This window comes from Hoplias malabaricus, chromosome 1 (assembly GCF_029633855.1).
Source record: "Hoplias malabaricus isolate fHopMal1 chromosome 1, fHopMal1.hap1, whole genome shotgun sequence".
Lineage (NCBI taxonomy): Eukaryota > Metazoa > Chordata > Actinopteri > Characiformes > Erythrinidae > Hoplias > Hoplias malabaricus.
This window is the reverse complement of record NC_089800.1, coordinates 89,994,037-90,135,254: the sequence shown is the minus strand read 5'-3', so window position 1 is coordinate 90,135,254 and position 141,218 is coordinate 89,994,037. Positions and strand designations below refer to the sequence as shown.

At 45.4% G+C, this 141,218-nt stretch overlaps 3 protein-coding genes across 3 annotated transcripts; 1 reads left to right on the top strand and 2 right to left on the bottom strand.

The window, feature by feature from the left end:
* Window positions 1–1,425: 1,425 nt before the first annotated feature.
* Window positions 1,426–22,855, top strand: sccpdha.1 (saccharopine dehydrogenase a, tandem duplicate 1). The gene is made up of 12 exons (XM_066675989.1): window positions 1,426–1,700; window positions 9,180–9,292; window positions 10,303–10,383; window positions 11,317–11,446; window positions 13,668–13,717; window positions 14,225–14,355; window positions 14,761–14,878; window positions 15,956–16,075; window positions 17,607–17,663; window positions 18,129–18,240; window positions 20,899–20,980; window positions 22,119–22,855. Exons 1-12 carry the CDS (start codon window positions 1,520–1,522, stop codon window positions 22,207–22,209), a joined length of 1,266 nt encoding a protein of 421 aa, XP_066532086.1. The 5' UTR covers window positions 1,426–1,519; the 3' UTR covers window positions 22,210–22,855.
* Window positions 22,856–24,922: 2,067 nt separating this feature from the next.
* kif28 (kinesin family member 28) lies at window positions 24,923–53,919 on the bottom strand. Its single transcript, XM_066658086.1, has 23 exons — window positions 53,365–53,919; window positions 52,782–52,973; window positions 51,923–52,126; window positions 49,781–49,816; window positions 48,693–48,920; window positions 47,910–48,064; window positions 47,657–47,768; window positions 47,312–47,379; window positions 45,881–46,023; window positions 44,128–44,249; window positions 38,649–38,739; window positions 38,487–38,547; window positions 37,462–37,585; window positions 36,077–36,233; window positions 35,776–35,879; window positions 34,416–34,523; window positions 33,598–33,896; window positions 32,666–32,800; window positions 30,516–30,682; window positions 28,051–28,145; window positions 27,353–27,494; window positions 26,721–26,869; window positions 24,923–25,087 (listed from the first exon to the last, which is right to left on the bottom strand). Exons 1-23 carry the CDS (start codon window positions 53,437–53,439, stop codon window positions 24,923–24,925), a joined length of 3,132 nt encoding a protein of 1,043 aa, XP_066514183.1. The 5' UTR covers window positions 53,440–53,919.
* A 2,581-nt stretch (window positions 53,920–56,500) lies between these two features.
* Window positions 56,501–89,693, bottom strand: ahctf1 (AT hook containing transcription factor 1). Its single transcript, XM_066675985.1, has 36 exons — window positions 89,538–89,693; window positions 86,094–86,219; window positions 84,990–85,243; window positions 83,090–83,270; window positions 82,433–82,640; window positions 82,128–82,244; window positions 81,446–81,530; window positions 81,052–81,202; window positions 80,584–80,716; window positions 79,656–79,837; window positions 79,203–79,264; window positions 78,614–78,742; window positions 77,750–77,840; window positions 76,187–76,276; window positions 75,643–75,783; window positions 74,915–75,019; window positions 74,109–74,205; window positions 73,327–73,450; window positions 73,192–73,248; window positions 71,712–71,858; window positions 71,181–71,371; window positions 70,794–70,938; window positions 70,332–70,463; window positions 69,396–69,543; window positions 68,539–68,686; window positions 67,577–67,684; window positions 65,631–65,787; window positions 65,210–65,467; window positions 63,618–64,590; window positions 61,708–61,804; window positions 61,501–61,610; window positions 61,037–61,281; window positions 58,847–60,698; window positions 58,628–58,737; window positions 58,418–58,485; window positions 56,501–57,460 (listed from the first exon to the last, which is right to left on the bottom strand). Exons 2-36 carry the CDS (start codon window positions 86,212–86,214, stop codon window positions 57,271–57,273), a joined length of 7,407 nt encoding a protein of 2,468 aa, XP_066532082.1. The 5' UTR covers window positions 86,215–86,219; window positions 89,538–89,693; the 3' UTR covers window positions 56,501–57,270.
* Window positions 89,694–141,218: the final 51,525 nt, after the last annotated feature.

The window sequence follows — 141,218 nt, the reverse complement described above, 5'->3', positions numbered from 1 at the left end:
ACTCACTCAGTCAGTCTCTCAGTCAGTCAGTCAGTCAGTCAATCAGCCACTCACTCAGTCAGTCAGTCAATCAGTCACTCAGTCACTCACTCACTCACTAACTCAGTCAGTCAGTCACTCACTCAGTCAGTCAGTCTCTCAGTCAGTCAGTGACTGACTGACTGAGTGACTGACTGATTGACTGAGTGAGTGACTGACTGACTGAGTGACTGATTGACTGACTGACTGAGTGACTGATTGACTGAGTCCAACTGGAATCTCCCCCAGCTCTGCTCCTATTGGCCAGACTTGAGCTTAAGTTACTTGGTTAAACTGAGAAATCCTGCTTTGTGGAACATTCACCACCACTGCAACAAATCTGAATCACTGCCCGACAGCACCTCTCTGCAGTTCTCTCTCTCTCTCTCTCTCTCTCTCTCTCAGGGCCGCGGCTGCGCAGACAGCGCGGAAAGATGAGCCTCATGAAACAGAGCAGAAGTGTTTTTATTTTTCACCCGTTTTCTGACAGCCCTGCCCCCTGCGCTCCGATTGGCTGATCCGATAAACCAATCATTAAATGGATTTTTTTTTTCTTGTGCTGTAAAATAAAATGCTGGATGTATGTTTAAGAAATGTTCTGACATTCAAAATTACTGCAACAAAAATTGTTTTTCCTTTTCAAGAGTGTATCTGTTTCTTTTCTCTCTCTCTCTCTCTCTCTCTCTCTGTCTCTCTCTCTCTCACTCTGTCTCTCTCTCTCTGTCTCTCTCTCTCTCACTCTGTCTCTCTCTCTGTCTCTCTCTCTCTGTCTCTCTCTCTCTCTCTCTCTCGCTGTCTCTCTCTCTCTCTCTCTCTGTCTCTCTCTCTCTCTCTCTCTGTCTCTCTCTCTCTGTCTCTCTCTCTGTCTCTCTCTCTCTCTGTCTCTCTCTCTGTCTCTCTCTCTCTCTGTCTTCTCCTGAGAACAGTCCACCGACCAAAAACATCCAGCCGACAGCGTCCTGTGTCACTGATGAAGGACTAGAGGACGAGCGACACACACTGTGCAGCGACAGATGAGCTACTGTCTCTGACTCTACATCTACAAGGTGGACCAACGAGGGAGGAGCGTCTCACAGAGTGGACAGAGAGTGGACACAGGGTTTAAAAACTCCAGCAGCACTGCTGTGTCTGATCCACTTGAACAAGCTCCAGCTTCCGCCCTCCACAGGCCACAGGACACTTTCGTTCAGCCTCTCAAACAAGTCCAGGGCTGCTTCTCAGGAGCTGGTTTCGGTAAATTTATAGTTTTTTTTTTTATTATTATTATTATTATTATTATTAACATTATAATAAACCAATCCTATCACAGGAGGAGGTGTGGCCTTGTTATCCAATCACGACGCAGGGGGTGTGGTTTGCCGGAATACGGGTGTGTATTTATAAGGCCTGAGGTCAGTACTGCACTGTGTCAGAGTGAGAGTCAGAGTGTGTTGGTGTGTGTGTTTGTTTTTGTTTGTTCATTAGATTGTTTAGATATATTCTGTGTGTAAAAAATACTGAAATGTCGAGTGAGCGGCGCTACGACCTGGTGGTGTTTGGGGCTTCAGGCTTCACCGGCCGCTTCGTTCTGGAGGAGGCGGCGCGCTGCGCGGCTGAAGCCGGGAGAGAGCTCCGCTGTGCGGTTGCGGGCAGGAGCAAGACCCGCCTGGAGAACACCCTCTCTGAGGCCGCCAAATCTCTTGGTACGGATAAGATAACATACTCACACTCTGTCAAAATCACTTCGACACCCCAAACTGCAGAAAAACCCAATAACCACACATTAAGACACTTTTATTCACACTTCCTCAGGAACGATCCCTCTCAACCGCCCTGTAATACACCGTCTCCGAGCGGATTGACGCCGTTCCACCTTAAATGCTGCGTCCGTTGTGTTATTCTGGCCTCCCCTGTTCCCTGGCTCCGGATTAGAATTTATCGTCCACCTTAAATAGTGGAGCAGGACCTTCTTGTGAGCCAACTACTTTATAATTTCCTAACCACCTTAAATCATGTTGTAGCTACGTTGTTTCCGAGTCTAAATATATTTCCTCTTTAAATCATGCGGCAACTCCTATGTTTCTTATTTAAAAATGTTATAGTGCTGTAACAACTTCTAATTCAGCGATTCCACATTTTAATGCTGCATTAAATTCTAACTTAATTAACTAGCTGACTTTGGAAATGTCATTTCCACCTTAAGTGGCGCAGTCTGCTGTCACATTTAAGGTGGAACGGAAATTTAGAATAATGAACAGGACCGAATAAAGCTCTGTAGACCATTTAAGGTGGAATGGAAATTTCAGTATAACGTCTACAGGTTTCCTTAAAGTTACTAAAGAGCAGTACAACAGCTTTCTTTATTTACATTTAGATACTAAACAAATTAATCTAGATCAATATTAACTCATTTATTACGATAAAATGTGCTGTAGGGTGTATATCCAGTGTTTTAACATAGGTTTAAGTAAAATACGTATTAAATGATGTTTTCTCTAATTGTTAGCCTTTGGTTCAGCGGTGGGTCGCGGACGCCTCATGTTCCCCCTCAGTTTCTTAAAAATTGCTCTTAAATTCACTTTTCATACATATGTAGATTTAAATGTGTTTTTGAAGGCTTTTTTTCAAAAATAAATTTGCTTGGTTTGTATTCTATAAAAGTGGTTCGTGACGTATTTTTTATCGTAATTAATGTCTGTATCAGGATTAATACACCCTCCCACTGACTCCTCCCATAATGTCCAGTGATTTCTAAAAAACAGCCTGTACAGATAAATTAACACAAACCCTTCTGTGTTAATAGAGTACAGAGTGCACTCAGGAGCAGGAACCCGCAATGCCCCCTACAGTTTAGTTCCACTGTGAGTGATGTGTCCACGTGCTGGAGAAACAAGTGGTGACTGTGCGTTTAGTGAGGGATGATGATTGGTCGGGTTTAGTGAGGGACGATGATTGGTCAGGGGTTTAGTGAGGGACGATGATTGGTCAGGGGTTTAGTGAGGGACGATGATTGGTCAGGGGTTTAGTGAGGGATGATGATGATTGGTCAGGGGTTTAGTGAGGGATGATGATGATTGGTCAGGGGTTTAGTGAGGGATTATGGTTGATTGGTCAGGGGTTTAGTGAGGGATGATGATGATTGGTCAGGGGTTTAGTGAGGGATGATGATGATTGGTCAGGGGTTTAGTGAGGGATTATGGTTGATTGGTCGGGTTTAGTGAAGGATTATGGTTGATTGGTCAGGGGTTTAGTGAGGGATGATGATGATTGGTCAGGGGTTTAGTGAGGGATGATGATGATTGGTCAGGGGTTTAGTGAGGGATGATGATGATTGGTCAGGGGTTTAGTGAGGGATGATGATGATTGGTCAGGGGTTTAGTGAGGGATGATGATGATTGGTCAGGGGTTTAGTGAGGGATGATGATGATTGATCAGGGGTTTAGTGAGGGATGATGATGATTGGTCAGGGGTTTAGTGAGGGATGATGATGATTGGTCAGGGGTTTAGTGAGGGATTATGGTTGATTGGTCGGGTTTAGTGAAGGATTATGGTTGATTGGTCAGGGGTTTATTGAGGGACGATGATTGGTCAGGGGTTTAGTGAGGGATGATGATGATTGGTCAGGGGTTTAGTGAGGGATGATGATGATTGGTCAGGGGTTTAGTGAGGGATGATGATGATTGGTCAGGGGTTTAGTGAGGGATGATGATTGGTCAGGGGTTTAGTGAGGGATGATGATGATTGGTCAGGGGTTTAGTGAGGGATGATGATGATTGGTCAGGGGTTTAGTGAGGGATGATTATGATTGGTCAGGGGTTTAGTGAGGGACGATGATTGGTCAGGGGTTTAGTGAGGGACGATGATTGGTCGGGTTTAGTGAGGGACGATGATTGGTCAGGGGTTTAGTGAGGGATGATGATGATTGGTCAGGGGTTTAGTGAGGGATGATGATTGGTCAGGGGTTTAGTGAGGGATTATGGTTGATTGGTCGGGTTTAGTGAAGGATTATGGTTGATTGGTCGGGTTTAGTGAAGGATTATGGTTGATTGGTCAGGGGTTTATTGAGGGACGATGATTGGTCAGGGGTTTAGTGAGGGATTATGGTTGATTGGTCAGGGGTTTAGTGAGGGATGGTGGTTATTGGTCAGGGGTTTGGTGAGGGATAATGATGATTGATCAGGGGTTTAGTGAGGGATGATGATGATTGATCAGGGGTTTAGTGAGGGATGATGATGATTGGTCAGGGGTTTAGTGAGGGATTATGGTTGATTGGTCGGGTTTAGTGAAGGATTATGGTTGATTGGTCGGGTTTAGTGAAGGATTATGGTTGATTGGTCAGGGGTTTATTGAGGGACGATGATTGGTCAGGGGTTTAGTGAGGGATTATGGTTGATTGGTCAGGGGTTTAGTGAGGGATGGTGGTTATTGGTCAGGGGTTTGGTGAGGGATAATGATGATTGATCAGGGGTTTAGTGAGGGATGATGATGATTGATCAGGGGTTTAGTGAGGGATGATGATGATTGGTCAGGGGTTTAGTGAGGGATGATGATGATTGGTCAGGGGTTTAGTGAGGGATGATGATGATTGGTCAGGGGTTTAGTGAGGGATGATGATGATTGGTCAGGGGTTTAGTGAGGGATGATGATGATGATTGGTCAGGGGTTTAGTGAGGGATGATGATGATTGGTCAGGGGTTTAGTGAGGGATTATGGTTGATTGGTCAGGGGTTTAGTGAGGGATGATGATGATTGGTCAGGGGTTTAGTGAGGGATGATGATGATTGGTCAGGGATTTAGTGAGGGATGATGATGATTGGTCAGGGATTTAGTGAGGGATGATGATGATTGGTCAGGGGTTTAGTGAGGGATGATGATGATTGGTCAGGGGTTTAGTGAGGGATGATGATGATTGGTCAGGGGTTTAGTGAGGGATGATGATGATTGGTCAGGGGTTTAGTGAGGGATGATGATGATTGGTCAGGGGTTTAGTGAGGGATTATGGTTGATTGGTCAGGGGTTTATTGAGGGACGATGATTGGTCAGGGGTTTAGTGAGGGATGTTGATGATTGGTCAGGGGTTTAGTGAGGGATGATGATGATTGGTCAGGGGTTTAGTGAGGGATGATGATGATTGGTCAGGGGTTTAGTGAGGGATGATTATGATTGGTCAGGGGTTTAGTGAGGGATGATGATGATTGGTCAGGGGTTTAGTGAGGGATGATGATGATTGGTCAGGGGTTTAGTGAGGGATGATGATGATTGGTCAGGGGTTTAGTGAGGGATGATGATGATTGGTCAGGGGTTTAGTGAGGGACGATGATTGGTCAGGGGTTTAGTGAGGGACGGTGATTGGTCAGGGGTTTAGTGAGGGATGATGATGATTGGTCAGGGGTTTAGTGAGGGATGATGATTGGTCAGGGGTTTAGTGAGGGATTATGGTTGATTGGTCGGGTTTAGTGAAGGATTATGGTTGATTGGTCGGGTTTAGTGAAGGATTATGGTTGATTGGTCAGGGGTTTATTGAGGGACGATGATTGGTCAGGGGTTTAGTGAGGGATTATGGTTGATTGGTCAGGGGTTTAGTGAGGGATGGTGGTTATTGGTCAGGGGTTTGGTGAGGGATAATGATGATTGATCAGGGGTTTAGTGAGGGATGATGATGATTGATCAGGGGTTTAGTGAGGGATGATGATGATTGGTCAGGGGTTTAGTGAGGGATGATGATGATTGGTCAGGGGTTTAGTGAGGGATGATGATGATTGGTCAGGGGTTTAGTGAGGGATGATGATGATTGGTCAGGGGTTTAGTGAGGGATGATGATGATTGGTCAGGGGTTTAGTGAGGGATGATGATGATTGGTCAGGGGTTTAGTGAGGGATGATGATGATTGGTCAGGGGTTTAGTGAGGGATGATGATGATTGGTCAGGGGTTTAGTGAGGGATGATGATTGATTGGTCGGGTTTAGTGAAGGATTATGGTTGATTGGTCGGGTTTAGTGAAGGATTATGGTTGATTGGTCAGGGGTTTATTGAGGGACGATGATTGGTCAGGGGTTTAGTGAGGGATTATGGTTGATTGGTCAGGGGTTTAGTGAGGGATGGTGGTTATTGGTCAGGGGTTTGGTGAGGGATAATGATGATTGATCAGGGGTTTAGTGAGGGATGATGATGATTGATCAGGGGTTTAGTGAGGGATGATGATGATTGGTCAGGGGTTTAGTGAGGGATGATGATGATTGGTCAGGGGTTTAGTGAGGGATGATGATGATTGGTCAGGGGTTTAGTGAGGGATGATGATGATTGGTCAGGGGTTTAGTGAGGGATGATGATGATTGGTCAGGGGTTTAGTGAGGGATGATGATGATTGGTCAGGGGTTTAGTGAGGGATGATGATGATTGGTCAGGGGTTTAGTGAGGGATGATGATGATTGGTCAGGGGTTTAGTGAGGGATGATGATGATTGGTCAGGGGTTTAGTGAGGGATGATGATGATTGGTCAGGGGTTTAGTGAGGGATGATGATGATTGGTCAGGGATTTAGTGAGGGATGATGATTGGTCAGGGGTTTAGTGAGGGATTATGGTTGATTGGTCGGGTTTAGTGGAGGATTATGGTGGATTGGTCAGGGGTTTATTGAGGGACGATGATTGGTCAGGGGTTTAGTGAGGGATGGTGGTTATTGGTCAGGGGTTTAGTGAGGGATGATGGTGATTGGTCAGGGGTTTAGTGAGGGATGATGATGATTGGTCTGGGGGGTTTAGTGAGGGATTATGGTTGGTCAGGGGTTTAGTGAGGGATTATGGTTGGTTGGTGGGTTTGGTGAGGGGTGATGATTAGTCGAGGGGTTTAGTGAGGGATGATGATGATGATGATTGGTTGGGTTTAGTGAGGGCTGATGATTGGTTGGGTTTAGTGAGGGCTGATGATTGGTCAGGGGTTTAGTGAGGGATGATTGGACAGGGGGTTTAGTGAGGGATTATGCTTTGTTGGGGGGTTTAGTGAGGGATTATGCTTTGTTGGGGGGTTTAGTGAGGGATGATGATTAGTTGGGGGGTTTAGTGAGGGATGATGATTAGTCGGTGGGTTTAGTGAGGGATGATGATTAGTTGAGGGGTTTAGTGAGGGATGATGATTAGTTGAGGGGTTTAGTGAGGGATGATGATTAGTTATGGGGTTTAGTGAAGGATGATGATTAGTTGAGGGGTTTAGTGAAGGATGATGATTAGTTGAGGGGTTTAGTGAAGGATGATGTTTAGTCGTTAAACATTCACTCAGTGCCTCTGCAGTGAATTATTCAGATTATTTTATTATTCTGTGCAGTGACTGAGAGGAAATCTATGGAAGAAAGACGTGTGTAAATCAGATTCTTCGTGGCGTTTGATCTGTGACTGAACTCAGAGTCCGGCCTCAACTGTGACTTATTTCCAGAACGTAGGCTTTTTGCCAAACCTCACCTGCTATTAACACACACTGATAAAGAGAGTGTGGCAGTGTGAGGACTGAAGTACCAGCTTATCACATTTAACTTGACTTTGCCCTGTCGTCTCGCCCTGATCTCATTCTGCTCTCACTCTGCTCTCACTCTGCTCCTGGATTTTACTTTACATTGTGAACCAGTCGCTTCTTCAGCTTGGTTTTTAAATTGTTCTGAATGTTGTCTGAGTTCTGGAGCAGTGTCTGCCACATTCATGTCAGTGTGGTGTTGTCTTACTGTAAGCTTATGTTCAGATGAAACTCCTGATTTTTAACAAAAGAGTAAAAGAACGTATCACAACTTAAATATGAACTTTAAAGTGTATTGTTAAGGAAAGGTTTCTTAGCGTTTATTGTTAGGGACATGTGACCACGTTAATCAGTCAAGACTGACTTATTTCTGCTGTTACAGTTACATTACTTAAGGTGGAACTGACTCTAAATTCAGGAGAGCGCTAACTGCATGAAAGTAAACACAGAGCGTAAGTGCTACAAAAACACCCAGACTCTCTCTCTCTCTCTCTCTCTCTCTCTCTCTCTCTCTCTCACACACACACACACACACACACACACACACACACATACCTGTGGACAGTTTCACACACTCACCCTGTCACTCACACACTCAAGGCAGGGTTTTGAACCCACAGAACACAGGTCCCTGGAGCTGCGTGACAGTGATGTTTCCCACAGCGCCACCGTGAGGCCCATGTCCAGTAACAGTGTAAATACACTTCCCTGATGAACACAGGTGTCCCTCTCTGTTACTGATCGCAAGCCAAACTCGGACCAGGTTCCCTCTGAAGTGGAGCGATGTGACGGAGGAGTAAAGGATTCGTTACTAAAGGCCTCCTCAGTGTTCGTTATTCCCTCAGCAGTGTGTTATTCCCTCAGCGGTGTGTGAAATGTTTCTGTTGTGATCCCCTTTCCCTGAACATCCTCTGATCTCCGGATCAGTCCGAGTCCGCGGTGCTGTGCGGTAGATGGAGGGTTAACTGAAGCGAGGGATGGGACGGTGGTCTCCGAGGGGCTCTTCACTTTAATCCTCAGCAGCTGATGGATGATTATAACCCACTCTCTCTGAGCACCGCGCTTTGTTCTGGATGTTTCTGAGAGCCGCGCTGAACTGTTGTGTGTTATTTTGGTCGTTTAAACCCCGCCCCCAAGAGAGATGAGGTCCCCTAAAGGCTCTCAACCTTCACACAGGGCCTCAGTGTTTTCATGTTTGAACCCAATAACGACCTGAAAGGACACTGTGAGGAAAGTTAGATCAGGGCTTCTGTAAAAAAATGTGTGTATTACAATTAGCGTGACTTGTGTTTGGGGTCGAAACGTAGGGTGCAGATTGACACACTGTTCACTCTCTGTCTAAATGTTTTAGATGTTTTTAAAACCCTGTTTCCACTCTCTGTCCACTCTGTGAGACACTCCTCCCTCGTTGGTCCACCTTGTAGATGTAAAGTCAGAGACAGTAGCTCATCTGTCGCTGCACAGTGTGTGTCGCTCGTCCTCTAGTCCTTCATCAGTGACACAGGACGCTGTTGGTGGACTGTTCTCGCTCCAGACACTGAGGGGTTTAAAAACTCCAGCAGCACTGCTGTGTCTGATCCACTCTACACCAGCACAACACACACTAACACACCACCACCACGTCAGTGTCACTGCAACGCTGTGTGTGTGTGTGTGTGTGTGTGTGTTTTTTTTTTGCAGGGAAGCCGGAGCTGAAGGAGGAGGTGGATATAATCGTGGCTGATGTGAACGACCCGGAGTCTTTAGCTGCGATGTGTAAACAAGCCGTGATCGTTCTCAACTGTGTGGGACCAGTAAGAATCTAGAACAGTATCTTTAACTGTAACCGTGTGGGGGCAGTAAGAGTCTAGAACAGTATCTTTAACTGTAACTGTGTGGGAGCAGTAAGAGTCTAGAACAGTATCTTTAACTGTAACTGTGTGGGAGCAGTAAGAGTCTAGAACAGTATCTTTAACTGTAACTGTGTGGGAGCAGTAAGAGTCTAGAACAGTATCTTTAACTGTAACTGCGTGGGAGCAGTAAGAGTCTAGAACAGTATCTTTAACTGTAACTGCGTGGGAGCAGTAAGAGTCTAGAACAGTATCTTTAACTGTAACTGTGTGGGACCAGTAAGAGTCTAGAACAGTATCTTTAACTGTAACTGCGTGGGAGCAGTAAGAGTCTAGAACAGTATCTTTAACTGTAACTGTGTGGGACCAGTAAGAGTCTAGAACAGTATCTTTAACTGTAACTGTGTGGGAGCAGTAAGAATCTAGAACAGTATCTTTAACTGTAACTGTGTGGGAGCAGTAAGAATCTAGAACAGTATCTTTAACTGTAACTGTGTGGGAGCAGTAAGAGTCTAGAACAGTATCTTTAACTGTAACTGCGTGGGAGCAGTAAGAATCTAGAACAGTATCTTTAACTGTAACTGTGTGGGAGCAGTAAGAATCTAGAACAGTATCTTTAACTGTAACTGCGTGGGAGCAGTAAGAGTCTAGAACAGTATCTTTAACTGTAACTGCGTGGGAGCAGTAAGAATCTAGAACAGTATCTTTAACTGTAACTGTGTGGGAGCAGTAAGAATCTAGAACAGTATCTTTAACTGTAACTGCGTGGGAGCAGTAAGAGTCTAGAACAGTATCTTTAACTGTAACTGCGTGGGAGCAGTAAGAGTCTAGAACAGTATCTTTAACTGTAACTGTGTGGGACCAGTAAGAGTCTAGAACAGTATCTTTAACTGTAACTGTGTGGGAGCAGTAAGAATCTAGAACAGTATCTTTAACTGTAACTGTGTGGTCCTGAGTGATGTGTTCTCCTGCAGTACAGGTTCTATGGAGAACCCGTGGTGAAGGCGTGTGTGGAGAATGGAGCTCACTGTGTGGACATCAGTGGAGAACCTCAGGTAGAAAGTCTGAAACCCTACGGAACGTATTTAATTTCATCGTTTATCGCTGTGGAGTTAAAGGAGTCTGTGAAGTCAGTCAAATTTATCATCGATAAAGAGTTTATAAAATACTTGTTTTTATAAAAGTGGACATATTCACTTCAAAAATAACAAGTATTTTTTTTTAATAATATTTTGGGCAAATATTAAGAAAGTTATTAGTTCTTCATTTTAAATGTATTTGTTATTACTTTAATACTTTACTGCGTCTCTGTTGGTCGTTCATCACATGATTTTGTAAGAGTTTTGATCATTTAAAAATTTACAGTGGAGCTTTAGTGAGGCTTCAGTGTTTTACAGTAGTTTTAGTGATATTTACATTCTTTACTGTTCCTCAACAAAAAATGCTTTTTAACATAAATGTTTTAACATAAGAATTATTTTTTTTAATAGAATTTAATATAATGTTTGAAATATTTTTAAAAATTGAAAACCTTTTTTTACAATGAATATTAACAGTGAGAATTGTTATACATTTGAATCTTAATTTGATTTACTCTGGTTATTTACGTCTTTGAATGGTCTCAGTTTAAAACGATAAAAGATATTATTAAAGATCGTTAATTTTTGCTCACTGCACTCATTTCAACTGGCTAAAAAATCTGATTAAAAATAAGTGGTTTCAACTGTCAATCAAAGCCCTCATCAGCCAATCAGATCTGAGTCCTGTTAAGCTCCACCCCCTAGACGTTCTGTCTAGATCAGAGATAAAATGTGGCACAGTGTAAATAAACCAGATAAATCCAGATCAGCCGACCAAAGCAGTGTTGATGAATATGTTATTTTAAAAATGGATTAATTAAATACTGTATTGGTTAATTGTTTATTGATGCATTGATTATTGATTGATTGATGTACTGATTTCTCTGACCTGAATCTACCCCCCTGTAGTTTTTAGAGACCATGCAGCTGAACTACGACGCTCAGGCGGCTGATAAAGGAGTTTATGTTGTGGGCAGCTGTGGGTTTGACTCCATTCCTGCAGATATGGGAGTCCTCTACACCAGGGACCAGTTTAAAGGTGGAGCATCCTCTTTTCCCCTGATCCTTCCCTTCATTCTTTTATCACTCCATATGCCTCAGTTTCCAATTCAGCTGTGTTGTTTATATTTAATACAACAGTTAGTTCTGGTCGTGCACTCTGATTGGTTGAGGAGGTGTCGGTGACACTGTAGTGGGGTGTCGGTGATACTGTGGCGGGGTGTCAGTGATACTGTAGCAGGGTGTGGCGGGGTGTCAGTGATACTGTAGCAGGGTGTGGCGGGGTGTCAGTGATACTGTAGCAGGGTGTTGTGGGGTGTCAGTGACACTGGAGTGGGGTGTCTGTCATACTGTAGAGGGGTGTCGGTGATACTGTAGCGAGGTGTCGGTCATAATGTAGTGGGGGGTCAATGACACTAGTGAGGTGTCAGTGTGGGGTGTCAGTGATACTGTAGCGGGGTGTCGGTTATACTGTAGCAGGGTGTTGCGGGGTGTCAGTGACACTGTAGTGGGGTGTCAGTGTGGGGTGTCAGTGGTACTGTAGAAAGGGGTCAGTGATACTGTAGCGGGGTGTTACTGATACTGTAGGAGGGTGTCAGTGATACTGTAGCGTGGGGTCAGTGATACTGTAGCGTGGGGTCAGTGATACTGTAGCGTGGGGTCAGTTGTACTGTAGCGTGGGGTCAGTTGTACTGTAGCGAGGTGTCAGTGACACTAGTGATACTGTAGTGGGGTGTCGGTCATACTGTAGAGAGGGGTCAGTGACACTGTAGCGGGGTGTCAGTGTGGGGTGTCGGTGATACTGTAGTGGGGTGTCGGTCATACTGTAGAGAGGGGTCAGTGATACTGTAGCGGGGTGTCAGTGACACTGTAGCGGGGTGTCAGTGTGGGGCCTCTGTGATACTGTAGCGGGGTGTCGGTGACACTGTAGCGGGGTGTCAGTCATAATGTAGCGGGGTGTCAGTGACACTGTAGTGAGGTGTCAGTGTGGGGTGTCGGTCATACTGTAGAGAGGTGTCAGTGATACTGTAGCAGGGTGTTGTGGGGCCACTTTAACGGGGTGTCAGTCATAATGTACCGGGGGGTCAATGACACTGTAGTGAGGTGTCAGTGTGGGGTGTCAGTGACACTGTAGTGAGGTGTCAGTGTGGGGTGTCAGTGATACTGTAGCAGGGTGTTGTGGGGTGTCAGTGATACTGTAGCGGGGTGTCAGTGATACTGTAGCAGGGTGTTGTGGGGTGTCAGTGATACAGTAGCGGGGGGGTCAGTGATACTGTAGCGGATTGTCAGTGATACTGTAGAGGGGTGTCAGTGATACAGTAGCGGGGGGGCAGTGATACTGTAGCGGATTGTCAGTAATACTGTAGAGGGGTGTCAGTGATACTGTAGCAGGGTGTTGTGGAGTGTCAGTGATACAGTAGCGGGGGGGTCAGCGATACTGTAGCAGGGTGTCAGCAACACTGTAGTGAGGTGTCAGTGTGGGGTGTCAGTGACACTGTAGTGAGGAGCTGAGGCTGATCTTTAACTGTGTAGGATAAATTACTGTGATATAGCAACAAGCCGCTTGTTGAGGAGCTATAATTTGGTGGAAGGATTTACTAATTTCATAAACATTTTTGATACCATTTTCACAGCTTTGTTTATATTTTTCAGGATTTATTACTGAACTGTTGTGTAAAAGCAGTAGAACACTGGACGTCATGTGTTATCATGAAATAACAGCACGGCTGAGATGGAATGCAGAACTCGCCCTCGGCTCCTGCTTGTGCCGCATCACAGCCGTGCTGGTATTTCACAATAACACGCTCCCTCTTGTGTTCTACTGATTAAATTAAGTACGTTTTTATAGGGTCACGGTCAGAACACAGCCGTGTATCTCTTGGTGGGGTTGGTGACCTCTGAAGGAATGCATTAAGGTTTCACACAATGTAAAATTCTCCAAGCCGTCAGCAGTGAACAGAAAAGGATTTGTCTCAAAAGCGATGATATGATACGATGATAGAAGTTGCTGTCGGGATGAAACCTTGTATCTCCAAGGTAGTATCTCCACAGGAGGAGGAAGAATCTTTCCTTATATTCAGTGTAGTAGGATTGTTATTATCGGTTGGACTACTCCTTTTCAAATTGTGAATTGATTAATTTTTTAAGTACTGTTATATAATGTACGAGGTTGTGTTTGGCAGTGTGTTCACTGTAGGTCAGGCCTGTAGTTTGACCCCAGTCCCACTTTGACGCGTGTGTCCCCTGTGCTGTTGTTGCAGGGACGCTGACTGCGGTGGAGAGCTTCCTGACGACGAGCACAGGACCTGAGGTCAGTCCACCTCACCTCGGTGTTCATAACACCACAGAGTGGAAACACCACTGGCTTCCACACGGTCGACTATGGTGCAGTTCCCAGCTCAGGCAGTAAAACTACGCTTACAGTGAGGCGAGGTTTTATGTTTGAGGTCTCGCTGTGATAGAAGTGTGTTTGTGTTTAGAGGCAGGTTGTGTGTGTGTTTAGAGGGAGGTTGTGTGTGTGTTTAGAGGGAGGTTGTGTGTGTGTTTAGAGGGAGGTTGTGTGTGTGTTTAGAGGGAGGTTGTGTGTGTGTTTAGAGGGAGGTTGTGTGTGTGTTTAGAGGGAGGTTGTGTGTGTGTTTAGAGGGAGGTTGTGTGTGTGTCTACAGGAAGGTTGTGTGTGTGTGTTTGTGTTTACAGGGAAGAGGTTTGTGTTTACAGGGAAGAGGTGTGTGTTTGTGTTTACAGGGAGGTTGTGTGTGTGTTTACAGGGAAGAGGTTTGTGTTTACAGGGAGGTTGTGTGTGTGTTTGTGTTTACAGGGAGGTTGTATCCATGACGGCACGTGGCAGTCTGCGGTTTATGGATTCGCTAACAGCAGTAAACTGCAGAGTCTCAGGAAGAAGTTCGGCCAGAAACCTCTCCCCGTGGTTGGGGCCAAGATTAAAAACAGGTAGAAAATGTTGGGGATTAAAGGGGGGACTGAGACATGCAGTAATTCAAAATTAAGGACTAATTTATTTAAAAATAATGAAGAAAGAAAAATGAGGGGTGTTTGTCTCGAAGGAAAGACTGAGAAAGCCTGTGGTTCTGAGATTAAGGGATGTCTTCATGTTTCCTAATTGGCTTGTCCTTTGTCTCTCACTCTCTTCAGTGATTGGTCCATTAAGATAATCCTCGTCTATTGTCATTATTTTTAAATTCCACCAGATATCGTCCTGTATCATAGAACTGTCAACTCTCAGGTGGAGTCCCTCCACGACCCAGAGCCAAACACAAATACAACTTTATAAATGTGAAGGAACAAATATATTGTTTTAAAAAAATGCATATTTATGGTGTGTGTCTATGTGTGTAGGAGTGCCCTTTTCTATAGTGATGAGATCCAGCAGTACACCATTCCCTTCATGGGCGCTGATCCCTCTGTGGTGAAGAGAACACAGCGATTCCTTAGTGAGGAACTTCATGAAACTCCAGTAAGAAACACCACTCTGTATCACACCCTACAACCCACCTGTAACACTCTACAACTCCCATATAACACTATATACTCTGCTATAACCCCCCCCCCTTAAACCCTGTCAGTGAGGGAATGATAATCCTGCCGTTAGTAAATGAATGAGTCATGTTTACACTGTTTATGCTGTGGTTGACTGAGGAAACACACACAGACCTCTCTCCAGTGTTGGTGAATGGAACCAGACGTCTCCAACACACACCCAGGACTCTAGTCCCCCTCCTCCTCCAGCAGCTCCTCCACCGTCTACAGAGTCTCTGTGGAGTGATAGAGGACAGTGGACATCTGTCCCTCACAGCGTCCTGTAGGTCCCTCTCCACCAGCACTGGGTTTAAACACCACCCCCTTCTCCACACTACAGTCAGACACTAGCCTTGTGTCCCCCACCGTCCGCTGTCTCCCACTGTCCGCTGTCCTCACTTTCTGTGAGGGGCTCTTAGAGGAGGACGTCTGCTTCCATTCACCTCCACTGTTCAGTGTTCTGACACCAGCAGATTTTATAAACCTTTTCCAGACACAAAGTCAGAGGATTTGACTGTTATCAGGGTGATGGCAGATTTGTCTGGAACATGTAGAGTTCAAGAGCTCTGGCCCCAGAGTGATGAGGTCAGAGAGACTGGGGGTTAGTGCAGATGACAGGGGGCTAAATATGAAGTTTGTAGAACTTCAGTTGGTCTTTTAAATCTGGGAGGAGGGGAACTGTGTGGAGCACGAAGCCGACAGGAGCATCATCTTAAACCCATCACTACAGCACCGCAGCCAAGGCCAAGAGAAAGCAGCTGCTCTGTCCCCCGCAGCACTGATGCCAGTGTGGGACAGTGGAGCACGTCTCGGCTTAACACCAGAACAGACCTGGAGGCTCCTACTGTGGATGGGCTTTGTCTGTTCAGCACAAAGGAGCCTGTTTTTCCTTTCATTGCAGTCCTGGAAATTCAGCTCTTTATTCTGGGAACATCAGGGAAGAGCCCCGGAATTTTACACTTAACCCTGTGTTTGTGCGTGTGTGTGTGTGTGTGTGTGTGTATGGTCGTTCCAGGTTCAGTACCGAGCTTATGTTGGAGTAGGGGGAGTGTCGTCTGTGATTAAACTGCTCTTCGCTGGAATGATGTTCTGGTTTCTGGTGAAGTTCAGCTTCGGCCGAAAGCTTCTCGTTAAGGTACAACAGTGTTTTTAAATGTCTTTGGAGTTTATTGGGCGCTGCATTTGTTCTGAGCTCCATCAGTCAAAAGCCCTTCAGAAGACTGGTGGGTTTGCTCTGTTCTGGGGGATAATGTTGTGTCCAGAAAAGGTGAGAGTGTGGGTTTAGTTCAGGGACAGAGTGAATTAACACAGCATTTTTAGGGTTTTTTTGTGCAGGAGAACATTTTGAATTCTGAATTAAAATTAAAAGTTATTATCTGGTGTACAGAGTGTTCTTGTGTAGAGATTATGTTTACTCTACACTTAGAAAGTCAGTAAAACGCAAGACAACCAAAGAGACTGTACCTGTGAGACTGCTCGTGTTGTGGCCCTCCAAAAAACCTCTCGTAGCTCAAACTTTTCCAGGTCCAAAAATGAACGAAACATACCGTAGCGACAAGGAAAGTCTGGTGCTCGAGATGGTGTAAAAAACTTTTGCACTTTGAGCGAGAATTGATGGTGTAATGGCGAGTTTAAAAACAGGCAAAATTTTGAAAATCTGCATGCCGACCCGCTCTTAAAATATATATGGGAGCTGAAACCCTCCCAAGTGTCGAACAAAAATTCATAACTCAAAAACAGTATCCTCTGAAACTTGCAAGTGTGAGAAAGGGGAATTTCCTCTACCATTTAAAATTGAAATGAAGTCTGTAGGTGAAAGTATAAGGAAGTTATGGTGAAATGTTCGGCAGAAAATTGAAAAAGAAAAAAAATCATTTCAATGCATTCCCATGGGAGTGTTCCCACCCTCTGAACAAATGCTTATAGCTCAGAAAGATTTTCCCAAATCACTTAACTGTATATACCGTTGCAACAAGGAGACTCTGGGGATCGATCTGGTATAAAAAAATCTGCAGATTGAGTGTGAATTGAGCGTGTTATGATGAGGTAAAACAGGAGAAAATTTTGAAACCGCACTCTGAGCCGCTCTAAAAATACATTTAACTCTATGGGAGCCAAAACTCTCCCTAGTGCCAAACAAATTCATAACTCAAAAACCGTATTTTCAATATTATTCGAATTTACAGGTGCTAGAAAGGAGAAGTTTCTCTACCATATAAAATTTAAATGAAGTTTCTAGGTGAAACTATAAGGAAGTTATGGCGAATTGTTCGGCTGAAAAGTGAAAAAATGGTTTTCAGGCAGAGAAGCTAGAGTGCGGTGACATCACCCACTCTAACTGCCACCCATTGAAATGAATGGAGGGATTTTGAAGGAGGGATAGAAAGGGAAGGAGTCAATAGCTCGAAATAGCTCGAAAACTGCGGGACGAGTTAAGTGGACAAGGAAAGGCGGAATAATAAGAATACTGAAAAATGGAAGAACAATATATTAACAACATAATAATACGCTATAAACCTCAGCAGAAAAAGTAGAAATTGTGTGGAAAGCGCCGTGTGTGTGTTCTCTGTTGAGAATGTTGTTGTTGTTGTTGTTGTTGTGTGTGTCACTTCCCTGATGTGGAGCAGGGTGTTGATGTGTGTTTTGGTGTTTTCTCTTTTCTGTAGTTTCCAGAGTTTTTCTCGTTTGGATATTGTTCTAAAGAAGGTCCAACTCAAAAACAGGTACAGCACCGAAAACACAGCTAAAGGGTCTCAGAGTCCCTCTGTCATCTGTCTTTCATTTGTTTATTGAACAAAAGTGTGTGTGTGTGAGAGATATACTATGTGTGTATACACACATAGTATATCTCACAAAAGTGAGTACACCCTCAGGCTTCTGTAAATAAATCTGAAAATAACCCAACACACACAAATTAATGTTATTTTCAGGGCACAGCAAATGTACTGTTACTCAAGCTGTAGACTTTACATTGTATCAGTGTCATATCTTCAGTGTTGTCCCATGAAAACATATAATAAAATAGTTACAGAAGCGTGAGTGGCGTGAGATACTGAATAAACACAGGGGAGGAGACTTTTAATTTTATTTTTAGTTTGTACTGAGGTGAGAGGCTGTGTTTATTTGATGTTTATTTCCTGACGTCCAGATGTTTACCTGTTTTCTCTGTGGGTTTTGTCGTGTTGCAGATGGAAGGCTCTTCATTCCGCTTTGCGAATTTTGGAGAAGGTTACACAGAGGGTCAGGATCCGTCCGAGGGAAAACCCAACGCCAAGATCCGCACCCTCGTGCAGGGACCAGGTCGGTTTCACCGTTCATAACACGACTCTCACTTCGGCCGCGTAGCGACACAACAAAACCTGCTAATGTATACACATCTTCAGCTGAACAGGAAAGCTGCTTCATCAGATGTTCCCCCTTAAACGGCAGTTTTGGTTCCAAGGCACCAGCAGAACCAAGGAAACAAGCATCGCCTTTAATTGCAGTCGAGACCTGTTTCTTCTTCATTGTTGATTACATTTTTCTGGTCATTTGTTTTGGTTTTGACTGAATTTTCAGAAAAAATTAAATATAAAACAGTCAGTACTCAATAAACCTGCTGTTTTATCAGTGGATGTTTAATCACATGGTCCCTCCTGTGAGTCTTGGTTCCTTCCAAGGTTTCTTCCTCTCCTTTGACTCGTGCACCTGGGTTTATTCATTTAAATGATGTTAAAAACACTGAATGTGTGTGAAGCTGCTTTGTGATAGGTTTTAAAAAGGGCTTCACAGATGAGTTTGACTTGAGTAATAGCTTTAAACCGCACAGTAATGAAGTGCTGGGGAATTAACTGTATGCTGAATGACATTAATGTTGCGTGGCTGTTGTTTCTTAGACGACTGGCAGAAGTTTACCTTTTTAGCTTTTAATTTTATAATTCTATAATTTAATTAATTTCCTGAAGCAAATTTATCTCTTCCACGCGGCGAGGGTTAAGCCACAGTTAGAAATGGAAAATTTGGGTGTTTTTCAGAAGCAGCAGCAGACACTCAGAAATGTATTTGGGGGTGTGAACAGGAGCTGGTCATAAAATTAGAAAAATCAAGAAAAAGTTAGATTTATTTCAGTAATTCCATTTAAAAAGTGAAGCTTGTAAATTATACTCATTCATTGTACACAGACTGATATATTTCAAGTGTTTATTTCTTTTAATTTGATGATTATAACTGACAACTAATGAAAACCCCAAATTCAGTTTCTCAGAAAATTAGAATATTACTGAAGACCAAGACAAAAAAAGGATTTTTATAAACGCTGACCGAATGAAAAGTATGAACATGTACAGCACTCAGTACTTAGTTGTGGGATGTTTTGCCTGAATTGCTGCAGCAATGCGGCACAGCGTGGGGTGGATCAGTCTGTGGCACTGCTCGGGTGTTATGAGAGCACAGGTTGCTCTGATAGTGGCCTTCAGCTCTTCTGCACTGTTGGGTCTGACGTATTGCATCTTCCTCTTCACAATAGGCTGTAGATTTTCTATGGGGTCAAGGTTAGGGGAATTTGCTGACCAGTGATGAACAGGGACACCATGGTCCTTAAACCAGGTACTGGGAGCTTTGGCACTGTTGGAAAATGAAATCTGCATCTCCATAAAGTTGGTCAGCAGCAAGAAGCATGAAGTGCTCTAAAACATCCTGGTAGACGGCTGCGTTGACCTTTGGCCTCATAAAACACAGTGGACGAACACCAGCAGACCACCATGGCACCCCAAACCATCACTGACTGTGGAAACTTTACACTGGACCTCAAGTAACGTGGATTCTGTGCCTCTCCTCTCTTCCTCCAGACTCTGGGACCTTGATTTCCAAAGGAAATGCAAAATTTACTTTCATCACATAACTGTGGACCACTCAGCAGCAGTCCTGTCCTTTTTGTCTTTAGCCCAGGGGCGAGATGATTCTGACACTGTCTCTTGTTTGAGAGTGGCTCGACACAAAGAATGCGATGCTGAAACTCATGTCTTACATATGTCTGGTGGTGGTTCTTGAAGCACTGACTCCAGCTGCAGTCCAGTCTTTGAAACAAAACCCATTCAAAAATGTGGGGGGGATTCACATAGTCCTCTCCAGGGTGCGGTTATCGCTTGTTCACTTCTCTACCACATCTTTTCCTTCCCTTCGGCTCTTTATTAATGGGCTTGGACACAGCTCTGTGAACAGCCTCTTTACAATGACCTTTTGTGTCTTGCTCTGCTTGTGTCAGTAGTCGTCTTTTGGACAACTGTCAGTCAGCAGTCTTCCCCATGATTTTGGAGCCTACAGAACTAGACTGAGAGACAATTTAAAGGCCTTTGCAGATGTTGTGAGTTAATTTGCTGATTACACTGGCACCAGGGCTCTTCAATATTGAACCTTTTCACAATTTTCAAATTTTCTGAGAAACTGAATTTGGGGTTTTCATTAGTTGTCAGTTATAATCATCAAATTAAAGAAATAAACACTTGAAATATATCAGTCTGTGTGTAATGAATGAGTATAATATACAAGCTTCACTTTTTATTTACCATTAATACACACCATCTTTTTTGTTTTAAGTAAGTAATAAAATGTTATACGATGAAAAGGCGAAAGCAGCAGGCGAGAAAAGACAACTTTAAAAGTTTAGGAACACGTATAATTTTAAGGTTTGTGTGATATTTCCCGTACATTGTGTTTTAAAGGTGTTTTTCCAGATCTCAGTTAGGGTGTGATGTGGATGGGATAAATGATTCAGTTCTGAGTTCAGATTTTGGGCCGTATTTCTGTGGTTCAGTTCAAACAGAAGAGTCCTGAACATCTGAAGATCACAAGTTTAAATCAGTGAAGGTATTGGCGAGTGATCAGTGAGTTTATCGGCTGATATCTGTATCGCCACAGGTCTCTGGAATCGATCCAGCCCTGATTTCCTCACTGTTATACTCTGATTTGTTGTTGTTTCAGAGGCTGGTTACGTAGCGACACCCATCGCGATGGTTCAGGCAGCGATCACCATCCTCAGCGAACCAGAGTCTCTTCCAAAGAAGTGAGTGACGACAGATCTCTCTGTTTTATTCCTCCCTCCCTTTAACCTCTCCAGACTGATGTACTCCACACTGAGATCTGTGTCCATGGGATGATGAGGGGAAGGGGCAGTAGGTCAGTGCAGTGTGTGGTGGAACGGGGCAGGAGTGTGGGAGGGATGTGCTCAGACTGCAGTGAGGTCAGGGAGTCGCGGATGTGTCAGCAAGGACGCGTTGTCATAGATGTGTTGTTGAGGACATGGTAAAGGAGACTTTGTCAGGGATGTGTTGTGTCTCTGGTGTGGCCCCGAGGAGGACGGGATTCTGTAGTCTGAGTCTTGGTTCCTCTCAGTGTTTCGTCTTCGTGCTGAGGGAGTGTTTCCTGCCGCTATCGCCCTTGGCTCAGAGGAGCTCAGACCCGGATCTTTGTAAAACTGCTCTGACAGTTTTATAGCCGCTCTATTGTGAAAGCACTGTATAAATAAGATTTGATTGTACTGAATTGAATTGTTGTTAAGGACGTGGTGTTGTGGATGTGGTTAAGAGCACAGTGTTGAGGATGCATTGTCAAGGTTGCGTTATTGAGTGCGTGTAGTTTTTAGGTTTCATTGTCAGTGGCATGTTGATGAGGTTGATTTCTCAAGGGCGTGTCGAGGTTGCATTGTCAATGGTGTGTTGGGGTCAATTTCTCAAGGGTGTGTTGAGGTTGCGTCTGTTGAGGTTGATTTCTCAGGGGCATGTTGAAGTTGCGTTGTCAATGGTGTGTGGTTGAGGTCGATATGTCAAGGGTGTGTTGAGGTTGTGTCTTCAATGGCATGTTGTGGTCGATTTCTCAAGGGTGTGTCGAGGTTGATTTCTCAGGGGCGTGTTGAGGTTGAGTTGTCTGTGCCGTGTTGTTGAGGACACGTTGAGGGCATGATATCGAGGTTGCATTGTCCCTAACCCTTATATAAAAGTTTGTTAGAGGCTCATTGTTAAGGACGTTTTGCTGAGGACCTGTTGGTGAAGGCAGGTGTTAAGGACGTGTTGATTAAAGACGCTCAGTAAAGACTCTGACCCTCAGGAAGCTCTGCGCGATTCAGGACAGGGACCCTGTAGATCAGGATTAACTGGATCTGTCTGTGGTCTCTAACCTGTGTGTGTCTGTGTTTGATTCCTCAGAGGTGGGGTCTACACTCCCGGAGCTGCTTTCGCCAAGACCACCCTCATCGACCGCCTTAACAAACACGGCATTCACTTCTCCGTCATTTAAGGTGGAACTCAACCCAGCACTGGTTCCTTCACTCACTCAAACAGATTTAAAACAACACTGCGATGGTTTGAGGAGCAGAACATTGATGAGGAATCAGTGTTTGGTTCTATTCCTGTTTAACTCTCTTCTCTGTGATTGTGTTGTTGCCGGTTTAGAGCTGAAAGGTTTAACCTCTTCGTATCAGAATCACATTTTTGAAAGAGCTGCAGTTTAAAGTGTATTCCACATTATTTACAGTTTTCCAGCAGATTTCCAACGTCAGAAAAAGACCGGAACCGCAGTCGTGATATTGTTTAGAAAAAAGGGAATGAGATTCTCCTCAAACAGTTGGGCCCTGAAGGTTCTGGTCACTGATAATGAAAGCTGTTCTTGAGGAAGCGGTTGTTTTTTGCTGAAAACGAAGCCTGTGTGTTTCACTTGTTTATTTCAAAGTCTTGGGAATGCAGAGCTTTCTTTGCGTTTGGGTCCAGAGCCTTTTTACTGCTGTCAGTGCCGATCTAATCCACAGCTGCTTTTCTGATCTCTCGCACTCCGTTCTCCTTCTGTACGCTTCAGGTTTGAAATATTAGAGATGTGAATTGCTTATATTTCCGTGTTATTTTGCACTAATGGACTAACACCACAGAGTTTCAATAAACATTATTCAAGCACACGTTCCAGTCTACGGTCTCAAGTCTCTTCTTTTATTTATTTACTAAAGGTCTGTCATTTTTAAAATTTATTACATCTTTAGTTAAAGCATGCAGTCATTAAAGCAATCGTACGTAGTATTTTTACTGTAAAATTCCAGCTTCAAAATCATTGTGATATTTCACTTAGTTTAGAAAAGAGTCTCAGTGCAGTTTTTGCAGGGCAGAGCCCAAAGCAGCACGACAATGTAACTTCTGGTAGAGGCTTTGAAGGAATGCCTCCTGGGGCTTTATTATTATGAATGAATGAACTGAAATGTACTCTCACCCTTGATGGGACTTGAATGAATGAATGAATATAAAACTTAATGAGCGTGTGAATTACCACTGTGCCACTGGGAGGCGCCACCTGTGGGCCGACAACCATGTTTGTTTAGGAAAAACACAGGAATGCAATAAATCCGCACTAAAAAGTGAGTTTGAGAAATACATCATCACAAATACAAGGGAAATATAACAAAAACACCTCCAACGGGAGAAACGCAGTCTGATTTCTGGGGTCTTTCCTCCTCGTTTGGTTTTATTTATTTTGCTCTTTGGCCTTTTGTTTTCCACACACACACACAGGTACGGTACAGGAACATTACTGTCACTGAAGCTACAAACAGTGGAGTGTATCTTTAAAGGTACAGCAGTGGTGTTAGAGTCCAGTTGTGTTCCTAAAGGTTCATTACATTCTCTTCTCCAGAAGGAGAGGGGGATCTCTGTAATCTTTCATTATACAACTGTGGAGAATAAAAGAACACAAAAGTCCTGGAGATGAAACAGGGCCAATGACATTAACAGTTTAACATCCACAGTTGATATAAAATCAGGTACAGTAATGTTCCCTAATTAAAGGTGCTGTATATGTTCCACTGAGGACACCACCACAGACAGTTATTTCTAAAAGTGAAGAGACAAACAGGGCTCTAGCCCTGACTCACCCCTCTACAATGGTGTGAGGCTGAGTGCTGTTTTTCAAAGAATTAAAGGTGATGTTCATGACTTTAATCAAAAACTCTGTGTATAAAGTGTGTCCTCTCCATGTGCTGCTCTACAGTGGGTTTGCTCTGGAAACCGCTCTAATGTGTTTACGAAGCCCCAGTGTCTGTAAACGGGTAAAAAATCAAAGTGTCTGGGTCCGGTGCTAGGCTTTCTCTCTCTCTGCTCACGGCAGAGAAACGCCATCTGGAGGTTTTTAGACAACGGAGAGACTCCAAACGCTGAAAAGCACCAACCGAGATGAGGATGTTGCTCTATTCCTGCTCCATAGGGGGGTCACACTGACTTATTTTTGCTGTTACAGTTACATTACTTCAGGTGGAACTGACTCTAAATTCAGGAGAGCGCTAACTGCATGAAAGTAAACACAGAGCGAAAGTGCTACAAAACTATAGTTTTGACGCTGTACATGTTCAGGAACTCTAGAGTCTAGAGATACTGCCAAGATGGAAAACACAGCGTGAGGGAGTGTCTGAAACATCCTAAATACACAACAGTCATTTTCCATCAACGTGGAACCCGCTGTGTTCCCATTCCTACACCTAATTCAGAACAGAGCATTTACATCAATATAAACAGGTTTCAAAACCCAGAAGTTTGGTTTCCAGTTGGAAACAACAGTGGGCTCTTCAGCAGGAACTGTGACGGGGTCCGTGGGTGAGTCGAGATAAAGAAGCTCCAGAAAGAGCTCAGAGAATAGAGTTTTGGTCAGTGGAGCAACCTGTTTCTTTGGAGTGGAACTTTCTGTTCTGAAAACAGTAAAACGGGAAGGTAATAAAAGCAGGAAAATACTGTGTGTGTGTGTGAAGTCATTTGTCTTAGCATGTGGTTTTAGAAAGTGTAAATATTTAGTAACTACTCCAGGCAACAAAATATCTCAATATATTATTTATTTAATTAATTATTAATTCTGAAAATGACTCTCTCACTGATTTTTGCAGAGAAACCATATCCACCTCACAGTATATGACTTTTTTTCTCGGTACGCTGAATTGCGGACAGCGCTCCTCCATCCCCTAGAGTCCAGGCCGGCCTTATCCTCATCTTTCTGACCATATTCCGGACTTCTCCCTCTTCCTCCGAACGATAGCCGCCACGTCGTGTTTCAGAGCGGACACACACTGCTCCAGCTGCTCCCCGAAATCCTTCAGCAGCCGGAAGTGTTCATCCACAAACAAACGCAAGCCCAGCAGGTCGTCCTCCTCCTGTTAAACAGCTTAGGATTAATCACGGAAAACCACCACACCCAGCTAGACCTGTCACGATAATCACTTTATCGGTTTATCGTACGATACACAGACATTACTCAGTGATTGTTGTTGACCTCAGTGTTTACGGTGTGTGTGTGTGTGTGTGTTCACAAGAATAAACATCTCCAGAGTTTTAGCCGCTCGCTCTGCTTTTCTGTGCTCTGGAGCTGATATGTGGATTTCTTTAAAAAGAATGGCTTTATTTTATTACTTATATTTTATATTTTAACTTTTATTTTTAAATATTCCAGTTCCTAGGTCTAAACATTATTAATAATTTTTTCTGTGAGGAGTGTGGTGTGTTCTCTCTGTGTCTGCGTGGGTTTCCTCCGGGTGACTGTCTGTGAGGAGTGTGGTGTGTTCTCCCTGTGTCTGCGTGGGTTTCCTCCGGGTGACTGTCTGTGAAGAGTGTGGTGTGTTCTCTCTGTGTCTGCGTGGGTTTCCTCCGGGTGACTGTCTGTGAGGAGTGTGGTGTGTTCTCCCTGTGTCTGCGTGGGTTTCCTCCGGGTGACTGTCTGTGAAGAGTGTGGTGTGTTCTCTCTGTGTCTGCGTGGGTTTCCTCCGGGTGACTGTCTGTGAAGAGTGTGGTGTGTTCTCCCTGTGTCTGCGTGGGTTTCCTCCGGGTGACTGTCTGTGAGGAGTGTGGTGTGTTCTCTCTGTGTCTGTGTGGGTTTCCTCCGGGTGACTGTCTGTGAGGAGTGTGGTGTGTTCTCCCTATGTCTGCGTGGGTTTCCTCCGGGTGACTGTCTGTGAGGAGTGTGGTGTGTTCTCCCTATGTCTGCGTGGGTTTCCTCCGGGTGACTGTCTGTGAGGAGTGTGGTGTGTTCTCTCTGTGTCTGTGTGGGTTTCCTCCGGGTGACTGTCTGTGAAGAGTGTGGTGTGTTCTCTCTGTGTCTGCATGGGTTTCCTCCGGGTGAATGTCTGTGAAGTGTGTGGTGTGTTCTCTCTGTGTCTGTGTGGGTTTCCTCCGGGTGACTGTCTGTGAAGAGTGTGGTGTGTTCTCTCTGTGTCTGCATGGGTTTCCTCCGGGTGAATGTCTGTGAAGAGTGTGGTGTGTTCTCTCTGTGTCTGTGTGGGTTTCCTCCGGGTGACTGTCTGTAAGGAGTGTGGTGTGTTCTCTCTGTGTCTGCGTGGGTTTCCTCCGGGTGACTGTCTGTGAAGAGTGTGGTGTGTTCTCCCTGTGTCTGCGTGGGTTTCCTCCGGGTGACTGTCTGTGAAGAGTGTGGTGTGTTCTCTCTGTGTCTGCATGGGTTTCCTCCAGGTGACTGTCTGTGAGGAGTGTGGTGTGTTCTCTCTGTGTCTGTGTGGGTTTCCTCCGGGTGACTGTCTGTGAGGAGTGTGGTGTGTTCTCTCTGTGTCTGCGTGGGTTGAATGAATGAATGATAATAATAATGAATGTGCTCTTATCTTATCGTTATATTAATGGTATGAAATGGTCGTATAATGACAATGAAAATTCGCCATTATTTCTTGGGCCAATGTATAGACCACAGAAAATGTCTATCGTGACAGGCCTATGTCCAGCTGTGTTTCCAGGTTCACAGGTCACACACAGTCCCTGTGTTTTCAGATGAGAGTCAGTACGTACGCTGGGCCTGTGTCTCCGGAGCCGCTGCAGTTGACCCCTGACCGAGGTCATTCCGTGATAAAAAACTTTCAGTGCTCGAGCGAAATCAGCATCACAGCTCGTCCTCAGACTCTCTCTTCTCTCTCCTCGGCCACGCCCACCTTCCGCACCTGGAACCAGGTAAACAGGTTACAGCCTCAGAGCCACAGCAATGTGTTTAAACTGAAACAGAACGGTTCTGTTCTCTCCACCCTCCTCAGCCACCGCTCCCTGATATTCACTCGTTCTGAAACAGACTCTTTACCGTCGACAGAAAACGGAATCCAGCCGCGTTCTCCCTGAACCTCACGTACAGTCGGGGAAACAGTGATTGGGCGGCCATGATTTATCCATTAAGATTTTATTGGATGGTGTAAAATGTTTACTCTTAATTAATTCACTTTTAGATTTTACAGAATAATTTAATTCATTCATTGTCTGTGACCCTTATTCAGTTCAGGGCAGCAGTGGGTCCGGAGCCTACACAGAATCACTGGGCGCAAGACAGGAACACACCCTGGAGGGGGCGCCAGTCCTTCACAGGGCGACTCACACTCACACACACTTAAAATCTTATCTGTACACATGGTAACTGTAGTAGACTCTGTGCAGACCGAGTGCGACGGATGCATTGAGCTGTTCTCTGAGGACGGCATTCTCCTTCCTCAGTGCTGCGTTACTGATCCTCAACTGTTCCACATCCTGATACAGAGCGTCTAGAACCGAACTCAGGTCAGAACTGGAACTGTCCACAGCCTATGCGCGCGCACACACACACACACACACACACACACACACACACACAGGAAAACAGGTGTGTAATTAGTTTGAAAACAAATGAAGATTCATTTTCACACATTTCTTTTTCTCTTTTCATTCCCAGAGTTTAAGGAAGTGGATTTTTTTAAACTTTATTTAATCAGGAACTTCATTAAGAACAGATTCTTTAAAACACACAGAAACATTAGAAATGATACAAAACGTCAGGAAAGTGACGAGAAAGAGGACAAAGGACAAACACAAAATAAAACATTAAGACGAAACAGAACTAAAGCGGCGTCAGTGAATTTCTGTCTCACAACTGTTGCTTTTATCATTTAAAATGTTTACAACAGAATTAAAGCTGATTTAGAGGTGAATTTAATCGTAATAGACGTGTGGTGAGGTCCGGTCTGTGGCTGGTTCAACTGTAGAACTGCTCCCTGTGGGTGATGTTACACTCCTCTTCACTCAGATTAAAGCCCTGTTTGACCAGATGTGTCCAGATGTTTGCCTGGCTCTGTGTGTGTAAATAAAGCAGTGAGGAACTGACAGTGTTTTGTGGAGAGCTGCTTTTATCGATGATGAAGCTCCTCTCTGGAGTCATCCTCACTCCATCCAGACAAGACTCCAGCTCCGAGCAGCCGTCTGCACAGGAGAGAGATCAGCAACAATGTATTTAATAATAATGCACTGCACACATTCAGCTTTTATATACAGCACCAATTTCTCAGTGCTTCACTAACAGTCACACTGAAGTCCTGCGGCCGTCTGGAATCAATGGCCATATAAGGAGTTATGGGTGTGGTTGATGTGTTCTCCCTGTGTCTGTGTGGGTTTCCTCTGGGTACTTTCTATTCCCTCACAGTTCAAAACACATGTTAAAACAGTACTGTGTTACCATCCAATCCCTAGTTTTAGTGGTTAATAAATATTTCAATCATTCATTGTCTGTAACCCTTATCCAGTTCAGGGTCGTGGTGGGTCTGGAGTCTACCCAGAATCACTGGAGGCAAGGAAGGAACCCTTCACAGGGCAACACACACACACACACACATTCACTCACATACACACCTACGGACACTTTTGAGTCTCCAATCCACCTACCAACATGTGTTTTTGGAGGCAAGGAAGGAACCCTTCACAGGGCAACACACACACACACACACATTCACTCACATACACACCTACGGACACTTTTGAGTCTCCAATCCACCTACCAACATGTGTTTTTGGAGCATGGGAGGAAACCCACACAGACACAGGGAGAACACACCACACTCCTCACAGACAGTCACCCGGAGGAAACACACAGAGAGAACACACCACACTTTACAGACAGTCACCCGGAGGAAACCCACGCAGACACAGAGAGAACACACCACGCTCCTCACAAACAGTCACCCGGAGGAAACCCACGCAGACACAGAGAGAACACACCACACTCCTCACAGACAGTCACCCAGAGGAAACCCACGCAGACACAGAGAGAACACACCACACTCCTCACAGACAGTCACCCGGAGGAAACCCACGCAGACACAGAGAGAACACACCACACTCCTCACAGACAGTCACCCGGAGGAAACCCACGCAGACACAGGGAGAACACACCACGCTCCTCACAGACAGTCACCCAGAGGAAACCCACGCAGACACAGAGAGAACACACCACGCTCCTCACAGACAGTCACCCGGAGGAAACCCACACAGACACAGGGAGAACACACCACACTCCTCACAGACAGTCACCCGGAGGAAACCCACGCAGACACAGGGAGAACACACCACACTCCTCACAGACAGTCACCCGGAGGAAACCCACGCAGACACAGGGAGAACACACCACACTCCTCACAGACAGTCACCCGGAGGAAACCCACGCAGACACAGGGAGAACACACCACGCTCCTCACAGACAGTCACCCGGAGGAAACCCATGCAGACACAGGGAGAACACACCACACTCCTCACAGACAGTCACCCGGAGGAAACCCACGCAGACACAGGGAGAACACACCACACTCCTCACAGACAGTCACCCGGAGGAAACCCACGCAGACACAGGGAGAACACACCACGCTCCTCACAGACAGTCACCCGGAGGAAACCCACGCAGACACAGGGAGAACACACCACGCTCCTCACAGACAGTCACCCGGAGGAAACCCACGCAGACACAGGGAGAACACACCACGCTCCTCACAGACAGTCACCCGGAGGAAACCCACGCAGACACAGGGAGAACACACCACGCTCCTCACAGACAGTCACCCGGAGGAAACCCACGCAGACACAGAGAGAACACACCACACTCCTCACAGACAGTCACCCGGAGGAAACCCACGCAGACACAGAGAGAACACACCACACTCCTCACAGACAGTCACCCGGAGGAAACCCACGCAGACACAGGGAGAACACACCACACTCCTCACAGACAGTCACCCGGAGCGGGACTCAAACCCACAACCTCCAGGACCCTGGAGCTGTGACAGAGACACCACCTGCTGCTGAAGCCCTTAATAAACACTTTTAATCCATACGATCAGGAGAACATCTGGAAACACACTATGTTCTTCGCAGTTGCTCACAACACACTCACAGAAAAGATTAATCATCTAAATAATAATAAATTCTGATAATCCTAGGTGCACAGCACTGTGTGTGGTATGAATGTGGCATACACAAAGTGCAAAACACACATAAACAGTAGGGAGCAGTGTGCCATCAGCAGCATCACAATGGCAGAAGGTTTTGAGAAAAGCTGTGTCAGAGACTAGTCAGCAATTACCCCCAGCTTTCTCTAGTCTGCCCTCTAGTGGAAGCCTACACTTACACGCGTAGCACACAGGCGAGTGTGTTAACCGTTACATTCACGACGCAGACAGTTCTCTACGTGAACACACGTCCGGACAGCAAGTATATCTCTAACCTGACTGGGACGGAACGCCACCTACAGGACAGTGATGTGACTTTATCAGTGTATAGAGGTTTGTGCTGGAACAGAACCCTCACCCTGAAGACCCCACAGCTCCAGGACCAGGGCACTGCTCTGGAGGTAGTGCAGGAGCTCAGGGGACGTCTTCAGTGCTGTGAACTGGGCTCTGTAATCTAAAACCGGGTTCACGTTCTGCCACACGGCCGGAGTGTACAGAGCCTGGGGGCAGTCGAACAGCCGAAACCTGCAAGTGATACAGAGTACACATTCATTCATTCATCTTGTATTAGCACTTTAAACATGATGGGATCAGAGCCCACTCAGAATGCAGGAACACACCCTCACCCAGTCACTCATACCTTCACCCAGTCATTCACACACACCTGTGGACAGTTTTACACACTCACCCAGTCACTCACACTTCACAGATGGGATGGCTGGCTATGTGAGTGTGTGAGTGAGTGAGTGAGTGTGTGAGTGAATGTGAATGACTTAATGAGTGAGTGAGTGTGTGTGTGGGTGAATGTGAATGACTTAGTGAGTGAGTGTGTGTGTGTGAGTGAGTGAGTGTGTGAGTGAGTGAGTGAGTTAGCATGTGGGTGAATGTGAATGACTAAATGAGTGAGTGTGTGAGTGAGTGAGTGTGTGAGTGAATGTGAATGACTTAATGAGTGAGTGAGTGTGTGAGTGAGTGTGTGTGTGGGTGAATGTGAATGACTTAGTGAGTGAGTGTGTGTGTGTGAGTGAGTGAGTGTGTGAGTGAGTGAGTGAGTTAGCATGTGGGTGAATGTGAATGACTAAATGAGTGAGTGTGTGAGTGAGTGAGTGTGTGAGTGAATGTGAATGACTTAATGAGTGAGTGAGTGTGTGAGTGAGTGTGTGTGTGGGTGAATGTGAATGACTTAGTGAGTGAGTGTGTGTGTGTGAGTGAGTGAGTGTGTGAGTGAGTGAGTGAATGTGAATGACTTAATGAGTGAGTGAGTGTGTGAGTGAGTGAGTGTGTGTGTGGGTGAATGTGAATGACTTAGTGAGTGAGTGAGTGAGTGTGTGTGTGAGTGAGTGAGTGAGTGAGTGTGTGTGGGTGAATGTGTCGGTGAGTGAGTGAGTGAGTGTGTGAGTGAGTGAGTGTGTGAATGTGAATGACTTAGTGAGTGAGTGAGTGTGTGAGTGAGTGAGTGAGTGAGTGTGTGAGTGAGTGAGTAAGTGTGTGAGTGAGTGTGTGAGTGAGTGTGTGAGTGAGTGAGTTTGTGAGTGAGTGAGTGAGTGAGTGAGTGTGTGAGTGTGTGAGTGTGCGAGTGAGTGAGTGAGTGAGTGTGTGAATGAGTGAGTGTGTGGGTGAATGTGAATGACTTAGTGAGTGTGTGAATGAGTGAGTGTGTGAGTGTGTGAGTGTGCGAGTGAGTGAGTGAGTGAGTGTGTGAATGAGTGAGTGTGTGGGTGAATGTGAATGACTTAGTGAGTGAGTGAGTGTGTGAGTGAGTGAGTGAGTGTGTGAGTGAGTGTGTGAGTGAGTGAGTGATTGTGTGAGTGAGTGAGTGAGTGAGTGAATGTGAATGACTTAGTGAGTGTGTGAATGAGTGAGTGAGTGTGTGAGTGAGTGAGTGAGTGAGTGAGTGTGTGAGTGAGTGAGTGAGTGTGTGAGTGTGTGAGTGAGTGTGTGAGTGAGTGTGTGAGTGAGTGAGTGAGTGTGTGAGTGTGTGAGTGAGTGTGTGAGTGAGTGTGTGAGTGTGTGAGTATGTGAGTGAGTGAGTGTGTGAATGAGTGAGTGTGTGGGTGAATGTGAATGACTTAGTGAGTGAGTGAGTGTGTGAGTGAGTGAGTGAGTGAGTGTGTGAGTGAGTGTGTGAGTGAGTGAGTGATTGTGTGAGTGAGTGAGTGAGTGAGTGAATGTGAATGACTTAGTGAGTGTGTGAATGAGTGAGTGAGTGTGTGAGTGAGTGAGTGAGTGAGTGAGTGTGTGAGTGAGTGAGTGAGTGTGTGAGTGTGTGAGTGAGTGTGTGAGTGAGTGTGTGAGTGAGTGAGTGAGTGTGTGAGTGTGTGAGTGAGTGTGTGAGTGAGTGTGTGAGTGTGTGAGTATGTGAGTGTGTGTGTGAGTGAGTGAGTGAGTTACACAGTCCGGACCTAAGATTTCAGTGTCTTTAAAAAGACAAAGGTTCTGGAGCAAGGTCCGGACGCTCAGACAGTGTTTAGATTAAACCAAAGGAGATGATGTTGAAGAGGTTCAGACCCGATCTGGACCCCACGGCTCCGAGCCTCTTTCACCCAGCGAAGCCCACAGCACTGATCCAGGACCAGCAGGAAATCCAGCCTCTTCCCCAGCAGCTCTGTCGGGTCAATCAGGATCTCATCCTCCCCCAGGGGTCTGAGTACACACACACACACACACAAATATGTATACACATACATACATACACACACACACACACACACACACACAAATATGTATACACATATATACACACACACACACACAAATATGTATACACACACATACATATACACACAAACACACAGAAATATGTATACACACACACACACACACACACACACACACACAAAAACTATTAGTTGAGCTGCATTGGCTACCCTTAGCTGCTCGCACCAAATTTAAATCACTAATGATGGCCTTCAGAATATTCACTGGTTCTGCTCCCATCTTCCTCAATAGACTCTTAAAACCATACGTTAGCGCCCGCCCTCTCCGTTCCTCAAAGGAGCGCCAACTAACACGACCAACCCCCCGTACAGGTCAGTCGAGGCTGTTCTCCTCTCTGGTACCACGCTGGTGGAACGAGCTTCCAAGCACCATCAGAGCAACAGGAACCCTCTCCGCATTCAAGAAATCATTGAAGACCCAGCTCTTCTGAGAGTATCTCTTGCTCTGAAAGTCTTTCTTTAATGCACTTATTACTTCCTGCATATTGCACTCAGTGTAAGGTATTATGTATAAATTGTGCTGTAGTTTGAATGTTCCTCTTTTGTAGGTCACTTTGGATAAAAGCATCTGCCAAATGCATAAATGTAAATAAATGTAAATGTAAATGTAACTGCACATACACAAGCATATATAAATATATACACACATACACATACACAAAAATTACAGAGTTGTGGAAGGTTTGTGTGTGTGTGTGTGTATGATGCAGGAGTGTCACCCACAATCCTTTGGGGCTGCAGGGGAGGAGCTGTGTGTGTAAAATGGCCTCCTCTGACCCCTCCGGTCCCATGACCTCCACCTGCTCGTCCACACTGATCCGGAACGGGAGAGACTGCAGCCACAGGTGAGCACTGCCCAGGTGAAGCGGCTCTACAGGGTCCCAGAACGGGTCTCTGTCCCTGGACTCACCCCCCGATAGGGCCCCGCCCTCAGCTTCAGACACGCCCCCAACCTGCTGCTGATACACCTCCTCCATCAGGAACTTACGGTTTATAAACTTCGCTTTAGACCACACCCACACCTGGACAAACACAGGGACAATTCCAGATGTGGACATTACAGGGTTAATACATTTCAGTGTCTGATTCTCCTCTTCATAACAACCACAGGAGACGGATGTGGACGCAGGCCGCGCACGCACTGTGTCTATGAAGTCACGCTGTTGGAGCACACGCTGAATGAGGCCTGGCTGAATGAGCACTGTCCTGCTGAAACAACCATGGACTTCCCGAAAAAGACGTCACCTCAATGGCAGCATGTGTCTCTCTAATGTTGCTTTTCCACTGCATCGTACTTACTTTACTGGACATTACAGGACCCAAGTGGATTCTACGCGACATGACTGGACACAACAGGACCATACTGAACTTTACAGGAACTGACTGGATTGCACAGGACCTGACTGGACTCAACAGGTCCCGACTGGACTCTACAGGTCCCAGCTGGATTCTACAGGACCCTACGGGACCCCACAGGACCCGACTGGACTGGAAACTTGTGTAAACTTTTTTACAGAGCTGTGTATAAACTGGACACTCACCTGTTTATTGTCCACACTCCTCACTCTCACAGCGACCTCTTTCTCCAGGTCATGACCTTTAGAGTCGGACATCGCCAGATTCTTAATCTCCAACTTAAACTCCACCCCCTGGAAATTTGCATAAAATAAACAAAAAATGTGTTTAATTTATTTACATTTATTTATGTAAAGATCAAAAAGCAGATTCAGAAGGGATTTTAACACTTTTAGTCAATATTTCAACAAATTTAATGAAAAATGATACATTGGAAAAATCTTTTTCAGTAAACAATGTATTAATCTGTGTGTTTTAAAATTGATTATTATTTTTTGACTTACATCACTTTCGGACAGTAATTTTCATTATAAATTTTATTATAACTTTGATTTTCCTTTTTGCAAATGATCTGGATAATAACCAAATTCTAGATCTATTTTTAAACGCAATTTTGCAGCGGCACGGTGGCGTAGCAGGTAGGTGTTGCTGTCACACAGCTCCAGGGTCTCCAGAGGTTGTGGGTTCGATTCCTGCTCCGGGTGACTGTCTGTGAGGAGTGTGGTGTGTTCTCCCTGTGTCTGCGTGGGTTTCCTCCAGGTGACTGTCTGTGAAGAGTGTGGTGTGTTCTCCTTGTGTCTGCGTGGGTTTCCTCCGGGTGACTGTCTGTGAGGAGTGTGGTGTGTTCTCCTCGTGTCTGCGTGGGTTTCCTCTGGGTGACTGTCTGTGAGGAGTGTGGTGTGTTCTCCCTGTGTCTGCGTGGGTTTCCTCTGGGTGACTGTCTGTGAGGAGTGTGGTGTCTTCTCTCTGTGTCTGCGTGGGTTTCCTCCGGGTGACTGTCTGTGAGGAGTGTGGTGTGTTCTCCCCGTGTCTGCGTGGGTTTCCTCTGGGTGACTGTCTGTGAGGAGTGTGGTGTGTTCTCCCTGTGTCTGTGTGGGTGTCCTCCGGGTGACTGTCTGTGAGGAGTGTGGTGTGTTCTCCCTGTGGGTTTCCTCCGGGTTCTTCCCACAGACCAAAAACACATGTTGGCAGGTGGATTGACGACTCAAAAGTGTCCCTAGGTGTGAGTGTGTGAGTGAATGTGTGTGTTGCCCTGTGAAGGACTGGTGCCCCCTCCAGGGTGTATTCCTGCCTTGCGCCCAATGATTCCAGGTAGGCTCTGGACCCACCGCGACCCTGAACTGGATAAGGGTTACAGATAATTAATGTAATTCTCCATATTAATGTTTTAATTTATAATTTTGATTATTAAATTAATGTTTTATATGAAATAAACCATAACTGAATTCTGGTGATTTTATTAAAATAAAACGTTGCTTGTGTTGTAAAATAGAACTTATTTATCTGTTAATTTGTTAATCCAGTTGTGAGAGTGTAAACCCGGACCTTGTGGAGTTCCTGACTCATCTGATTGGCCTCGTTCACCATCGGCATCAGTCTGATATAATCATAGAACACGGCCAGGAGACTGGGGTCAGTCTGGAGGGCCCCTGTGGAAATAAACGCCCAGCTCACGCTCAGGCTGCACTACAATGTTAATGTATACATGTTCCATTGTAGAAACATCATTCTCATTAAATAGTAGCAGATGCTGCATAATTCATATCACACTGTAAGTAATGTGTGATGGAAGTTCTGAATCATTCAGAACATAATAATAATAATAATGAGTGAGTGGCGTCAGTACGGTGTTGTTCCCACAGCGCGTGGAGGTGGACTCCCTCAGCGGCAGCCAGTTCCGAGTGGAAGTAGTCGTAATCGTAGCGAGTCCAGTCCTCTCCGGATCGCTCCGAGGGGAAGCCCATGAACAGGAAGGTGCTGTTAGAGCCCAGAATCACTCGGTCCTTCACAACACACAGCGGCGACACACTCGGTCACTGAGGAACATCAGGGGCACCTCTGGACTTAAAGGAGCAGTCAGTTGTTTCCAACAACATACAGCAGCACAGCATTGTCATGAATCACATGAAACACATTAGAGTGGTTTCCATTAAAATCATGAACTACTCATTTAACGTTCCTTGTTCTTAACATTTTACGCAACCATTAATCTCTCATTGTGCTGTTTGTGGAATTTCTGACAAGAAATAATTAACGCTACACAAGTTGCCGTCTGAAGTGAGTGCAAAACAAGAGGGGGTTTCCTACATGGGGCGGCCATGTTTAAAACACATCCAGGCCACTAGATGTCAGTGTAATGTCTTTCACAATATGAATTAGTGGAGAAAAAAGGGCTTGTTGGAGAGTAAAAATGCCTCGCTGCCTCAGATCATGAGTTTATTAACTTCGTTATCTTGATTATGGTCTGTTTCATGTTGTGAAAAGCTGTGAGATCTCCCAGAGCTCATGTGGGCTGCAGGTGGCGCTGTCCATCTTGACTTCTCTTTTCTACCCTCCCCTCCCAACTACAACCAGCTACTCGTGCTGACCTCCAGGGGGAGGCGCAGTTCATCTCCAACAAGCTTAAAGGCTCACTGTTTGGGGACAACCCTGGAGCCCAGGGAGCAGGTGTGAGTTCGGTGCCTTGCTCAAGGGCCCCTCAGCTGTGGATGGAGGAGGAGGACAGTGCTGTTCCTTCACTCCCACTGCCCCCAGTTTTCCTGCTGCTCGTGGAATCAGACCAATGACCTTTCAGCCCTCAGCCCTCTGCTCTAGCCTTTAGACCACAGCTGCACCGATAGCAGCACACAGCGCCAACACACAGACTGTCACCTGCCACCCTCCCTCGGTAACAGGAAAAAGTGTTAGAAACTGATGCAATATAAATGAATAAATAACAATAAATCTGTAAAAATGTGTCCAATGAATAAAAACATGCAGTAAATAAATATAAATATAAAATAACAATAAACGGTGACAGCAGACCTGGCCACGACACGCAGGAGACCCGCTCCGTGGAGCATAAACCGGATCAGTCAGGGACGACAGAGCTTATATATGTCTTTATAGAAATAAACATACAAATAATAAACAATCACAGTCATGTGGGGAGAGGAATGACTGACTGCTCCTTTAATCCAAGGAAGAGAGAGTTATGTACAGTTTTATGGAGAATGTCCCAGAGAGACTCACTAAATGCTGCAGGTCTGTTTTCTGAGAAATGGATGCTCCGTTCACAATGACCTTGGACCCTGACAGAGGGCTGACCGTCACTCTGCGGCTATGATTGGAGAAGACGGCGTGTTTCTGCTGAATACTGACACACACACACACACACACACACACACACACACACAACTCAGAGCTTTTGTACATTCCAAACAAACACAGTAGAAATATAAATTCATTTATTGTCTGTAACCCTTATCCAGTTCAGGACGGCGGTGGGTTTGGAGCCTACCCAGAATCACTGGGTTCAAGGAAGGAATACACCCTGGAGAGGGCACCTGTCCTTCACAGAGCAACACACACTCACACATTCACACCTATGGACACTTTTGAGTCATCAATCCACCTACCAACGTGTGTTTTTGGACTGTGGGAGGAAACCCACGCAGACACAGGGAGAACACACCACACTCCTCACAGACAGTCACCCGGAGGAAACCCACGCAGACACAGGGAGAACACACCACACTCCTCACAGACAGTCACCCGGAGGAAACCCACGCAGACACGGGGAGAACACACCACACTCCTCACAGACAGTCACCCGGAGGAAACCCACGCAGACACAGGGAGAACACACCACACTCCTCACAGACAGTCACCCGGAGGAAACCCACGCAGACACAGAGAGAACACACCACACTCCTCACAGACAGTCACCCGGAGGAAACCCACGCAGACACAGAGAGAACACACCACACTCCTCACAGACAGTCACCCGGAGGAAACCCACGCAGACACAGAGAGAACACACCACACTCCTCACAGACAGTCACCCGGAGGAAACCCACGCAGACACAAAGAGAACACACCACACTAACACTAATAAAAACAAGGCTATGATTATTTGTTTACCTCACCTTTACATTTTCAGACCTTTTTTTTAAAAGCTGTGTCATTTATAAAGATCAACGATTTAATTGTATCACATTCTGGGTAAATATTACTACAGAGTGGGACACAAACACAAAACTAAACCCTGGACTCACCCCAGGCCCCTGATGGATATGGATCTGGGAGAAGTGTCGTCCAAACCCACGTCCCAGTCTCCTGCACAACAACATCCACACAGTTCCCCGTCAGACCTTCACTCACACACTCACACACACACTAGAGACCTGAGGTGTGGCACTGAGAGGGACACAGCTGACCGTCCTGAATGAAGAGCTTGATGACCCCGGAGAGCTGAGCGTCCTCATTAATATTCAGCAGGTACGGGTACATCTGCATCATCGTCCTCTCCTGTTCACACACACACACACACACACACACACACACACCCAGCATAAATAGGGCTTTATTATCACACTTCACTCTTAATGCTCTACACTTTTATTACAATCTTATTTTACATTTACAGATTTATTATTCAGTATTTTAATTAGGACTTTATTTTCAGAACTTTACAATTAAAGCTTTATAAATGTGATAAGCTGCAATCTCTGAGTCTGTGTTAAGGTGGAATATTTACCTGTGTTAAGGTGGAATGTTTACCCGTGTTAATGTGGTGTGTTTACCTGTGTTAAGGTGGAATGTTTACCTGTGTTAAGGTGGAATGTTTACCCGTGTTAAGGTGGAATGTTTACCTGGGTTAAGGTGGAATGTTTACCCGTGTTAAGGTGGAATGTTTACCTGGGTTAAGGTGGAATGTTTACCCGTGTTAAGGTGAAATGTTTACCTGTGTTAAGGTGGAATGTTTACCCGTGTTAATGTGGTGTGTTTACCTGTGTTAAGGTGGAATGTTTACCTGTGTTAAGGTGGAATGTTTACCCGTGTTAAGGTGGAATGTTTACCTGGGTTAAGGTGGAATGTTTACCTGTGTTAAGGTGGAATGTTTACCTGTGTTAAGGTGGAATGTTTACCCGTGTTAAGGTGGAATGTTTACCTGGGTTAAGGTGGAATGTTTACCCGTGTTAAGGTGGAATGTTTACCTGTGTTAAGGTGGAACGTTTACCTGTGTTAAGGTGGAACGTTTACCTGTGTTAAGGTGGTACGTTTACCTGTGTTAAGGTGGAATGTTTACCCGAGTTAATGTGGTATGTTTACCTGTGTTAAGGTGGAATGTTTACCTGTGTTAAGGTGGAATGTTTACCTGTGTTAAGGTGGAATGTTTACCCGTGTTAAGGTGGAATGTTTACCTGTGTTAAGGTGGTATGTTTACCCTTGTTAAGATGGAATGATTACTTGTGTTAAGGTGGAATGTTTACCGGTATTAAGGTGGTTTGTTTACCCTTGTTAAGGTGGAATGTTTACCTGTGTTAAGGTGGAATGTTTACCCTTATTAAAGTGGAATGTTTACCCGTGTTAAGGTGGTATGATTACCTGTGTTAAGTTGGTTTGTTTATCCGTGTTAAGGTGGAATGTTTTTTTTTTACCTGTGTTAATGTGGAATGATTACATTTGTTAAGGTGGAATGTATACCCGTGTTAATGTGGTTTGTTTACCTGTGTTAAGATGATATGATTATCCGTGTTAAGGTGGTATGATTACTCGTGTTAAGGTGGAATGTTTACCTGTGTTAAGGTGGAATGTTTACCTCTGTTAAGGTGAAATGTTTACCTCTGTTAAGGTGGAACGTTTACCTGTGTTAAGGTGGAATATTTACCTGTGTTAAGGTGGAATGTTTACCTGTGTTAAAGTGGAATGTTTACCTCTGTTAAGGTGGTTTGTTTACCTGTGTTAATGTGGAATGTTTACCCTTGTTAAGGTGGAATGTTTACCTGTGTTAAGGTGAAATGTTTACCTGTGTTAAGGTGGAATGTTTACCCGGGTTAATGTGGTGTGTTTACCTGTGTTAATGTGGAATGTTTACCCTTGTTAAGGTGGAATATTTACCTGTGTTAAGGTGGTATGTTTACTTGTGTTAAGGTGGTATGTTTACCTGTGTTAAGGTGGAACGTTTACCTGTGTTAAGGTGGAATGTTTACCTGTGTTAAGGAGGAATGTTTACCCGTGTTAATGTGGTATGATTACCCGTCTTAAGATGGTTTGTTTACCTGTGTTAATGTGGAATATTTACCCTTGTTAAGATGGATTGTTTACTTGTGTTAAGGTGGAATGTTTACCTGTATTAAGGTGGTTTGTTTACCCTTGTTAAGGTGGAATGTTTACCTGTGTTAAGGTGGAATGTTTACCCTTATTAAAGTGGAATGTTTACCCGTGTTAAGGTGGTATGTTTTTTTTTTTACCTGTGTTAATGTGGAATGATTACATTTGTTAAGGTGGAATGTATACCTGTGTTAGGGTGGTATGATTATTTGTGTTAAGGTGGTATGATTACCTGTGTTGAGGTGGAATGTTTACCTGTGTTAATGTGGTTTGTTTACCTGTGTTAAGATGATATGATTATCCGTGTTAAGGTGGTATGATTACCTGTGTTAAGGTGGAATGTTTACCTGTGTTAAGGTGGAATGTTTACCTCTGTTAAGGTGGAATGTTTACCTGTGTTAAGGTGGAACGTTTACCTGTGTTAAGGTGGAATATTTACCTGTGTTAAAGTGGAATGTTTACCTGTCTTAAAGTGGAATGTTTACCTCTGTTAAGGTGGTTTGTTTACCTGTGTTAATGTGGAATGTTTACCCTTGTTAAGGTGGAATGTTTACCTGTGTTAAGGTGGAATGTTTACCTGGGTTAATGTGGTGTGTTTACCTGTGTTAATGTGGAATGTTTACCCTTGTTAAGGTGGAATATTTACCTGTGTTAAGGTGAAATGTTTACCTGTGTTAAGGTGGAATGTTTACCCGGGTTAATGTGGTGTGTTTACCTGTGTTAATGTGGAATGTTTACCCTTGTTAAGGTGGAATGTTTACCTGTGTTAAGGTGGAATGTTTACCCAGGTTAAGGTGGTACGTTTACCTGTGTTAAGGTGGAATGTTTACCCGAGTTAATGTGGTATGTTTACCTGTGTTAAGGTGGAATGTTTACCTGTGTTAAGGTGGAATGTTTACCCGTGTTAAGGTGGTATGTTTACCTGTGTTAAGGTGGTATGTTTACCTGTGTTAAGGTGGAACGTTTACCTGTGTTAAGGTGGAATGTTTACCTGTGTTAAGGAAGAATGTTTACCCATGTTAAGGTGGAATGTTTACCTGTGTTAACGTGGTATGATTACCCGTGTTAAGATGGTTTGTTTACCTGTGTTAATGTGGAATGTTTACCCTTGTTAAGGTGGAATGTTTACTTGTGTTAAGGTGGAATGTTTACCTGTATTAAGGTGGTTTGTTTACCCTTGTTAAGGTGGAATGTTTACCTGTGTTAAGGTGGAATGTTTACCCTTATTAAAGTGGAATGTTTACCCGTGTTAAGGTGGTATGATTACCTGTGTTAAGGTGGTTTGTTTACCTGTGTTATGTTGGTTTGTTTACCCGTGTTAAGGTGGAATGTTTTTTTTACCTGTGTTAATGTGGAATGATTACATTTGTTAAGGTGGAATGTATACCCGTGTTAAGGTGGTATGATTATTTGTGTTAAGGTGGTATGATTACATTTGTTAAGGTGGAATGTTTACCTGTGTTAAGGTGGTTTGTTTACCTGTGTTAAGATGATATGATTATCCGTGTTAAGGTGGTATGATTACTCGTGTTAAGGTGGAATGTTTACTTGTGTTAAGGTGGAATGTTTACCTCTGTTAAGGTGGTATGTTTACCTGTATTAAGGTGGTTTGTTTACCCTTGTTAAGGTGGAATGTTTACCCGGGTTAATGTGGTATGTTTACCTGTGTTAAGGTGGAATGTTTACCTGTGTTAAGGTGGAATGTTTACCTCTGTTAAGGTGGAATGTTTACCTGTATTAAGGTGGTTTGTTTACCTTTGTTAAGGTGGAATGTTTACCCGGGTTAATGTGGTATGTTTACCTGTGTTAAGGTGGAATGTTTACCTGTGTTAAGGTGGAATGTTTACCCGTGTTAAGGTGGTATGTTTACCTGTGTTAAGGTGGTATGTTTACCTGTGTTAAGGTGGAACGTTTACCTGTGTTAAGGTGGAATGTTTACCTGTGTTAAGGAAGAAGGTTTACCCATGTTAAGGTGGAATGTTTACCTGTGTTAACGTGGTATGATTACCCGTGTTAAGATGGTTTGTTTACCTGTGTTAATGTGGAATGTTTACCCTTGTTAAGGTGGAATGTTTACTTGTGTTAAAGTGGAATGTTTACCTGTATTAAGGTGGTTTGTTTACCTGTGTTAAGTTGGTTTGTTTACCCGTGTTAAGGTGGAATGTTTTTTTTACCTGTGTTAATGTGGAATGATTACATTTGTTAAGGTGGAATGTATACCCGTGTTAAGGTGGTATGATTATTTGTGTTAAGGTGGTATGATTACATTTGTTAAGGTGGAATGTTTACCTGTGTTAAGGTGGTTTGTTTACCTGTGTTAAGATGATATGATTATCCGTGTTAAGGTGGTATGATTACTCGTGTTAAGGTGGAATGTTTACTTGTGTTAAGGTGGAATGTTTACCTCTGTTAAGGTGGTATGTTTACCTGTATTAAGGTGGTTTGTTTACCCTTGTTAAGGTGGAATGTTTACCCGGGTTAATGTGGTATGTTTACCTGTGTTAAGGTGGAATGTTTACCTGTGTTAAGGTGGAATGTTTACCTCTGTTAAGGTGGAATGTTTACCTGTATTAAGGTGGTTTGTTTACCTTTGTTAAGGTGGAATGTTTACCCGGGTTAATGTGGTATGTTTACCTGTGTTAAGGTGGAATGTTTACCTGTGTTAAGGTGGAATGTTTACCCGTGTTAAGGTGGTATGTTTACCTGTGTTAAGGTGGTATGTTTACCTGTGTTAAGGTGGAACGTTTACCTGTGTTAAGGTGGAATGTTTACCTGTGTTAAGGAAGAAGGTTTACCCATGTTAAGGTGGAATGTTTACCTGTGTTAACGTGGTATGATTACCCGTGTTAAGATGGTTTGTTTACCTGTGTTAATGTGGAATGTTTACCCTTGTTAAGGTGGAATGTTTACTTGTGTTAAAGTGGAATGTTTACCTGTATTAAGGTGGTTTGTTTACCTGTGTTAAGTTGGTTTGTTTACCCGTGTTAAGGTGGAATGTTTTTTTTACCTGTGTTAATGTGGAATGATTACATTTGTTAAGGTGGAATGTATACCCGTGTTAAGGTGGTATGATTATTTGTGTTAAGGTGGTATGATTACATTTGTTAAGGTGGAATGTTTACCTGTGTTAAGGTGGTTTGTTTACCTGTGTTAAGGTGGTATGTTTACCTGTGTTAAGGGGGTATGTTTATCTGCATTAAGGTGGAATGTTTACCTGTGTTAAGGTGGTATGTTTATTTGTGTTAAGGTGGAATGTTTACCTGTGTTAAGGTGGTATGATTACCTTTGTTAAGGTGGTTTGTTTACCTGTGTTAAGGTGGTATGTTTACCTGTGTTAAGGTGGTATGTATACCTGTGTTAAGGTGGTATGTTTACCTGTGTTAGGGTGGTATGTTTACCTGTGTTAAGGTGGTATGTTTACCTGTGTTAAGGTGGTATGTTTACCTGTGTTAAGGTGATTTGTTTACCTGTGTTAAGGTGGTATGTTTACCTGTGTTAAGGTGGTATGTTTACCTGTGTTAAGGTGGTATGTTTACCTGTGTTAAGGTGGTATGTTTACCTGTGTTAAGGTGGTATGTTTACCTGTGTGATTGTGGTGTACTGAGCCTCCCAATCTTTTAGAGCCTCCTGTAGTCGTTGCTCCCACAGAGTTTGAATGGCTCTGATTTGCAGCTGGTTGTGGGTCAGTAAACGCCGCAGCTCTTCTGTACAAAAATATTCACCATCAGAAGTGACATCACAAACTCTCTGGCTTAGCGAATCAGGCTTTAATCCCTGTAAAGCATCTCTGCACAACATTCAGTGTTCATTAGAACAACAACAGCTCATAGATGTGCAGTCATTGTTAGGGTTTAATTAACGTTTGCTAAATGTGTGTAACACTGCCCTGATCAGCCCTAGTGTTCGCTTTAGCATTAGCTCATTTGAAAGGGCAGCTTGCGTTGCTCAAACCTACTCCTCATTCCCCATGTATAACAATAAAAATTTAAATTTTATATATGTCTGGAAAACTGGCAAGAACAAAATTCTAATAAAATTAATTTTCAGAGCTGATCCACTGAAGCTAGGCTGGTTCAAGCCAGTGATCTGAAGGTGGTGTTGGAGATGGTGTGGTTGGTTCCAACAGGGGGCGCTGTCCCTGTGGTCTGTGTGGATCTCAATGCCTGAGTGCAGTGAAAGAGACACTGTACTGAATAAACAGCACCAGTGTCTTTCAAATGAGACGAAAAACTGAGGTCCAGTTAAAACAAAGTGGGGCTTGATATGACCTCAATGTCCTAAACCTGCCCCTGTGTTCCCTCTCTCCGTCCTCCTGATCATCCCCGTCTTCAATAAACCACTCGGTCCCTCTCTCTCACCTCCTCACGACCCAATAACTGGTGTGTGGTGAGGGGACTGGAGCTGATCGTCCAGGTGGAGGAGACCCACTAGGACAGTGCTGTAGAAATGGAGATATCACTCATTCCTATCTGTGACATGGCCTCGTTAAGGGAATGTGCTCCTTTGTTGTAGAGTGAATTAATGGTGAATTAAAAGAATGAAATCTGTGTTTAGTCTCAGGGTGTTGTTGGTGTGGTTTGGATTTGATTGTAATGAGGCAGTACGCCATGTTTCTGAAATAAAACTCTTTTTTTGAAGCAGAAATGGGCTTCGGTGCTGAATCTGCGGAGGGAGCGTTCGCTTATGACACCGAAGATAACGATGACAGTGAAATTAATATCAGGTGCAAATAAATTATATTTGTGTGTAGTGTGTGACTGTAGTTCACATTTCAAACCTTCTCCTCCTCTTTGGTCATTGGACAGTGACTGTGTGTCGTATTTAAACCACATTCTCATTTAATTCAACAGAAAATAACCTATAAACACACTGTCACTGCGCTCTGTTCCCGACTCTGACACTGCCTCCATCTGTAACTGGTCTGAACCCACACTCACACGGGCTTTTGGACACAGTATTGTCCCCAAGAACAGAACAAACCCATCACAGTCTTCTGCAGCTTTTTCCTGATGGAGCTCAGAACAAATGCAGTGCTCAATAAACTCTTCACTCTTCACACGGCTTCAGTCTTAGGTTCTTTTCTGTTGAAGAAAATGAGACTGTGACTTTAATACGACACACAGTCACTGTACAATCACAGAAGAGCAGAGAGTGTTTTAATTACTTTTATAAATTTACTATTATACACTACACACACACACACACACTACACACACACAAATAAATAAATAAATAAATAAATAAAACACTTTAGAAGGTATTTTTAGGGCTGATGTATAGTTCTATCCAGGGACATGTTTAGGAAAGTCTAGAGTAAACAGTGTGGGTTGTTTACTGGTCTCCTCGTCTGTACGACGTCCCTCCTGGTCCAGTTTACTGAGTCTCAGCAGAAGTTTAGCATTCTCAGCCTTTAACTCTTTAACCAGGCGCTCCGTTGGCCCCTCGTTCACCACGGCTCGGTTCTGGATACGCTTCGCCCTGAGAACAGAACTTAATTTACTAATCAGCACAGTACAACACACTACAACACACTACAACACACTACAACGATTCCTGAGGCCTGTATCATGGCGTCGTCTTCGTTTGATGTGGAATATAAAATGATACAGTTTCACAGAATAATGTTCATTAAAATATTCAAATGACCTCATTGTTTCTCCCCTCACTGTCTTAGCTTTTCTAATGACAGCAGCCAATCAGAACAGAGGTCATTTACATATTTAACCCCCAAAGAGAAGCAAGTAAGAGAAACGTAGCACACTGTCCCTTTAACTGTAGAAACGCCATGATGAGGAGATGCTTTTAAACTTTAAAAAGATGTTCTTCGCTCTCACATTGTCTTCAGAGAGAGGCTCTTTAAAGTGTTAAACGGTAAGTGACCATTTTCTCCTGATTCCTGATTCAGTGGTGGACAGAGGAGTCTGTGCCTTTATTATAAACTAAACCAACACAGGTGAACATCAAACACTGAGACAGTGAGCCCCTGGTCTGCTCACGGAGCCATGAAGCCAGCGCTGGGGACTCAGAGGAGCTCCTGCAGTTGTAAATGTGGGAACCACTGATGAGGGGAAACTTCCAACAGCACCTCACGCCCTGCAGAACCCCAGAGATCACCATCAAATGCTGTGTTTGGGCCATGATTTTCATTTAGTTTCAGTTCTTTTGACTAAAAATGTATTAGTTTTAGTCTCATTTTAGTCATTTAATTGTTGTTAAAATATTTTAACCCAGTTTTGTTCTATTAACTGAAAAAAGCCTTTATTAGTCTTTCACTTTATCTTTTACAGTTTAATCATTGACAAAAATTGCAAAACATTTCGTCACAGTTCTCGTCTTCCACTGATTTTTTAAATTAAGTTCTCATCCAGTTTTCATTGTGAGAAATAATTCAATCATGTTCGTCTAATAATGTCTGTCAAACAAAACAATCACTGGCAGCAACTCGTCAGAGATGGGATTCAGACTGTGTTTTGCTGGTGTCATGGACCAATGATCTACCAGAATTGTTCCCTTGGGATTGAGTGCTCAGGTTCCTCAGCATGTGAACCATTCCCATGCTTAAGGGCAAGGCCTTCCTGTTCCTGCAGGTCTGAGTATTTACAGTTTCAGAGTGTCAGAGTTCCTCTGAGTCTGGGGTTTGATCAGAGGCAGTGTGAGGTCACCAGCGTCTCCTCTGTGTCAGTGTTACACTAAAATCATTTCAAATTAAAACTGAGAATCTGAACCAACCTCAGAGGAAAGATAGAAGCGAAAGAGAGGAACTGACCTCTCGGCGAATCTCAGTGTGGACAGAGACTCTTCGTAACAAATATCCGCGGGACTCAGAGTCGCAATCTGGACACAAAACAAGAAAACATCTTGACTCTGTCAGAACATCTCAGCAATGTGAGTCTGAAAGGATGTGGAGCTGAAAAGGAAAGAGACACTGGTGACTGAGCCCCTCAGAGTCCTGGTGAAATAATCAAAAGAGTGACAGCAACAGCTTGAGAAACTACACTTCTTCAGATGTTTGAGAGACATCAGTTCTTTAGGCTGCCCCCCTGTGGACAGAGGTTTGACAGCATCTGTACAATCTCCATAGAGATAGACATAAAGAACACGTCCACGTCACCATGACGGTGCGGCTGTTTCCTCCGAGAGCCGACTGCAGGAGTTTGGTGAGGACGGAGTCTCTGTACGGAACATGGACCACCTTCTTCCCCAGCGCCGCCTCCGCCAGAGCGCTGCAACACCAGGAGAATACGGATAAATATATGTACACCACAGATAAAAAAAAACCATGGCTATGTTCAGTGTTTGGACTGTGTTTATGGGTGGGGCTAAATTGAGGCTGATTATGAATATGCAGTGATTATGTAAATGACCTGATGACATTGCCCAGTGTGGTGAGGCTGAGGTTTATAGCCGTCCCCTCTTTGAGTCGATCGGTTTCGGACCCTGTTGACCTCTGCCTCTCGCTGCCCGCCAGGTCGACCAGGTTAATGTTGGATTGTTTGGTGATGCACTCTTTAGAGAAAATCTAAGGAACCACAAAACCAGAGGAACAGTGTTTTGACCCAATTTCCTCCTCGGGCAGGTGGCTTTATGAAACTGGTTTGTTTCTATGGCATTCCCAGTGGTTCTCATGGTGTTGCTATGGTATTGCTTGTGATTGCTGGGGGGGGGGGCGGGGTGTTAAGTTGTTGTTTAGTATCTGATGATGGCCTTTTGTTATCTAGAGTGGTGACTGCTATGATGTTGTGTGGTTGCTATGTGGTTGTCATGGTATTTCTGGTAGTTGCAAGATGGTTGCTGTGGATTTGCTCTCTGGTTGCTAGTATATTTCTTGTAGTTGCTATAGTGTTGCATGGTGGTTGCCATGGTTTTTCTGGTAGTTGCTATGGAGTTGCTGTCTGGCTGTCATGGTATTTATTGTAGTTACTAGGTGGTTGCTATATTGTTGTTGGGTGGTTGCCATGGTGTCTCTGATTGTTGTGAGGTGGTTGTCATGGTGGTTGCTATGATCTTACTGGGGGTTTGCCATGGTTACTATAGTAGTAACTAGGGTTATTGGTTCTAGGTAATTGTTTGGTGTCCCTGTTGATTGAGACGAAGTCCTGGACGGTTGTCATGGTGTTGCTGGGTGGTTGCCATGGTGATGGCTGTACCTGTTTGAGCTGCAGGATGATGAGCATGTGCGAGCGGCTGCTATTGGAGTTCATGTGGGTGGAGGCAGTGGTTCTGGTGCGAGTTCCCTGCTCCATCAGCTGTTCCACTTGAGCGGCACTGTCACTTGGAACCTTCCTCAGACCCTCAACATAGAACCCAGTCTGCTGGTCCTCCCTTACCTTCAGAGCCCTGGGAGAGCGGCCCCCTCGAGAAAGAAGATCAATCACCTGGGCACAGGTGAGCACAGATGGGCAAAGGTCAGCACAGGTGGCTTTCTCTCCTTCTGTACAGACGGGTGATGAAGTGTGTACACATTGCTTCATGTTTGTTTTAAATCTATCACTGGTGGTTGCTATGGATTTTCTGGGTAGTTGCTATGGTATCTAAATGATGAAGCTGAATGAGAATAAGTGTGAGTAAATGACAATAAAAGAGACGGAATGAAAAAAGAAAGAAGCTAAATGAGAATAAACAATGTTGAATGACAACAGAGTGAGTGAGACTGAATAAGACTGAGACTGAATGAGACTACATGAGACTGACTGAGACAGACTGAATAAGACTGAGACTGAATGAGACTAAATTAGACTGAGACTGAATGATACTGAGACAGTGACTGACTGAGACACTGAATGAGACAGTGACTGACTGAGACACTGAATGAGACAGTGACTGACTGAGACACTGAATGAGACAGAGACTGACTGAGACACTGAATGAGACAGACTGACTGAGACTGAATAAGACTGAAACAGACTGAATGAGACTGACTGAGACAGACTGAATGAGACTGACTGAGACAGACTGAATGAGACAGAGACTGATTGAGACACTAAATGAGACAAAGACAGACTGAGACACTAAATGAGACTTAATGATAGAGAGACTGAATGAGATTAAATGAAACAGACTGAATGAGACTAAATGAGACAGAGACTGAATAAGACAGACTGACTGAGACACTGATTGAGACAGACTGGATAAGACTGAGACTGAATGAGACAGAATGAGACTGAGACAGATTGAATGAGACTGACTGAGACACTGAATAAGACAGAGACTGAATGATGAGTAATGAATGTCTCACCTGTTCGTTGTAGATCTCCAGCATGCTGAAGAACACCTGGAGACAGAGATGACCTTCATCAGTTCACAGTCAGGATGATGGACTATAAACCTGTGGACAGCTTCTCCTCCTGCTCCTCTGTTTACCCGGCTCTGGCACACGTCCTGTTAATTATTTGTTGTTTACCTGACTCTGGTGCATATCTTAGTAGTTGTTTATTGTTAAATTGTCTCGGGTACATGTCCTGGTTGTTTATTGTTGTTGTTTATTGTTTACCTGGCTCTGGTGTGTGTCTTGGTGGTTGTTTATTGTTGTTGTTTATTGTTTACCTGGCTCTGGTGTGTGTCTTGGTGGTTGTTTATTGTTGTTGTTTATTGTAGTTGTTTATTGTTTACCTGGCTCTGGTGTGTTCTGGTTGTTGTTTATTGTAGTTGTTTATTGTTTACCTGGCTCTGGTGCGTGTCCTGGTGGTTGTTTATTGTTGTTGTTTATTGTAGTTGTTTATTGTTTACCTGGCTCTGGTGTGTTCTGGTGGTTGTTTATTGTAGTTGTTTATTGTTTACTTGGCTCTGGTGTGTGTCTTGGTGGTTGTTTATTGTAGTTGTTTATTGTTTACCTGGCTCTGGTGCGTGTCCTGGTGGTTGTTTATTGTTATTGTTTATTGTAGTTGTTTATTGTTTACCTGGCTCTGGTGTGTTCTGGTGGTTGTTTATTGTAGTTGTTTATTGTTTACCTGGTTCTGGTGCGTGTCCTGGTGGTTGTTTATTGTTGTTGTTTATTGTAGTTGTTTATTGTTTACCTGGCTCTGGTGTGTTCTGGTGGTTGTTTATTGTAGTTGTTTATTGTTTACCTGGCTCTGGTGCGTGTCCTGGTGGTTGTTTATTGTTTTTGTTTATTGTAGTTGTTTATTGTTTACCTGGCTCTGGCGCGTGTTCTGGTGGTTGTTTATTGTAGTTGTTTATTGTTTACCTGGCTCTGGTGTGTTCTGGTGGTTGTTTATTGTAGTTTTTTATTGTTTACCTGGCTCTGGCGCGTGTCCTGGTGGTTGCTTATTGTTGTTGTTTATTGTTTACCTGGCTCTGGTGTGTGTCTTGGTGGTTGTTTATTGTTTACCTGGCTCTGACGCGTGTCCTGGTGGTTGTTTATTGTTTTTGTTTATTGTAGTTGTTTATTGTTTACCTGGCTCTGGTGTGTTCTGGTGGTTGTTTATTGTAGTTGTTTATTGTTTACCTGGCTCTGGCGCATGTCCTGGTGGTTGTTTATTGTAGTTGTTTATTGTTTACCTGGCTCTGGCGCATGTCCTGGTGGTTGTTTATTGTTGTTGTTTATTGTTTACCTGGCTCTGGTGTGTGTCCTGGTGGTTGTTTATTGTTGTTGTTTATTGTAGTTGTTTATTGTTTACCTGGCTCTGGTGTGTTCTGGTGGTTGTTTATTGTAGTTGTTTATTGTTTACCTGGCTCTGGTGTGTGTCTTGGTGGTTGTTTATTGTAGTTGTTTATTGTTTACCTGGCTCTGGTGTGTTCTGGTGGTTGTTTATTGTAGTTGTTTATTGTTTACCTGGCTCTGGTGTGTGTCTTGGTGGTTGTTTATTGTAGTTGTTTATTGTTTACCTGGCTCTGGTGCGTGTCCTGGTGGTTGTTTATTGTTATTGTTTATTGTAGTTGTTTATTGTTTACCTGGCTCTGGTGTGTTCTGGTGGTTGTTTATTGTAGTTGTTTATTGTTTACCTGGCTCTGGCGCGTGTCCTGGTGGTTGCTTATTGTTGTTGTTTATTGTTTACCTGGCTCTGGTGTGTGTCTTGGTGGTTGTTTATTGTTTTTGTTTATTGTAGTTGTTTATTGTTTACCTGGCTCTGGTGTGTTCTGGTGGTTGTTTATTGTAGTTGTTTATTGTTTACCTGGTTCTGGCGCATGTCCTGGTGGTTGCTTATTGTTGTTGTTTATTGTTTACCTGGCTCTGGTGTGTGTCTTGGTGGTTGTTTATTGTTTACCTGGCTCTGACGCGTGTCCTGGTGGTTGTTTATTGTTTTTGTTTATTGTAGTTGTTTATTGTTTACCTGGCTCTGGCGGTTGTTTATTGTTGTTGTTTATTGTTTACCTGATTCTGGTGCATGTCCTGGTGGTTGTTTATTGTTGTTGTTTATTGTAGTTATTTATTGTTTACCTGGCTCTGGCGCGTGTCCTGGTTGCTCCTGATGAACTGAAACAGTTGGTGGCAGAGTGTTGGGACGAGGCCTTTGTTCGGACCATAACCCAACATCGAGTAACTCTTCCCAGAACCTGTCTGACCATACGCCAACAGCGTGGCGTTATAACCCTGTAGAACGTTATCTAGAACCCCTTCGCCCAGACCCTGGAACACACTCGCCTGGGGGGAGAGAGAGAGAGAGAGAGAGGTGTGTGTGTGTGGGGACTAAAACCTTTTTACACACATGGTGAGGACTTGTGTTCCCTGTGTGTAACTCATCTGTTCTGAACTGGATAAACACTTACAGACAATGAATGAATGCTTTTTGGAGTGAAATGTGTGTCAAAGGTTCTACAAAAGCAAAAATAAATCTGCAAACAGAAAGTATATGGTGTGAAAACATTTATTTACTGCCATTATTTGACACTGAGGGTCTTTAGGAGACGGCATCACCTCGAATCTCCATTGGTGAATGATTCTGGACTGACAGGTGTTCTGAAACATCCTCTGGGGCCATGCCACGCCCATCTCACCAGCGTTCCAGCTTTTTAAACATGGCAGAATTAGCTTTCAACACATAAAAGCTTTGTAAACTGGACACAATACTTGCCATGTTTCACCATGGGTCTGTTTAAGGTTTGACACGATCTTCACTCCAGAACTGCTCACCATGGGACATCCGACTACGAGCTCAGAGCTCCCGACTACAGCCCTGAGGGTCATAAGACCACAGGCTCTTACCCCACAGCACGACCCGGATCCAGGGAGGGAGACTTTGTACTGCCTCCACAATTCACAGATAGTGTGTGTGTGTGTGTGTGTGTGTGTGTATTACCTGGTCAGCGTATCTACCTCCTGGTTCCTCTGGTATAAACAGGCCTTGTGTGTCTCGGATGAATCCGCTGTGGGACCAGAATGCGAGGTCAAAGGTGAAGGTTCTGCGGTTCTGCTGGTTCCGAGGGTCCTGGATCGTGATGCTGTTGTTGCTCATGGTGACGATGCACCGACTTCCAGCGTCCTTCTCCCTCTACACCATCCACAACAATCACAGTTTACAACAAACAAGCAACAAGCAGAGCCAGGTCCAATCATCACTGACTCGAACAACACACATCAGTGTCCCACAGGAAACCAACCACCACATCACAGCCACAGCGCGTATAAAACCAGCCGGCAACAAATACACACCTCACCACTAACTACAGTATCTCTGACAATCAACCACCAAACAACTAACATCTCCAACAACCACAGTCTCTCAACCGTCAACAAACATCATCACGTGACCAAACAATAACCAACTACAGCTGATAAACACCTCATCAAACAACAAACAACCAACCCCCCAATAACACACCTCATCTCAATCATCCAAACCAACCCCCTGAGCAATCCCCTAAACACACACACACACTGACCTTGTTAAATGGCCGGACTCTAACAGCCACTTTCACACAGTCTTTGCTGGCCATGTTGTTTCCCTTCCACCTCATCTTCCTGCGGCGTCCTGTGTGTCCTCACCTCGGGGACGGACAGATGGAGAAACCTGAACTGCCTGATCACTTTCTCTGACAGAGGGATCAATAATATATGACCTCCCCCTGAGCTCAGATCCCTTTCACAAGGCCTGACACATTCAGTCCGGTCCGATCTGTTCCTCCAGTAAAACACTGACCGCAGCGAGAGGAATGGCTTCAGTTTTAGGAGCCGATGGTTGTGTGAGGAGTAAATTGTAGAAGATTGTGGAAGAGCACAGAACCCACCTGCTGCGTTTGAATGTTCTGTTCCACCTTAAAAGACGCAGCTGTGATGGTACAGAGGTGTTTTCTGGGGCACTGACCTTCACAGCAGTTACTCTCTAATCTCACATCAAATAAAGAAATGGGGCAGGGCTAGAAGGGCAGGTAGAGCAGCTGTCGGTTGTGTGTGTGTGTGTGTGTCTGTGAGTGACTGGTTGATGTCCTGTGAGGGACAGGTAGAGCAGCTGTCGGTTGTGTGTGTGTGTGTGTCTGTGAGTGACTGGTTGATGTCCTGTGAGGGACAGGTAGAGCAGCTGTCGGTTGTGTGTGTGTGTGTGTCTGTGAGTGACTGGTTGATGTCCTGTGAGGGACAGGTAGAGCAGCTGTGGTTTATGTTTGTGTGTGTGTCTGTGAGTGACTGGTAGAGCAGCTGTCGGTTGTGTGTGTGTGTCTGTGACTGACTGGTTGATGTCCTGTGAGGGACAGGTAGAGCAGCTGTGGGTTGTGTTTGTGTGTGTGTCTGTGAGTGACTGGTTGATGTCCTATGAGTGACAGGTAGAGCAGCTGTGGGTTGTGTTTGTGTGTGTGTCTGTGAGTGATTGGTTGATGTCCTGTGAGGGACGGGTAGAGCAGCTGTCGGTTGTGTGTGTGTGAATGACTGGCTGATGTCCTGTGAGGGACAGGTAGAGCAGCTGTGGGTTGTGTTTGTGTTTGGGTGTGTGTCTGAGTGATTGGTTGATGTCCTGTGAGGGACAGGTAGAGCAGCTGTCGGTTGTGTGTGTGTGTGAATGACTGGTTGATGTCCTGTGAGGGACAGGTAGAGCAGCTGTGGGTTGTGTTTGTGTGTGTGTCTGTGAGTGATTGGTTGATGTCCTGTGAGGGACAAGCAGAGCAGCTGTGGGTTGTGTTTGTGTGAGTGACTGGTTGATGTCCTGTGAGGGACAGGTAGAGCAGCTGTGGGTTGTGTTTGTGTGTGTCTGTGAGTGACTGGTTGATGTTCTGTGAGGGACAGGTAGAGCAGCTGTGGGTTATGTTTGTGTGTGTGTCTGAGTGACTGGTTAATGTCCTGTGAGGGACAGGTAGAGCAGCTGTGGGTTGTGTTTGTGTGTCTGTGAGTGACTGGTTGATGTTCTGTGAGGGACAGGTAGAGCAGCTGTGGGTTATGTTTGTGTGTGTGTCTGAGTGACTGGTTGATGTCCTGTGAGGGACAGGTAGAGCAGCTGTGGGTTGTGTTTGTGTGTGCCTGGTTGATGTCCTGTGAGGGACAGGTAGAGCAGCTGTGGGTTGTGTTTGTGTGTGTCTGTGAGTGACTGGTTGATGTCCTGTGAGGGACAGGTAGAGAAGCTGTGGGTTGTGTTTGTGTGTGTCTGGTTGATGTCCTGTGAGGGACAGGTAGAGCAGCTGTGGGTTGTGTTTGTGTGTGCCTGGTTGATGTCCTGTGAGGGACAGGTAGAGCAGCTGTGGGTTGTGTTTGTGTGTGTCTGTGAGTGACTGGTTGATGTCCTGTGAGGGAATGGTAGAGCAGCTGTGGGTTGTGTTTGTGTGTCTAGTTGATGTCCTGTGAGGGACAGGTAGAGCAGCCGTGGGTTGTTTTTGTGTGTGTCTGAGAGTGACTGGTTGATGTCCTGTGAGGGACAGGTAGAGCAGCTGTGGGATGTTTTTGTGTATCTGTGAGGGACAGGTAGAGCAGCTGTGGGTTGTGTTTGTGTGTGCCTGGTTGATGTCCTGTGAGGGACAGGTAGAGCAGCTGTGGGTTGTGTTTGTGTGTGTCTGTGAGTGACTGGTTGATGTCCTGTGAGGGAATGGTAGAGCAGCTGTGGGTTGTGTTTGTGTGTCTAGTTGATGTCCTGTGAGGGACAGGTAGAGCAGCCGTGGGTTGTTTTTGTGTGTGTCTGAGAGTGACTGGTTGATGTCCTGTGAGGGACAGGTAGAGCAGCTATGGGATGTTTTTGTGTATCTGTGAGGGACAGGTAGAGCAGCTGTGGGTTGTGTTTGTGTGTCTGGTTGATGTCCTGTGAGGGACAGGTAGAGCAGCCGTGGGTTGTGTTTGTGTGTGTCTGAGAGTGACTGGTTGATGTCCTGTGAGGGTCAGGTAGAGCAGCTGTGGGATGTGTCTGTGAGTGACTGGTTGATGTCCTGTGAGGGAAAGGTAGAGCAGCTGCAGGGGGTGTTTGTCCTCAGACCTCAGCTCATTGAGCTCTTTCTTGTTTCCTGATGAATATTTAACTCCTCCTTCAGGACAGTTACGGCTCCATGCTCTTTTCCTCTGCACCGCTGGGTCCTACACTCCACTGTGTTTCAGCAGTTCACTACTGAAATGTACTGAGGGAAGAGGGCAGAAGTGTGCAGAACGTGGACTGATCCCTAATACATCAGAAAATCTGATAACACTCAGGATGTAGAAACCAATCAGTGTTTCTCTGATGGAATCCAGTAAATTAATGCCCACTGAACAATAAACATTTCTCTGGTGTTTGGTAAGGAACAATGTGTGCTGCTGTAGTTTTTAACCCCTCAGTGTCTGGACTGAGAACAAAACATCCAGCCGACAGCGTCCTGTGTCACTGATGAAGGACTAGAGGACGAGCGACAGATGAGCTACTGTCTCTGACTTTACATCTACAAGGTGGAGCAACGAGGGAGGAGTGTCTCACAGAGTGGACAGAGAGTGGACACAGGGTTTAAAAACTCCAGCAGCACTGCTGTGTCTGATCCACTCTACACCAGCACAACACACACTAACACACCACCACCACGTCAGTGTCACTGCAGCGCTGAGAGGGGGGATAAATAATGGATGTGATTTTATTTCATTGTTATCGCAGACTGACGTAATAAAAGTTTAAAAGTTTGACATTTCTCACGTTATAAAAAGTATCAGAAGGATTCAGGATTCTGCCGAATAATAATCAGGCGTCTTCACCACACCCTGCACGGCCACGTTTATTAACAGGAAATCAATCCAAACATGAAGAGGAGGCAGAGACATGATCATCAGAGGGGTTCAGTGAGGCCACACCAGGGGCGACAGAACAAACAAAATTCACATCATCATCATCAAAACAAACACAAAAGAAAAGAAGAAGAAGTGCTAGCCCATGTTATGACCTCACCACGCTCCCATCAACAAAACCCACCTTTCCACAGGTGAACAACAACCACGTGAAACTACAGCCACCTCCCTGAAGTTCGAGATCCGTCCCTCGCTCAGAGCCACGTTACAAAAATATATAAAACAATCAGGAGTTAGAAAAGTATTCACAAATATCAAATTTTATTTATAACATCGTCCTAAAAGTCTATTTACATTGGCCTCAGCTTCTGTAGAAATGCACTTTTTAAAACTAAAACATCTTTCTCTCTTTTTGGTGTCGAAGTCCTTCAGCTCCGTTCTGTAAACAGCGCAATAATTTACATAAAATGACTTCCATTCATTCACACACTCCTGGAAACCCCTTTCCTCCACTCTGAGGCGGAAGAGTCCTGGGAGAGGGAGGGAGAAGGAGGAGGAGGAGGAGTAAGTGGAGCCTAAAGGAGGAAGATACGGAAGCTGTGAAGGGCAGGGTGTCGGCGACGGCGACGAGGTCAGAGCTTCTTCCTGCGAGTGACAGGTTTGGGGAAGATGGCCTCCATCACCCGCTTGCGTCTGAGGTTCATTTTAGGAAGCGTCGGGTGTTCCTCCTGGCTGCGGGTCTGGGTTCGTGCGGAGGACTCGGGACTCGCCGGCGGAGAAATGAAGTCCACCTCCACAGGAGCCACTGGAGCCGCTTTAGACCTGACTCAGAGAAACAGAGAAAACGGTCTACACCAGGACTCTGACACAACTGGAAAATGAAGAAGCTTCAGGTTCTAACTGCTGTCTGCGTTACCGTGGTTTTACCAAATTTGACCAGAACATCGTATTTTGTGACGAGATGTAAACACAGCGTCAGAGTTCAGAAGGTAGATTACATTTTTTGATGAAACAAAATAAATCTCCCAACTCTCACACTTACACACTCCGTCTGTCTGTGTCTCTCTCTCTCTCTCTCTGTGTCTCTCTCTCTCTCTCTCTGTCTGTGTGTCTCTCTCTGTCTGTGTGTCTCTCTCTCTCTCTGTGTCTCTCTCTCTCTCTGTGTCTCTCTCTCTCTCTGTGTCTCTCTCTCTCTCTCTCTGTGTGTCTCTCTCTCTCTCTGTGTGTCTCTCTCTCTCTCTGTGTGTCTCTCTCTCTCTCTGTGTGTCTCTCTCTCTCTCTGTGTGTCTCTCTCTCTCTCTGTGTGTGTCTCTCTCTCTCTGTGTGTCTCTCTCTCTCTCTGTGTGTCTCTCTCTCTCTCTGTCTCTTTTCTAAAGCTGTAGGAGCTGAGTGTGGTGTGTTAGTGTTTGACCTGTGAGCTGCACGCTGCAGTTTTCTCGATTAAAGCTTGTGTCTGATGTTGACTCTCTCCCTCAAACGTTTGCTCAGAAAATTGAGGTTTCATAAACAGTACTCTGGAACGTTATTAAGTAAAAAGAACTGTTTTCTTGAACCAGTTTGTCATAGATCACTCTACACCTTTATTTAACTTCCAACAAAACAAGGAAATATTAAAAGAATAAATAAATGAACTTGCTATTAATCACGATTAATCACAGCACGTTGTTGTGATTAAGACTTTAAATGTTTAAATCTATTGACAGCAGTGGCTCCAACACTAAGCCCCACCCCCCGTGGTTAGTCTTCCCCGGTTCAGTGTCTAAGGCTCGACTGCTTTACCTGGCTGTTCTCTTCGGTCGGGGTTTGGCCTCCTGCGCTGGCTCCTGGACGTCGTTGGAAGGAATCTCCTTTATTACAAACACATTAAAGAACCATTATTAATATTTATATTAATTTCAGTCAAAAGACTAAGATTTAAATCATAATCATAATCAGCCGCGATTATTAACCCCGACTGTGCCTCAATCGAATCCGTTTACACCTCCTCACCTCCGGACGCTCCACAGCCGCAGAAGCTGCTCGTCTCGTTCGAGTCACAGGAGGAGACAACGTCATTTCAGAGACGTTCAAGTCCATCGGTGCAGAGTCTTTCTTCTTTCCTGTGAGACCAATCAATAACGATGATCAGAAACATCAGCGTTCATGTCCCAACACCTTCCCCCTCGTCTTTACAGCTGCACGCAGCTACAGAAAAAACAAGGCCCTCACCTCTTGTCCTCTGTAAGGTGGATGTGTCGTTCACAGGTAAAGGATCAGGTTCAGGAGCTTTGCTGGCCCTGGTTCTTCTGACACTCGCGCTCGTTTTCATCACCGGTTCCTCAGCTTCGGCAGAAACGGCCTCAGAAGAACCCTCCGCTGCAGGGGGCTGCACAGACCTGGCGGTCCTCCTCTTGGCTCGTATTACTTCTGTTACCACAGCACCTCCAGCGTCTCCCTTGGTTCCCTCGTCCGCGAGTCTCTCCATCAAAGCGGTCGCCAGAGGTTTGGCAGAGTCCACGTCCAGAGGAGCGTCCAAAACCAGATGCTTTTCTTTCTCCGGCTCCTCCTCGTGGATCCAGAGCTGGCTCCGTGTCAGACGTCTGGAAACGTTCTGGAGCTGAGCCTCGTCCACTTCAAAAGTGGAGTTACTGACCTTCTCCGCCGTTCCAGCTCTGGTCTTTCTCCTGCTCCGTGGCGGAGTGAGTGCAGACTGACTCTGAGCTTCTGTATCTTGTGCAGAACTGTTCTGGAAACTCTCCAAAGCCAGGGATAAGCCTCGGCTTGATTTGCGGGTCACTCGGCTGGGACTGGCCGACGATTTAAACTGCTCTTTTTCTTCCAGAACCTCAGGAACTTCTGGAACCTCTGGAACATCTACGGAGGTCTTCCGACTTTTTCTCGCACTCTGTCCTACTGTTAAAACAGACTCCTCCAAGGGTTGGGCTTCTTCGTCACTGCCCACGTTGGTGTTCCTGGTTCTCCGGGTTCCTCTCTTGGGAGTTGCAGGCCTGGCCGTTTTCGTAGAAGGAGTCGACTCATTCAGCTTGAATTCTGTTTTCCTCGCGCTTCTCCTGGGCGTCAGAGGAACCTCCACATCTGAAACCTGCTTTCCGCTCCTCGTGACTCGTCTGGGTGTTGAAGGAACCTTGGGTTCTTGTGTCTCCTCTGATAAATCCTTCTCAGTGTCTGTAATGGGAAAAGTTACCGTTTTCCTAGAGCTTCTGGCTGGGCTTCTCTGCTCTCTTTTAACAGTCTCTTCTTCATTTGGTTTGTCATTTGCTTCCTCATGCTTCGAAGGAAGCTCAGGATGAAGATGATGCTCCTCCGTGGATTTGGAAGTTTCAAGACTATAACTGAGTTTGTCAGTGTCAGGCACAGCCACAGAAATGAGCTCCAGATTTGCTGTGGAGAGTTTATTAACTTCTACCACTAGTTTTTTATGAGGCACAGAACTTTCCGGAGCACTTTCTTCTTGTTCAAGAGCAGGTTCGTTGATTTCCACCTCGGCTGAGGCAAGATCTTCAAAATCTCCATTTTCCTGTGCTTTGAGAGCTGGCTTTTCTTCAGTGTAAACAGGTTCTGGCTCTTGGATCAATTCTGGCTCAACCTCTGCATTTTCAGATTCAACGTTTGCCCAGGACAACTTTGAAGGGTGTAAGGGTGTATCCAAGATGCTCCCCATCACCTTTGTCGGGAGACCTTCCACCTCCTCCGCTTCAGCATAATCAAAACAGACGCTTTCAGAATTATCAGGCTCTAGAAGCGGCTGGTTCTCAACATCTTCTATAGGCTCAATGTCCTGAGGAACTGAGTGGCTGTTCGTGTCCACTTCTGAAGCTATCAGCCCTTCCTCTTCTCCAGCCTCCAGCACCAGAGAGAAAGTACAAGAATCCACAGGATGAGGTTCCTGGGGTTCCTCACCATCCAGAAGATCCTGAGGCTCCGTGGCGAGCTCCAGAGGAATGATTAAAGTGGTGGAAGGTTTTAATTCCGTGAAAGACACAGGTCCGTCAGCGGCTTCCAAACCAACCATCACCATCTGGCTCTTTCCAACGTCCTCCTCCATCACGCCGTCCATCACCTGACCGGGAAATAGGGACAAGAGACGAGAGTAAATGTCAAAATCTAGGACAATGCACTAACAAAAACTCTTAATCTCCTTTATTTAATGGCGTAGTTGACGACTTTAATCAAAAACCCTGTGTATAAGACTCTCACAGTTTTGTGAAATTAACTGGAATAAAACTACAAAAGAACTACGCTTCAAAAAAGGCCAGGGTTTTAGAAACTAAACCAGGACAGTGTCTTATTTGAAGAACTGAACAGCTCCCCCTTGTGAAGCCGTGCCTAAATTTGCCGGTTCCGTGCAGTGATCTGATTCTAAATCTTCAGTATTGAGTCTATGAAAAGTGAACTGACCTTCAGCTGCGAGTCAGGACTGACCAGCGACAGCACGGCGGCGTCCTGCTCCTGGAGAAACGGATCGTGAGGAGGAAGCTCCTCCAAGTAAAGGTCAGGAGGCGGCGGGAGAAGTCTCCCATTGCCTTTAACCTCCTCAATAATTTCCACCTCACTTCCAGAGTCTTCCTCATGTTCCTCAGCTCCAGACTCCTCCTCCGACTCGGCGCTGGAGGCTTCATCGCTGTCGTTCAGACTCACCACGGCTACGAGGAACAGAAACACACTCACTGAACACGACTGAGGGAAGCCAGAAAACCCTAAAGTCAGTCTAAAGTCAAGCCAGTCCAACAAAGAAGAGAGCTGGGACACTCCTATTGGTCGGTCCTCAACTCTGGCCTGGGGTTCTCGGGTTAACCGAGCGTCCCTGTTTGTGGAAGAGCTCCCCGCGGCTGAACCAGGGCCGGAGATAAAGAACTACTCACAGTGAGACTCGGATGTCGCAGCTTCAGAAGAAGTGACAGATTTCTGAGTTTCAGCAGCTGGAGTTTCTACAGCATCCACAGCCTCAGACTCCGCCTCCTCATTTACATCCCTGAGTAAACACACAGAGTGAATGCAGATCTGCTCCAGAACCACAGGGAAATAATAGATCAATAAAACCAATCAGACACAGGGGTGGTGTCTTTTACCCGTCAGAGGACATCCAGGTCTGTGAAGAGACTTTAAAGGTCTGTGATGGTGACAGATCGTCTCCGAATAAATGACGCTCCACGTACTCATCGAGATCTGAACGTGAATAACAACAATAATAATTATAATAACAATGACCAACACTGTATCTAACAAACACCTCCTCCCCCCGGAGCAGGGACCCCTTCACAGGGCCGTGGTGAGGGGTGTTTGACTTCAGGGGGTAAAGGTGAGTCATGTTTGTTTACTTGAGCTTCAGCTGTTTACAAATTCACTCTGAACACTTCTGAAAGTGACTCGACCTACTGCTGGGTAGATGTTCACAGAAATAAAACACATCTGCATTGACCACGACTAGTACAGGGCAACAGTATTCTGCCATAGAGCGCCTCGGCTCGACACGACTTTTTACTCGGTCACTTTTCCTCATTTAAACTCTGCTCCGTCCCAAACAGCACCCTCCTCCCTGCAGAGAGCACTTTAAAGATTTATAAAATGAACTCGACTGCACCACTGCACGGTGTACTGCTTGGTGCAGAGGAACAGATTCAGCCCCTAGTGGTGTGGAGGTGTAACTGCAGAGCGACACCAGTGCAGAAGAATAAACCCTCACAGCGGTGTGGGGCTCGGTTTTACCGCTGCATTTTCAGAATCTGAAACTTAACTACACACTCCAGTTCATTTCCTGCCCCCAAAGGTCCTAAGTTTGTCTCACAGTTTTACGCAGTACGACTAGCAGTGACACTCTGATGATTGCTCATGTTCATGTAAAGAATAAGTCTATGATTGAGAGATTAAAATTATATAAAGATGCATTCTTCATTTAACCACAAACGTATGACAAACAGAGACAATAGTGGAATATAACTAAGAGAAAAGTGCAGAGTAAAGTGCCAAATGTCTAAAATAATGTGCAACATTAAATATATACACAGTGGAACCTCTACCTATGAACTTGATCCGTTCCGTGAACCGGTTCGTAAGTGGAAAAGTTCCTTCTCGAGTCAATTTTCCTAATTTAAAATAATGGAAACGTGATTAATGCGTTCCAGCCCCCACCCCGAAAGTCACCCTTTTTGCACTGATCTATGTTTACAACTCTCTCAAATTAGTAAAAAAATACATGTAGCGTTACTAAAAATAAAAGAGAAATACAGTGGAAACAGTAATAATAAAAAGAAATAATAAAGTTGTAAGTGGTTACACATCGCTACCTTGAAGACGTGACGACTGGCTGGAGGAGTAACACAGGCACTGGCTGTATGACGGGAGGTGGGGGGGTGGAATAACGGAGAGTAGGTGGTGAATGTGGGGAGACGAAGCGTAGATACGGCTTAACTTAGCACGAATTTCGATGTCTGCCATTTACACTAATGCTAAATTGCTAAAGCTACAATGTGCTAATCTTAAAAGCTCACTCAAGTCTGGGGGCGCTGGGAGACTCGCCGATTGGGGTCAGTGGACATTTCCAGCTGGTTCGTATCTTAGAAAGTTCGTTAATATAGGCGTTCGTTAGTAGAGGTTCCACTGTGTGTGTGTGTGTGTGTGTCTGTATATTTTTTTGTATATTAGCACTAGAACTGGACAAAAAGTCAATATTAATGATGTGAATTTTAAACTCATTTTCAATATTTCAACATTCATTATTCACAGCATCTGTCACTGACTGATATCATTAAAGGGGGCTGTTGACGATTAATTTAAATTGAGTTTAATATATTAATATTGACAAAGCCAAGAGGTGTGTGTTTGTTGGTGATGTCATGTTTCTTCTTTGTTCTCTGCAGTTTTTCTGGGGCCTTTTATGTTGTTCATATCGAGATCAGAATTAAGAAATATATCGTGATAAATATCGACCCTATCGTCCAGCCGTAAATCAGGACGGTACCAACTCCACCCGGATCCTCACCTGATATTTCCAAGGCCTCTGCTTTATTCTGCACTTCTACAGCTTCTCCCTGAAGAGCTCCTTCTCCACCTTCATGATTAACACACTCTTCAGGCTCAAGTGCGGTTCGGCTGATTGCTTCGTTATCCACATTGGAGTCTTCAGTGATTGGTTCTTGTGTTCCAGTCTTGGAGTCATTGGTTGTCATCACCTCAGGAGTTTCCAAGGATCTGATCGGTTCTGTATCTATCGAGGAACCTTCAGTGACAGGTTCCAAGCCCTTGGTTGTTGCCATCTCTAAAGGTTCTTCGATTGTTTCCTCGACAACAAAAGTGACTTGACTGACTGGTTTCTGAGGTTCTAGCTCTGCTTCTTTGGTCAACTCTGGTTCTTCTCGGTGCTCATTTGGTTCTTCGACATTTTCAGGATGATGATGATGATGGTCCTCCTCGTCCACTGGGGTTCCAGAGATCGGTCCCTCATTAATCTCATTTGAATCCAACTGTGTGTGAGCTTCTGCAGGATCTGGAGACTTTTCTTCTTGATCTGCATTTGCCTCATGTTTCTCAGCAGGGGCTTCCTCAGTAGCGCCACCATCAGGTGAAGGTGTGAACAACTTTGTAGGTCCTGGAACCCTAACGACCACCTCCTCATCCACACTGGTCTCCATCCACACTCTCTGTCTCTCGAGATCTCCGGGAGAAAGAGCATCGCGGAACTCCGCAGTCGTATCTGACTGGATGGAGATCTCGCTCGTCTCGTGGCCCAGACTGGCTCTACGTGAAAGTGTGGGTAAGATCTGACTGGAACCAAGTTTCTGAAGCTCTTTGATCGGGGATCCACTCTCAGACTCCACCTTCTGCTCTGCTTTTCCTTTCGTTTCTGAAGAAATCCGTTTCTCATCATAGTCTTCCTCCTCTCCAGATTGTTCGCTCCATGTCTCAACACCTCCCTCTGGTGGTAGAGTGGGTTTCTTGAGCTGTCTCTCAGCAGACTGCAAAATAACAAAATGAAAATTAGCTGGGTCTTCATTCATTCTCGTACATTCGGTGGGTTTTAAGCTGGAAAACAATTTAAAAAGACCCTGTCCACTCAGGTCTCTCCCACACTGCTGTGCTGTGTCTCTCTGTGAGGTGCTGATGGAGCTCTGAAGTGGAGTGGGCGGTACAACAGCATTTAAAAACGTTGATGATATTGGGAGGGGGCGCTGTGGGAGTTCACTGACTGCTGATGTCACACACTGAAAACAGGTGGGAGACAAAACACAGGCCCAGAGAGAGGAATGAAGACAAAACACTCAGAAGAGCCTTCACTCGACTCTGTGCTCACAGCTGTGAGGCTTTATCTCTAAATGTGTGTGATTTGAGCCTCAGTTTCACTGGAGAATCGTCTGCTGTGGTGTGTGTTAAACCACAAGTGTGTGTTAGCGCCAGCTGTGCTTCTAAACAGAGCAGAACCGTCTTAATTCACTTATTTACAACTTCTCTGTTCCTCCAGCAGCAGGCGCTGAAACCTGTTCTCTCTCAGAAACATTTATGAAAATATTACTAAATTAGATAAAACAGACCCATCTGAGGAGGGTGGTTAACCCTGTGTGTGCAGTGTAACTTTACCCCATTGCTCCAGCGGACAGAGCTCCCGGGCAGATCCGGAGAATTCGCCCCCTCCAGGAAGGTGATCCGGCTCTCTCTGGGGCGTAAGGGAGGGGTGATGGTGTTCCTGCTCTCTTTGAGGCGTAACGGAGGGGTAACAGATCTTCCCGGAGACGCCGAGGGGGTTCCCACTGGCGTGGGGCGGAGACTACTCCTGAGGATGGACTGTGGGGTGAAGGAGGAGAACACCGGCGCTGAAGCGGCCAAGGCTCGAGCTCTCTGCAGGAAGAGAAACGGGAGAGGCGTCAAATACAAGAGCAGTTTAAACAGTTAACGGGGGGCTGCTGGTGGTGGCTAAAGTGTTACAGGGTGGTTACTATTGGTAACCCTTTGTGATGAAGATTCGGTCATCGCAAACGTGTAAAAGTGTCGTGTATCGTACCCTGACGACCTGTGGCGTCTGCAGCAGACTGAGCTCAGGAGCCTTGGTGATGCTCTTGGGAGGAGCCCATGATGTGATGGATCTGGGCGGAGTGCCCTGTGTTCGAGGAACCTCTGTAGAGGTCTTGGGAGAAGGCTGCACCACCAGATCAAAGAGCCTACACATGCGGTAAAATAGGATAAATTCATATAAATACAGAGTGAGTCAAAAGTGGCACAACACCCTTTTATTTCAGAAAGAAAAGCCAGCGAGTAACGGTGGGGTACACTGCGTCCGGTCTTTTAGGCTGTGGCCAGAACACGGCTGCCATTTTGAAACCCGCCGTGCTGGATCAAGGGCGAGTTTTTCCAATGGAAAGCTGGTGATGGAACAGATCAGAGAAGATCAGGATTATCTCATTACAGACTCGACCTGACGATGGCACTGAGCATTTAGGGTCTGGTCGAGTCTGTAATGAGGAGACAATCCTGATCTTCTCTGATCTGTTCCATCACCACCTTTCCAATGGAAAAACGCACCCTTGATCCAATACGGTGGCTTTCAAGATGGCGGCCATGTTCTGGACACAGCCTAAAAGATAGGCCCCTCCCCCTGTACAACAATTCACAAATATGGTGTGGTGTGTTGAATTTAACCTGCTCTGGTTCGTGTGAAACCAGTGGCCTACTATGTTCACTATGTACACTCACAGGGCAAGCAGAGGAATACAACAGGAATATGTACAAGAGGACATGTGCTGGTAACCTAATACAGAGGTATTCAAACTTTCCCACTGGGGGGTGGGGGGCATTGTCTGTCACCACACTCCTCACAGACAGTCACCCGGAGGAAACCCACGCAGACACAGGGAGAACACACCACACTCCTCACAGACAGTCACCCGGAGGAAACCCACGCAGACACAGGGAGAACACACCACACTCCTCACAGACAGTCACCCGGAGGAAACCCAAGCAGACACAGAGAGAACACACCACGCTCCTCACAGACAATCACCCGGAGGAAACCCAAGCAGACACAGAGAGAACACACCACGCTCCTCACAGACAATCACCCGGAGGAAACCCACGCAGACACAGGGAGAACACACCACACTCCTCACAGACAGTCACCCGGAGGAAACCCACGCAGACACAGGGAGAACACGCCACACTCCTCACAGACAGTCACCCGGAGGAAACCCACGCAGACACAGAGAGAACACACCACACTCCTCACAGACAGTCACCCGGAGGAAACTCACGCAGATACAGGGAGAACACACCACACTCCTCACAGACAGTCACCCGGAGGAAACCCACGCAGACACAGGGAGAACACACCACACTCCTCACAGACAGTCACCCGGAGGAAACCCACGCAGACACAGAGAGAACACACCACGCTCCTCACAGACAATCACCCGGAGGAAACCCACGCAGACACAGGGAGAACACGCCACACTCCTCACAGACAGTCACCCGGAGGAAACCCAAGCAGACACAGAGAGAACACACCACGCTCCTCACAGACAATCACCCGGAGGAAACCCAAGCAGACACAGAGAGAACACACCACGCTCCTCACAGACAATCACCCGGAGGAAACCCACGCAGACACAGGGAGAACACGCCACACTCCTCACAGACAGTCACCCGGAGGAAACCCAAGCAGACACAGAGAGAACACACCACGCTCCTCACAGACAATCACCCGGAGGAAACCCACGCAGACACAGGGAGAACACACCACACTCCTCACAGACAGTCACCCGGAGGAAACCCACGCAGACACAGGGAGAACACACCACACTCCTCACAGACAGTCACCCGGAGCGGGACTCGAACCCACAACCTCCAGGACCCTGGAGCTGTGTGACTGAGGATTGAACTAGGGATTTAAAAATTTGAAAAATATAAATGCAGCTGTGAACCAATCAGAGTGAGAAATCCTGCAGGGAGACTTACCTGGACACCCTCTTGGTTAACATGTTGATGGGAGTTCCTACAAAAGCCTCAGGGACGTGTAAAGTTGGAGGATTTGGACTCGCGACCGGCACCTCCAGCTCTCTGGCGCTGAGAAATAAAAAATATATATTTTAATTCCACATTTTGGCAAAACAAAACCAATATTTTGAACATAATTCAGTTGGAAAATCAGATGAACATAAACAAACAAAATGAAAGACATTCTTTCTGGGACTCTTTCAGATCGTTTTCAGCTCCACCTTAAAATAATGGCGCTGTTACCTTTAGGCACCTATAGGTGGTTTGTTAGACACGGGGGATTCTGAGGGTAACTTTGTGTCCACCTGAAATGGTGAGAATAAAGGCCTTTTCACACCGAGTACGATTTTTTCACACGTAAATAATGGATACGATTGTTAAGATTGTTAACGCAGTGGAACCTTTGCACCGCGTCCGGCGCGTTTTCTGTCTCAGTTCTGAAACCACAGGGAGATGCAGAATAAATATTCATTGAGTAGAAACAATGATGAATTTGTCATTTTACTGTAAACACAGCAGCTAAACACCACACTGACCCCACCCCAGTCTCCAGAACAACGCGGGGGTTCAGCGGTGACCCTGAGGCTCACTGGGGGAGCGAGGGGCTTGGCTTCTGCGTGTTGTTCCTCTCAGTGAAAGGGTTATATTTTCTTTAACCGCTACAGTTTAGTCCTCGGTGCATTGGTTATGTCTGAGCTTTGTGCTCCACTACGAACAATGAACACTGCTTGATGGTTTGCTCTGTAACCATGACAACGGCGCTCTGATTGGTCGCGTGATTTTTAACGCATCCGTCAAACGCAGAAAACCGAGGAGGTTCTGATTCAGCGTGTGATGCAGCGTCGCAGTCCGTCAGCTTCAGACTCGGTGTGAAAAGGCCTCAAATCAAACATCTGATGCGTCAGAGACAGTCGGAAGCGCACCTCTTCTGAGGAGAGGGCTGTGGAGTGGCGTCTTTTCCGACCCACACCTCCTCGAACTTGGTGAGGACGTTTTTGATGAAGGCTGCTCGGGTCAGAACGGTTTCAGCGGACCTCTTAGCCACGGTCGATAACGGCTGAGGCCTCGAGACTGGGACAGAGGGAAAAACAAGACAAAACAAATTTAAAAAATGACTGAGACACAGAGCGCTGTGGAAAAACATCCTGTCCGTCCTGGTCTTTGAACACAGCACTGTGTAAAAGGGGAAGTAAAAATCTGTTTGTGAGAGCAGTAAGTTTTTATTTTCACAAAAACCAAACAAACAAACTCCGATATCAGAATAAACCCAACCGCATTATTCCAGTGTGTGTGTGTGTGTGTGTGTGTGTGTGTGTGTGTGTTGATCGTCCAGTGCCTAGTGTCAGAGGTTAATAAAGACTCCACTGTGTTAAATGAAGTGTGCTGTAGATTTAATGAATCCACACGATCAGGAGAAACGTCTGGAGACACAGACTACTTTTAGAACTTAATTCTTTTACCGTTTTTCCGTGTTTATTCTAATGATATACAACTGTTTACAAGCTCCACTTACGGAGATCAATGATTTTAAACAATAATCATAGACTGTACACAGTGCTGTACATTGTGGCCCACTGACGAAAACAAAGGTTTATTCTGAACACACACTAAACTCAAGACTACAGCAGAACAGTTATGTAATCGCTTCTGGAAAAAAGAACCTTCCTCTTATAGAAAAACATTAAACTAAAACTACACTAATCTTAGGTCACTGTGACTTCTGATTGGCTGTTTCCTGTCTCTATTTGATGACCCAGTGCTGCTCGGTCAGTGTGTGTACCCTCTCGGAGGACAGTGGCCGGGTGCTGGTACGGCTTCGAGCGCTCGATGGCGAGTTTCCTCTGAGCTCGGGGCAGAACCTTCCCGTACTGATTCAGAATAGAGTTCCTCGTGTTCGATCTCTCCTTCAGTTTAGGGTCTCGGTCCGCCTGAAAGAGACACACACACACACACACACACACTTTCATTAAATTCAACAAAAACAACATGAAAAACACAACTTGACACAAGAACACAATTCAAACTCTGAATGCCTCAACACTGGTGATTTTCCACTGCATGATATTTACTCTACTCTCTGATTGGTCCCTGGTTGGTTTCCCACAGCTCCCCCCTGAAATGTATCTGGTGTCGTCTCTAACCCCGTCTCTAAGGGCAACAGTGGGCTTTGGAAACCACAACAACGGCGGCGGTAACGTTAAGCGGTGTGTACTCATGGTGTATCGGCGTGTTGTTGTTGTTTGGGACTGAACACAGCTCCGTCATCAGTTCAGACAGATCAGTAGAGTTTGTTCCTTCCTTGTTGCAGCGTCCAGCTCTCGCTGGATTCTTTCGTCGGCCACCGATCCAAGGAGCGTTGCGTCCAGCCTCCTCTTGGTGCTTTTGCCTTTGTATAAACCTTGTGAACAAGTCCGGTGAGGCCTTTCAACGGCTGAGAATCATTATTCACCCTTTATCTCAAAACTGGTGTTTTGTAAATTAAAGGCACCTCACTCATCATTTATCTCTCTGTTTAAGTCATTTGTTAAAACTAATTCAAATAAAGCTCCCTTAACCTTCATTATGTACAAGAAATGACTGTATATCAGAGGAGCACAGTGTGGAAAACAAACAAGGACAAGATTAAAACCCAGTTCTGTGAGAAGGTTTGTACGTAGAACTCTGGAAAGGAACGCTGCTGTGATGTAAACGCAGTGCAGCGAGGTTCTGAACTCACAGCGAGGTTCATCTTCAGGGTTTGGTTGATCTGAAGAGCAGGAACGTAGTTGGACTGTTGGAGATAGTGAACCATCAGCAGCTCTCGGTTCTGATATCCTCCTGTACTCTGCAGAAAGCGCTCCAAACACTCCTACACACACACACACACACACACACACACACACACACACAAAAGTGAGATGAAGCTGCACCTTAAAAACGGTGTATATATTCAGAGCATGTTCAACTGTACACCATCAACACAGAAGACAGAATGGTTTTCTTTCGTCAGGTTTCAGTAAGTGGTTTTGCCCGGGGGTGGGGGCCCAGTGTGAGACTGAGGCAGACCCAGCTGTGTGAGGCATGCTGGATTAATGAGGGGAAATCTAGTGACGTTACACAGGAGGAGAGGACAGGCCACTGGTAAATGATTAAATCTCATCTGCACCTCAATAAAAACACCCACAACACACACACACACCTGCTCTGAGGGAGCGAGAGGCAGTTTGAGTAGTTCCTTCATCAGATTGAGCTCCTGACAGGTTTCATACAGAAACCTCAGCAGCTCTTCCAGGTTCAGCTTATTAGCGTGCTGCCTTAACATCGCCCAGGCCTCCACTATACACCTACAGAGAGAGAGAGAGAGAGAGAGAGAGAGAGAGACAGAGAGATATGAATTCCCTTGGGTGAAGTGGCTGCAGCTGGGGGTGTACCCCCTCTAGCCCAGCTTCAGTGAGTCTGTGTGAGGCTCTTGTGCAGCTGCTTCAGTGCCACATTTCTGGCTGCTGTTTGTTTTCTATAGAGATTATAAAAGCTGAACTCCGGTGTGAAGGGGGTGGTCTGACCCCGCGGCGGCGTGTGCAGGTACCTGTTGTGCAGCAGCACGGAGAGGCAGAGCTTGGCCTGGGGGGTGGAGCTGAGAGAGGGCTTCATCACGTGGAGGTACCTCAGAGCGCTGCTGTGTTTACCCCGACACATCAGAGCCTGCAGAACACGGCCGTGCTGCCACTCCCACACACACCCTGAGCAGGACGGGTGGAGGAGGAGCTCCAGAGAGTTCTGACAGGGAAGAGTGAGAGAGAGAAAGAGAGATGAGTGTTGAGTGTTAAGAACGAGAAAGTGTTAAAAGTTGGAAGAGTGTTGAGAGAGAGAGAGAGAGAGAGAGAGAGAGAGAGACTTATTTCTTTGTGGTTTTTGAAGTAAACCAAATCATTGTCAATCTTAAAAAAAATGTTTTGAAAATCTTTATAATATTTCACTTAATCAAGCCACAGTTTTTCATAATAAAAGTCTTCAGAGAACTGGTGCCATATTAACCCTTCAGTCTCTGCTGCTGTATGCGGACCCTGTCCCGGCGACTACGAGGCCGTGTGGACGAAGTGTGAGCTGAAGGGTTTACCTCGTGGTCGTGGTGGTCCAGCAGCCACAGCCCCTGCACGAGCTTCACTAAGCCGATAGGAATGGCGAAGGCGGTGGGGAAAGACTCCACAGATGTGTCGCTCTTATTGGGAAAAGAGTACATAACGTCCAGCAGCAGATAAATGACCTGAAGAACAGGGTTAAGGAGCAGAACCCTCTCAGAGGAGCATTTCACACAAAGATCACAGCGGCACTCTGCCTACATTTATCCTGTGGGTTACACTATGGACAAAAGTATTGGGACGTGTACACAATACACCTACAATAGCCTTAATGACACGCCATTTAAAATCCACAGGGATAACTATGGGGTTGCTTCCCACTTTGCAGCTATAAGAGCAGATATTGTCTTTAGAGCTTTGCTCTCGACTTTTACACAGTGCCCCTCAGCACGCCGCGACACCACTCTGTAACATTACATGGTCTGCCACTTCGTAGCCGAGTGGCTGTGGTTCCTACATGGTTCCACGTTTCAATAATCACTCTCAGTTTATTGTGGAGTATCTCAGAGTGAAGGAATTTCATGAACTGATTTATTGCAAGTGAGGAATCCTACTAAAGCAGTGAGCTCTTTATGAGTATGACCCACTCTTTCACAAGGGCTCTGTGCTTGATTTTATTCACCTGTGACATAGTAGTCCCACTCAGTTTCTGTACTTTGGTTAAGTGTTTTTGCCACTCATCTGTGGTCTAAAATCCAAGGTCTGGATTTAGGTTCTAGTGGACCCTGGTGTGATTTGCGGCAGCTCTTTGCACTTGGGGCTGGAACAGTGAGGTTGCTTGATTGGTTCATTGTCTATTAGTGCTTTTTGGGACCTACACGACTCGGCTCAACACTTTTGCTTTTCCACGGGCTGAATCTGGTCCTGGAACCGTTTTTTTAGTTGCTGCTTGGTTACGGTTCCACCCGAGGCGAGTAGATACTAAAAGTGAGGTGTAAACCCTGCACGGCTCTGATTGGTCAGAAATGACACCCGATACATTACAGAGGGGAACTGTGGGAGTGGGAAAGTGACCAGTTAAAAGCGAGTAGAGCCAATCCCAAGCAGTAGAAAAGCACCACTGCTCTGACCCATTGTGTTACATCCCTTTCCCACACTTTCATACGACTGGAGCATGGCAACTTAATTAAAACCACCTTCGTGGAGAGAGAGAGAACGTCTACTCAGAACACAGAGAAATACGAGCTGATCTGCTGCATAAAATCATCTCATACAAGAGTGACTCCTGCGGTGAAACCCCCTCCATCAAAAACACTGTTCCTCACCACTTCAGGATTTGTATCCACAGAAAAAAATGAAAACAGGTTAATCTTTCTATCGTTTTGCAAAACCACACACAGAACAGTGACGTATAGAACAGAGAAAAATAAACTCGCTTCCAAATGAGCCCAGAACCTCAAAGATTCAGGACAACTGTGAAAACCATCTCCGTCTCTCTGTCGAAGTCTAAAAGGATACGATGGCATGTTTGACAGGTTCCTCGATGTTTTCCAGGAGGTACAAGTCCAGCAAAGCCTGCAGAAACAAGTCAAAGCACAGTGTCACACAGTTCTACACATAGAGCGGCTTCATTCAATACTTTATAATTCTTACGTGGAGAGATGGAGGAGGATATTGCCCCGTTCCTCCTTCGTCTCGTCTCCACAGCTCGGAGAGACGCTCCCCACACTGCGACACCAGCCCGTCGATCATCAGACAATCTGCACTCCACTTCTCCCTGAGAAACAGGAAGTGAGGATTACGCCAAACCGAAACAGAGCTCACGCTGGGAGTCTACCAACCCACACACTGTGAAACAAGACCCCAGTCAGTTTGTGTGCTTGAGTAAGAAAACACGGGGAGAAAAAACGAGCCGTTCTGATTCTGCTCCGCTTCCGACGTCAAGTGCAGAGACTTTAGAATTTTAAACACAACACTCTATGTGGATCAACCATAACATTAAAAACTGGCAAAAACCAGGAAACATTTGTTAAATCCCTAATTTGTTACCCCCCTCTCGCCCTGTTCCTCAGCGCTCAGGACCCCCACAGAGCAGGTGTGATGTGGTGGTGGGTCATTCTCAGCGCTGCAGTGACACTGACGTGGTGGTGGTGTGTTAGTGTGTGTTGTGCTGGTGTAGAGTGGATCAGACACAGCAGTGCTGCTGGAGTTTTTAAACCCCCCAGTGTCACTGCTGGTGTCATCTTACATTCTCTGATAAACTCTTGTGGTTTAAAGAACCAGTAATGAATGCTTCTAGATATAATTTAAATGCTGTGAGTTCAACCTGGAGATAAAAGGAGAGCTCCAGTGCTGATTCAATGTGTGTTGCAAAATTACTATTACAAGTACACACAAGTAAACTGAGCAAAACCCCTAATTCTCCATGGACTTACTTGACCAGTCTCTGCAGCTCCTCCCTTTGTCCTGTGTAATAATTCTTAATGAGAGAGAAACCATAAAAGGGCCGTGAAATCTGCAGGACATCGTCATCTGTTCAAGAGAAGAGCAGTGAGTTAATTAGTGAATTAAGACAAAAGACGAGCCATTCTGTGAAAAGTGATGAGTAGTTTCAGATCCTCATATAAAATGGTACCTGGGAGAAACTAAACAAAGCTTTAAAGATAACCCCACACTGATTAATGGAAAGAAAAATGTCCTCACGTTTCTTTGCCACCTGTCAGTGTACATCACACGTGTTAACACAGTTAGTAGCAGTAACTGTGTAAAAGTGTGCAACTGTGTGAACTCGTAAAACCAATGAAAATCCTCACACAGGGGTCCGTCTCAGTGAACTGGTTAATTAAACTAACTAGCAGCATTCAAACTGCACTCTGTCCTGAATTCATTGCATTACTGTCTTTGGAAATTTAAATGGTCCATTCCCACGGCACCAAGCTCACTGCCGCAAGGACCAGAGGCTCTAGAGAGTAGTGTAACTGTATGTAGGAGTAAACAGCTGTAGCTGGTGTGCCTCAGTATTACACTGTATGGTGTAATAGAAACATTTTTTGACACCCCTAGTGTGTGTATTATAATATAATACACACACACTTGGGATTAATCAAGGACGGTAGTTAAAATGTGGAGTATCGTGGGGAGGTGAATTATCAAATAAATACATTTCTCTGTGAATTACAGGAGACATTTGAAGAAATCAGGCATCATTTGTTAAAGTGGAGGAGAGGACTATAACAGGTACCGGATGTCTCTGGGAGGAGGCCAGTGCGGCAGAACCACAGAACCACCTGGGAATACTGCGAGATCAGGCTAGACACCATGCTCTTGTTCATCAGTCCAGTCAAACCTGAGGATAATGACACACAGTATTAAACCAACACATCTCTACTGACCCGAAAAACACTGGACGACAGGATTTATATTTACAGCATTACATCAAACAAAACAGGACACTCTGGAGCTGCTGCACATGGCTCAATGCCAGGCCTGGGCCAGAGTGGTATAACCCCCACAAACCCTCCCAATTACTGAGTCTGAGTTGTAGTTAGTGCGAAGTTAAATACCTCTCTGAGTGAGTTGTTGTTGTAGTTTGAGTTAGAGAGAAGTTAAATACCTCTCTGAGTGAGTTGTTGTTGTAGTTTGAGTTAGAGAGAAGTTAAATACCTCACTGAGTGAGTTGTTGTTGTAGTTTGAGTTAGAGCGAAGTTAAATACCTCTCTGAGTGAGTTGTTGTTGTAGTTTGAGTTAGAGAGAAGTTAAATACCTCTCTGGGTGAGTTGTTGTTGTAGTTTGAGTTAGAGAGAAGTTAAATACCTCTCTGGGTGAGTTGTTGTTGTAGTTTGAGTTAGAGAGAAGTTAAATACCTCTCTGGGTGAGTTGTTGTTGTAGTTTGAGTTAGAGAGAAGTTAAATACCTCTGAGTGAACTGTTGTTGTTGTTGTAAGTTGAGTTAAAGAGAAAGTAAAAATACCTCTCTGGGTGAGCTCCTGAGCCTCACTGAGCAGACAGTGGAAGATGGTGCTGAGATTGCTGAGTAAACGCTGACAGTGCTGCAGCAGCTGTAGGAGCTGAGGATCTGTGAAGTTTGAGGAGCTGTCGAACAGTGGAGCACCTAAACAACAGGGAGAACATGGGGGTTAAAACAGACAAAAGAAAAGGGAATGTGAGCTAAGAACACACCAGATTGGGCTTAAACAACCAGTCATTTATATCTCTGGTGTTTTATCTGACCGAGACGGCCATGTTGTTATATTTATTATATTTTTACACATTACACTGCGGGGGGCTCAGAGAGTTCTCTGGATGCGTTTGTGGTTGTGTTTCTTTGAGTTTCATTGGTCTGCTTTACTTTTTTCATGGGATTTGGGTGAGAACGTCTAGGAACTACGCTGTGTACTTCCAGTCCTGGTTTCCATGACATCAAAAGTGCAAATCAACTTCCACATGCATCCTGATATGCAAATAAACACCCAAAATAAACCCAGTCATGCGTAACCTAAAGGGTTATAACTCACAGATTTTGTCGAGTTCCTCTTTGGTGTGTACGACTTTATCCCAGGCCCACTCCAGAATATAGCGCAGCTTCTCTGCAGATCCTGGTTGCTCTGTGTGAAAATACACAGGTAAAAGCTTTATACAAAACTTGAAAACGTAAAAAGAAATAACAGACTTTGGGTTTACCCCAGACCCAGATTAAACCAACCACACACTACAACAACATCCAGGTTTCCTTGGTGAATCAGTGTAACTTAAAAACTGGATAAAGGGTTTGTCACAAGAAAAACTCTAGACAATAACTCGCAAAACTAGAGCTCTTCCATAAACCACACCAGAGTTACCTCATGGAGCAGATATAGAGGGGTTTATTCACGGCATGAATCTCACATCTTGTGCTTAGTGAGGTTTAAATCACCGCTCAGAGCAGGTATTTCAAGTTTATATCGCCCCCTGGAGCAGGTGAAATGAGGTTAAATCACACTGTGGAGCTGGAGAAAGTGTGGTGTAATGACTATGGAGTTCATGATCGATTCCCTCTGTTGAACCGACTCTTTGTATCAAACTAGGCGAGTTCCTGTGTTCAATAGTTGTAATAAAATATGAACAACAGAGTTTCTCACTCCAACATCACGCTCTACACGTTCAGCGGCCTGGTGTCCTCTATGATGCAGGGCGTATGAAATGTTGCACGGAGCATAAAACAGGTCACATTTATGGCGTTGGAAACAAAGTCTAAATCTCCCTCTCAGTGGCTTCTACTCTACTTCAGATTCATTCGAGTCCTGAACTTCATTCTGATGTGGTGACTTTTAAAGGAGCAGTCAGTCATCTCCCCAATTCTTATTCTCCACATTATGAAGCAGGATCTCAGATTCTGTACTAAACCCCATTTTAAACACAGTCTCCACATCTAGGGCCCCACTCTATGGAGCAGAAATGAGTTCATTCCGAGACCATCTTCAAACTCGTGAGTGAGAAATAATGAATCTCTGTCCTAAACATTGGTTGATATTTCTGAGTGGTGACTGACTGAGTGCATCGTTAAAGAACTCGTCTTCGATGGGGAGGGGGCGCCGTTCTCTCTGATTTGGACAGGATTGTGTAGTATGAGACAAATGTCCAGCGTCTGAACTGAATAAGAGCGCCGGGGTCGAGGAGAGGTCGCGAACGAAGAACGGTCTGTTTCAAACGTGTAGTGCCCCCAGTCTCCCACCAAGACACGGCACAAATTTACAGCGCTGATCTGACACAGTGAACAAATGAGACAGGAACAGAGCGACATCCTCATCTCAGTCGGTGCTTTTCAGCGTTTGGAGTCTCTCCGTTGTCTAAAAACCTCCAGATGGCGTTTCTCTGCCGTGAGCAGAGAGAGAGAAAGACTAGCACCGGACCCAGACACTTTGTTTTTTTACCCATTTACAGACACTGGGGCTTCGTAAACACATTAGAGCGGTTTCCAGAGCAAACCGACCCCAGAGCAGCACATTCACTCAGAGGACACACACTCAGAGCTTTATACACAGGGTTTTAGATTAAAATCGTAAAACGTCAGATTTAAAAGGTAGGGGGTGCATTCTCACCCTCAGCCGTCCACTGTCTAATGCAGCCGGTGATGAGTCCCAGAGAACTGGTCTCCACTGCAGTCGTCAAAATGGCGTCCAGCTGCTCCTCCTGTCAGGAAAAACAAAATAAACCTCTTTAAAAACGACAGAACGCAGAAAAACAAACGAGTTAAAGCCTCTGTTTGAAAGTTAGAAAGAAAAGGATAAACAGCTGGTAACAATAGTTATAGAAGTAATTAAAAGAAATAATTAAAGAAATGAAGCTCTTTACGGAGCTGCTTTTTAACTCACTCAGGTTTATCAGGTGAGAAACTCTCCACAAGGGGGAGGCAACAACAATCACAGTAGTGAACGCCTCAATACAGCAGTGAGGTACATCAGTGACACTGTGCTAATGTCAGCACCCACTGTGGATCCCACAGTGTTTCTCTCTTCGTTATTCAATGAGGTTGTACATTGTACAATGACAAATAACTGCACACTTAATTCAATTCCAAAGATTTAGCTCTTTAAGCTATTGTTATTAAAGTTCACAGTGCATTTCACTCTCACCAGCCCAGCATTCTGTAATTACTGTTTTGTTACAATGTACTGTTTGCTATTTTCTTGCTTTTAAACTCCTCCTGCTTTACCGTGATTGGTTGCATTGTGTTGTTAATTCACAACTGGTTTCTACAGAAATAAATGGGACACTAAGGAGTTATCAGAGTGTGTCAGAATTCACCCAATGTGTTAATTTTACACACTCTCCCAGTCACACCACGGCGCCAGAGTCAGGCGTAGTTTTAAATCTCTATACGCCTTCTCAGATCGGGTTTGTTTTATAAAAAGTGAGGAGAGTTTTGATGTGTGTGTGTGTGAGAGAGAGAGAGAGAGAGAGACCTGGGAGAGGCTGGAGGGCTGAACATCGGCGAGGCGAGGAGACAGGAGTCCAGAGACGAGGCAGCGAGAAAATCCATTCGAGATCCCATCGCTAAGAGTGGGGACAGCCTTCTTCAAGAAGCTCAGAGTCTAACAGAGAGAGAGCGAGAGCAAGAGAGAGGTGTAGATAAACAAAACACACAAATCTCCCAGCTTTAATCCCTAAAGTGCACAAACGGCCGTAACTGTAGTTAACACAACCACTTCATTAATCTCAACACAAACTCTTCTGTGCATATTTTATTCAATATATATTTACATAGACAACACTTAACTTTAATATTCACGTCTCCTGTAAACATTGTATTTTCCAACTGAACACCCTCGGCGAGCGCAGGGGAGAGAGTGACCACAAGGGGGTGATGGAGTGAGTGAGCGCAGGGGAGAAGGAGTGACCACAGGAGGATGATGGAGTGAGCGATGGACTGAGTGATTGAGTGACCTCAGGGGTGACGGAGTATGTATGAGAATAAGTGAGGGGTTTAAAAGCGATGCTGAGATGCTTGTTGTGTATGAGATGTTAGAGACATTAGAACAGAACCAGACCGACCTCCTTCTGATATCCAGCGCAGGTAAAGTGCAGGATTCCAGTGTTCAGCAGACAGCTCGCATCTGAAATAAAACAGAGAGAAAATCAGGAGCTCAGCGGACCCTGAATCAGTGCGCTGACAGAGACGAGCTGAAACCTCAGCGTAGAAGACCAATGGGTTACAGAGGGGTACACCGAGGTGAACACTGAGGTGAACAATGACGTCACGGTCTGTTTTACTGTTTATTCTGCTGTTTTTCATGAAACTGGTTTAATACCAAACTAGAACACATTTATTAGAATAATTCATGCACTTTTCTTATGTTAATTTGTCATTTACTGCCAGCTTCTGTCGGTTTCCGGATGAATATGTCCGGACATGTTTTATAACGGTGATCCACGCGGCTGCGTGTGATTTAGAGCGGAGAATACGGGCTAACGGGAAACGTGGAGATGTCTGACATAAGAACTTGCCGAAGTTGTAAGTGGTGGGGTTAAAGAACTGCTCCGGAGGGGGGCAAGTGTACGGCAGCCCTCTGCTCAAACTGCGCTCGTGCACCATGACGTCCAGCAACTTGCAGGGGGCGCTCTTCTCCAAAACAGAGTCCAGAGACCACACGGCCATGTACGGGCAATTCCTCAGAGACTCCCCCGCTCTGGACACAGACAGGGATCAACATCAACCAGGAGATAACCACCAGCGGAACAACAAAGCAGCACAAGAAGAAAGAGAGTGTAAAACAGAATAACGTTAGAGGCACTGGAGATAAATGAAATAATTATCATCTTAAAATGTTGCACATTCTTATACGAAGCAAACATTATGTTAAACACGTGGCCTGTGCAAGTGCCCTACGCTCGCTGCACAATCACCCCACCACACCACAGGGGCTCATCTTCCTCTACACCTGAGGCTCCAGCTGATCAGCTCCCTGTGGATTAAACAGCTGCCGCCCCTCTGGAGCTTGGAAGTAAAAGATGTGAACGTGTGTCAATGTGGGGGTGTGAAAATATTCTTCAAAAGAGGGGCACGGCTGAAAAGTTTGGGAACCACAGCTCTACACAATGTAGGGCACAATGTAGGGGTGTAGTAATATTAGTTAGTGATCTATAAAGTGCACTCCGTAGGGAACAGAGAAATACAAATCCAGCGCTGCGTTCCCCACACGTTCCTGCAGCTCCTTGAAGTTAAAATAGTTCTTAGGGCGCAGTTACTTTTTAAAAACAATTTCTCAGGTTTACAGCATCTGTGTAAATTAAAGAAGCTTGATTCAGACTCTCAGCGTGTTGCGGCTGATCAGCTCCCTATGGATTAAGTGATTATTATCTAACTCAGTTTTCAACTAATGAAAAGCCCTTAATGCATTCCTGCTGTGTCTGAGAAACCGAGACCTCCCCTCACCTCAGAGAGTCGGGCATCTGTGCGTGGTACCACCGGTTAATGTCAAACACTCCGATGAAGGTGGAGGGCTGGCCTTGTCCATAGGACTTGACCTGCCACGTGAATATGGACACGCTCGTATCAGGAGACGCCGCTGTAGAGGAGAGAGAACAGGACAACGATGAACACCAAGCTGGCTTTATATCTCCTACCTTCACGTTCAAACTCTCAGTTCCACCTTAAATGGCGAGGCCTGTCATCACTGACCTCCATATATCGGACGGTACATTTCCTTAATAGATTTTTCTGCCCCCAGTATCACCCACTGTGTACACGCTTGTGTTTATTTACAAAAGAATGACATTAATATTGTTTCTCTCAATTATTTCTAGGAGAATGAATCGACCACAAAACATGGCCCTCGTGACAGGCCCAACCTCCGCTGACCATTTAAAGGTGGAACAGAAAACTCAAGTAAAAGCTCAGGACCCTCGCTCATGCTGTCGTCCCGGTCCGGGTGGTGGCGGAACTTCTCGATGGTTTGGCAGCTGAGCAGACGAGTGTTTGTGGCCTGAGCTCTCAGAGGGAACGCCGTTCCATTCAGATCCTGACTATAGCGCTCATCACAGTACTCCAGACCCTGAGAACACAGAAACAACTTCATAGACGTCCAGACGTGGATTTCATTTGTGCACACATCCAAGCTCCATCAGAGCCATTTGATCTACACAGCCATTCAGAGACTGCAGTTAACTGAAGGAAGCCTAGGGGAACTGAAAGTCTCACAGAATCCAGAAAACTCTAAAATCTGTCCATTATCATCTTACAGCATCTTATTTCCTTCACATGGAGTCAACATGAGCAGCTGTATGTCTGTGTTTACCTCATACAGAATCTTTCCTGAGGTCAGACACTTCCTCTCCGCAAAAGCCAACTGCAGCAAGTGGAGGCTGACCACGTCCCCTTCCCTGTGGAGAAGAGCAGTGTTAAGAATGCAGTCAGACAGAGGACACAGGCCTCACAGTGCAGTTTAATACTCTATTTGCATAAAATAATAATGTAGTAATACCCAAGTCCGCTCGCACACTCCACCAGAGTTTACATACTCCGCTGCGCTCAGAACGCGCAACTACGCCCAAGTCCGAAAACGGCATCATGATGAGTCCAGATACTCCATCATACCCAACTCGGTAAATGCCGCCATGACCATGTCTGAACAACGCATCACACCCGATTACGAATGTTCCATCAAACCTGAGTCCGAACACAGCATTACACACAAGTCTGAATGTGCTGTCACACCCGAGTCCGAACACAGGGTCACGCCTGAGTCTGAACATCCCGTCATGGCCGAGCCCGAATGTGCTGTCACGCCCGAGTTCGAGCACAGGGGGTCACGCCCGAGTCCGAGCACAGGGGGTCACGCATTTCACTCAAATTAGAACGGGTCATTCGCTGTTTAAACATGAGCACTTGTAATGACAGAAAAGCTGGATATAACGGACAGTCCTAGAGAGCGATTCGATTTTTAAACCGTACTCGATGGATTTTAATGTAACACTCACAGGTCTTGAGCAGACTGAACAGCCCACAGGTAGCAGCAGTTCCTCGGGTCGTTCTCCGGTTCCTGGAAGGTAAAAGCATAAACAGGAACTCTGCCGCCCTCCAGCTGGGAGTGATACCTTAAACACAGAGGGGTGGATGGGGTTAGAGCCCTGGGGCCCCAGGTCTGACAGTGTATTCTGAATATATCAGCCTCTTTACGACCAAACAGAGTTTACACATTTCTGCAATCCGTGTTGCTTCAATATTATTTGTGCCATTTCTCAGATTGTATTTTTTTAATACAAGTGCTCAGCTCCACACTCACTCTTTTTTGAGTGTCTTCATGTTCCAGAGCTGCAGGACTCCGTCGTAGAAGCCCACGGCGAGCTGGTTAGTTCTGTGGATGTACTGCAGGGCTGTGACTGCACTTCCCGTCGGACTGCAGAGCTGCAGACAGAGGTGCCGACCCTGCTGAGTCACGCCCTCCCGGAGCCGAGGAATCTCAGAGGGAGACTTATTCACCACCTCCAGATCTGAGAGGGTGACAGAAACAAACAGAGGGAGGGGTAAACACAGGGAAATATTTTGACGAATGATGGGGAGATACTCAACTCTCACAACCATCCTCCAGGAAGTTAACACCATGAAAAATAAATAATAAAAGAAAAAAAAATAATACAACATCTAAATGTTGACAAAGCGTTTTCTTGATCAAGAATGAGCTTCACAAATCCTAACGCGGCCAGCGGGGCTTATCTCCTGTTCGTTACTCTGTTAATCCCGGCCTGGGCTCGCAGGATGAGATTAATTCATGAAAGTGAGGCATTCACTGGGAACAGTAAATTACATGTGTGTCTAATCCAGCCGCTATTTTTCAAAGCATCTTATGGTCCAAGAGCTGTTCACGTTCCAAAATGCAGAACCTGGCTGTTGATACTGTGTTTCCCGAGTAAAGACAGTAATCTCAGAGTTCCACTCTCACCAGAGGCCTCCAGCTCGCTCTGTGTGCAGGAGAGATCGTCCAGACACAGATCCACCAGTAACACGTGCCCCACGTCAGTCACCACCGCGGCGATGCCGAAGAACCAGCGCAGACTCTGGTGTAAATGCTGTGTGCTGGCACTCGCGCCTCCGTAACTCACCAGCGGCTCGATGGCTGTGATCTGAGGAAGAGGAGAGGGGTTAAAGAACACAGCTGGGGTGTAATCACACAGGTTAATATGCAGGAATGCTAAACACTGGTTTATAGATCTGTGTAAACACATGTAATGAGAGAAATGGGAAAATGTGGCACACAGCGGCTCGCAGACGTGCTGAACATCAGTTAAACACTGATTAACGATGCAGTGGCTCTGATAATGAGACCCAAACACTACTCGACCAGAACCAGCGCTGAAACCCAGTGGATCAGAGCGAGACATCTCTCACCGTTTCTCCCGCTCCATTCACTCTGTTCAACTCATCAACGGACTCTCCTCTTCAGCGCTCACTTGTACAGTGTCGCCTGAACACTGCCCCCTAGTGCATTAAAGTATGCATGAACCCTCTGCTAAACCAACGAGGAACCAGAAATGTTCCTGTTTGAGAAGCCTTTTTTATAAAGTTTCAGTGCATTTATACCAATATAAATTAGGGCTGCAACAACTAATCGATTCAAATTGAGTGTTAAAATAGTTTGCAACTAGTTTAATAATCGATTAGTTTGGTCTAAGTTATTGTACTCATAGGTACAGTTGCTACACGTGACGAACTCTGGAAGATTCTCTGACGGTCACAGCAGAGGATAGTGTTAGCACAAGCAGAGAGAAAAATGTACGACCCCCAGTCATCAAATGTATGGGAACACTTTACATTAACGCCTTCAAGGAACAGCGTTAGGTACAAAATGTGCACAACATCACTGCATGAGCATCTGAAAAGGTTCTGCTTTTTCTCTCATTCAATGCCACTAGAGCCTGCTAGAGCAGTTAAACTACATTTGTTTTCTTAGTACATTGATATTACACTCGCGTTTAGCGAACAAGCCTTAGCTTCCCCCCGAGTTTTCTCTTCCACCTTAAATGTGGCGGCAGTTACATTCAGAGTTTTAAAAAAATCCAAACTTTTTGTTTAAATATATTTTTTTCAAGGTCTTTTCTGACTGGCGCTGCATGTTAGTGTTTGAGTATCACAGCCAAGTGTATATTACATTATAAGTATATTTTACGTTACATACACTGTGTTAAATATTGATGAATAAAAATTAAATGTAACGTTTGGGTTAATTCTTCATGTAAACACTAATTTTTAATAATGGTAGGTTGCGTGTCCCTTATACAATTACAACATTATTTCTTTAAAATCTTAAATATCTTAACGATATCTGATCGTGTGTTAGATGAATTTCCCTTTTATTCTCAGCACATGGCATCATCACCCAATATCCATTTATGGCTGACTATGTTTTGAAGAAGATCTACACACCACAGCAAGCAGCTGTTCTCACTGATGGTGTCCTGAATTTGCTCGTAACAGACAGGAAACCACATTTGGCTTGTGTTCCTTTTTAATCTGATTAATAATCGATTAATCGGAAAAATAATCGACAGATTAATCGATTATCAAAATAATCATTAGTTGCAGCCCTAATATAAATAGGTTCCTGAACCAGAAAGTCAGTCCCCAGCCGGAACCAAAGAACAGTGGGTTCCTCCGCTGGAACAGAGACGGTGTTTGTGGGCAAGTGGAGATAAAGAAGCTCCAGAAAGAGCACAGACGGGTCATTTACAGTGTGTTAAACCGGCCCATCGTTCATAGGGAATAACGTCTCAGATCGTAAACAGGTCTGTCTTTAACAGAGTGGGATGTTTATAGAGTTTAGATTCGTCATTGAAACCCCTCACCCTGCCGGGCATCACCACAGCTTTCACCACTCGAGAGATCCCCAGGTCGTAGAGACAGAGAATGCTGCCCTCCTGCTCCTGCAGCCCCACCAGCAGGCCGCTGCGTTTCAGCCAGGTGAAGCCCCTCACTGTGAGGATAGAGGGAGGGCTCTCGGTCACGCCGCTGAAACGATACGCCGAGAACCGCTCTCCCGTCCCGGAGTGGACCACCTCCAACTGAGGACCGCACACCATCCACGACAAAGCACTGCGCCCTGAGGATAGAATCACACCACAGTTATAAACACAGACAGAGCCTTCCTTCAGCAAAAGACCAACAGCTCTGTCGTCTCTAAACGAACAGGTTTACACTCCACAGAGCAGCTACAACCCACACACCCCGTGGAACAGGCCACATTCACAACAGGCTTGGTACAGAATCTCTAGAAGTTATTATAACAGTGCCATAAAGGTTCCTCAGCTGCTGTTCGTCACAAACACTCGTGCATTAAAGCCCTGTTCTGACGGGATCAGTTTTACCTGTGGACGAAGGGTAAAGTAATTATTACCGGAGTATCTCCTTAGTTTTAGTGCTTTCTGAACAGACCATTTCAGTCATTTTTCGGGGAAAGATTCCTGAGCCTTTTACCAACTGTAAATTGAGCAGTAAAAATAATCCCACAAAATGACAAACGATGACTCAGAGGAGAGGTGTTCCTGGGGGCTTTATGTAGGTTGTGCTCACAACAGCGGATACAGATGTGCTATAAACAGGTTTCCTACTCATTAAACAGTTAATATCAGTTACAGCAACCGTGTGAAGGATTAGCACAGTTTCTGCCATCGTCTCCTTCATTCTCTGTTACAAAGGACTAAGATAAGTGAGTTGAAAGCTGGATGTTCTTGGGTGGTGAGCTGTTCTCAGAACTGTTGTGACAGTCTAAATGCTCTAGCGGTGCTGTGTCTGATCCACACCGTGCGATGGTAACAACATCTTCAGCTCATTCATTTCTCTCACATCCTTCACTCCAGTGTCTCCGCTGATGGAGCACATCTGGGATCTGACGTAGACCACGTCACTTTATTATTCACCAGTCGCTCCTTTAAAGGTCTGCGTTTACTCACCCAGAGCGAATTTCCCGTAAAGAACTGAGTCCAGAGTAACTTCATCTTCTCCCAAAGCGTCCACCGTCACCTCTGGGAACCGCAGCAAACCGCTGCTCACCTGAGCCACCAAGTCCCGCATCGTCACTGAGAGCAGAAAGAAATCACGGGTCAGCACCTCAGCACCTTAGATACAACACCAACAAACCATGCTGCACACGTTAACCTTACCACAATATCAACCTGTGTGCAGTCCTCTGTACAGAAAGATACCTTTTACACACGGTAGCGCTCATTTTTTCACCATGACACATCTTTTAACCTGTGAAAGTAAACATTCTCTGGCTCTCTGATAAAAACCAATGCCCTGATATTGATTCATTAATATCTCTGTTTAAAATCAAAACCCCGTTCGGAAAAGACACACCCCCAGAGCCTCACTCTGCACCAGGCGCTGAGGTCTGAGATCTCTAAAGAGGTTTCTGTAAGAGACACCTGGATGTGCGCTCATTTTCACACTTCATTTCTGCTGCACGTGGCTCAGGGTCGGGATCAGAGCGTTAATCAGCTTTTAAAAAGGTGGGGACACAGAGCCAATCTACGACAGAACAGTTCCGTCGCTCGTCTTTCAGAAACATTTCTGACACTGTGTTAAACTGGCAGTGACCCCCAAATTAATACATCACAGAAAACACTGGGTAAAGCACTGTGTCATCACTTAGTGGTGGCCCCTATGTTTAATAAATATAACAGTTTATTAATGAATTTGAGTCTGTGAATATGAGAGAGTGTCTCTAGACGTGTCTCCATGCACGCGCGTGTGTGTGTGTGTGTTCCGAAGACCACTGGGTACAACACAAAGGCTCTTTAGCAGCTCGGTGAGCAGCAGTTGTCAGCAGTTTTCTGTTTTGTAACAGCTGCAACACGTGGATCTGCCCCAGTGTTTGATTTAATTATTTATTTATTTACAACATTAATAAATACGTTCATCAACAAGTGTCTCATGGAAAATTAGAGGATATTTAATTTTAGGGAATGTATAAAAATTCTGATGTGAGAACGGTAACTCAGACTAGGACCAGCAGGTGCCGGGGGAGACGTGGAGGCGACAGACAGCTGGTCTTTTCTACGAGAACCGACGGTACACTCCTTTCTGACTACTGCATGTCACTGGTCTCTAATTTCAGTCCCTGTTCCCTGCCTTTGGGCCACTTTCTCTCTCTGTTTTCTATGGAAGTGTATGGAAGGTTATGGAAATTAAATGTGGGATCACTTTTAAAGGTGAAAACAGACTTCACCTGTGCCTTGGTCATTACTCCATAGGAAGGTTTGGGCTGTTGATCGAACGCTGCACTCCCTCAGAACATTTCACACACAACAACGGATGATGGAGCAGAAACCTGGCCCGAAGATACGGTTCGGACCGCAGACTAAACCTGGCCTAAAACCACACTGAAATTATGTGTAAACACGGGCTCAGAAGCTCAAACAACAAACAAAGTTCTACAAATAAATCAAATAATCAGACACAGATCAATTATCTAAGCTTCTCTGAGACGATTAATCTGCCTTTCTTTGTGTGTGTGTGTGTGTTTACTGTCAGAGGTGTGTTAGAGTCCACATTTCACTGTACTGCCGTGTAATGACAATAAAGGCATGTTTCACCTTCCACATTAACATCATTCTCTCTCTCTCTCTCTCTCTCTCTCTCTCTCTCTCTCTTCACCAGCTACATTCACCTATTCATCCTGTGGAAATCTATTTCTGTGTCTGTTACTGACTATGCATTTCTTCCTAAATCAATACTTTAGTCCAGGGGCCGGACGATGCCTAAAATTTATATCACAACAAACTTCTTAATTTTGGTCGAAGCGAACAACATAAAATCCACTGAAAACCTTCCAATAACCAACAAGACACATGACATCACCCTCAGAGATTAACCCTTTAACTTCGACAATGTTTTTAAACTAAATTATAAGTTAGGTGTTGTACTGCGGACAGCGCCCCCTAGTGACCGCCCGTCAGTGACAGAAGCTGTAAATAACGTGCACTGAAACATCGAAAATGTGTTTAAGAATCACATAGTTATTGAACCATTTTATATTGTGATAAATAATCGACATTTAATTATTGTCCAGCGTTTAGTCTCCATCTAAATACATTCTTAAAATAAGAGCTAACACTTTCGTAATCCAGAGGAAAACATCAGACTTTACGTCTCTATCGACCTCTCTCTGTCTAAGTCATCAGGTCCCATTCCAAACGTAATCAACCTCCTTTAACGCACCTCGTTCAGTACCGACTGACGTCCCCGGTTTAATCTCAGGATCTGACACTTCGTAAACTGTGTGTCATAACATTCGCAAAATTACGTTTCCCAAAGTGTGAGGCGATGTCTGTGGAGGATAGATTCTTACCTCCAGCACTTAGAAAAACAACAAAGCATTAGAGCAGGGACATGTAAACATTTCCAGGAACTGTGTTGATTCGAGCAGTCATCAGTAAATGTAGGGTACTGATTATGTTCAGCACGTTTTAACTGTTTAAAGCGCATGTTAAAAAGTTCAGCCCAGTGTTTTACATCAGAGAAAACCTGGAGGTGTCTAAACAGAGTTATGTTTTAGTTTGTTTTGCTCGTATCTATAAAATTCAGAGTATGTGGCTTTAAAACTACAACACCTTCACAAACATGTGGACGAGTGATGACTGCAGAACACTAATAAGAATTTCACTGTACACCAAACCTGTTCCTCACTGCAAATGACAAACTCTTTGAACTTGAACTTAATGATCCATGGAAAATGTGGATTTTTTAAAATACTTTATAGTTCTACAGTGTGGATTGCACACAATTGGACAATTAGAATCTATACACTACTGTCTCATAAGTGCTTAATATTTAACTTTGTAAATGTTTATATCAACACTTAAGACGTAACTTATATTTAAAGTTTTTTTCCTCTTATTGTTTTTAGTTCTTACTCAACAGTAAAAAAATATAGTGGTTTCATTTGAAAATTGTATAAGAGACCATCTGCTCTGTAAATAAATACATTATTGTTGTTGTTATAAGACATCTAGAACACTTTTACATTTATTTGCAATCAATTAAAAAGGTTCTCTCAGAGCTGGCTCGACAATTCTCTGTTCCACCTTAAATGGTGCCCCAGTTGCATTCTGGCGCCAGAAGCCAGAATGCAACAGGGGCACCATTTAAGGTGGAACGGAGAATTCGAAACAGACGCCTCGTGAAAGGCACAACTCACACGCTATCAAGGACACAGCTCTTCTAAACACACCAGGACACAAACTAATCTCCTATATAGATGCTTATAACATACATTCAAGACCTTAAATACAACAAATGGCTTTAAGTTAACAGTAAATCTGTACAAGTACCAGTAAACTGTTAGAAAACACAGAACTCAGCAGCGTTAGCCTAGCGCAGCGGCTCGTATTTACCTGTTTGGAGTAAACAGTGTCAAATGAAAACAAAAATACTCGTTTAATGTTCAGTTTGTGTTGCTTTCGGCTCATAATCCGGGCTGTTCCGTCATTCTGTGCAGTTTAATCCCGCTGGAATGAAGCGTGCAGCCGTTAGCACCGACTCCGCTACGAATCGCCCGCTAATGCAGTAATGCCGGCCACTGCGCATGCGCTATTCACATAGCCGCGCGGCTCCACTGCGCATGTGCTATTCACATAGCGCCCAAGATCCTTTGGGCATGCGCTGCCTACATAAGCGCGCCCCCAATCCCGCGTTTCAAGTATCGTGTGATTTCATAAACACTGATCAGCCATAACATTATAACCACCATTTACTTCTACACTCCGAACTCATTCACTATTTCCTGTTACTAACTATAATAACATAATAATAATAATAAAATTGTATTCATGGCACCTCCTCCAACAGCTCAAACATTAAGTAAAAAAGAAGAAAATATAATATACACAAAGAGAAAAAATATTTTAATAAAATGAATGGAAATAAATAACAGAACAGAATGAGATATAAACAGAATAACAGACAATAAAACATGGAGATAAAATGGAATACAAGAAATGAGTATAAAGCAAGATGCATGCAAAGACATAACAGAGGAATATAAAACAAATAGATAACATAAAGCACACAGTATAAGAAGGGAATTGAGATGAAGGCACATTGGCAGTTATATGCGTCCCTGAAAAGGTGAGATTTGGGAAGAGATCTAAAAGAGTTCCTACTGTCTGCCCATTCACCCAGAGTCCTGTGATGGGACCACGATTGCAAACAGTGCAAGGGATTATGGGTAAGTGCTATTCATTATTGTAAATGTATTGTACACTAATTTTGAGGTGCATTGTGGGATTGTTTGAGTGCGCTGAAAACTGTCCACAGTTTATCCACTATGACGGTACTACAAACAAGCAGAACACCAAAATAGTGCACTACATAGTGAATAAGGCACAGTTTCCGGCCCCGTCCACATGCATCCGTTTATTTTTAAAAATCCTCCTTTGTTTTTGAAAATCCCCTCGTTCAGACAAATACGAAAACGGCTGCATTATCATCACGGTCCAGTAGTACCGGTCCAATAGTACACCACAACATCAAAATAGTATCAAAACGCCATAGACATCAAAACACCACAAAGCCTGAGAGAAACACTGAGGTTTAATCCCAAATCACTACATCCTCCCTCTGTAGGGCACTACACACGTCCTGAAACGACTGAATCTAGATGTTAACAGTGCAGTGTATATTTCTAACACACACCATTTCTATTTATTCATCTGTGTGAATCTGAACTCTAGTGCTGTCTGTGTGTGAGGAGCTGTGTGTGTAAAGTGTAGTTTATGACTGATGTAGTTCACTGTAGAGTGAGTGAGGAGCTGTGTGTGTACAGTGTAGTTTGTGACTGATGTAGTTCACTGTAGAGGGAGTGAGGAGCTGTGTGTGTACAGTGTGGTTTGTGACTGATGTAGTTCACTGTAGAGGGAGGGAGGAGCTGTGTGTGTACAGTATAGTTTATGACTGATGTAGTTCACTGTAGAGGGAGAGAGGAGCTGTGTGTGTACAGTGTAGTTTGTGACTGATGTAGTTCACTGTAGAGGGAGGGAGGAGCTGTGTGTGTACAGTTTAGTTTGTGACTGATGTAGTTCACTGTAGAGGGAGAGAGGAGCTGTGTGTGTACAGTGTAGTTTGTGACTGATGTAGTTCACTGTAGAGGGAGAGAGGAGCTGTGTGTGTACAGTGTAGTTTGTGACTGATGTAGTTCACTGTAGAGGGAGTGAGAAGCTGTGTGTGTACAGTGTGGTTTGTGACTGATGTAGTTCACTGTAGAGGGAGGGAGGAGCTGTGTGTGTACAGTGTAGTTTATGACTGATGTAGTTCACTGTAGAGGGAGAGAGGAGCTGTGTGTGTACAGTGTAGTTTGTGACTGATGTAGTTCACTGTAGAGGGAGGGAGGAGCTGTGTGTGTACAGTTTAGTTTTTGACTGATGTAGTTCACTGTAGAGGGAGAGAGGAGCTGTGTGTGTACAGTGTAGTTTGTGACTGATGTAGTTCACTGTAGAGGGAGAGAGGAGCTGTGTGTGTACAGTGTAGTTTGTGACTGATGTAGTTCACTGTAGAGGGAGGGAGGAGCTGTGTGTGTACAGTGTAGTTTTTGACTGATGTAGTTCACTGTAGAGGGAGAGAGGAGCTGTGTGTGTACAGTGTAGTTTATGACTGATGTAGTTCACTGTAGAGGGAGAGAGGAGCGGTGTGTGTACAGTGTAGTTTGTGACTGATGTAGTTCACTGTAGAGGGAGCGAGGAGCTGTGTGTGTACAGTGTAGTTTGTGACTGATGTAGTTCACTGTAGAGGGAGGGAGGAGCTGTGTGTGTACAGTGTAGTTTATGACTGATGTAGTTCACTGTAGAGGGAGAGAGGAGCTGTGTGTGTACAGTGTAGTTTGTGACTGATGTAGTTCACTGTAGAGGGAGGGAGGAGCTGTGTGTGTACAGTGTAGTTTATGACTGATGTAGTTCACTGTAGAGGGAGAGAGGAGCTGTGTGTGTACAGTGTAGTTTGTGACTGATGTAGTTCACTGTAGAGGGAGGGAGGAGCTGTGTGTGTACAGTTTAGTTTGTGACTGATGTAGTTCACTGTAGAGGGAGAGAGGAGCTGTGTGTGTACAGTGTAGTTTGTGACTGATGTAGTTCACTGTAGAGGGAGAGAGGAGCTGTGTGTGTGTACAGTGTAGTTTGTGACTGATGTAGTTCACTGTAGAGGGAGAGAGGAGCTGTGTGTGTACAGTGTAGTTTTTGACTGATGTAGTTCACTGTAGAGGGAGTGAGGAGCTGTGTGTGTACAGTGTAGTTTGTGACTGATGTAGTTCACTGTAGAGGGAGAGAGGAGCTGTGTGTGTACAGTGTAGTTTTTGACTGATGTAGTTCACTGTAGAGGGAGAGAGGAGCTGTGTGTGTACAGTGTAGTTTATGACTGATGTAGTTCACTGTAGAGGGAGAGAGGAGCTGTGTGTGTACAGTGTAGTTTTTGACTGATGTAGTTCACTGTAGAGGGAGAGAGGAGCTGTGTGTGTACAGTGTAGTTTATGACTGATGTAGTTCACTGTAGAGGGAGAGAGGAGCTGTGTGTGTACAGTGTAGTTTATGACTGATGTAGTTCACTGTAGAGGGAGAGAGGAGCTGTGTGTGTACAGTGTAGTTTGTGACTGATGTAGTTCACTGTAGAGGGAGTGAGGAGCTGTGTGTGTACAGTGTAGTTTGTGACTGATGTAGTTCACTGTAGAGGGAGAGAGGAGCTGTGTGTGTACAGTGTAGTTTGTGACTGATGTAGTTCACTGTAGAGGGAGCGAGGAGCTGTGTGTGTACAGTGTAGTTTGTGATTGATGTAGTTCACTGTAGAGGGAGCGAGGAGCTGTGTGTGTACAGTGTAGTTTGTGATTGATGTAGTTCACTGTAGAGGGAGTGAGGAGCTGTGTGTGTACAGTGTATTTTATGACAGATGTAGTTCACTGTAGAGGGAGTGAGGAGCTGTGTGTGTATAGTGTAGTTTATGACTGATGTAGTTCACTGTAGAGGGAGCGAGGAGCTGTGTGTGTACAGTGTAGTTTATGACTGATGTAGTTCACTGTAGAGGGAGTGAGGAGCTGTGTGTGTACAGTGTAGTTTGTGACTGATGTAGTTCACTGTAGAGGGAGTGAGGAGCTGTGTGTGTACAGTGTAGCTTGTGACTGATGTAGTTCACTGTAGAGGGAGCGAGGAGCTGTGTGTGTACAGTGTAGTTTATGACTGATGTAGTTCACTGTAGAGGGAGTGAGGAGCTGTGTGTGTACAGTGTAGTTTATGACTGATGTAGTTCACTGTAGAGGGAGAGAGGAGCTGTGTGTGTACAGTGTAGTTTGTGACTGATGTAGTTCACTGTAGAGGGAGTGAGGAGCTGTGTGTGTACAGTGTAGTTTGTGACTGATGTAGTTCACTGTAGAGGGAGAGAGGAGCTGTGTGTGTACAGTGTAGTTTGTGACTGATGTAGTTCACTGTAGAGGGAGCGAGGAGCTGTGTGTGTACAGTGTAGTTTGTGACTGATGTAGTTCACTGTAGAGGGAGAGAGGAGCTGTGTGTGTACAGTGTAGTTTGTGACTGATGTAGTTCACTGTAGAGGGAGAGAGGAGCTGTGTGTGTACAGTGTAGTTTGTGACTGATGTAGTTCACTGTAGAGGGAGGGAGGAGCTGTGTGTGTACAGTGTAGTTTTTGACTGATGTAGTTCACTGTAGAGGGAGAGAGGAGCTGTGTGTGTACAGTGTAGTTTATGACTGATGTAGTTCACTGTAGAGGGAGAGAGGAGCGGTGTGTGTACAGTGTAGTTTGTGACTGATGTAGTTCACTGTAGAGGGAGCGAGGAGCTGTGTGTGTACAGTGTAGTTTGTGACTGATGTAGTTCACTGTAGAGGGAGGGAGGAGCTGTGTGTGTACAGTGTAGTTTATGACTGATGTAGTTCACTGTAGAGGGAGAGAGGAGCTGTGTGTGTACAGTGTAGTTTGTGACTGATGTAGTTCACTGTAGAGGGAGGGAGGAGCTGTGTGTGTACAGTGTAGTTTATGACTGATGTAGTTCACTGTAGAGGGAGAGAGGAGCTGTGTGTGTACAGTGTAGTTTGTGACTGATGTAGTTCACTGTAGAGGGAGGGAGGAGCTGTGTGTGTACAGTTTAGTTTGTGACTGATGTAGTTCACTGTAGAGGGAGAGAGGAGCTGTGTGTGTACAGTGTAGTTTGTGACTGATGTAGTTCACTGTAGAGGGAGAGAGGAGCTGTGTGTGTGTACAGTGTAGTTTGTGACTGATGTAGTTCACTGTAGAGGGAGAGAGGAGCTGTGTGTGTACAGTGTAGTTTTTGACTGATGTAGTTCACTGTAGAGGGAGTGAGGAGCTGTGTGTGTACAGTGTAGTTTGTGACTGATGTAGTTCACTGTAGAGGGAGAGAGGAGCTGTGTGTGTACAGTGTAGTTTTTGACTGATGTAGTTCACTGTAGAGGGAGAGAGGAGCTGTGTGTGTACAGTGTAGTTTATGACTGATGTAGTTCACTGTAGAGGGAGAGAGGAGCTGTGTGTGTACAGTGTAGTTTTTGACTGATGTAGTTCACTGTAGAGGGAGAGAGGAGCTGTGTGTGTACAGTGTAGTTTATGACTGATGTAGTTCACTGTAGAGGGAGAGAGGAGCTGTGTGTGTACAGTGTAGTTTATGACTGATGTAGTTCACTGTAGAGGGAGAGAGGAGCTGTGTGTGTACAGTGTAGTTTGTGACTGATGTAGTTCACTGTAGAGGGAGTGAGGAGCTGTGTGTGTACAGTGTAGTTTGTGACTGATGTAGTTCACTGTAGAGGGAGAGAGGAGCTGTGTGTGTACAGTGTAGTTTGTGACTGATGTAGTTCACTGTAGAGGGAGCGAGGAGCTGTGTGTGTACAGTGTAGTTTGTGATTGATGTAGTTCACTGTAGAGGGAGCGAGGAGCTGTGTGTGTACAGTGTAGTTTGTGATTGATGTAGTTCACTGTAGAGGGAGTGAGGAGCTGTGTGTGTACAGTGTATTTTATGACAGATGTAGTTCACTGTAGAGGGAGTGAGGAGCTGTGTGTGTATAGTGTAGTTTATGACTGATGTAGTTCACTGTAGAGGGAGCGAGGAGCTGTGTGTGTACAGTGTAGTTTATGACTGATGTAGTTCACTGTAGAGGGAGTGAGGAGCTGTGTGTGTACAGTGTAGTTTGTGACTGATGTAGTTCACTGTAGAGGGAGTGAGGAGCTGTGTGTGTACAGTGTAGCTTGTGACTGATGTAGTTCACTGTAGAGGGAGCGAGGAGCTGTGTGTGTACAGTGTAGTTTATGACTGATGTAGTTCACTGTAGAGGGAGTGAGGAGCTGTGTGTGTACAGTGTAGTTTATGACTGATGTAGTTCACTGTAGAGGGAGAGAGGAGCTGTGTGTGTACAGTGTAGTTTGTGACTGATGTAGTTCACTGTAGAGGGAGTGAGGAGCTGTGTGTGTACAGTGTAGTTTGTGACTGATGTAGTTCACTGTAGAGGGAGAGAGGAGCTGTGTGTGTACAGTGTAGTTTGTGACTGATGTAGTTCACTGTAGAGGGAGCGAGGAGCTGTGTGTGTACAGTGTAGTTTGTGATTGATGTAGTTCACTGTAGAGGGAGCGAGGAGCTGTGTGTGTACAGTGTAGTTTGTGATTGATGTAGTTCACTGTAGAGGGAGCGAGGAGCTGTGTGTGTACAGTGTAGTTTGTGATTGATGTAGTTCACTGTAGAGGGAGCGAGGAGCTGTGTGTGTACAGTGTAGTTTGTGATTGATGTAGTTCACTGTAGAGGGAGCGAGGAGCTGTGTGTGTACAGTGTAGTTTATGACTGATGTAGTTCACTGTAGAGGGAGTGAGGAGCTGTGTGTGTACAGTGTAGTTTATGACTGATGTAGTTCACTGTAGAGGGAGTGAGGAGCTGTGTGTGTACAGTGTAGTTTTTGACTGATGTAGTTCACTGTAGAGGGAGCGAGGAGCTGTGTGTGTACAGTGTAGTTTGTGACTGATGTAGTTCACTGTAGAGGGAGTGAGGAGCTGTGTGTGTACAGTGTAGTTTTTGACTGATGTAGTTCACTGTAGAGGGAGCGAGGAGCTGTGTGTGTACAGTGTAGTTTATGACTGATGTAGTTCACTGTAGAGGGAGTGAGGAGCTGTGTGTGTACAGTGTAGTTTTTGACTGATGTAGTTCACTGTAGAGGGAGAGAGGAGCTGTGTGTGTACAGTGTAGTTTGTGACTGATGTAGTTCACTGTAGAGGGAGTGAGGAGCTGTGTGTGTACAGTGTAGTTTATGACTGATGTAGTTCACTGTAGAGGGAGAGAGGAGCTGTGTGTGTACAGTGTAGTTTATGACTGATGTAGTTCACTGTAGAGGGAGAGAGGAGCTGTGTGTGTACAGTGTAGTTTATGACTGATGTAGTTCACTGTAGAGGGAGAGAGGAGCTCTGTGTGTACAGTGTAGTTTGTGACTGATGTAGTTCACTGTAGAGGGAGGGAGGAGCTGTGTGTGTACAGTGTAGTTTTTGACTGATGTAGTTCACTGTAGAGGGAGAGAGGATCTGTGTGTGTACAGTGTAGTTTGTGACTGATGTAGTTCACTGTAGAGGGAGTGAGGAGCTGTGTGTGTACAGTGTAGTTTATGACTGATGTAGTTCACTGTAGAGGGAGAGAGGAGCTGTGTGTGTACAGTGTAGTTTATGACTGATGTAGTTCACTGTAGAGGTAAAGAGGAGCTGTGTGTGTACAGTGTAGTTTATGACTGATGTAGTTCACTGTAGAGGGAGAGAGGAGCTGTGTGTGTACAGTGTAGTTTGTGACTGATGTAGTTCACTGTAGAGGGAGTGAGGAGCTGTGTGTGTACAGTGTAGTTTGTGACTGATGTAGTTCACTGTAGAGGGAGAGAGGAGCTGTGTGTGTACAGTGTAGTTTGTGACTGATGTAGTTCACTGTAGAGGGAGGGAGGAGCTGTGTGTGTACAGTGTAGTTTTTGACTGATGTAGTTCACTGTAGAGGGAGAGAGGAGCTGTGTGTGTACAGTGTAGTTTATGACTGATGTAGTTCACTGTAGAGGGAGAGAGGAGCGGTGTGTGTACAGTGTAGTTTGTGATTGATGTAGTTCACTGTAGAGGGAGCGAGGAGCTGTGTGTGTACAGTGTAGTTTGTGACTGATGTAGTTCACTGTAGAGGGAGGGAGGAGCTGTGTGTGTACAGTGTAGTTTATGACTGATGTAGTTCACTGTAGAGGGAGAGAGGAGCTGTGTGTGTACAGTGTAGTTTGTGACTGATGTAGTTCACTGTAGAGGGAGGGAGGAGCTGTGTGTGTACAGTGTAGTTTATGACTGATGTAGTTCACTGTAGAGGGAGAGAGGAGCTGTGTGTGTACAGTGTAGTTTGTGACTGATGTAGTTCACTGTAGAGGGAGGGAGGAGCTGTGTGTGTACAGTTTAGTTTGTGACTGATGTAGTTCACTGTAGAGGGAGAGAGGAGCTGTGTGTGTACAGTGTAGTTTTTGACTGATGTAGTTCACTGTAGAGGGAGTGAGGAGCTGTGTGTGTACAGTGTAGTTTGTGACTGATGTAGTTCACTGTAGAGGGAGAGAGGAGCTGTGTGTGTACAGTGTAGTTTTTGACTGATGTAGTTCACTGTAGAGGGAGAGAGGAGCTGTGTGGGTACAGTGTAGTTTATGACTGATGTAGTTCACTGTAGAGGGAGAGAGGAGCTGTGTGTGTACAGTGTAGTTTATGACTGATGTAGTTCACTGTAGAGGGAGAGAGGAGCTGTGTGTGTACAGTGTAGTTTGTGACTGATGTAGTTCACTGTAGAGGGAGAGAGGAGCTGTGTGTGTACAGTGTAGTTTGTGACTGATGTAGTTCACTGTAGAGGGAGGGAGGAGCTGTGTGTGTACAGTGTAGTTTTTGACTGATGTAGTTCACTGTAGAGGGAGAGAGGAGCTGTGTGTGTACAGTGTAGTTTATGACTGATGTAGTTCACTGTAGAGGGAGAGAGGAGCGGTGTGTGTACAGTGTAGTTTGTGACTGATGTAGTTCACTGTAGAGGGAGCGAGGAGCTGTGTGTGTACAGTGTAGTTTGTGACTGATGTAGTTCACTGTAGAGGGAGGGAGGAGCTGTGTGTGTACAGTGTAGTTTATGACTGATGTAGTTCACTGTAGAGGGAGAGAGGAGCTGTGTGTGTACAGTGTAGTTTGTGACTGATGTAGTTCACTGTAGAGGGAGGGAGGAGCTGTGTGTGTACAGTGTAGTTTATGACTGATGTAGTTCACTGTAGAGGGAGAGAGGAGCTGTGTGTGTACAGTGTAGTTTGTGACTGATGTAGTTCACTGTAGAGGGAGGGAGGAGCTGTGTGTGTACAGTTTAGTTTGTGACTGATGTAGTTCACTGTAGAGGGAGAGAGGAGCTGTGTGTGTACAGTGTAGTTTGTGACTGATGTAGTTCACTGTAGAGGGAGAGAGGAGCTGTGTGTGTGTACAGTGTAGTTTGTGACTGATGTAGTTCACTGTAGAGGGAGAGAGGAGCTGTGTGTGTACAGTGTAGTTTTTGACTGATGTAGTTCACTGTAGAGGGAGTGAGGAGCTGTGTGTGTACAGTGTAGTTTGTGACTGATGTAGTTCACTGTAGAGGGAGAGAGGAGCTGTGTGTGTACAGTGTAGTTTTTGACTGATGTAGTTCACTGTAGAGGGAGAGAGGAGCTGTGTGTGTACAGTGTAGTTTATGACTGATGTAGTTCACTGTAGAGGGAGAGAGGAGCTGTGTGTGTACAGTGTAGTTTTTGACTGATGTAGTTCACTGTAGAGGGAGAGAGGAGCTGTGTGTGTACAGTGTAGTTTATGACTGATGTAGTTCACTGTAGAGGGAGAGAGGAGCTGTGTGTGTACAGTGTAGTTTATGACTGATGTAGTTCACTGTAGAGGGAGAGAGGAGCTGTGTGTGTACAGTGTAGTTTGTGACTGATGTAGTTCACTGTAGAGGGAGTGAGGAGCTGTGTGTGTACAGTGTAGTTTGTGACTGATGTAGTTCACTGTAGAGGGAGAGAGGAGCTGTGTGTGTACAGTGTAGTTTGTGACTGATGTAGTTCACTGTAGAGGGAGCGAGGAGCTGTGTGTGTACAGTGTAGTTTGTGATTGATGTAGTTCACTGTAGAGGGAGCGAGGAGCTGTGTGTGTACAGTGTAGTTTGTGATTGATGTAGTTCACTGTAGAGGGAGTGAGGAGCTGTGTGTGTACAGTGTATTTTATGACAGATGTAGTTCACTGTAGAGGGAGTGAGGAGCTGTGTGTGTATAGTGTAGTTTATGACTGATGTAGTTCACTGTAGAGGGAGCGAGGAGCTGTGTGTGTACAGTGTAGTTTATGACTGATGTAGTTCACTGTAGAGGGAGTGAGGAGCTGTGTGTGTACAGTGTAGTTTGTGACTGATGTAGTTCACTGTAGAGGGAGTGAGGAGCTGTGTGTGTACAGTGTAGCTTGTGACTGATGTAGTTCACTGTAGAGGGAGCGAGGAGCTGTGTGTGTACAGTGTAGTTTATGACTGATGTAGTTCACTGTAGAGGGAGTGAGGAGCTGTGTGTGTACAGTGTAGTTTATGACTGATGTAGTTCACTGTAGAGGGAGAGAGGAGCTGTGTGTGTACAGTGTAGTTTGTGACTGATGTAGTTCACTGTAGAGGGAGTGAGGAGCTGTGTGTGTACAGTGTAGTTTGTGACTGATGTAGTTCACTGTAGAGGGAGAGAGGAGCTGTGTGTGTACAGTGTAGTTTGTGACTGATGTAGTTCACTGTAGAGGGAGCGAGGAGCTGTGTGTGTACAGTGTAGTTTGTGATTGATGTAGTTCACTGTAGAGGGAGCGAGGAGCTGTGTGTGTACAGTGTAGTTTGTGATTGATGTAGTTCACTGTAGAGGGAGCGAGGAGCTGTGTGTGTACAGTGTAGTTTGTGATTGATGTAGTTCACTGTAGAGGGAGCGAGGAGCTGTGTGTGTACAGTGTAGTTTGTGATTGATGTAGTTCACTGTAGAGGGAGCGAGGAGCTGTGTGTGTACAGTGTAGTTTATGACTGATGTAGTTCACTGTAGAGGGAGTGAGGAGCTGTGTGTGTACAGTGTAGTTTATGACTGATGTAGTTCACTGTAGAGGGAGTGAGGAGCTGTGTGTGTACAGTGTAGTTTTTGACTGATGTAGTTCACTGTAGAGGGAGCGAGGAGCTGTGTGTGTACAGTGTAGTTTGTGACTGATGTAGTTCACTGTAGAGGGAGTGAGGAGCTGTGTGTGTACAGTGTAGTTTTTGACTGATGTAGTTCACTGTAGAGGGAGCGAGGAGCTGTGTGTGTACAGTGTAGTTTATGACTGATGTAGTTCACTGTAGAGGGAGTGAGGAGCTGTGTGTGTACAGTGTAGTTTTTGACTGATGTAGTTCACTGTAGAGGGAGAGAGGAGCTGTGTGTGTACAGTGTAGTTTGTGACTGATGTAGTTCACTGTAGAGGGAGTGAGGAGCTGTGTGTGTACAGTGTAGTTTATGACTGATGTAGTTCACTGTAGAGGGAGAGAGGAGCTGTGTGTGTACAGTGTAGTTTATGACTGATGTAGTTCACTGTAGAGGGAGAGAGGAGCTGTGTGTGTACAGTGTAGTTTATGACTGATGTAGTTCACTGTAGAGGGAGAGAGGAGCTCTGTGTGTACAGTGTAGTTTGTGACTGATGTAGTTCACTGTAGAGGGAGGGAGGAGCTGTGTGTGTACAGTGTAGTTTTTGACTGATGTAGTTCACTGTAGAGGGAGAGAGGATCTGTGTGTGTACAGTGTAGTTTGTGACTGATGTAGTTCACTGTAGAGGGAGTGAGGAGCTGTGTGTGTACAGTGTAGTTTATGACTGATGTAGTTCACTGTAGAGGGAGAGAGGAGCTGTGTGTGTACAGTGTAGTTTATGACTGATGTAGTTCACTGTAGAGGTAAAGAGGAGCTGTGTGTGTACAGTGTAGTTTATGACTGATGTAGTTCACTGTAGAGGGAGAGAGGAGCTGTGTGTGTACAGTGTAGTTTGTGACTGATGTAGTTCACTGTAGAGGGAGTGAGGAGCTGTGTGTGTACAGTGTAGTTTGTGACTGATGTAGTTCACTGTAGAGGGAGAGAGGAGCTGTGTGTGTACAGTGTAGTTTGTGACTGATGTAGTTCACTGTAGAGGGAGGGAGGAGCTGTGTGTGTACAGTGTAGTTTTTGACTGATGTAGTTCACTGTAGAGGGAGAGAGGAGCTGTGTGTGTACAGTGTAGTTTATGACTGATGTAGTTCACTGTAGAGGGAGAGAGGAGCGGTGTGTGTACAGTGTAGTTTGTGATTGATGTAGTTCACTGTAGAGGGAGCGAGGAGCTGTGTGTGTACAGTGTAGTTTGTGACTGATGTAGTTCACTGTAGAGGGAGGGAGGAGCTGTGTGTGTACAGTGTAGTTTATGACTGATGTAGTTCACTGTAGAGGGAGAGAGGAGCTGTGTGTGTACAGTGTAGTTTGTGACTGATGTAGTTCACTGTAGAGGGAGGGAGGAGCTGTGTGTGTACAGTGTAGTTTATGACTGATGTAGTTCACTGTAGAGGGAGAGAGGAGCTGTGTGTGTACAGTGTAGTTTGTGACTGATGTAGTTCACTGTAGAGGGAGGGAGGAGCTGTGTGTGTACAGTTTAGTTTGTGACTGATGTAGTTCACTGTAGAGGGAGAGAGGAGCTGTGTGTGTACAGTGTAGTTTTTGACTGATGTAGTTCACTGTAGAGGGAGTGAGGAGCTGTGTGTGTACAGTGTAGTTTGTGACTGATGTAGTTCACTGTAGAGGGAGAGAGGAGCTGTGTGTGTACAGTGTAGTTTTTGACTGATGTAGTTCACTGTAGAGGGAGAGAGGAGCTGTGTGGGTACAGTGTAGTTTATGACTGATGTAGTTCACTGTAGAGGGAGAGAGGAGCTGTGTGTGTACAGTGTAGTTTATGACTGATGTAGTTCACTGTAGAGGGAGAGAGGAGCTGTGTGTGTACAGTGTAGTTTGTGACTGATGTAGTTCACTGTAGAGGGAGTGAGGAGCTGTGTGTGTACAGTGTAGTTTGTGACTGATGTAGTTCACTGTAGAGGGAGCGAGGAGCTGTGTGTGTACAGTGTAGTTTGTGATTGATGTAGTTCACTGTAGAGGGAGCGAGGAGCTGTGTGTGTACAGTGTAGTTTGTGATTGATGTAGTTCACTGTAGAGGGAGTGAGGAGCTGTGTGTGTACAGTGTATTTTATGACAGATGTAGTTCACTGTAGAGGGAGTGAGGAGCTGTGTGTGTATAGTGTAGTTTATGACTGATGTAGTTCACTGTAGAGGGAGCGAGGAGCTGTGTGTGTACAGTGTAGTTTATGACTGATGTAGTTCACTGTAGAGGGAGTGAGGAGCTGTGTGTGTACAGTGTAGTTTGTGACTGATGTAGTTCACTGTAGAGGGAGTGAGGAGCTGTGTGTGTACAGTGTAGCTTGTGACTGATGTAGTTCACTGTAGAGGGAGCGAGGAGCTGTGTGTGTACAGTGTAGTTTATGACTGATGTAGTTCACTGTAGAGGGAGTGAGGAGCTGTGTGTGTACAGTGTAGTTTATGACTGATGTAGTTCACTGTAGAGGGAGAGAGGAGCTGTGTGTGTACAGTGTAGTTTGTGACTGATGTAGTTCACTGTAGAGGGAGCGAGGAGCTGTGTGTGTACAGTGTAGTTTGTGATTGATGTAGTTCACTGTAGAGGGAGCGAGGAGCTGTGTGTGTACAGTGTAGTTTGTGATTGATGTAGTTCACTGTAGAGGGAGCGAGGAGCTGTGTGTGTACAGTGTAGTTTGTGATTGATGTAGTTCACTGTAGAGGGAGCGAGGAGCTGTGTGTGTACAGTGTAGTTTATGACTGATGTAGTTCACTGTAGAGGGAGTGAGGAGCTGTGTGTGTACAGTGTAGTTTATGACTGATGTAGTTCACTGTAGAGGGAGTGAGGAGCTGTGTGTGTACAGTGTAGTTTTTGACTGATGTAGTTCACTGTAGAGGGAGCGAGGAGCTGTGTGTGTACAGTGTAGTTTGTGACTGATGTAGTTCACTGTAGAGGGAGTGAGGAGCTGTGTGTGTACAGTGTAGTTTTTGACTGATGTAGTTCACTGTAGAGGGAGCGAGGAGCTGTGTGTGTACAGTGTAGTTTATGACTGATGTAGTTCACTGTAGAGGGAGTGAGGAGCTGTGTGTGTACAGTGTAGTTTTTGACTGATGTAGTTCACTGTAGAGGGAGAGAGGAGCTGTGTGTGTACAGTGTAGTTTGTGACTGATGTAGTTCACTGTAGAGGGAGAGAGGAGCTGTGTGTGTACAGTGTAGTTTGTGACTGATGTAGTTCACTGTAGAGGGAGTGAGGAGCTGTGTGTGTACAGTGTAGTTTGTGACTGATGTAGTTCACTGTAGAGGGAGCGAGGAGCTGTGTGTGTACAGTGTGGTTTGTGACTGATGTAGTTCACTGTAGAGGGAGCGAGGAGCTGTGTGTGTACAGTGTGGTTTGTGACTGATGTAGTTCACTGTAGAGGGAGTGAGGAGCTGTGTGTGTACAGTGTAGTTTATGACTGATGTAGTTCACTGTAGAGGGAGAGAGGAGCTGTGTGTGTACAGTGTAGTTTATGACTGATGTAGTTCACTGTAGAGGGAGAGAGGAGCGGTGTGTGTACAGTGTAGTTTGTGACTGATGTAGTTCACTGTAGAGGGAGCGAGGAGCTGTGTGTGTACAGTGTAGTTTGTGACTGATGTAGTTCACTGTAGAGGGAGGGAGGAGCTGTGTGTGTACAGTGTAGTTTATGACTGATGTAGTTCACTGTAGAGGGAGAGAGGAGCTGTGTGTGTACAGTGTAGTTTGTGACTGATGTAGTTCACTGTAGAGGGAGGGAGGAGCTGTGTGTGTACAGTGTAGTTTATGACTGATGTAGTTCACTGTAGAGGGAGAGAGGAGCTGTGTGTGTACAGTGTAGTTTGTGACTGATGTAGTTCACTGTAGAGGGAGGGAGGAGCTGTGTGTGTACAGTTTAGTTTGTGACTGATGTAGTTCACTGTAGAGGGAGAGAGGAGCTGTGTGTGTACAGTGTAGTTTGTGACTGATGTAGTTCACTGTAGAGGGAGAGAGGAGCTGTGTGTGTGTACAGTGTAGTTTGTGACTGATGTAGTTCACTGTAGAGGGAGAGAGGAGCTGTGTGTGTACAGTGTAGTTTTTGACTGATGTAGTTCACTGTAGAGGGAGTGAGGAGCTGTGTGTGTACAGTGTAGTTTGTGACTGATGTAGTTCACTGTAGAGGGAGAGAGGAGCTGTGTGTGTACAGTGTAGTTTTTGACTGATGTAGTTCACTGTAGAGGGAGAGAGGAGCTGTGTGTGTACAGTGTAGTTTATGACTGATGTAGTTCACTGTAGAGGGAGAGAGGAGCTGTGTGTGTACAGTGTAGTTTTTGACTGATGTAGTTCACTGTAGAGGGAGAGAGGAGCTGTGTGTGTACAGTGTAGTTTATGACTGATGTAGTTCACTGTAGAGGGAGAGAGGAGCTGTGTGTGTACAGTGTAGTTTATGACTGATGTAGTTCACTGTAGAGGGAGAGAGGAGCTGTGTGTGTACAGTGTAGTTTGTGACTGATGTAGTTCACTGTAGAGGGAGTGAGGAGCTGTGTGTGTACAGTGTAGTTTGTGACTGATGTAGTTCACTGTAGAGGGAGAGAGGAGCTGTGTGTGTACAGTGTAGTTTGTGACTGATGTAGTTCACTGTAGAGGGAGCGAGGAGCTGTGTGTGTACAGTGTAGTTTGTGATTGATGTAGTTCACTGTAGAGGGAGCGAGGAGCTGTGTGTGTACAGTGTAGTTTGTGATTGATGTAGTTCACTGTAGAGGGAGTGAGGAGCTGTGTGTGTACAGTGTATTTTATGACAGATGTAGTTCACTGTAGAGGGAGTGAGGAGCTGTGTGTGTATAGTGTAGTTTATGACTGATGTAGTTCACTGTAGAGGGAGCGAGGAGCTGTGTGTGTACAGTGTAGTTTATGACTGATGTAGTTCACTGTAGAGGGAGTGAGGAGCTGTGTGTGTACAGTGTAGTTTGTGACTGATGTAGTTCACTGTAGAGGGAGTGAGGAGCTGTGTGTGTACAGTGTAGCTTGTGACTGATGTAGTTCACTGTAGAGGGAGCGAGGAGCTGTGTGTGTACAGTGTAGTTTATGACTGATGTAGTTCACTGTAGAGGGAGTGAGGAGCTGTGTGTGTACAGTGTAGTTTATGACTGATGTAGTTCACTGTAGAGGGAGAGAGGAGCTGTGTGTGTACAGTGTAGTTTGTGACTGATGTAGTTCACTGTAGAGGGAGTGAGGAGCTGTGTGTGTACAGTGTAGTTTGTGACTGATGTAGTTCACTGTAGAGGGAGAGAGGAGCTGTGTGTGTACAGTGTAGTTTGTGACTGATGTAGTTCACTGTAGAGGGAGCGAGGAGCTGTGTGTGTACAGTGTAGTTTGTGATTGATGTAGTTCACTGTAGAGGGAGCGAGGAGCTGTGTGTGTACAGTGTAGTTTGTGATTGATGTAGTTCACTGTAGAGGGAGCGAGGAGCTGTGTGTGTACAGTGTAGTTTGTGATTGATGTAGTTCACTGTAGAGGGAGCGAGGAGCTGTGTGTGTACAGTGTAGTTTGTGATTGATGTAGTTCACTGTAGAGGGAGCGAGGAGCTGTGTGTGTACAGTGTAGTTTATGACTGATGTAGTTCACTGTAGAGGGAGTGAGGAGCTGTGTGTGTACAGTGTAGTTTATGACTGATGTAGTTCACTGTAGAGGGAGTGAGGAGCTGTGTGTGTACAGTGTAGTTTTTGACTGATGTAGTTCACTGTAGAGGGAGCGAGGAGCTGTGTGTGTACAGTGTAGTTTGTGACTGATGTAGTTCACTGTAGAGGGAGCGAGGAGCTGTGTGTGTACAGTGTAGTTTTTGACTGATGTAGTTCACTGTAGAGGGAGCGAGGAGCTGTGTGTGTACAGTGTAGTTTATGACTGATGTAGTTCACTGTAGAGGGAGTGAGGAGCTGTGTGTGTACAGTGTAGTTTTTGACTGATGTAGTTCACTGTAGAGGGAGAGAGGAGCTGTGTGTGTACAGTGTAGTTTGTGACTGATGTAGTTCACTGTAGAGGGAGGGAGGAGCTGTGTGTGTACAGTGTAGTTTATGACTGATGTAGTTCACTGTAGAGGGAGAGAGGAGCTGTGTGTGTACAGTGTAGTTTGTGACTGATGTAGTTCACTGTAGAGGGAGGGAGGAGCTGTGTGTGTACAGTTTAGTTTGTGACTGATGTAGTTCACTGTAGAGGGAGAGAGGAGCTGTGTGTGTACAGTGTAGTTTGTGACTGATGTAGTTCACTGTAGAGGGAGAGAGGAGCTGTGTGTGTGTACAGTGTAGTTTGTGACTGATGTAGTTCACTGTAGAGGGAGAGAGGAGCTGTGTGTGTACAGTGTAGTTTTTGACTGATGTAGTTCACTGTAGAGGGAGTGAGGAGCTGTGTGTGTACAGTGTAGTTTGTGACTGATGTAGTTCACTGTAGAGGGAGAGAGGAGCTGTGTGTGTACAGTGTAGTTTTTGACTGATGTAGTTCACTGTAGAGGGAGAGAGGAGCTGTGTGTGTACAGTGTAGTTTATGACTGATGTAGTTCACTGTAGAGGGAGAGAGGAGCTGTGTGTGTACAGTGTAGTTTTTGACTGATGTAGTTCACTGTAGAGGGAGAGAGGAGCTGTGTGTGTACAGTGTAGTTTATGACTGATGTAGTTCACTGTAGAGGGAGAGAGGAGCTGTGTGTGTACAGTGTAGTTTATGACTGATGTAGTTCACTGTAGAGGGAGAGAGGAGCTGTGTGTGTACAGTGTAGTTTGTGACTGATGTAGTTCACTGTAGAGGGAGTGAGGAGCTGTGTGTGTACAGTGTAGTTTGTGACTGATGTAGTTCACTGTAGAGGGAGAGAGGAGCTGTGTGTGTACAGTGTAGTTTGTGACTGATGTAGTTCACTGTAGAGGGAGCGAGGAGCTGTGTGTGTACAGTGTAGTTTGTGATTGATGTAGTTCACTGTAGAGGGAGCGAGGAGCTGTGTGTGTACAGTGTAGTTTGTGATTGATGTAGTTCACTGTAGAGGGAGTGAGGAGCTGTGTGTGTACAGTGTATTTTATGACAGATGTAGTTCACTGTAGAGGGAGTGAGGAGCTGTGTGTGTATAGTGTAGTTTATGACTGATGTAGTTCACTGTAGAGGGAGCGAGGAGCTGTGTGTGTACAGTGTAGTTTATGACTGATGTAGTTCACTGTAGAGGGAGTGAGGAGCTGTGTGTGTACAGTGTAGTTTGTGACTGATGTAGTTCACTGTAGAGGGAGTGAGGAGCTGTGTGTGTACAGTGTAGCTTGTGACTGATGTAGTTCACTGTAGAGGGAGCGAGGAGCTGTGTGTGTACAGTGTAGTTTATGACTGATGTAGTTCACTGTAGAGGGAGTGAGGAGCTGTGTGTGTACAGTGTAGTTTATGACTGATGTAGTTCACTGTAGAGGGAGAGAGGAGCTGTGTGTGTACAGTGTAGTTTGTGACTGATGTAGTTCACTGTAGAGGGAGTGAGGAGCTGTGTGTGTACAGTGTAGTTTGTGACTGATGTAGTTCACTGTAGAGGGAGAGAGGAGCTGTGTGTGTACAGTGTAGTTTGTGACTGATGTAGTTCACTGTAGAGGGAGCGAGGAGCTGTGTGTGTACAGTGTAGTTTGTGATTGATGTAGTTCACTGTAGAGGGAGCGAGGAGCTGTGTGTGTACAGTGTAGTTTGTGATTGATGTAGTTCACTGTAGAGGGAGCGAGGAGCTGTGTGTGTACAGTGTAGTTTGTGATTGATGTAGTTCACTGTAGAGGGAGCGAGGAGCTGTGTGTGTACAGTGTAGTTTGTGATTGATGTAGTTCACTGTAGAGGGAGCGAGGAGCTGTGTGTGTACAGTGTAGTTTATGACTGATGTAGTTCACTGTAGAGGGAGTGAGGAGCTGTGTGTGTACAGTGTAGTTTATGACTGATGTAGTTCACTGTAGAGGGAGTGAGGAGCTGTGTGTGTACAGTGTAGTTTTTGACTGATGTAGTTCACTGTAGAGGGAGCGAGGAGCTGTGTGTGTACAGTGTAGTTTGTGACTGATGTAGTTCACTGTAGAGGGAGTGAGGAGCTGTGTGTGTACAGTGTAGTTTTTGACTGATGTAGTTCACTGTAGAGGGAGCGAGGAGCTGTGTGTGTACAGTGTAGTTTATGACTGATGTAGTTCACTGTAGAGGGAGTGAGGAGCTGTGTGTGTACAGTGTAGTTTTTGACTGATGTAGTTCACTGTAGAGGGAGAGAGGAGCTGTGTGTGTACAGTGTAGTTTGTGACTGATGTAGTTCACTGTAGAGGGAGTGAGGAGCTGTGTGTGTACAGTGTAGTTTATGACTGATGTAGTTCACTGTAGAGGGAGAGAGGAGCTGTGTGTGTACAGTGTAGTTTATGACTGATGTAGTTCACTGTAGAGGGAGAGAGGAGCTGTGTGTGTACAGTGTAGTTTATGACTGATGTAGTTCACTGTAGAGGGAGAGAGGAGCTCTGTGTGTACAGTGTAGTTTGTGACTGATGTAGTTCACTGTAGAGGGAGGGAGGAGCTGTGTGTGTACAGTGTAGTTTTTGACTGATGTAGTTCACTGTAGAGGGAGAGAGGATCTGTGTGTGTACAGTGTAGTTTGTGACTGATGTAGTTCACTGTAGAGGGAGTGAGGAGCTGTGTGTGTACAGTGTAGTTTATGACTGATGTAGTTCACTGTAGAGGGAGAGAGGAGCTGTGTGTGTACAGTGTAGTTTATGACTGATGTAGTTCACTGTAGAGGTAAAGAGGAGCTGTGTGTGTACAGTGTAGTTTATGACTGATGTAGTTCACTGTAGAGGGAGAGAGGAGCTGTGTGTGTACAGTGTAGTTTGTGACTGATGTAGTTCACTGTAGAGGGAGTGAGGAGCTGTGTGTGTACAGTGTAGTTTGTGACTGATGTAGTTCACTGTAGAGGGAGAGAGGAGCTGTGTGTGTACAGTGTAGTTTGTGACTGATGTAGTTCACTGTAGAGGGAGGGAGGAGCTGTGTGTGTACAGTGTAGTTTTTGACTGATGTAGTTCACTGTAGAGGGAGAGAGGAGCTGTGTGTGTACAGTGTAGTTTATGACTGATGTAGTTCACTGTAGAGGGAGAGAGGAGCGGTGTGTGTACAGTGTAGTTTGTGATTGATGTAGTTCACTGTAGAGGGAGCGAGGAGCTGTGTGTGTACAGTGTAGTTTGTGACTGATGTAGTTCACTGTAGAGGGAGGGAGGAGCTGTGTGTGTACAGTGTAGTTTATGACTGATGTAGTTCACTGTAGAGGGAGAGAGGAGCTGTGTGTGTACAGTGTAGTTTGTGACTGATGTAGTTCACTGTAGAGGGAGGGAGGAGCTGTGTGTGTACAGTGTAGTTTATGACTGATGTAGTTCACTGTAGAGGGAGAGAGGAGCTGTGTGTGTACAGTGTAGTTTGTGACTGATGTAGTTCACTGTAGAGGGAGGGAGGAGCTGTGTGTGTACAGTTTAGTTTGTGACTGATGTAGTTCACTGTAGAGGGAGAGAGGAGCTGTGTGTGTACAGTGTAGTTTGTGACTGATGTAGTTCACTGTAGAGGGAGAGAGGAGCTGTGTGTGTGTACAGTGTAGTTTGTGACTGATGTAGTTCACTGTAGAGGGAGAGAGGAGCTGTGTGTGTACAGTGTAGTTTTTGACTGATGTAGTTCACTGTAGAGGGAGTGAGGAGCTGTGTGTGTACAGTGTAGTTTGTGACTGATGTAGTTCACTGTAGAGGGAGAGAGGAGCTGTGTGTGTACAGTGTAGTTTTTGACTGATGTAGTTCACTGTAGAGGGAGAGAGGAGCTGTGTGGGTACAGTGTAGTTTATGACTGATGTAGTTCACTGTAGAGGGAGAGAGGAGCTGTGTGTGTACAGTGTAGTTTATGACTGATGTAGTTCACTGTAGAGGGAGAGAGGAGCTGTGTGTGTACAGTGTAGTTTGTGACTGATGTAGTTCACTGTAGAGGGAGTGAGGAGCTGTGTGTGTACAGTGTAGTTTGTGACTGATGTAGTTCACTGTAGAGGGAGCGAGGAGCTGTGTGTGTACAGTGTAGTTTGTGATTGATGTAGTTCACTGTAGAGGGAGCGAGGAGCTGTGTGTGTACAGTGTAGTTTGTGATTGATGTAGTTCACTGTAGAGGGAGTGAGGAGCTGTGTGTGTACAGTGTATTTTATGACAGATGTAGTTCACTGTAGAGGGAGTGAGGAGCTGTGTGTGTATAGTGTAGTTTATGACTGATGTAGTTCACTGTAGAGGGAGCGAGGAGCTGTGTGTGTACAGTGTAGTTTATGACTGATGTAGTTCACTGTAGAGGGAGTGAGGAGCTGTGTGTGTACAGTGTAGTTTGTGACTGATGTAGTTCACTGTAGAGGGAGTGAGGAGCTGTGTGTGTACAGTGTAGCTTGTGACTGATGTAGTTTACTGTAGAGGGAGCGAGGAGCTGTGTGTGTACAGTGTAGTTTATGACTGATGTAGTTCACTGTAGAGGGAGTGAGGAGCTGTGTGTGTACAGTGTAGTTTATGACTGATGTAGTTCACTGTAGAGGGAGAGAGGAGCTGTGTGTGTACAGTGTAGTTTGTGACTGATGTAGTTCACTGTAGAGGGAGCGAGGAGCTGTGTGTGTACAGTGTAGTTTGTGATTGATGTAGTTCACTGTAGAGGGAGCGAGGAGCTGTGTGTGTACAGTGTAGTTTGTGATTGATGTAGTTCACTGTAGAGGGAGCGAGGAGCTGTGTGTGTACAGTGTAGTTTGTGATTGATGTAGTTCACTGTAGAGGGAGCGAGGAGCTGTGTGTGTACAGTGTAGTTTATGACTGATGTAGTTCACTGTAGAGGGAGTGAGGAGCTGTGTGTGTACAGTGTAGTTTATGACTGATGTAGTTCACTGTAGAGGGAGTGAGGAGCTGTGTGTGTACAGTGTAGTTTTTGACTGATGTAGTTCACTGTAGAGGGAGCGAGGAGCTGTGTGTGTACAGTGTAGTTTGTGACTGATGTAGTTCACTGTAGAGGGAGTGAGGAGCTGTGTGTGTACAGTGTAGTTTTTGACTGATGTAGTTCACTGTAGAGGGAGCGAGGAGCTGTGTGTGTACAGTGTAGTTTATGACTGATGTAGTTCACTGTAGAGGGAGTGAGGAGCTGTGTGTGTACAGTGTAGTTTTTGACTGATGTAGTTCACTGTAGAGGGAGAGAGGAGCTGTGTGTGTACAGTGTAGTTTGTGACTGATGTAGTTCACTGTAGAGGGAGAGAGGAGCTGTGTGTGTACAGTGTAGTTTGTGACTGATGTAGTTCACTGTAGAGGGAGCGAGGAGCTGTGTGTGTACAGTGTAGTTTGTGACTGATGTAGTTCACTGTAGAGGGAGCGAGGAGCTGTGTGTGTACAGTGTGGTTTGTGACTGATGTAGTTCACTGTAGAGGGAGCGAGGAGCTGTGTGTGTACAGTGTGGTTTGTGACTGATGTAGTTCACTGTAGAGGGAGTGAGGAGCTGTGTGTGTACAGTGTAGTTTATGACTGATGTAGTTCACTGTAGAGGGAGAGAGGAGCTGTGTGTGTACAGTGTAGTTTGTGACTGATGTAGTTCACTGTAGAGGGAGGGAGGAGCTGTGTGTGTACAGTTTAGTTTTTGACTGATGTAGTTCACTGTAGAGGGAGAGAGGAGCTGTGTGTGTACAGTGTAGTTTGTGACTGATGTAGTTCACTGTAGAGGGAGAGAGGAGCTGTGTGTGTACAGTGTAGTTTGTGACTGATGTAGTTCACTGTAGAGGGAGTGAGAAGCTGTGTGTGTACAGTGTAGTTTATGACTGATGTAGTTCACTGTAGAGGGAGTGAGGAGCTGTGTGTGTACAGTGTAGTTTGTGACTGATGTAGTTCACTGTAGAGGGAGTGAGGAGCTGTGTGTGTACAGTGTAGTTTGTGACTGATGTAGTTCACTGTAGAGGGAGTGAAGAGCTGTGTGTGTACAGTGTAGTTTGTGATTGATGTAGTTCACTGTAGAGGGAGCGAGGAGCTGTGTGTGTACAGTGTAGTTTGTGATTGATGTAGTTCACTGTAGAGGGAGCGAGGAGCTGTGTGTGTACAGTGTAGTTTATGACTGATGTAGTTCACTGTAGAGGGAGTGAGGAGCTGTGTGTGTACAGTGTAGTTTTTGACTGATGTAGTTCACTGTAGAGGGAGCGAGGAGCTGTGTGTGTACAGTGTAGTTTGTGACTGATGTAGTTCACTGTAGAGGGAGTGAGGAGCTGTGTGTGTACAGTGTAGTTTTTGACTGATGTAGTTCACTGTAGAGGGAGCGAGGAGCTGTGTGTGTACAGTGTAGTTTATGACTGATGTAGTTCACTGTAGAGGGAGTGAGGAGCTGTGTGTGTACAGTGTAGTTTTTGACTGATGTAGTTCACTGTAGAGGGAGAGAGGAGCTGTGTGTGTACAGTGTGGTTTGTGACTGATGTAGTTCACTGTAGAGGGAGCGAGGAGCTGTGTGTGTACAGTGTGGTTTGTGACTGATGTAGTTCACTGTAGAGGGAGTGAGGAGCTGTGTGTGTACAGTGTAGTTTATGACTGATGTAGTTCACTGTAGAGGGAGCGAGGAGCTGTGTGTGTACAGTGTAGTTTGTGACTGATGTAGTTCACTGTAGAGGGAGGGAGGAGCTGTGTGTGTACAGTTTAGTTTTTGACTGATGTAGTTCACTGTAGAGGGAGAGAGGAGCAGTGTGTGTACAGTGTAGTTTGTGACTGATGTAGTTCACTGTAGAGGGAGAGAGGAGCTGTGTGTGTACAGTGTAGTTTGTGACTGATGTAGTTCACTGTAGAGGGAGTGAGAAGCTGTGTGTGTACAGTGTAGTTTATGACTGATGTAGTTCACTGTAGAGGGAGTGAGGAGCTGTGTGTGTACAGTGTAGTTTGTGACTGATGTAGTTCACTGTAGAGGGAGTGAGGAGCTGTGTGTGTACAGTGTAGTTTGTGACTGATGTAGTTCACTGTAGAGGGAGTGAAGAGCTGTGTGTGTACAGTGTAGTTTGTGATTGATGTAGTTCACTGTAGAGGGAGCGAGGAGCTGTGTGTGTACAGTGTAGTTTGTGATTGATGTAGTTCACTGTAGAGGGAGCGAGGAGCTGTGTGTGTACAGTGTAGTTTATGACTGATGTAGTTCACTGTAGAGGGAGTGAGGAGCTGTGTGTGTACAGTGTAGTTTATGACTGATGTAGTTCACTGTAGAGGGAGTGAGGAGCTGTGTGTGTACAGTGTAGTTTTTGACTGATGTAGTTCACTGTAGAGGGAGCGAGGAGCTGTGTGTGTACAGTGTAGTTTGTGACTGATGTAGTTCACTGTAGAGGGAGTGAGGAGCTGTGTGTGTACAGTGTAGTTTTTGACTGATGTAGTTCACTGTAGAGGGAGCGAGGAGCTGTGTGTGTACAGTGTAGTTTATGACTGATGTAGTTCACTGTAGAGGGAGTGAGGAGCTGTGTGTGTACAGTGTAGTTTTTGACTGATGTAGTTCACTGTAGAGGGAGAGAGGAGCTGTGTGTGTACAGTGTAGTTTGTGACTGATGTAGTTCACTGTAGAGGGAGAGAGGAGCTGTGTGTGTACAGTGTAGTTTGTGACTGATGTAGTTCACTGTAGAGGGAGCGAGGAGCTGTGTGTGTACAGTGTAGTTTGTGACTGATGTAGTTCACTGTAGAGGGAGCGAGGAGCTGTGTGTGTACAGTGTGGTTTGTGACTGATGTAGTTCACTGTAGAGGGAGCGAGGAGCTGTGTGTGTACAGTGTGGTTTGTGACTGATGTAGTTCACTGTAGAGGGAGTGAGGAGCTGTGTGTGTACAGTGTAGTTTATGACTGATGTAGTTCACTGTAGAGGGAGAGAGGAGCTGTGTGTGTACAGTGTAGTTTGTGACTGATGTAGTTCACTGTAGAGGGAGGGAGGAGCTGTGTGTGTACAGTTTAGTTTTTGACTGATGTAGTTCACTGTAGAGGGAGAGAGGAGCTGTGTGTGTACAGTGTAGTTTGTGACTGATGTAGTTCACTGTAGAGGGAGAGAGGAGCTGTGTGTGTACAGTGTAGTTTGTGACTGATGTAGTTCACTGTAGAGGGAGCGAGGAGCTGTGTGTGTACAGTGTAGTTTGTGACTGATGTAGTTCACTGTAGAGGGAGTGAGGAGCTGTGTGTGTACAGTGTAGTTTGTGACTGATGTAGTTCACTGTAGAGGGAGCGAGGAGCTGTGTGTGCACAGTGTAGTTTTTGACTGATGTAGTTCACTGTAGAGGGAGAGAGGAGCTGTGTGTGTACAGTGTAGTTTGTGACTGATGTAGTTCACTGTAGAGGGAGGGAGGAGCTGTGTGTGTACAGTGTAGTTTTTGACTGATGTAGTTCACTGTAGAGGGAGAGAGGATCTGTGTGTGTACAGTGTAGTTTGTGACTGATGTAGTTCACTGTAGAGGGAGTGAGGAGCTGTGTGTGTACAGTGTAGTTTATGACTGATGTAGTTCACTGTAGAGGGAGAGAGGAGCTGTGTGTGTACAGTGTAGTTTATGACTGATGTAGTTCACTGTAGAGGGAGAGAGGAGCTGTGTGTGTACAGTGTAGTTTATGACTGATGTAGTTCACTGTAGAGGGAGAGAGGAGCTGTGTGTGTACAGTGTAGTTTGTGACTGATGTAGTTCACTGTAGAGGGAGGGAGGAGCTGTGTGTGTACAGTGTAGTTTATGACTGATGTAGTTCACTGTAGAGGGAGAGAGGAGCTGTGTGTGTACAGTGTAGTTTGTGACTGATGTAGTTCACTGTAGAGGGAGGGAGGAGCTGTGTGTGTACAGTTTAGTTTGTGACTGATGTAGTTCACTGTAGAGGGAGAGAGGAGCTGTGTGTGTACAGTGTAGTTTGTGACTGATGTAGTTCACTGTAGAGGGAGAGAGGAGCTGTGTGTGTACAGTGTAGTTTGTGACTGATGTAGTTCACTGTAGAGGGAGCGAGGAGCTGTGTGTGTACAGTGTGGTTTGTGACTGATGTAGTTCACTGTAGAGGGAGTGAGGAGCTGTGTGTGTACAGTGTAGTTTATGACTGATGTAGTTCACTGTAGAGGGAGAGAGGAGCTGTGTGTGTACAGTGTAGTTTGTGACTGATGTAGTTAACTGTAGAGGGAGGGAGGAGCTGTGTGTGTACAGTTTAGTTTTTGACTGATGTAGTTCACTGTAGAGGGAGAGAGGAGCTGTGTGTGTACAGTGTAGTTTGTGACTGATGTAGTTCACTGTAGAGGGAGAGAGGAGCTGTGTGTGTACAGTGTAGTTTGTGACTGATGTAGTTCACTGTAGAGGGAGTGAGAAGCTGTGTGTGTACAGTGTAGTTTATGACTGATGTAGTTCACTGTAGAGGGAGTGAGGAGCTGTGTGTGTACAGTGTAGTTTGTGACTGATGTAGTTCACTGTAGAGGGAGCGAGGAGCTGTGTGTGTACAGTGTAGTTTGTGACTGATGTAGTTCACTGTAGAGGGAGTGAGGAGCTGTGTGTGTACAGTGTAGTTTGTGACTGATGTAGTTCACTGTAGAGGGAGCGAGGAGCTGTGTGTGCACAGTGTAGTTTTTGACTGATGTAGTTCACTGTAGAGGGAGAGAGGAGCTGTGTGTGTACAGTGTAGTTTGTGACTGATGTAGTTCACTGTAGAGGGAGGGAGGAGCTGTGTGTGTACAGTGTAGTTTTTGACTGATGTAGTTCACTGTAGAGGGAGAGAGGATCTGTGTGTGTACAGTGTAGTTTGTGACTGATGTAGTTCACTGTAGAGGGAGTGAGGAGCTGTGTGTGTACAGTGTAGTTTATGACTGATGTAGTTCACTGTAGAGGGAGAGAGGAGCTGTGTGTGTACAGTGTAGTTTATGACTGATGTAGTTCACTGTAGAGGGAGAGAGGAGCTGTGTGTGTACAGTGTAGTTTATGACTGATGTAGTTCACTGTAGAGGGAGAGAGGAGCTCTGTGTGTACAGTGTAGTTTGTGCCTGATGTAGTTCACTGTAGAGGGAGGGAGGAGCTGTGTGTGTACAGTGTAGTTTTTGACTGATGTAGTTCACTGTAGAGGGAGAGAGGATCTGTGTGTGTACAGTGTAGTTTGTGACTGATGTAGTTCACTGTAGAGGGAGTGAGGAGCTGTGTGTGTACAGTGTAGTTTATGACTGATGTAGTTCACTGTAGAGGGAGAGAGGAGCTGTGTGTGTACAGCGTAGTTTATGACTGATGTAGTTCACTGTAGAGGGAGAGAGGAGCTGTGTGTGTACAGTGTAGTTTATGACTGATGTAGTTCACTGTAGAGGGAGAGAGGAGCTGTGTGTGTACAGTGTAGTTTGTGACTGATGTAGTTCACTGTAGAGGGAGTGAGGAGCTGTGTGTGTACAGTGTAGTTTATGACTGATGTAGTTCACTGTAGAGGGAGAGAGGAGCTGTGTGTGTACAGTGTAGTTTATGACTGATGTAGTTCACTGTAGAGGGAGAGAGGAGCTGTGTGTGTACAGTGTAGTTTATGACTGATGTAGTTCACTGTAGAGGGAGAGAGGAGCTCTGTGTGTACAGTGTAGTTTGTGACTGATGTAGTTCACTGTAGAGGGAGGGAGGAGCTGTGTGTGTACAGTGTAGTTTTTGACTGATGTAGTTCACTGTAGAGGGAGAGAGGATCTGTGTGTGTACAGTGTAGTTTGTGACTGATGTAGTTCACTGTAGAGGGAGTGAGGAGCTGTGTGTGTACAGTGTAGTTTATGACTGATGTAGTTCACTGTAGAGGGAGAGAGGAGCTGTGTGTGTACAGTGTAGTTTGTGACTGATGTAGTTCACTGTAGAGGGAGAGAGGAGCTGTGTGTGTACAGTGTAGTTTGTGACTGATGTAGTTCACTGTAGAGGGAGCGAGGAGCTGTGTGTGTACAGTGTGGTTTGTGACTGATGTAGTTCACTGTAGAGGGAGTGAGGAGCTGTGTGTGTACAGTGTAGTTTATGACTGATGTAGTTCACTGTAGAGGGAGAGAGGAGCTGTGTGTGTACAGTGTAGTTTGTGACTGATGTAGTTCACTGTAGAGGGAGGGAGGAGCTGTGTGTGTACAGTTTAGTTTTTGACTGATGTAGTTCACTGTAGAGGGAGGGAGGAGCTGTGTGTGTACAGTTTAGTTTTTGACTGATGTAGTTCACTGTAGAGGGAGAGAGGAGCTGTGTGTGTACAGTGTAGTTTGTGACTGATGTAGTTCACTGTAGAGGGAGAGAGGAGCTGTGTGTGTACAGTGTAGTTTGTGACTGATGTAGTTCACTGTAGAGGGAGTGAGAAGCTGTGTGTGTACAGTGTAGTTTATGACTGATGTAGTTCACTGTAGAGGGAGTGAGGAGCTGTGTGTGTACAGTGTAGTTTGTGACTGATGTAGTTCACTGTAGAGGGAGTGAGGAGCTGTGTGTGTACAGTGTAGTTTGTGACTGATGTAGTTCACTGTAGAGGGAGTGAAGAGCTGTGTGTGTACAGTGTAGTTTGTGATTGATGTAGTTCACTGTAGAGGGAGCGAGGAGCTGTGTGTGTACAGTGTAGTTTGTGATTGATGTAGTTCACTGTAGAGGGAGCGAGGAGCTGTGTGTGTACAGTGTAGTTTATGACTGATGTAGTTCACTGTAGAGGGAGTGAGGAGCTGTGTGTGTACAGTGTAGTTTTTGACTGATGTAGTTCACTGTAGAGGGAGCGAGGAGCTGTGTGTGTACAGTGTAGTTTGTGACTGATGTAGTTCACTGTAGAGGGAGTGAGGAGCTGTGTGTGTACAGTGTAGTTTTTGACTGATGTAGTTCACTGTAGAGGGAGCGAGGAGCTGTGTGTGTACAGTGTAGTTTATGACTGATGTAGTTCACTGTAGAGGGAGTGAGGAGCTGTGTGTGTACAGTGTAGTTTTTGACTGATGTAGTTCACTGTAGAGGGAGAGAGGAGCTGTGTGTGTACAGTGTGGTTTGTGACTGATGTAGTTCACTGTAGAGGGAGCGAGGAGCTGTGTGTGTACAGTGTGGTTTGTGACTGATGTAGTTCACTGTAGAGGGAGTGAGGAGCTGTGTGTGTACAGTGTAGTTTATGACTGATGTAGTTCACTGTAGAGGGAGCGAGGAGCTGTGTGTGTACAGTGTAGTTTGTGACTGATGTAGTTCACTGTAGAGGGAGGGAGGAGCTGTGTGTGTACAGTTTAGTTTTTGACTGATGTAGTTCACTGTAGAGGGAGAGAGGAGCAGTGTGTGTACAGTGTAGTTTGTGACTGATGTAGTTCACTGTAGAGGGAGAGAGGAGCTGTGTGTGTACAGTGTAGTTTGTGACTGATGTAGTTCACTGTAGAGGGAGTGAGAAGCTGTGTGTGTACAGTGTAGTTTATGACTGATGTAGTTCACTGTAGAGGGAGTGAGGAGCTGTGTGTGTACAGTGTAGTTTGTGACTGATGTAGTTCACTGTAGAGGGAGTGAGGAGCTGTGTGTGTACAGTGTAGTTTGTGACTGATGTAGTTCACTGTAGAGGGAGTGAAGAGCTGTGTGTGTACAGTGTAGTTTGTGATTGATGTAGTTCACTGTAGAGGGAGCGAGGAGCTGTGTGTGTACAGTGTAGTTTGTGATTGATGTAGTTCACTGTAGAGGGAGCGAGGAGCTGTGTGTGTACAGTGTAGTTTATGACTGATGTAGTTCACTGTAGAGGGAGTGAGGAGCTGTGTGTGTACAGTGTAGTTTATGACTGATGTAGTTCACTGTAGAGGGAGTGAGGAGCTGTGTGTGTACAGTGTAGTTTTTGACTGATGTAGTTCACTGTAGAGGGAGCGAGGAGCTGTGTGTGTACAGTGTAGTTTGTGACTGATGTAGTTCACTGTAGAGGGAGTGAGGAGCTGTGTGTGTAGAGTGTAGTTTTTGACTGATGTAGTTCACTGTAGAGGGAGCGAGGAGCTGTGTGTGTACAGTGTAGTTTATGACTGATGTAGTTCACTGTAGAGGGAGTGAGGAGCTGTGTGTGTACAGTGTAGTTTTTGACTGATGTAGTTCACTGTAGAGGGAGAGAGGAGCTGTGTGTGTACAGTGTAGTTTGTGACTGATGTAGTTCACTGTAGAGGGAGAGAGGAGCTGTGTGTGTACAGTGTAGTTTGTGACTGATGTAGTTCACTGTAGAGGGAGCGAGGAGCTGTGTGTGTACAGTGTAGTTTGTGACTGATGTAGTTCACTGTAGAGGGAGCGAGGAGCTGTGTGTGTACAGTGTGGTTTGTGACTGATGTAGTTCACTGTAGAGGGAGCGAGGAGCTGTGTGTGTACAGTGTGGTTTGTGACTGATGTAGTTCACTGTAGAGGGAGTGAGGAGCTGTGTGTGTACAGTGTAGTTTATGACTGATGTAGTTCACTGTAGAGGGAGAGAGGAGCTGTGTGTGTACAGTGTAGTTTGTGACTGATGTAGTTCACTGTAGAGGGAGGGAGGAGCTGTGTGTGTACAGTTTAGTTTTTGACTGATGTAGTTCACTGTAGAGGGAGAGAGGAGCTGTGTGTGTACAGTGTAGTTTGTGACTGATGTAGTTCACTGTAGAGGGAGAGAGGAGCTGTGTGTGTACAGTGTAGTTTGTGACTGATGTAGTTCACTGTAGAGGGAGCGAGGAGCTGTGTGTGTACAGTGTAGTTTGTGACTGATGTAGTTCACTGTAGAGGGAGTGAGGAGCTGTGTGTGTACAGTGTAGTTTGTGACTGATGTAGTTCACTGTAGAGGGAGCGAGGAGCTGTGTGTGCACAGTGTAGTTTTTGACTGATGTAGTTCACTGTAGAGGGAGAGAGGAGCTGTGTGTGTACAGTGTAGTTTGTGACTGATGTAGTTCACTGTAGAGGGAGGGAGGAGCTGTGTGTGTACAGTGTAGTTTTTGACTGATGTAGTTCACTGTAGAGGGAGAGAGGATCTGTGTGTGTACAGTGTAGTTTGTGACTGATGTAGTTCACTGTAGAGGGAGTGAGGAGCTGTGTGTGTACAGTGTAGTTTATGACTGATGTAGTTCACTGTAGAGGGAGAGAGGAGCTGTGTGTGTACAGTGTAGTTTATGACTGATGTAGTTCACTGTAGAGGGAGAGAGGAGCTGTGTGTGTACAGTGTAGTTTATGACTGATGTAGTTCACTGTAGAGGGAGAGAGGAGCTCTGTGTGTACAGTGTAGTTTGTGACTGATGTAGTTCACTGTAGAGGGAGGGAGGAGCTGTGTGTGTACAGTGTAGTTTTTGACTGATGTAGTTCACTGTAGAGGGAGAGAGGATCTGTGTGTGTACAGTGTAGTTTGTGACTGATGTAGTTCACTGTAGAGGGAGTGAGGAGCTGTGTGTGTACAGTGTAGTTTATGACTGATGTAGTTCACTGTAGAGGGAGAGAGGAGCTGTGTGTGTACAGTGTAGTTTATGACTGATGTAGTTCACTGTAGAGGGAGAGAGGAGCTGTGTGTGTACAGTGTAGTTTATGACTGATGTAGTTCACTGTAGAGGGAGAGAGGAGCTGTGTGTGTACAGTGTAGTTTGTGACTGATGTAGTTCACTGTAGAGGGAGTGAGGAGCTGTGTGTGTACAGTGTAGTTTGTGACTGATGTAGTTCACTGTAGAGGGAGAGAGGAGCTGTGTGTGTACAGTGTAGTTTGTGACTGATGTAGTTCACTGTAGAGGGAGGGAGGAGCTGTGTGTGTACAGTGTAGTTTTTGACTGATGTAGTTCACTGTAGAGGGAGAGAGGAGCTGTGTGTGTACAGTGTAGTTTATGACTGATGTAGTTCACTGTAGAGGGAGAGAGGAGCGGTGTGTGTACAGTGTAGTTTGTGACTGATGTAGTTCACTGTAGAGGGAGCGAGGAGCTGTGTGTGTACAGTGTAGTTTGTGACTGATGTAGTTCACTGTAGAGGGAGGGAGGAGCTGTGTGTGTACAGTGTAGTTTATGACTGATGTAGTTCACTGTAGAGGGAGAGAGGAGCTGTGTGTGTACAGTGTAGTTTGTGACTGATGTAGTTCACTGTAGAGGGAGGGAGGAGCTGTGTGTGTACAGTGTAGTTTATGACTGATGTAGTTCACTGTAGAGGGAGAGAGGAGCTGTGTGTGTACAGTGTAGTTTGTGACTGATGTAGTTCACTGTAGAGGGAGGGAGGAGCTGTGTGTGTACAGTTTAGTTTGTGACTGATGTAGTTCACTGTAGAGGGAGAGAGGAGCTGTGTGTGTACAGTGTAGTTTGTGACTGATGTAGTTCACTGTAGAGGGAGAGAGGAGCTGTGTGTGTACAGTGTAGTTTGTGACTGATGTAGTTCACTGTAGAGGGAGCGAGGAGCTGTGTGTGTACAGTGTGGTTTGTGACTGATGTAGTTCACTGTAGAGGGAGTGAGGAGCTGTGTGTGTACAGTGTAGTTTATGACTGATGTAGTTCACTGTAGAGGGAGAGAGGAGCTGTGTGTGTACAGTGTAGTTTGTGACTGATGTAGTTAACTGTAGAGGGAGGGAGGAGCTGTGTGTGTACAGTTTAGTTTTTGACTGATGTAGTTCACTGTAGAGGGAGAGAGGAGCTGTGTGTGTACAGTGTAGTTTGTGACTGATGTAGTTCACTGTAGAGGGAGAGAGGAGCTGTGTGTGTACAGTGTAGTTTGTGACTGATGTAGTTCACTGTAGAGGGAGTGAGAAGCTGTGTGTGTACAGTGTAGTTTATGACTGATGTAGTTCACTGTAGAGGGAGTGAGGAGCTGTGTGTGTACAGTGTAGTTTGTGACTGATGTAGTTCACTGTAGAGGGAGCGAGGAGCTGTGTGTGTACAGTGTAGTTTGTGACTGATGTAGTTCACTGTAGAGGGAGTGAGGAGCTGTGTGTGTACAGTGTAGTTTGTGACTGATGTAGTTCACTGTAGAGGGAGCGAGGAGCTGTGTGTGCACAGTGTAGTTTTTGACTGATGTAGTTCACTGTAGAGGGAGAGAGGAGCTGTGTGTGTACAGTGTAGTTTGTGACTGATGTAGTTCACTGTAGAGGGAGGGAGGAGCTGTGTGTGTACAGTGTAGTTTTTGACTGATGTAGTTCACTGTAGAGGGAGAGAGGATCTGTGTGTGTACAGTGTAGTTTGTGACTGATGTAGTTCACTGTAGAGGGAGTGAGGAGCTGTGTGTGTACAGTGTAGTTTATGACTGATGTAGTTCACTGTAGAGGGAGAGAGGAGCTGTGTGTGTACAGTGTAGTTTATGACTGATGTAGTTCACTGTAGAGGGAGAGAGGAGCTGTGTGTGTACAGTGTAGTTTATGACTGATGTAGTTCACTGTAGAGGGAGAGAGGAGCTCTGTGTGTACAGTGTAGTTTGTGCCTGATGTAGTTCACTGTAGAGGGAGGGAGGAGCTGTGTGTGTACAGTGTAGTTTTTGACTGATGTAGTTCACTGTAGAGGGAGAGAGGATCTGTGTGTGTACAGTGTAGTTTGTGACTGATGTAGTTCACTGTAGAGGGAGTGAGGAGCTGTGTGTGTACAGTGTAGTTTATGACTGATGTAGTTCACTGTAGAGGGAGAGAGGAGCTGTGTGTGTACAGCGTAGTTTATGACTGATGTAGTTCACTGTAGAGGGAGAGAGGAGCTGTGTGTGTACAGTGTAGTTTATGACTGATGTAGTTCACTGTAGAGGGAGAGAGGAGCTGTGTGTGTACAGTGTAGTTTGTGACTGATGTAGTTCACTGTAGAGGGAGTGAGGAGCTGTGTGTGTACAGTGTAGTTTATGACTGATGTAGTTCACTGTAGAGGGAGAGAGGAGCTGTGTGTGTACAGTGTAGTTTATGACTGATGTAGTTCACTGTAGAGGGAGAGAGGAGCTGTGTGTGTACAGTGTAGTTTATGACTGATGTAGTTCACTGTAGAGGGAGAGAGGAGCTCTGTGTGTACAGTGTAGTTTGTGACTGATGTAGTTCACTGTAGAGGGAGGGAGGAGCTGTGTGTGTACAGTGTAGTTTTTGACTGATGTAGTTCACTGTAGAGGGAGAGAGGATCTGTGTGTGTACAGTGTAGTTTGTGACTGATGTAGTTCACTGTAGAGGGAGTGAGGAGCTGTGTGTGTACAGTGTAGTTTATGACTGATGTAGTTCACTGTAGAGGGAGAGAGGAGCTGTGTGTGTACAGTGTAGTTTGTGACTGATGTAGTTCACTGTAGAGGGAGAGAGGAGCTGTGTGTGTACAGTGTAGTTTGTGACTGATGTAGTTCACTGTAGAGGGAGCGAGGAGCTGTGTGTGTACAGTGTGGTTTGTGACTGATGTAGTTCACTGTAGAGGGAGTGAGGAGCTGTGTGTGTACAGTGTAGTTTATGACTGATGTAGTTCACTGTAGAGGGAGAGAGGAGCTGTGTGTGTACAGTGTAGTTTGTGACTGATGTAGTTCACTGTAGAGGGAGGGAGGAGCTGTGTGTGTACAGTTTAGTTTTTGACTGATGTAGTTCACTGTAGAGGGAGAGAGGAGCTGTGTGTGTACAGTGTAGTTTGTGACTGATGTAGTTCACTGTAGAGGGAGAGAGGAGCTGTGTGTGTACAGTGTAGTTTGTGACTGATGTAGTTCACTGTAGAGGGAGTGAGAAGCTGTGTGTGTACAGTGTAGTTTATGACTGATGTAGTTCACTGTAGAGGGAGTGAGGAGCTGTGTGTGTACAGTGTAGTTTGTGACTGATGTAGTTCACTGTAGAGGGAGCGAGGAGCTGTGTGTGTACAGTGTAGTTTGTGACTGATGTAGTTCACTGTAGAGGGAGCGAGGAGCTGTGTGTGTACAGTGTAGTTTGTGACTGATGTAGTTCACTGTAGAGGGAGCGAGGAGCTGTGTGTGCACAGTGTAGTTTTTGACTGATGTAGTTCACTGTAGAGGGAGAGAGGAGCTGTGTGTGTACAGTGTAGTTTGTGACTGATGTAGTTCACTGTAGAGGGAGGGAGGAGCTGTGTGTGTACAGTGTAGTTTTTGACTGATGTAGTTCACTGTAGAGGGAGAGAGGATCTGTGTGTGTACAGTGTAGTTTGTGACTGATGTAGTTCACTGTAGAGGGAGTGAGGAGCTGTGTGTGTACAGTGTAGTTTATGACTGATGTAGTTCACTGTAGAGGGAGAGAGGAGCTGTGTGTGTACAGTGTAGTTTATGACTGATGTAGTTCACTGTAGAGGGAGAGAGGAGCTGTGTGTGTACAGTGTAGTTTATGACTGATGTAGTTCACTGTAGAGGGAGAGAGGAGCTCTGTGTGTACAGTGTAGTTTGTGCCTGATGTAGTTCACTGTAGAGGGAGGGAGGAGCTGTGTGTGTACAGTGTAGTTTTTGACTGATGTAGTTCACTGTAGAGGGAGAGAGGATCTGTGTGTGTACAGTGTAGTTTGTGACTGATGTAGTTCACTGTAGAGGGAGTGAGGAGCTGTGTGTGTACAGTGTAGTTTATGACTGATGTAGTTCACTGTAGAGGGAGAGAGGAGCTGTGTGTGTACAGTGTAGTTTATGACTGATGTAGTTCACTGTAGAGGGAGAGAGGAGCTGTGTGTGTACAGTGTAGTTTATGACTGATGTAGTTCACTGTAGAGGGAGAGAGGAGCTGTGTGTGTACAGTGTAGTTTGTGACTGATGTAGTTCACTGTAGAGGGAGTGAGGAGCTGTGTGTGTACAGTGTAGTTTGTGACTGATGTAGTTCACTGTAGAGGGAGAGAGGAGCTGTGTGTGTACAGTGTAGTTTGTGACTGATGTAGTTCACTGTAGAGGGAGGGAGGAGCTGTGTGTGTACAGTGTAGTTTTTGACTGATGTAGTTCACTGTAGAGGGAGAGAGGAGCTGTGTGTGTACAGTGTAGTTTATGACTGATGTAGTTCACTGTAGAGGGAGAGAGGAGCGGTGTGTGTACAGTGTAGTTTGTGACTGATGTAGTTCACTGTAGAGGGAGCGAGGAGCTGTGTGTGTACAGTGTAGTTTGTGACTGATGTAGTTCACTGTAGAGGGAGGGAGGAGCTGTGTGTGTACAGTGTAGTTTATGACTGATGTAGTTCACTGTAGAGGGAGAGAGGAGCTGTGTGTGTACAGTGTAGTTTGTGACTGATGTAGTTCACTGTAGAGGGAGGGAGGAGCTGTGTGTGTACAGTGTAGTTTATGACTGATGTAGTTCACTGTAGAGGGAGAGAGGAGCTGTGTGTGTACAGTGTAGTTTGTGACTGATGTAGTTCACTGTAGAGGGAGGGAGGAGCTGTGTGTGTACAGTTTAGTTTGTGACTGATGTAGTTCACTGTAGAGGGAGAGAGGAGCTGTGTGTGTACAGTGTAGTTTGTGACTGATGTAGTTCACTGTAGAGGGAGAGAGGAGCTGTGTGTGTGTACAGTGTAGTTTGTGACTGATGTAGTTCACTGTAGAGGGAGAGAGGAGCTGTGTGTGTACAGTGTAGTTTTTGACTGATGTAGTTCACTGTAGAGGGAGTGAGGAGCTGTGTGTGTACAGTGTAGTTTGTGACTGATGTAGTTCACTGTAGAGGGAGAGAGGAGCTGTGTGTGTACAGTGTAGTTTTTGACTGATGTAGTTCACTGTAGAGGGAGAGAGGAGCTGTGTGGGTACAGTGTAGTTTATGACTGATGTAGTTCACTGTAGAGGGAGAGAGGAGCTGTGTGTGTACAGTGTAGTTTATGACTGATGTAGTTCACTGTAGAGGGAGAGAGGAGCTGTGTGTGTACAGTGTAGTTTGTGACTGATGTAGTTCACTGTAGAGGGAGTGAGGAGCTGTGTGTGTACAGTGTAGTTTGTGACTGATGTAGTTCACTGTAGAGGGAGCGAGGAGCTGTGTGTGTACAGTGTAGTTTGTGATTGATGTAGTTCACTGTAGAGGGAGCGAGGAGCTGTGTGTGTACAGTGTAGTTTGTGATTGATGTAGTTCACTGTAGAGGGAGTGAGGAGCTGTGTGTGTACAGTGTATTTTATGACAGATGTAGTTCACTGTAGAGGGAGTGAGGAGCTGTGTGTGTATAGTGTAGTTTATGACTGATGTAGTTCACTGTAGAGGGAGCGAGGAGCTGTGTGTGTACAGTGTAGTTTATGACTGATGTAGTTCACTGTAGAGGGAGTGAGGAGCTGTGTGTGTACAGTGTAGTTTGTGACTGATGTAGTTCACTGTAGAGGGAGTGAGGAGCTGTGTGTGTACAGTGTAGCTTGTGACTGATGTAGTTCACTGTAGAGGGAGCGAGGAGCTGTGTGTGTACAGTGTAGTTTATGACTGATGTAGTTCACTGTAGAGGGAGTGAGGAGCTGTGTGTGTACAGTGTAGTTTATGACTGATGTAGTTCACTGTAGAGGGAGAGAGGAGCTGTGTGTGTACAGTGTAGTTTGTGACTGATGTAGTTCACTGTAGAGGGAGTGAGGAGCTGTGTGTGTACAGTGTAGTTTGTGACTGATGTAGTTCACTGTAGAGGGAGAGAGGAGCTGTGTGTGTACAGTGTAGTTTGTGACTGATGTAGTTCACTGTAGAGGGAGCGAGGAGCTGTGTGTGTACAGTGTAGTTTGTGATTGATGTAGTTCACTGTAGAGGGAGCGAGGAGCTGTGTGTGTACAGTGTAGTTTGTGATTGATGTAGTTCACTGTAGAGGGAGCGAGGAGCTGTGTGTGTACAGTGTAGTTTGTGATTGATGTAGTTCACTGTAGAGGGAGCGAGGAGCTGTGTGTGTACAGTGTAGTTTGTGATTGATGTAGTTCACTGTAGAGGGAGCGAGGAGCTGTGTGTGTACAGTGTAGTTTATGACTGATGTAGTTCACTGTAGAGGGAGTGAGGAGCTGTGTGTGTACAGTGTAGTTTATGACTGATGTAGTTCACTGTAGAGGGAGTGAGGAGCTGTGTGTGTACAGTGTAGTTTTTGACTGATGTAGTTCACTGTAGAGGGAGCGAGGAGCTGTGTGTGTACAGTGTAGTTTGTGACTGATGTAGTTCACTGTAGAGGGAGTGAGGAGCTGTGTGTGTACAGTGTAGTTTTTGACTGATGTAGTTCACTGTAGAGGGAGTGAGGAGCTGTGTGTGTACAGTGTAGTTTTTGACTGATGTAGTTCACTGTAGAGGGAGAGAGGAGCTGTGTGTGTACAGTGTAGTTTGTGACTGATGTAGTTCACTGTAGAGGGAGAGAGGAGCTGTGTGTGTACAGTGTAGTTTGTGACTGATGTAGTTCACTGTAGAGGGAGTGAGGAGCTGTGTGTGTACAGTGTAGTTTGTGACTGATGTAGTTCACTGTAGAGGGAGCGAGGAGCTGTGTGTGTACAGTGTGGTTTGTGACTGATGTAGTTCACTGTAGAGGGAGCGAGGAGCTGTGTGTGTACAGTGTGGTTTGTGACTGATGTAGTTCACTGTAGAGGGAGTGAGGAGCTGTGTGTGTACAGTGTAGTTTATGACTGATGTAGTTCACTGTAGAGGGAGAGAGGAGCTGTGTGTGTACAGTGTAGTTTGTGACTGATGTAGTTCACTGTAGAGGGAGGGAGGAGCTGTGTGTGTACAGTTTAGTTTTTGACTGATGTAGTTCACTGTAGAGGGAGAGAGGAGCTGTGTGTGTACAGTGTAGTTTGTGACTGATGTAGTTCACTGTAGAGGGAGAGAGGAGCTGTGTGTGTACAGTGTAGTTTGTGACTGATGTAGTTCACTGTAGAGGGAGTGAGAAGCTGTGTGTGTACAGTGTAGTTTATGACTGATGTAGTTCACTGTAGAGGGAGTGAGGAGCTGTGTGTGTACAGTGTAGTTTATGACTGATGTAGTTCACTGTAGAGGGAGAGAGGAGCTGTGTGTGTACAGTGTAGTTTATGACTGATGTAGTTCACTGTAGAGGGAGAGAGGAGCTGTGTGTGTACAGTGTAGTTTATGACTGATGTAGTTCACTGTAGAGGGAGAGAGGAGCTGTGTGTGTACAGTGTAGTTTGTGACTGATGTAGTTCACTGTAGAGGGAGTGAGGAGCTGTGTGTGTACAGTGTAGTTTGTGACTGATGTAGTTCACTGTAGAGGGAGAGAGGAGCTGTGTGTGTACAGTGTAGTTTGTGACTGATGTAGTTCACTGTAGAGGGAGGGAGGAGCTGTGTGTGTACAGTGTAGTTTTTGACTGATGTAGTTCACTGTAGAGGGAGAGAGGAGCTGTGTGTGTACAGTGTAGTTTATGACTGATGTAGTTCACTGTAGAGGGAGAGAGGAGCGGTGTGTGTACAGTGTAGTTTGTGACTGATGTAGTTCACTGTAGAGGGAGCGAGGAGCTGTGTGTGTACAGTGTAGTTTGTGACTGATGTAGTTCACTGTAGAGGGAGGGAGGAGCTGTGTGTGTACAGTGTAGTTTATGACTGATGTAGTTCACTGTAGAGGGAGAGAGGAGCTGTGTGTGTACAGTGTAGTTTGTGACTGATGTAGTTCACTGTAGAGGGAGGGAGGAGCTGTGTGTGTACAGTGTAGTTTATGACTGATGTAGTTCACTGTAGAGGGAGAGAGGAGCTGTGTGTGTACAGTGTAGTTTATGACTGATGTAGTTCACTGTAGAGGGAGAGAGGAGCTGTGTGTGTACAGTGTAGTTTGTGACTGATGTAGTTCACTGTAGAGGGAGGGAGGAGCTGTGTGTGTACAGTGTAGTTTTTGACTGATGTAGTTCACTGTAGAGGGAGAGAGGAGCTGTGTGTGTACAGTGTAGTTTGTGACTGATGTAGTTCACTGTAGAGGGAGCGAGGAGCTGTGTGTGTACAGTGTGGTTTGTGACTGATGTAGTTCACTGTAGAGGGAGTGAGGAGCTGTGTGTGTACAGTGTAGTTTATGACTGATGTAGTTCACTGTAGAGGGAGAGAGGAGCTGTGTGTGTACAGTGTAGTTTGTGACTGATGTAGTTAACTGTAGAGGGAGGGAGGAGCTGTGTGTGTACAGTTTAGTTTTTGACTGATGTAGTTCACTGTAGAGGGAGAGAGGAGCTGTGTGTGTACAGTGTAGTTTGTGACTGATGTAGTTCACTGTAGAGGGAGAGAGGAGCTGTGTGTGTACAGTGTAGTTTGTGACTGATGTAGTTCACTGTAGAGGGAGTGAGAAGCTGTGTGTGTACAGTGTAGTTTATGACTGATGTAGTTCACTGTAGAGGGAGTGAGGAGCTGTGTGTGTACAGTGTAGTTTGTGACTGATGTAGTTCACTGTAGAGGGAGCGAGGAGCTGTGTGTGTACAGTGTAGTTTGTGACTGATGTAGTTCACTGTAGAGGGAGTGAGGAGCTGTGTGTGTACAGTGTAGTTTGTGACTGATGTAGTTCACTGTAGAGGGAGCGAGGAGCTGTGTGTGCACAGTGTAGTTTTTGACTGATGTAGTTCACTGTAGAGGGAGAGAGGAGCTGTGTGTGTACAGTGTAGTTTGTGACTGATGTAGTTCACTGTAGAGGGAGGGAGGAGCTGTGTGTGTACAGTGTAGTTTTTGACTGATGTAGTTCACTGTAGAGGGAGAGAGGATCTGTGTGTGTACAGTGTAGTTTGTGACTGATGTAGTTCACTGTAGAGGGAGTGAGGAGCTGTGTGTGTACAGTGTAGTTTATGACTGATGTAGTTCACTGTAGAGGGAGAGAGGAGCTGTGTGTGTACAGTGTAGTTTATGACTGATGTAGTTCACTGTAGAGGGAGAGAGGAGCTGTGTGTGTACAGTGTAGTTTATGACTGATGTAGTTCACTGTAGAGGGAGAGAGGAGCTCTGTGTGTACAGTGTAGTTTGTGCCTGATGTAGTTCACTGTAGAGGGAGGGAGGAGCTGTGTGTGTACAGTGTAGTTTTTGACTGATGTAGTTCACTGTAGAGGGAGAGAGGATCTGTGTGTGTACAGTGTAGTTTGTGACTGATGTAGTTCACTGTAGAGGGAGTGAGGAGCTGTGTGTGTACAGTGTAGTTTATGACTGATGTAGTTCACTGTAGAGGGAGAGAGGAGCTGTGTGTGTACAGCGTAGTTTATGACTGATGTAGTTCACTGTAGAGGGAGAGAGGAGCTGTGTGTGTACAGTGTAGTTTATGACTGATGTAGTTCACTGTAGAGGGAGAGAGGAGCTGTGTGTGTACAGTGTAGTTTGTGACTGATGTAGTTCACTGTAGAGGGAGTGAGGAGCTGTGTGTGTACAGTGTAGTTTATGACTGATGTAGTTCACTGTAGAGGGAGAGAGGAGCTGTGTGTGTACAGTGTAGTTTATGACTGATGTAGTTCACTGTAGAGGGAGAGAGGAGCTGTGTGTGTACAGTGTAGTTTATGACTGATGTAGTTCACTGTAGAGGGAGAGAGGAGCTCTGTGTGTACAGTGTAGTTTGTGACTGATGTAGTTCACTGTAGAGGGAGGGAGGAGCTGTGTGTGTACAGTGTAGTTTTTGACTGATGTAGTTCACTGTAGAGGGAGAGAGGATCTGTGTGTGTACAGTGTAGTTTGTGACTGATGTAGTTCACTGTAGAGGGAGTGAGGAGCTGTGTGTGTACAGTGTAGTTTATGACTGATGTAGTTCACTGTAGAGGGAGAGAGGAGCTGTGTGTGTACAGTGTAGTTTGTGACTGATGTAGTTCACTGTAGAGGGAGAGAGGAGCTGTGTGTGTACAGTGTAGTTTGTGACTGATGTAGTTCACTGTAGAGGGAGCGAGGAGCTGTGTGTGTACAGTGTGGTTTGTGACTGATGTAGTTCACTGTAGAGGGAGTGAGGAGCTGTGTGTGTACAGTGTAGTTTATGACTGATGTAGTTCACTGTAGAGGGAGAGAGGAGCTGTGTGTGTACAGTGTAGTTTGTGACTGATGTAGTTCACTGTAGAGGGAGGGAGGAGCTGTGTGTGTACAGTTTAGTTTTTGACTGATGTAGTTCACTGTAGAGGGAGAGAGGAGCTGTGTGTGTACAGTGTAGTTTGTGACTGATGTAGTTCACTGTAGAGGGAGAGAGGAGCTGTGTGTGTACAGTGTAGTTTGTGACTGATGTAGTTCACTGTAGAGGGAGTGAGAAGCTGTGTGTGTACAGTGTAGTTTATGACTGATGTAGTTCACTGTAGAGGGAGTGAGGAGCTGTGTGTGTACAGTGTAGTTTGTGACTGATGTAGTTCACTGTAGAGGGAGCGAGGAGCTGTGTGTGTACAGTGTAGTTTGTGACTGATGTAGTTCACTGTAGAGGGAGCGAGGAGCTGTGTGTGTACAGTGTAGTTTGTGACTGATGTAGTTCACTGTAGAGGGAGCGAGGAGCTGTGTGTGCACAGTGTAGTTTTTGACTGATGTAGTTCACTGTAGAGGGAGAGAGGAGCTGTGTGTGTACAGTGTAGTTTGTGACTGATGTAGTTCACTGTAGAGGGAGGGAGGAGCTGTGTGTGTACAGTGTAGTTTTTGACTGATGTAGTTCACTGTAGAGGGAGAGAGGATCTGTGTGTGTACAGTGTAGTTTGTGACTGATGTAGTTCACTGTAGAGGGAGTGAGGAGCTGTGTGTGTACAGTGTAGTTTATGACTGATGTAGTTCACTGTAGAGGGAGAGAGGAGCTGTGTGTGTACAGTGTAGTTTATGACTGATGTAGTTCACTGTAGAGGGAGAGAGGAGCTGTGTGTGTACAGTGTAGTTTATGACTGATGTAGTTCACTGTAGAGGGAGAGAGGAGCTCTGTGTGTACAGTGTAGTTTGTGCCTGATGTAGTTCACTGTAGAGGGAGGGAGGAGCTGTGTGTGTACAGTGTAGTTTTTGACTGATGTAGTTCACTGTAGAGGGAGAGAGGATCTGTGTGTGTACAGTGTAGTTTGTGACTGATGTAGTTCACTGTAGAGGGAGTGAGGAGCTGTGTGTGTACAGTGTAGTTTATGACTGATGTAGTTCACTGTAGAGGGAGAGAGGAGCTGTGTGTGTACAGTGTAGTTTATGACTGATGTAGTTCACTGTAGAGGGAGAGAGGAGCTGTGTGTGTACAGTGTAGTTTATGACTGATGTAGTTCACTGTAGAGGGAGAGAGGAGCTGTGTGTGTACAGTGTAGTTTGTGACTGATGTAGTTCACTGTAGAGGGAGTGAGGAGCTGTGTGTGTACAGTGTAGTTTGTGACTGATGTAGTTCACTGTAGAGGGAGAGAGGAGCTGTGTGTGTACAGTGTAGTTTGTGACTGATGTAGTTCACTGTAGAGGGAGGGAGGAGCTGTGTGTGTACAGTGTAGTTTTTGACTGATGTAGTTCACTGTAGAGGGAGAGAGGAGCTGTGTGTGTACAGTGTAGTTTATGACTGATGTAGTTCACTGTAGAGGGAGAGAGGAGCGGTGTGTGTACAGTGTAGTTTGTGACTGATGTAGTTCACTGTAGAGGGAGCGAGGAGCTGTGTGTGTACAGTGTAGTTTGTGACTGATGTAGTTCACTGTAGAGGGAGGGAGGAGCTGTGTGTGTACAGTGTAGTTTATGACTGATGTAGTTCACTGTAGAGGGAGAGAGGAGCTGTGTGTGTACAGTGTAGTTTGTGACTGATGTAGTTCACTGTAGAGGGAGGGAGGAGCTGTGTGTGTACAGTGTAGTTTATGACTGATGTAGTTCACTGTAGAGGGAGAGAGGAGCTGTGTGTGTACAGTGTAGTTTGTGACTGATGTAGTTCACTGTAGAGGGAGGGAGGAGCTGTGTGTGTACAGTTTAGTTTGTGACTGATGTAGTTCACTGTAGAGGGAGAGAGGAGCTGTGTGTGTACAGTGTAGTTTGTGACTGATGTAGTTCACTGTAGAGGGAGAGAGGAGCTGTGTGTGTGTACAGTGTAGTTTGTGACTGATGTAGTTCACTGTAGAGGGAGAGAGGAGCTGTGTGTGTACAGTGTAGTTTTTGACTGATGTAGTTCACTGTAGAGGGAGTGAGGAGCTGTGTGTGTACAGTGTAGTTTGTGACTGATGTAGTTCACTGTAGAGGGAGAGAGGAGCTGTGTGTGTACAGTGTAGTTTTTGACTGATGTAGTTCACTGTAGAGGGAGAGAGGAGCTGTGTGGGTACAGTGTAGTTTATGACTGATGTAGTTCACTGTAGAGGGAGAGAGGAGCTGTGTGTGTACAGTGTAGTTTATGACTGATGTAGTTCACTGTAGAGGGAGAGAGGAGCTGTGTGTGTACAGTGTAGTTTGTGACTGATGTAGTTCACTGTAGAGGGAGTGAGGAGCTGTGTGTGTACAGTGTAGTTTGTGACTGATGTAGTTCACTGTAGAGGGAGCGAGGAGCTGTGTGTGTACAGTGTAGTTTGTGATTGATGTAGTTCACTGTAGAGGGAGCGAGGAGCTGTGTGTGTACAGTGTAGTTTGTGATTGATGTAGTTCACTGTAGAGGGAGTGAGGAGCTGTGTGTGTACAGTGTATTTTATGACAGATGTAGTTCACTGTAGAGGGAGTGAGGAGCTGTGTGTGTATAGTGTAGTTTATGACTGATGTAGTTCACTGTAGAGGGAGCGAGGAGCTGTGTGTGTACAGTGTAGTTTATGACTGATGTAGTTCACTGTAGAGGGAGTGAGGAGCTGTGTGTGTACAGTGTAGTTTGTGACTGATGTAGTTCACTGTAGAGGGAGTGAGGAGCTGTGTGTGTACAGTGTAGCTTGTGACTGATGTAGTTCACTGTAGAGGGAGCGAGGAGCTGTGTGTGTACAGTGTAGTTTATGACTGATGTAGTTCACTGTAGAGGGAGTGAGGAGCTGTGTGTGTACAGTGTAGTTTATGACTGATGTAGTTCACTGTAGAGGGAGAGAGGAGCTGTGTGTGTACAGTGTAGTTTGTGACTGATGTAGTTCACTGTAGAGGGAGTGAGGAGCTGTGTGTGTACAGTGTAGTTTGTGACTGATGTAGTTCACTGTAGAGGGAGAGAGGAGCTGTGTGTGTACAGTGTAGTTTGTGACTGATGTAGTTCACTGTAGAGGGAGCGAGGAGCTGTGTGTGTACAGTGTAGTTTGTGATTGATGTAGTTCACTGTAGAGGGAGCGAGGAGCTGTGTGTGTACAGTGTAGTTTGTGATTGATGTAGTTCACTGTAGAGGGAGCGAGGAGCTGTGTGTGTACAGTGTAGTTTGTGATTGATGTAGTTCACTGTAGAGGGAGCGAGGAGCTGTGTGTGTACAGTGTAGTTTGTGATTGATGTAGTTCACTGTAGAGGGAGCGAGGAGCTGTGTGTGTACAGTGTAGTTTATGACTGATGTAGTTCACTGTAGAGGGAGTGAGGAGCTGTGTGTGTACAGTGTAGTTTATGACTGATGTAGTTCACTGTAGAGGGAGTGAGGAGCTGTGTGTGTACAGTGTAGTTTTTGACTGATGTAGTTCACTGTAGAGGGAGCGAGGAGCTGTGTGTGTACAGTGTAGTTTGTGACTGATGTAGTTCACTGTAGAGGGAGTGAGGAGCTGTGTGTGTACAGTGTAGTTTTTGACTGATGTAGTTCACTGTAGAGGGAGTGAGGAGCTGTGTGTGTACAGTGTAGTTTTTGACTGATGTAGTTCACTGTAGAGGGAGAGAGGAGCTGTGTGTGTACAGTGTAGTTTGTGACTGATGTAGTTCACTGTAGAGGGAGAGAGGAGCTGTGTGTGTACAGTGTAGTTTGTGACTGATGTAGTTCACTGTAGAGGGAGTGAGGAGCTGTGTGTGTACAGTGTAGTTTGTGACTGATGTAGTTCACTGTAGAGGGAGCGAGGAGCTGTGTGTGTACAGTGTGGTTTGTGACTGATGTAGTTCACTGTAGAGGGAGCGAGGAGCTGTGTGTGTACAGTGTGGTTTGTGACTGATGTAGTTCACTGTAGAGGGAGTGAGGAGCTGTGTGTGTACAGTGTAGTTTATGACTGATGTAGTTCACTGTAGAGGGAGAGAGGAGCTGTGTGTGTACAGTGTAGTTTGTGACTGATGTAGTTCACTGTAGAGGGAGGGAGGAGCTGTGTGTGTACAGTTTAGTTTTTGACTGATGTAGTTCACTGTAGAGGGAGAGAGGAGCTGTGTGTGTACAGTGTAGTTTGTGACTGATGTAGTTCACTGTAGAGGGAGAGAGGAGCTGTGTGTGTACAGTGTAGTTTGTGACTGATGTAGTTCACTGTAGAGGGAGTGAGAAGCTGTGTGTGTACAGTGTAGTTTATGACTGATGTAGTTCACTGTAGAGGGAGTGAGGAGCTGTGTGTGTACAGTGTAGTTTATGACTGATGTAGTTCACTGTAGAGGGAGAGAGGAGCTGTGTGTGTACAGTGTAGTTTATGACTGATGTAGTTCACTGTAGAGGGAGAGAGGAGCTGTGTGTGTACAGTGTAGTTTATGACTGATGTAGTTCACTGTAGAGGGAGAGAGGAGCTGTGTGTGTACAGTGTAGTTTGTGACTGATGTAGTTCACTGTAGAGGGAGTGAGGAGCTGTGTGTGTACAGTGTAGTTTGTGACTGATGTAGTTCACTGTAGAGGGAGAGAGGAGCTGTGTGTGTACAGTGTAGTTTGTGACTGATGTAGTTCACTGTAGAGGGAGGGAGGAGCTGTGTGTGTACAGTGTAGTTTTTGACTGATGTAGTTCACTGTAGAGGGAGAGAGGAGCTGTGTGTGTACAGTGTAGTTTATGACTGATGTAGTTCACTGTAGAGGGAGAGAGGAGCGGTGTGTGTACAGTGTAGTTTGTGACTGATGTAGTTCACTGTAGAGGGAGCGAGGAGCTGTGTGTGTACAGTGTAGTTTGTGACTGATGTAGTTCACTGTAGAGGGAGGGAGGAGCTGTGTGTGTACAGTGTAGTTTATGACTGATGTAGTTCACTGTAGAGGGAGAGAGGAGCTGTGTGTGTACAGTGTAGTTTGTGACTGATGTAGTTCACTGTAGAGGGAGGGAGGAGCTGTGTGTGTACAGTGTAGTTTATGACTGATGTAGTTCACTGTAGAGGGAGAGAGGAGCTGTGTGTGTACAGTGTAGTTTGTGACTGATGTAGTTCACTGTAGAGGGAGGGAGGAGCTGTGTGTGTACAGTTTAGTTTGTGACTGATGTAGTTCACTGTAGAGGGAGAGAGGAGCTGTGTGTGTACAGTGTAGTTTGTGACTGATGTAGTTCACTGTAGAGGGAGAGAGGAGCTGTGTGTGTGTACAGTGTAGTTTGTGACTGATGTAGTTCACTGTAGAGGGAGAGAGGAGCTGTGTGTGTACAGTGTAGTTTTTGACTGATGTAGTTCACTGTAGAGGGAGTGAGGAGCTGTGTGTGTACAGTGTAGTTTGTGACTGATGTAGTTCACTGTAGAGGGAGAGAGGAGCTGTGTGTGTACAGTGTAGTTTTTGACTGATGTAGTTCACTGTAGAGGGAGAGAGGAGCTGTGTGGGTACAGTGTAGTTTATGACTGATGTAGTTCACTGTAGAGGGAGAGAGGAGCTGTGTGTGTACAGTGTAGTTTGTGACTGATGTAGTTCACTGTAGAGGGAGTGAGGAGCTGTGTGTGTACAGTGTAGTTTGTGACTGATGTAGTTCACTGTAGAGGGAGCGAGGAGCTGTGTGTGTACAGTGTAGTTTGTGATTGATGTAGTTCACTGTAGAGGGAGCGAGGAGCTGTGTGTGTACAGTGTAGTTTGTGATTGATGTAGTTCACTGTAGAGGGAGTGAGGAGCTGTGTGTGTACAGTGTATTTTATGACAGATGTAGTTCACTGTAGAGGGAGTGAGGAGCTGTGTGTGTATAGTGTAGTTTATGACTGATGTAGTTCACTGTAGAGGGAGCGAGGAGCTGTGTGTGTACAGTGTAGTTTATGACTGATGTAGTTCACTGTAGAGGGAGTGAGGAGCTGTGTGTGTACAGTGTAGTTTGTGACTGATGTAGTTCACTGTAGAGGGAGTGAGGAGCTGTGTGTGTACAGTGTAGCTTGTGACTGATGTAGTTCACTGTAGAGGGAGCGAGGAGCTGTGTGTGTACAGTGTAGTTTATGACTGATGTAGTTCACTGTAGAGGGAGTGAGGAGCTGTGTGTGTACAGTGTAGTTTATGACTGATGTAGTTCACTGTAGAGGGAGAGAGGAGCTGTGTGTGTACAGTGTAGTTTGTGACTGATGTAGTTCACTGTAGAGGGAGTGAGGAGCTGTGTGTGTACAGTGTAGTTTGTGACTGATGTAGTTCACTGTAGAGGGAGAGAGGAGCTGTGTGTGTACAGTGTAGTTTGTGACTGATGTAGTTCACTGTAGAGGGAGCGAGGAGCTGTGTGTGTACAGTGTAGTTTGTGATTGATGTAGTTCACTGTAGAGGGAGCGAGGAGCTGTGTGTGTACAGTGTAGTTTGTGATTGATGTAGTTCACTGTAGAGGGAGCGAGGAGCTGTGTGTGTACAGTGTAGTTTGTGATTGATGTAGTTCACTGTAGAGGGAGCGAGGAGCTGTGTGTGTACAGTGTAGTTTGTGATTGATGTAGTTCACTGTAGAGGGAGCGAGGAGCTGTGTGTGTACAGTGTAGTTTATGACTGATGTAGTTCACTGTAGAGGGAGTGAGGAGCTGTGTGTGTACAGTAGTTTATGACTGATGTAGTTCACTGTAGAGGGAGTGAGGAGCTGTGTGTGTACAGTGTAGTTTTTGACTGATGTAGTTCACTGTAGAGGGAGCGAGGAGCTGTGTGTGTACAGTGTAGTTTGTGACTGATGTAGTTCACTGTAGAGGGAGTGAGGAGCTGTGTGTGTACAGTGTAGTTTTTGACTGATGTAGTTCACTGTAGAGGGAGTGAGGAGCTGTGTGTGTACAGTGTAGTTTTTGACTGATGTAGTTCACTGTAGAGGGAGAGAGGAGCTGTGTGTGTACAGTGTAGTTTGTGACTGATGTAGTTCACTGTAGAGGGAGAGAGGAGCTGTGTGTGTACAGTGTAGTTTGTGACTGATGTAGTTCACTGTAGAGGGAGTGAGGAGCTGTGTGTGTACAGTGTAGTTTGTGACTGATGTAGTTCACTGTAGAGGGAGCGAGGAGCTGTGTGTGTACAGTGTGGTTTGTGACTGATGTAGTTCACTGTAGAGGGAGCGAGGAGCTGTGTGTGTACAGTGTGGTTTGTGACTGATGTAGTTCACTGTAGAGGGAGTGAGGAGCTGTGTGTGTACAGTGTAGTTTATGACTGATGTAGTTCACTGTAGAGGGAGAGAGGAGCTGTGTGTGTACAGTGTAGTTTGTGACTGATGTAGTTCACTGTAGAGGGAGGGAGGAGCTGTGTGTGTACAGTTTAGTTTTTGACTGATGTAGTTCACTGTAGAGGGAGAGAGGAGCTGTGTGTGTACAGTGTAGTTTGTGACTGATGTAGTTCACTGTAGAGGGAGAGAGGAGCTGTGTGTGTACAGTGTAGTTTGTGACTGATGTAGTTCACTGTAGAGGGAGTGAGAAGCTGTGTGTGTACAGTGTAGTTTATGACTGATGTAGTTCACTGTAGAGGGAGTGAGGAGCTGTGTGTGTACAGTGTAGTTTGTGACTGATGTAGTTCACTGTAGAGGGAGTGAGGAGCTGTGTGTGTACAGTGTAGTTTGTGACTGATGTAGTTCACTGTAGAGGGAGTGAGGAGCTGTGTGTGTACAGTGTAGTTTGTGACTGATGTAGTTCACTGTAGAGGGAGCGAGGAGCTGTGTGTGCACAGTGTAGTTTTTGACTGATGTAGTTCACTGTAGAGGGAGAGAGGAGCTGTGTGTGTACAGTGTAGTTTGTGACTGATGTAGTTCACTGTAGAGGGAGGGAGGAGCTGTGTGTGTACAGTGTAGTTTTTGACTGATGTAGTTCACTGTAGAGGGAGAGAGGATCTGTGTGTGTACAGTGTAGTTTGTGACTGATGTAGTTCACTGTAGAGGGAGTGAGGAGCTGTGTGTGTACAGTGTAGTTTATGACTGATGTAGTTCACTGTAGAGGGAGAGAGGAGCTGTGTGTGTACAGTGTAGTTTATGACTGATGTAGTTCACTGTAGAGGGAGAGAGGAGCTGTGTGTGTACAGTGTAGTTTATGACTGATGTAGTTCACTGTAGAGGGAGAGAGGAGCTGTGTGTGTACAGTGTAGTTTGTGACTGATGTAGTTCACTGTAGAGGGAGTGAGGAGCTGTGTGTGTACAGTGTAGTTTGTGACTGATGTAGTTCACTGTAGAGGGAGAGAGGAGCTGTGTGTGTACAGTGTAGTTTGTGACTGATGTAGTTCACTGTAGAGGGAGGGAGGAGCCGTGTGTGTACAGTGTAGTTTGTGACTGATGTAGTTCACTGTAGAGGGAGGGAGGAGCTGTGTGTGTACAGTGTAGTTTTTGACTGATGTAGTTCACTGTAGAGGGAGAGAGGATCTGTGTGTGTACAGTGTAGTTTGTGACTGATGTAGTTCACTGTAGAGGGAGAGAGGAGCTGTGTGTGTACAGTGTAGTTTATGACTGATGTAGTTCACTGTAGAGGGAGTGAGGAGCTGTGTGTGTACAGTGTAGTTTGTGACTGATGTAGTTCACTGTAGAGGGAGTGGGGGATAAAAGATAAAACGATAGTGAAGAGAAAGTGGAGCTGACAGTGATTCTCTGAATTCATTTTTTAAAACACATGAAAAACAGGGAAAATAAAATCATCAAAGTAAAGCAAATATTAATAAATACCGCAGTTTAGGTTCCTGATTGTCTTTGTTTCCTGTTCTGATGTTCCCTCTGTACATGGATCCAGATGTTGCTGCTGTACAGAGAGGGAGCTCTTTTCTTCAGATCAGAACCAAACTGCAGCCAGAGTTCCAGTGAGTGAGGGGCTTGAACACTAGGTGGCGTCATATGCCTTTCTCTTTATTTCAAATCTAACAACCACATGAGGGTCAGAACAGGTCTCTCTCTCTCTCTCTCTCTCTCTCTCTCTCTCTCTCTCTCTCTCTCTATCTCTCCCTCCCTCATTCTCTCTCTCTCTCTCTCTCTCTCTCTCTCTCTCTCTCTCTCTCCTCTCTCTCTTTATCTCTCCCTCCCTCATTCACTCTCTCTCTCTCTCTCTCTCTCTCTCTCTCTCTTTATCTCTCCCTCCCTCATTCACTCTCTCTCTCTCTCTCTCTCTCTCTCTCTCTCCTCTCTCTATCTCTCTCTCCCTCATTCACTCTCTCTCTCTCTCTCTCTCTTTCTCTCTCTCTCTCTCTCTCTCTCTCCCTCTGTATTCAGATGGTTTCTCAGTTATGTAATCTCCTTCCCCCCCCGCACTCTTCCCCATCATCATCAGACTGTGCTTTGTCAGAGTGAAAATAAAGTATAAATAAATGTGGAGTGTGTTAATCTCTTGAGGGCTGCACTAATACAGCTCTCACTCAGGGCCTCACCCGTCTCCCAGGGATTTACAAGCTTTTATACAGACTACAGAACAAATAATTAAATAAACAAACATAAAATGCCCTCATAAAATACACTGGGAGGACGTAAACATCTCACATCATCCTCTACTGAATTCACACGGAGTATTATAAAGGACAAGGGTAGGTGTTTCCAGTAATGTGGCCAAGGTAAACAGGGAGGCGTGGTTTGTACTGAAATGGCTAAAGTAAGAACCAGGTTTAGTGTTTCTAGTACAGTGGCCAATGCAGGTGTTTACAATACAGTGGCCAGAGTGAGAGAAAGTTTATGTGTTTCTAATATATTGGCCACAGTAGGTGTTTACAATAAAGTGGCCAGAGTATGTGAAATGTTATGTGTTTCTAGTAAATAAACACTTAAAGTTTCTAAAAAAAACTGGCCATAATTAGTGGCCACAGTAGATGTTTCCAATAAAGTGTCCAAAAAAGTGAAAGGTTAGGTGTTTCCAGTAAAGTGGCCATGGTCTGTGTTTCTATGAATGCGTCAGAGTTTCTAATAAAGTGGCCACAGTAAGTGTTTCCAATAAAGTGGCCGATTAAAAACACAGAGTTTCTGTTAAAGAGACCACACCTAGTAAAAGGCAGGTGTTTCCAATAAAGTGGCCACAGTATGTGTTTCCAATAAAGTGGCCAGAATAAGGGCAAAATATATGTTTCTAATAAAGTGTCCGTTTGGAGCAGGAGCGTGTCCTCTGGCTGACCGCGTGAGAGGAAGAGTGAGCGTTAGAGTCAGTACTCAGCA

What these genes read in the sequence shown, in the direction of transcription:
- sccpdha.1 (XM_066675989.1), top strand. Translation starts at nt 1,520, where the DNA reads ATGTCGAGTGAGCGGCGCTACGACCTGGTGGTGTTTGGGGCTTCAGGC. An exon ending in TGAGGCCGCCAAATCTCTTG is followed by an intron (nt 1,701 to 9,179) that starts GTACGGATAAGA and finishes TTTTTTTTGCAG; the next exon opens with GGAAGCCGGAGCTGAAGGAG. An exon ending in TTCTCAACTGTGTGGGACCA is followed by an intron (nt 9,293 to 10,302) that starts GTAAGAATCTAG and finishes GTTCTCCTGCAG; the next exon opens with TACAGGTTCTATGGAGAACC.
- kif28 (XM_066658086.1), bottom strand. Translation starts at nt 53,439, where the DNA reads ATGAGGTGGAAGGGAAACAACATGGCCAGCAAAGACTGTGTGAAAGTG. An exon ending in GAGTCCGGCCATTTAACAAG is followed by an intron (nt 52,974 to 53,364) that starts GTCAGTGTGTGT and finishes TGGATGGTGTAG; the next exon opens with AGGGAGAAGGACGCTGGAAG. An exon ending in TCCGGAGACACAGGCCCAGC is followed by an intron (nt 25,088 to 26,720) that starts GTACGTACTGAC and finishes GCTGTTTAACAG; the next exon opens with GAGGAGGACGACCTGCTGGG.
- ahctf1 (XM_066675985.1), bottom strand. Translation starts at nt 86,214, where the DNA reads ATGCGGGACTTGGTGGCTCAGGTGAGCAGCGGTTTGCTGCGGTTCCCA. An exon ending in AGAGGAACTCGACAAAATCT is followed by an intron (nt 75,784 to 76,186) that starts GTGAGTTATAAC and finishes CCTGTTGTTTAG; the next exon opens with GTGCTCCACTGTTCGACAGC. An exon ending in AGACGCCACAGGTCGTCAGG is followed by an intron (nt 65,468 to 65,630) that starts GTACGATACACG and finishes CTCTTCCTGCAG; the next exon opens with AGAGCTCGAGCCTTGGCCGC.